This window comes from Panulirus ornatus, chromosome 21 (assembly GCF_036320965.1).
Source record: "Panulirus ornatus isolate Po-2019 chromosome 21, ASM3632096v1, whole genome shotgun sequence".
NCBI classification, from domain to species: domain Eukaryota; kingdom Metazoa; phylum Arthropoda; class Malacostraca; order Decapoda; family Palinuridae; genus Panulirus; species Panulirus ornatus.
In genome coordinates, this window is record NC_092244.1 from 6,851,382 (window position 1) to 6,976,501 (window position 125,120).

General features: G+C 39.1%; 3 protein-coding genes across 4 annotated transcripts in view; 1 reads left to right on the forward strand and 2 right to left on the reverse strand.

The window, feature by feature from the left end:
* LOC139756316 (uncharacterized) overlaps positions 1-23,474 on the reverse strand; it is a 66,621-nt gene extending 43,147 nt beyond the window's left edge. Inside the window, exon 1 of the mRNA XM_071675620.1 lies at positions 23,129-23,474. Within this exon, the coding sequence (XP_071531721.1) occupies positions 23,129-23,166 (38 nt within the window). The 5' untranslated portion in view covers positions 23,167-23,474. The remainder of the gene's footprint in view (positions 1-23,128) is intronic.
* A 12,491-nt stretch (positions 23,475-35,965) lies between these two features.
* Vps8 (vacuolar protein sorting 8) lies at positions 35,966-81,340 on the reverse strand. The gene is made up of 24 exons (XM_071675621.1): positions 81,225-81,340; positions 79,107-79,235; positions 77,933-78,130; positions 77,584-77,712; positions 75,424-75,594; positions 74,874-75,092; positions 72,952-73,131; positions 72,519-72,770; positions 69,784-69,867; positions 69,041-69,190; positions 67,141-67,348; positions 65,138-65,757; positions 64,518-64,637; positions 62,699-62,838; positions 60,299-60,482; positions 58,786-58,931; positions 58,237-58,402; positions 54,775-54,888; positions 51,344-51,412; positions 47,803-47,941; positions 40,651-40,785; positions 38,469-38,655; positions 38,137-38,263; positions 35,966-36,267 (listed from the first exon to the last, which is right to left on the reverse strand). The coding sequence occupies exons 1-24, from the start codon at positions 81,315-81,317 to the stop codon at positions 36,016-36,018; spliced, it is 4,212 nt and encodes a 1,403-aa protein (XP_071531722.1). The 5' UTR covers positions 81,318-81,340; the 3' UTR covers positions 35,966-36,015.
* Positions 81,341-88,195: 6,855 nt separating this feature from the next.
* Positions 88,196-101,509, forward strand: Vps4 (vacuolar protein sorting 4). 2 transcript variants are annotated; one of them, XM_071675622.1, is made up of 8 exons: positions 88,196-88,338; positions 92,790-92,901; positions 93,230-93,371; positions 93,937-94,171; positions 95,279-95,546; positions 97,470-97,683; positions 99,620-99,848; positions 100,803-101,509. In XM_071675622.1, exons 1-8 carry the CDS (start codon positions 88,315-88,317, stop codon positions 100,902-100,904), a joined length of 1,326 nt encoding a protein of 441 aa, XP_071531723.1. In that variant the 5' UTR covers positions 88,196-88,314; the 3' UTR covers positions 100,905-101,509. The 2 variants fall into 2 exon arrangements, with proteins under 2 accessions (XP_071531723.1, XP_071531724.1); XM_071675623.1 differs by lacking the exon at positions 88,196-88,338 and adding an exon at positions 88,350-88,382.
* The last annotated feature ends 23,611 nt before the right edge of the window (positions 101,510-125,120 follow it).

Consider the following 125,120-nt stretch of genomic DNA (forward strand, 5'->3'; position numbering starts at 1 on the left):
TCTAGAATTCAGGAAAGATTTATACGTGTCTACCTTTCCTGTAGGTCTTACGAATTAGCACCACGAGAAATATACCTATAAGGAAATACTAAAGGAGACTTCAGCTACAGCGTCGAACGCTTTCCCAGAAAAAATGAAAAAAAAAAAAAAGTGGAGAGGATGGAGAGGTAAGACCAGCAAAGCCACTGCTGACTGGTCCGAGGTAGGTGGGTCTGTTGCTTGTTGAACATGGTTAAGCGCGTTATTTATACCGACTCTCTCTCTCTCTCTCTCTCTCTCTCTCTCTCTCTCTCTCTCTCTCTCTCTCTCTCTCTCTCTCTCTCTCTAAGACATAAACCTGATGCTGAAATTTTCAGTACGTACACAAACAGCAAACTTGAATATTGCTGTATCATATGGTCACTATCGAGGCAGACAGAATTCAAGTTAGAATTCCGAAACATTTACCAAGCAACACTGAGGGAATAGGAACAATTGTATTGGCAATAGAAGATTTTAAGATCTCGAACTATATAGACGAGAAACAATAAGAAAGAGATACAAGATAACGTACAGTACGCGAGGCAGCAAATTTGTAGGGTGTCAACAACACTGTGCTCCATATAAAAGTCTCACCAAGGAGGAAAAGAGTACTCAGAATGAAGTAATAATATCTTGAAACATACAAAACAAATCATAGAATCTAACGAGAAAGATGGGGAAACATCAATGCACTATCACTAGAACTATGACACCTGTAAGGCATAAAAACAAATATTCAAAATAATCCTTCATAAACCGGTAAAAAAAAGTCTCAGATAAACCTACGACTGATATATAATATCTCTTTTCTCTTGATATTAAACGTTTCAGATTTGAAAATGACTTCTTGATGGTAGAACAAAAAGTATTGTTAATACGGCTAATATTAATGAACGGTTTATTGATATATGATGAGTGTTACGTGCAGCCCTGTGTCTTATGTGCTTGTAGGAAGGTAATGACACTAATCAAGTCGTCAAGCTGTCGTCAAGCACACACATCAACCCGCTGGCGGTGGTCAGGTCGGCGTTTGTGTACATTACGACCCTCCTTCACCCGCAAGTGTTGCCACCTGGCCAGCCTCACCCACACCCTTCCCTCCCTCTCCCTGCCCCCCCCGTCCATGCCCACCCGTGCCACCCCTCGTGGAGACCCAAACACTTTACCACCGGTACATGGAGAAGTTTACGAACGTTTTACGACCCCAGACGCGTGTGTCTGTCACCTCCGCTACCACCCATGCCACACGGTACACATATGGTAGCATAGAACCCCTTGACTGGCCCTTAAAAAGGAAAAAAAAAAAAGGTAAGGCAATCGTGGCGAAGGAGACGAAATCCGCTGTTGGTCTTAAGTTGGCCAGCCTCCCTGTGCAAGCCAAAAGAATGTACTGGTAACAATATCATAAACCGATGTTACTTTATTTCTGTTGTTTATTCAAAACAGTGTAACCTGAGAATGGTCCTTGGGTATAAGAAGTAACGACAGAAATCCTGATCGGTTTTGGTTGGGCTTCTGGCGCATAGATAAACACTCGAGAAGGTATGACGTGCACAAGGTTAGTTAGTGAAGTTAAGAGGACATGCAGATCTGGAGGCAAATAAGATTTCTGTAGATTCTACGAAACTTTTTGATTTGCATTACTTGACGTACTGTATAACTTTTTCGTAGGCATGACCTTGCCAGGAACCCTTATATAGACCGTGGAATGTCTTGGGTCCCTGGGTCCACACGGGCTCACCTGTCACCCTCCGCTAATGATGTGCTGTACCCACAGTAAACTCTATACTTGCCTCCACCTACCACTAACCATGTACCCTTATCAACACGTGTGAAAAGGAAACTCTTAACTCAAACTGTGGCAATAACTCTCATGGAACTTTCGTACCATCATAGCCTCGAAGCCTTTCGTGTTTTCAGGGCCATCAGAGAATCCTGCACTTCATAAACCCCAGCTGTAAAGTTCCTCAACATGAAGTTTCACGCGACTGCTGCGTTTTTTGTTTTTTTTTTTATCACTCCCTCGGTGACCTGCGCAGCGTTGGTGGAGGACCAAGGTCGTCTACTTATTTAGGTTTACCCGAGAGTTGGCACCACCGAACAAAATGAAGATGACCAGCAAACATCTGGACATCTTTCTTGTAGGTGTGCCTCGCCACCCACAGGCTCCATTATCGCTTGATCCACCAGAGAAGAAAAACGAGCCTGACTTCGAGTTTTGATGTATACGGACATTAGCCCACCGAGTACGACGGTACGAACCTTGGTTACGATAGCCTGACTTTTCACCTAATACTTCAGGGTCAAGTCACCACCTTCAACAGATTGACCACTGTTTATCCTGCCTCTGAAGTTCGTATAGGTACAGCGCCACCTGACTCAAATCTTACCGATGAACGGAGCCAATCAGCTAACGCCTCCTTAACCAACAAATTAAATCCTCGAGCTTGATAACTGGTGGTAATATGACACCTGGATACGTACTGTGCATCTTCTACCGTCATGGAATATCGCGTGTTCTTTATATCAACCAATGAAAAAGAGGTAGATCATGTGTCAGTTCTCACTGAGCGACACCCGGCGAATGCCTGCGGTACGTGGGAGGCGAGGAGCACCCTCGCCTCAGCTCTGCCTGTTGGGTACAAATTTAAGTCGCGACCGACGAGTCTACTCTCTTATTGAACGAATTGGGGGAATAAATCTAACCCTTAGAGTGCCAACCCTCTGAGTTGTGCACGATGGCGAAGCCTCTGACTTAATCCCTAAGTGTCATGCGAGAGAGGTGAATTTCCAGGCTGGCCTAAGAGTACATCGAAAGATTATCATAGCGGATAAGAACAGTGGACCCACGTCAAAGTTAGTGGGATGGGGTTACCAGTAGTGTGCGCTGGGGTCACAGCCTTGGGTCCTACGTTATAATGGCTAGCTAAAAGGACTGCATCTGTATAACCTTGCGGATGGAAGAAGTGAGGAAAAAGGGAATTTTGCATCGACTTACAAAGGGACTTAGATGGTCAAGTACCTGGGTAAGAAAGTTCAGACCAAGCAGATACAAAATTTGAAGAAGAGACATTGAGGAAATTGGCTTCGGTATGACTATCATTCAGAAGTAAACGAGGCGTGGAAGTTGCAAGTGTATCCAAGCCATCACCACAGCACCATGTCAGGATGCATTGTCAGGGAGTCAACTCATCTACCGGTTAATAGCACATTTACAGTTAAGTACAAACTATGTCGACAGTGACCTATTCTTTGAAAACTGGATTGAAAAAATAATCAGAAGTCATAGCATGAAATCTTGCAAAAAAAAACAAAAATACTTGCTAGAAATGAAGGAAAGAAGTACTTCTATGCTCTCAAAGCTGGGGATAAATGACATAAGTCAAGTCATGAAACTGTGAATACAGACCGTACACAAAAGTTTACAGGGATGTATGAGAGCAGAGGCAGTTTGAGAGATGGGGCCCACGAGCGTAGGGCACCCTCTTCGTACAGTGAAAATATGTAATTACATACCCACCCACCTACCCTCCCACACACACACACACACACACACACACACACACACACTCACTCACTAAGGAAATATTCAGCAAACTTTTTACATTCTACATTGGGCCAAAGATAGCATATGCTTCACAAGTTTAGCCACCATATCAGAAGAATCATAAAGGTATAGCAGAGACGGTCCACAGCAGGGCAGCAAGAATTAAGAAAACTAACTTACAGGGAAGGGCTAAGAAGCCTTAAATTTCTCCATCACGGAAGAGAGAAGAGTGAAGTTTTTCAATCAACCTCATGCAAACAGTGAAAAGCTCTTTGAGAGACGCAGGGATAGAACAACCAGAGGCTATAACATGAAAGTAAACAAGAGACTTACTTTAAAAGATGTAAAGAAGTACTTTTGTAAGGGTACTGGATGTATGGAATAAACTGGCTTATGAGATCGTGAATGTGGTTAGCATTACTATCAAAAGATGCATGGTAGTAGAGAAAGATCAAGAAATTAAGCCCCAGGAAAGTAAAACTCCCTCACCATGCAATACAAATAGGTAACTACATACACAAGTTTCCACCCACACAAACATCCCTACAAACAAAGCCCTCCACACAAACTCACGCGCGGAAATTACCCTCCACTTATATCAACAGGCCAAACAAACACCCTCTCCCACAATCAGCTTCCCTTCACACACACACACACACATACCTGGGTTCCCAGTTGGCAAAGACTGTTGAATTAACGCACGTTCCTTGAAGCACTTTCGAACAAATACTGTGAGCTTTTACACTAGAGTTCTTTACCGAATCCTAATGCTATGGTGACGCCCAGCTTAAAAAATTGGTGCATATCAAACATATGTGCTCAATACTTTAGTATACTTTGTTCAGAGAGGAATTTCATCGTTGAAAAACTGTGCGATGTACATGCGTTCTTTTTCGAGTGTCTCTAGTCTATGTATGTAAAGTTAGTTAGTACATAGTGATAAGGTACAGTTTCCCAGGGTGTGCTTTGACAGGCTCACAAGACTTGGTATATTCCATAACCAAATATTATTCAAATCGCAGAGCACGACGGTGCGACCCTTCAAGACAACAGTATTACCCTTAATAGCAGAGCACGATGGTACGACCCTTGAGGACAACAGTGTTGCCCTTCAGCAAGACACTATTGCCCCTTGGCACGACAGCACAGCTTTTGAGCACGACACAAACGCCCTCAAGCACGATGATACAGCGCTTGAGTACTTTACTGCCCTTAAGCAGGACGGTATGATCCTTGGGTGTGATGGTATGTCCTTGTTAATCGTCTTCCCCATAATGAAGGTGTTAAACACAAGGAATGTCTTGAAATTCATCACAGAAATCTCGCATTACAGACCAAAATGGAATTTATCAACGAGGTATTCCGTACTTTCACCTGATAATAAATCTAATGCAGCTATTACTCACGTCACTAATGGTTTACAGGGCGTGTTTCAGTATATATTTCAAACGCTTCGGCCCTAGTTCGAACGTGTTTCCAAATAGTTTGTTAATGAAATTAAAGTTACTGTATCCAAAGATTTCTCTTGGAGTTCTATATGAGTGCAGCCTGTATAAGTGCTTCCTGCCTGGTACGTGCAGATCTTGCGCGTCCAAAGGGAAGGTGTTTGTTAAGGTATGTGTTCTGGTCTGGGAGGGTGAAGGTTCGCGAAACACTCAATAGTCTGTTCCTCTATCTTCCATGTAGCAAAATCTTGTCGTGGCTAGGTACCTCTCTCTCTCTCTCTCTCTCTCTCTCTCTCTCTCTCTCTCTCTCTCTCTCTCTCTCTCTTTGGTTACTTGTGGTGTCTCGCTGGCCGCTCAGGGTGATTGCTCCAGCAGCTGTCCGCCTCACAGCCACTTCCGCGAGTGGAGGCAACTCACTCCCCGTGATGCACCAGATACTTCCTCTGTTATCTAACATCATTAATCCGTCTGTTCTCGTTCTTGCCCATGAATTGTACGTTCTAAATCTATTCCTTTATTTTCTGTTCTTTTACAAGACTAATAAGAAAATTAAAGAAACTCTCTGCAACAGGCTTTTACCATACTTAATCTTTAGTTTCAAACGTCGAATTGGGAACATAACAGACATATACAAGGAACATTTTCTTTTCGCTGCTAAGGATGAGCCACTCACAACCCTCCTTTAGCAAGACGAGAAATATGACTGGTTCATTCAGCGATGTAGCAACCAAGAAAACACACTTCCGTGCTGGTGTCTTGCTTATTTGTGATGACGCGTATGACCAGGAAGTAAACACAACACACTCAAGCTTCTTTGCAGACACGAACATATATACCACAAACTTTTGCCAGAGTCTTTCCACCAATGACAGTCTGATAACCAGTTTGGAGATCGATTAGTTTCATTTGGATGTTGTGAGTCTGTATCATTCTCCCTAACGTCCAGCTAAGGGAGTGGAGTTTTTGAGACTTGGTTAAAGGGGCTCTGAGGGGTGGATACACAGAGTTTAAAGGGGCGTTGAGGGGTGGATACCCAACGTTTATAGGGGCTCTGAGGGGTGGATACCTAGCGTTTGAAAGAAGGGTCCCCTCAAGGTGGGCTTCCGGGACTTTGACGAATGAATCACCGAAGAATGACTCGAGAAATGGTTTGGCAAGGTGGGATTCTGGGATTTGGAATAGTGGCTTCACAAGGAGAGGTTCTTTCGCTTGGAATAGTGGCTTCCCGAGGAGAGGTTTTGAGGCTTGGAACAGCGACTTCACAAACAGGGATTCTCAGGTTTGGAAGGGTGCAGAAGCAGGACTTCTGGAACTAGCTTAGACTCTTAAGTCTAAATGAGGAGGCAGCACAATGGGGGTTCTGGGTTTTAGAAGAAAACATTCGTACAATAGGAAAACGGAAGGAAACGATCAGTAGGAAAGGGTATGGAACACTGCTGCTGAAAAGAAGACTTTGTAGTTCTTATTGAGAAGGTAAGAAAATTCTGGGAGTTGGGTGGTTGTTGAGCAATGAGTAAACGCTAAAAATAAGGGAAACAGGACTGACTCATAAGGTTACTGGTACAGCGTTGGTCTTATACATCAGAGAACAAGGATTCCAATACCCCCTGTGGATGAGGTCAGTGTTAAATGTACGTTTTCTAAACACCAGAGATAAGTAACAAATGAATGTCACAACTAGAGGACATTAATATCCCCACACAAAACACACCAAGAAAGTTATATTTTCAACGTCTAAGTGGAGGCATGGTTACAACACAGGAAAAGAAGCAAGCGAGGGCGGGAGCCTGGGCGTCAAGAGGTCCGCCAGGCAACACGCCTGCCTTCAGGACCTGGCAAATACATCAGGAGGACCGCCCGCATAATGAGCCTCTACCGGAGGGTCATCATATCACCAGAGCAATCAAAGGTCACTCGAGGGATAAGGGTTTATTTGGCCTTGCTAATGGCTGCCGTGACGACCAGCCTTCGACCACAAACGAAGAAAGAGAAAGCTGCCACTGCTGCTGGGTGATGAGGAAACTGTCGAGACGCCGTTTCCAACTTTTTTTTTTTTTTCATGGGACACCGACATCCTGCTTTTTTAAGTCTACATTTTTTTTTTAGCCATTTACATTCGTTTTCATTTTCTACAGATGCCTTCTCTGAGATTGATCTCAAGTGTTTTAGAAGTTTCATCATCTTATTCCCTTGTGGTATTCATTACCTCACAAATAGTTTACCTCACGAAACGTTCCTTTTATAATAATTCAGTAATGAGATCAATTAAACCGACAGTTCCTCAAGACCGTAAAACAACACGATGACGGGAGTCAAGATCAACAACTGGGCAACAATCTTTCAAACTGAACTGTAACTAGTTCTTGCAGCCTTGAAACAGGCAACTCTCCCCAAGAAAAACATACGGACTGTTATATACGTACTTGTGCCAAGAGCAAGACTACTTAATTTGTTAGGTTCAAGCACCCATGATACATCAAGAACTAACGTGCATCCATGATACGTCATGAGCTAACGTGCACCCATGATACATCAAGAACCAACGTGCATCCATGATACGTCATGAGCTAACGTGCACCCATGATACATCAAGAACCAACGTGCATCCATGATACGTCATGAGCTAACGTGCACCCATGATACATCAAGAACCAACGTGCATCCATGATACGTCATGAGCTAACGTGCATCCATGATACGTCAAGAGTAACGTGCATCCATGATACGTCAAGAGCTAACGTACATCCATGATACGTCAAGAGCTAACGTGCATCCATGATACGTCAAGAGTAACGTGCATCCAATGATACGTCAAGAGCTAACGTGCATCCATGATACGTCAAGAGTAACGTGCATCCATGATACGTCAAGGGCCAACTAAGTTTATGATTTCTGAGATAGAGTTCGTTACAGTTTGGCTCCACCTGCAAGGATTTGAAAACAATCCCAAAACAGCTTTTGATTACGACTGAAACGAATGAAAAATGACTACCAATCCATCTGCCATCTACCTTAACATGATAACTGTGCGTACGTTTCTTTCTCTACGCTGCTGTACCCTGGGACTCTTATCTTCTCTAGTCTCTCCTAATTATGACTTGAGCCTTTATCACTGGCAGGTTTTTCACGTCCTTGAAAACACGTTTTCATGCTTCTCTCTCTCTCTCTCTCTCTCTCTCTCTCTCTCTCTCTCTCTCTCTCTCTCTCTCTCTCTCTCTCTCTCTCTCATGGCCTACTTATGTTTTATCTAATCAATGACAACCTGTGCCCATGACTGGAGCCTTCTACACACACAAACACACCTACACACACACACACACACACATATATATATATATATATATATATATATATATATATATATATATATATATATATATATATATATATATATATATATATATAAATCAAAGATGATACCGTGCAAGGTGAACCGCGCATCCAAAAACAAAATTATTGGGCATCTTTGGATGGTGGCTCGAACCAAGCTAGGCTATAACAGATACCCATGGGAGTTTGCTCCTCGAAGGCTGCTGACACCGAACAGGCAAGAAGCAAACTTTACCACACCAACCCCTCTGTGTTAACTGTAAGCATCTCATCAATTATAATGTTTCTCACCACATACTTCAGATGTTCCCTAGCTTTCCCTACTGCCTACAGTTCACTTACCAAGTAACTCGTTATATATCTCGATCGCTAAGGAAAAGTTCCCGGGCTATTTGTGCACTCTATATCCTCGTCTGCACTAGCGACCACAGGATGGGTCGGAGTGAACGATACATTTATTCAGCCTTTTGCTGCAGTTATAAAAAAAAAGAAAAAGAAAAAGAAAACGAGACATGAGTAGGCTCAGCGAAACGTCTTCCCTCATTAACCTCCTCAGTTGCGGTGCAGCTGTTGTCTGCAGTGATGCCATCTTTTTGCGGATTAAGGAAGTGCTTGTCTACAATTACTACACTAACGATGCCCTCATTTAATTAAAACAAAAGCCACCTAACCTCTTAAACATGACGATACAAGCCTTGAGCTATGACGGTATGTGCCCTTGGGTGTCACGGCGTGACCTCTGATCTGCAACTTTGAGGTCAAAGGCCAAGGGTCGTACCGTAGTGCTCAAGGAATTGACACGAGTCATGGGTTATGCCGAACGATCACAATATTAATCACGACAAGTCTATATAAAAAAAAAACACGCTTGAAAATACAGCCAACAGAGTATATGGCGTCTAAAATATACGATGTTGTTAGAGAAGATGCTATGTTGTCAAACATGCTATACTGAGTCACAACAGGTTACAGTTTGTCAGATGACAGGCTATACTACATTATATATCGGGCTATATAACTGTTACACAGAAGGTTATGCTGCTAGCCAACAACGCTATATAACGTTAGAAACGTAACTTTACAGTATCACGATATACAGAGTAACACAACGAAAAGGCACAAAAAAATACGTTTTATATTCTCCCTAAACAGTCGATTTGTCGCAGCAGGCGGCGAACACCAGTGAAATTTTCTAACATGAGCAGCCTGTGTTCGAGTCTAGTACCTCCCTGAGCAGCTAGTGCCCTGCACTCTCGTAAAGTATCACCGCCGCCCACCAGGGCGCCGCGACGCCGAGGGAGGGGCACAACCGGGCCACGCACGTCCACCTCCCTCCGCCTTGTTACTGTCGGCTCCTCATCTGCCCTAACACCCGCCCCGCCCATCCATTCAAATTCATTTACCTACCTTAAGCCTAATTCAAAAACTTTTTTTTTTCTTGTAGGTCACGCTCGAGCTGCTATCTTTATGGTAATTTCTCCATCCAGTTATATTCTTCTGGTGTTAAATACAAGCTCTTCTTACTCAGCCTCTCTCACCAGTCTGATTTACTGATACACGAGTCGGTGTTTGTTTATGTAAGCAATATATGTTTTCCGCATCTTCCTCGTCGGCTCTCTCCTCCGTAGCCCGTTTTTTTTAAGTTCTTAACTTCTTCGAAAATATGCTCTTCATTACTCTCTCTCTCTCTCTCTCTCTCTCTCTCTCTCTCTCTCTCTCTCTCTCTCTCTCTCTCTCTCTCTCTGAGGGACCCCAGCTTTGTGATCCTTGACTAACCTGGTGCTGAGGTTCACCCTCACACCCACTCCACAAGCCACCACAGTTCTCGGCCCCCACCTCCCCTTCCACACCCCGGCTACCCCCCCACACAAACCTTCACAAGCATCACCTCCTGCCTCCTCCACCATTCTACACAGCTTTCTTTCCCTCCACAACAATATACGCTTTTCCATCCAGCCACCACAATATACACTTCGTTTTATATAACCTTCTCCTCCCCTACACTACTGCAAACAGCCCACTTCTCTCCCCAGTGCATAGCGGTGTAGACATCCCCTTTCCTTATTACCCCACTGAGAGTATCATCCCTCCCTTCCCCACTGCGGACATACCCTTTCCCTCCTCGACTGTGGACATCCTCACCCACCACACACAATGAGTCACCAATCCCTCTCCCCATCACCCTAGAGCCTCCCCATGCGTATCATATTAATAAAACTATCAATTATCCGCCTGAGGCAAAACTTGGTCAACCCTGTAGCAACAGCTGAGCATCGAGGACCAGTTTGGTCACCCAGTCCGGGTGTGACAGACAGCGACAAGACGCGGTGGAAGCCGTGGTGCTCATACTAACAAGGGCGTGCCATCACTGGAGGTTATTGACACCTTAAGCACGACGGTACGACCCTTAAGCACAACTGTGCATATTTTGTGCACGACGATACGATCCATGGGTATGGTGATACCAACTTTGACCTTAACCCTTAAGGTTCAAGCCAAATGGCTAGGCTACCATACCCATGGGTGTGCTGCTGTCGTGGTAAAGAGGTAAATCTCAACTTGGCTTCAACTCCCAGTGACAGATATATACCCAGAGGTGATCCCCTCACCTCACTCACTACTAACCTCACGCACTTCTTGAAAGGCAACATTTACCCCAAGGTCCTAGTCACTTTGGAGATGTAAAAGATGGCGTTTAAGACTACTCTCGAGAAAGAAAAAGAATGTTTGTCAAAATAATTACTCTGAAAGAAAGATGTCTTTGAATTTGAGCCATTGCTGTTGTGGGTAGTAGGATAATGTGTGTGTTTATAACCTACATATCTATTTGTACACTACGAGGAGGGAGGTCTATCCCGCAGGGCCAGTCTCTTGAACATTATTATCATACAACTTTATTCAGTTCTAATATACTGTTGGCATTCACAATGTTATCACTCAACTTTATTCATTCATCTACGACTCATACATTATAAAAGTACTTCCCTATATTCTTTCTTGCAAATTCTTATCTATATTCTTATCAAGGCTTTTATTAATTTCGCCTATGCATATTTCGAAGATCTGTTCATTTCCTCATCTTTTGAATTTTCCCGTCTATCAAACAACTTTAAACTAATGCATACTCTTCACATTGAAAATTTCAACACATTTTTCCCCTTCATTCATTACCCTTATATTATGAAGTGCTTCTTTACATGTCTTCTACAAAGTTTCTTGTTTCATGTCGTGATACGGCCTCTGGATGTTCTAGCCTTGCATCTTTCGAAGAACTGTCTACTGTCGATGATATCAAACTACTTTCAAAACTCAAACGGTTGTGATAAATTCACCCCTCACTCCTTTATTTTCCACGGCTGACAAATCTGTTTCAGGGCTTTCCCTATAACTCAACTCTTAATTCTGGTACCATCTTTGTTGTTCTCTGTAGTACCTTCTCTATTTACTCTTTGCGCTTCTTTAACTGGAGTAACCAAACATAAGAAGCTTACAAAAAGTTTTAGCCTAATGTAGATAGTGAACAGCTTGCTGAATATTCCCTAATTCCATATTGCATGAATGCTGTTCCCTTTCGCGTTAATAAATGTCTACAGACAGCTAGCTTGCATCGTAACTGACCAAGAAATGTCAATGACAGGTCATTACCCCCAGTTTTTACTGTCACGTCAACGCCAGCTTAAAAGAAAAAAAAAACCGTCATAATGAATGAGGACAGTTGTCACTCTAAGTGTACAGTGCAGCTTCATGTTGACACTCAGGGCAAATAAATCTGTCAAGAGGCAGAGTGGGAGGCGATGCACTGGCTTCCTTTCCCCAACGATGAGGTAACACTTCCCTAACATTATGTCCTTTACAAGTACCCTATCATGAATAATTTTCCATCACAGTTAAAAAGACGAAAACGGGATCCATATCTCTGTTGTACCGTCCAGCCCCTAGACAAATCCAGCATGGTAACCCAGCCGGACCAGTCTGTATAGACTGTAGGTCCGGTTACGGCGCCAGCAGCCCAGACTGACACATTCTCATCTTGAGGTCACTGTGAATTACCATCAGCGGAGGTGTTGAGGCTACTCCTAGCTCTTGTACCAGCTACAAATAAATAAATAAACAAATAGATAAGTAATTCCCGAGACAAAAAACTGGCACACACACACACACACACACACACACACACACACAGTCTCCCTGACGAGTGTGGTCTGCAAGGTTTAGGAGATACATGCAAAAAATGGATGACTTTCTACATAAAAATTACCTACGTGAGAGACAGCACAGTTTTAGGGAAGGGAGTCACGTGAAACGAACCTCTTAGAGTTCTACGAGAAAGTGAGCTCAGTCTTAAAAGGACGCACATCAGAGAAGCCTTCTCGAAGTGGTTTGAGCTCATCAGTGGGGTGCAGTAGGGTTCTGCTCTGGGACCGTTAAGGGAACCTTAACATACTTCAAAGTTTGTCGGATACATGGTTGTTAAATTTCAACCTATGTAAATGTCAAACATGAGATTAGATCACAGCAAAAATACGTCTTGATATGATTATCATCTCGATGGAAATAAGCTGCAGGAATGTGTGACTTCGGTTTCCAAATCGTCCCTAACCTGTTGTCAGACCAAATATATGCTGGCAAATATCAAATTGCATTCAGAAATGTTCAGAAAGCTGTTTCCATCCTACATAAAACCAAAACTAGAATATGCTTCTGAAGATCATAGTAATGGACCTGTGGTGTAAAAGTTTGCACTGCCGACCGCGACGCAATCACGGACCGCCGGGGTTTAAGCCCGCTTAGGTTCAAATCCTAGCCACTGCAGTCGGTCCACAGTCAACCCAGGTGCTCATACCCCTTTGGGGCTGATCGATAAATTCGGTACACGTCTTAAGCTGGTGTCGGTGTCGGTCTGTATGCACATAAGAGTAAAGATACGTTGCATATAGAAGGGGCAACACAAATGTAAAATTCTCACCCCATAAAACTCAGAGTAAACACAAACATACATATACACACACATACCGCCTCTGTGAGGTCCTTTGGCCACGTCACCATGGGAGGGGCAGGATGGCAATGTTTACTGTCTGCTGGTCTTACATTTCTCACTTAACACACAACACGTCGGAGGGCGTGGAGTAGCATTCTTTACTCACTCCTGTCCTAGTTTTCTATTCAGTCATCTTAGTATGTTTAATCTCTGCTCTGCATATTAATCTTAATATAGTTTTTTCTTTGGTGGGAGGCTACACGATAGCGTTTTCATGGCCGTTACGATATGGTGACTGCACTTGCATTATCAAATCGTAATGTATTCTGTAGCTAATCTCCTGATAATATCCCATCACATAAACTACACCTAATACAATATATATATATATATATATATATATATATATATATATATATATATATATATATATATATATATATATATAATTGGTACTTCGTTAATATATAGGAAACGTACATTCCCCTGGCGTCCAAAGACCGGAGTTTGCCTTCACTTGGAGCGCCTCACTGTCTGTGAGTCACTATTCTTTAACAAGTGAACATCGAGCCAATGGAAGACGATCCAGCAGAAAGTGACTGAGGGGCGTTTGGACAACAACATATCAAATTTCCAGCTGTTCCGATCTCTCGTTATATATATATATATATATATATATATATATATATATATATATATATATATATATATATATATATATATATATATATAACCAGGAAAAGTGGTCTTCTTAAAAGTGGTCTACTTAAAACTAAGCTTGATTATTGATTCTATGTACAACGTAAGCTGTCACCGCTATCGTTCGGTGCGGTAATTTTGCCGTTAGATCTATGAGCACAAGTGAGTCCAACGGTAATACACCGACATCATACATCTAAACTTCCCCCTGTGTCAGTTCAATACTGGATTAATTACTTGTCTGTTTACTCATAACTGAATACAGTCTCATGACCGTAATTTTCGCTGAGGTAAGGCAGGGCCGGAACCCCCGCACCCCCAGTTGGTGGACCGGTAAAGGAGATTGTTTTGACTCATTTGACTCTCCACTTTCCCTTTGCAATTCAAGATGGCAACGGGTCAGAGCTCTCCAACGCCTTCTGCAGGACTTGTACGACGCGGTCTAGCTAATAGCGGTGGCACACGAGCAGCCACCTCTCGGGAGGAGACACCAAAGTCATATCTTTGGAAAGGTAATGAAACGAAAAAAAAAAAAATGTCAAACTGAGAAAGTCAATAAGTCGAAGTGCTTTGGACCTGACTTTCCCTAGTCAATATGTAAAGCTGTAACCTCCCCAGATGTGAAAGCAGCGCTACTAACGAAGGCGGATCTATTCTTTGCATAATCCAAGCAACTGTTCACAAGAAAAGAATTTACTGCATCCGAACAAGTCTTCCAGTTTCTTCTCTCATCCCTTGAGGATGACAATACGACTATATATTACACATGAACGCTGCAGAGTGGATGTGAGCGAATGAGGCCTTTCCTTTCTTCCTCGCGCCACCTCGCTAACGCGGGAAACGGCGTTACTGGATTCCATCTGTTTATGGTTACGCCGCAAGTGAAAAACAATCGTAAACGAAGCTGTATAATCGGAGTTTAACTTGGTCGAAGAACTCCCTCCAAAGGTGCCCATCCTTTCCCTGCCACTAATTGTGATGCAGTCTTGAAACAGCCACTCTACCATCCCCCCCCCCCCCCCTGCCGTGACAGTCAACCATAAAGTGAGACACAAAACCCATCAGAACAAGAAGAAGGTTCATCATCCACTTCCTGTCACACAGGAAGTCATAATTACGCGGCACACTTGACTCTGGCGGTAATTAGAAACTCTAACCCATTGTGCATGACGATACGACCCTTGAGCACGGCGATATGAACCTTGTGCATGACGATACGACCCTTGAGCACGGCGATAAGACCCTTGAGCAAGAAATACGACCCTTAAGCACGACGTTGCAATCCTAGAGAACGACGACGCTACTGCCCTTGAGCACGACGATATGACCCTTGAGAAAGACCATACGACCCTTGAACAGGTTACGACCCTTGGGTATTATCATTTGGCGATTGACGAGACCCATCCGGATCACGTCAAGGGCCACGCCATCAAACCTATGGGTCGTATCGTCAATCTCAAGGATCGTTCAATCGTGCTCATGGGTCGTTAAAGTCGTACTGTATCTTGGAAATTATCGCACCGTACAGTATACAACACTCGTGGTCCTTTTCAAGTGTAGGGTTGGATTGTCTTGCATCAGTGGGGTTATGATATGTGGCAAGACCTCTGCTTGCGCCCGTATAAGAACAAAGACAAGCCCCACACCCAATCATCCACCATCACTGGTATTTACCCCTAGTGTAATCGCTATGCCTAACACCTCAGATACTACGGCATGGGCAAGACATTACTGGTACAAGGAGTAAAAAGACATGGTACATATACACAAAACTATATATACATAAGGGGCAACACGAGTGTACAACCCTGTTACAGGCAAAGAGTAATCACACAATACAAATACATAGATGCGCCTCTTGCAGCGCCGGGAAAGTGTCCTAGCGCCCTACATCACAGTGTAAGGTGGGAAGGCGACCAACAGGAACCTACCAGTTCAACCGGACCTGGAACCCATACCCCAGAGGGAAAAGTGAAAAGACTGATCAGAAAAATACATCTGATCGGGGCGGTGTTAATTTTGACAAGATGTGTATCACCCAAGCTTTGGCCTTCACCAAAACGGCCTTTCCTTACATAACTATAATCGGAAAACCACCCATAGAGTCTCCTATACTAAGGGCGATTACGACAATCATGGGGTTCTTCGTATTCACTTTCGATCGAGTTCCACTAACCTGAATATGCCTGCCGATATCCCGTATCTGTGTCCTTATTCCAGGTCTGTAAACAGGTCTTCCGCGCCGCCTGTCTCCCCCTACGCCACGCCCACCAGCCGCAGAGCCCCTGGTGATTGCTACAGTCTCCCTAATTACATTCTTAGTAATATCCCGGGGTGCCACCTAGCCTTTTGTTGTTGACTATTTGGTTATATTTCACAGAGTATCAGGCTACCACAGGAGATGTGGCTGGGGACCCACAGGGGAGACTGTCACAGAGGATATGTTGGTGGATCCACGGGGAGGCTGTCATAGGGAATATGGTAATGGACCCATGGGGAGGCTGCCACAGGGGATATAGCAACGGATCCACCGAAAGACTACCACAGGGGACATGACAGTATACCCACAGGAAGACTGCCACAAGGAACGTGGTGGTGGACTTATAGGGAGGCTGCCACAGGGGACATGGTATCTGCCCCACAGGAGGGCTACCACAGACATATGGTTCATAACTCTACAAGAATAACCTTACGAGGCCATCCTTCCTTGACCCCTGAGGATAAGGGACACGTAATTTGCACATTACTAAATTAGAGGGTGTACGTCAGACGCAACCCACACACGATACCCATCCCCTTCGCGGGTGGTTCGCCATTGTCACTCAAACCTTTAAAGACCACGATCCACCATTCCACTCTACGCCTTTACAAGAGAGGGCAATGTCTTCCTTCCATCGGAAATCCTGATACTAAATGTTGACCTCCGTCACTTTACGGACCGCACCGCAAGCGGGATTGGTCGCCTTCTTAAAGAACATCGTACCTTTTATCCTGATGATTATCGTTCCTATGTCATGAGTGGGCGGTTCCTTGACGACCGCCGCCATCTTAATTGTGACTGGTGGATTCTCTATCGAGTTACATAACACAGCCGTGACTAACTGGTTCTCCATCCAGTTATATCACCTGTAGCTGACGTTATGTCCAAACAAGTAGCGCACCTCAACCATGGTTAGTCAGTTACCTAACCTCAGCATGACGACTCGACCCTTATGCACGACAGTACGACCCTTAAGAACACACAGTTCGATCATTCAGCACCGAAGTTCGACCCGCTCGACGCTACGACCCTTCAGCACGACGACTCGACCCTTGAGCACAACGGTACGACCCTTTTGCATGATACGATCACCGAACAAGGTAGTTCGAACCTTAAAACACTTAGTGATCGACTCAAATCACACAATCCGAACGTTACGAGCCATGGCTCGACTTTATTTATAAAAAACAGGACGGTTCGACCCGTGAACAGCTACTATGACCCTTGGGCATGATGATACTACGACCCTTGGTTATGAAGGAATGGTTTCTGACCTGGCGCATAAGAGATAGCTCAAAGGCAAGGCCACCATGCCCACGGATCGTACCGTTGGTGCTCCGTGAGTTCAACGTACATACCTAAAGTATGGCAAGCTAGAACTCCAACTCTTCCTTAAAAGTTGAGCAAACCGTTTCATACCGTGACTCGGTAACTCACAGATGACAACGTCTGCAGATACCTCTGTTTATCATATTCCCATATGACAGTTACTGCGAAAACATCAGCAAGGAACAGCTATGCAAAACTATTTATGTTAAGCATTAATAAAAGCACTCGATCCCGGTATTTTCTGGTCTAGGCTACCTTATAAACACTGCTATTAGCCCTACAACAATTATATCAGATACCTTTAGAATTTCACGATTAGGACTATTAACATTAAAGCAAACTACTCCTAAGTACGTGGTCAAGGGTGCGACAAATGATTAATCAATCCCTTGGTGTGTATGGCTGTACTGCCGAGGACCACCGAAAGAATGGAACCCACAAAACTGTGGCGAGAGTGGAGAGTGTGCGAGATGCAAGCTTGGGGGAAGGAAGACCTTGTACTCGCAATTATGTTATTGCCGGTTTACTGTTCACATCTATATTAGGACCTGAGGCTCACCGTCTTACGCTCTCTTTCTGTAGCCGAGGCGTTGTTCACGATAAATGGTATAATCTATCCTCACACCTGTAGGTTAGGTTAGGTTAGGTTAGGTTAGGTTATTACTGACTGTACTCAGATGTGCATCTATGCATATTCTGTTATTAGCCAACTTCACTCAGTTCATGACTTGCTACTTAATCTTTTTTTTCCACATCCAGTATCATTCAGTACGTAACACAATATCTGAATTGTTGTATCACATAGGCATGTAATGTCTTTAATATCTGCCTCGTTGTCCACTCACTTCATCCAATAGTCGTGCGCTATTCTAACTCATTGCTCACATCCGAAGTAATATTGAGACCTTAAACATTCGCAGCTGGCGCCCACACCAACTTCGTACCCTGATTATAGCAGCCTGCCTAACCTTAACCGTCAGCCGACGTCGGATTTTATACCCCGTCGCCTCAGGGAAAAGTACATGGCATCACTGAGACAATTGAGGCATCCCTCCGACAACTCGTTCTGTTAGACGACACAAGACTGTTTAACTGCCAGAGGCGCAATAATGGTTTTCCAGGCAACAACTGAGGAGCTAGTGCAATGCAAACGCTGCATCCTCCTCCGAGTGTCCTCCCCAGTGAACCTGGCTAGTATGACGCCACCTCTACAGGTAACCCGTGGGCGGCCGGACTCTCCTCCACGCCTACAAGACGCAACTACCTCATTTCCTCATCAAGGAAAGGAAGAGTCTTGTCGAAGAAGATTAAAGGAAAGTCTGGAAGCCTCTGGACCATTGACAGATACCAGGAGAGTCTGGAAGGGTCTGGTACCAGAAGAGTTTGGTGACTGAGTTAACCTGGCAAATCTGCAGAATGAGTCAGAAACGGAGTTTCTCCAAGTCTGCATACTAAAAGTCAGTCGCAAAGTTTAAAAGATTGTGATTCAGGAGTTCTAGAGAGCACCAGACAAAATTTCACGACGGGTCGTGGAGCGAGCGACCTTGAAGTTTTAGGTCTATGGGAAAGGTAAGCATCAAATTTTACTTTCTATGCCGATCCAGACAAACCTGAGCCAGACCCACCTCCCTCCAGGCTATGTCAGGACCCGTCATGTTGGTGGATGGGAAAGGTATGGGTAGACATGAGGGGGGGGGGGTGAGAATGAGGGGAAGCAAGGATGGGAAGGATAAGGGGCAGACCAAATATGGCTACATGAAGGGACAAGGAGAAAGCGAGTGAAGGGAGAGGGAGAGGGTGGGCGAGAGCTGGTGAGGGAGAGAACACGTGACAGAGGGTAAAGGGGCAGGGTGAGGATGGGTAAGGGTAAGGGGCGCCGTGAGTTAGCCCAGGAAGCTTCACAATTGTAAGCGACGCACCTTTCATACTAACAATGTAACTTTAACCTATATTTCATGCATGAATAAACCTCCAGACAAAGGATTTACATATTCATCTCTGTCCTCCTCTCTTAATCCCAAACCTATACATATTCAAATTTTACATGACAGGTGTATGGAGTAGTGTACAGAAACGAAGTGATACAACGCTTCACGTCTCTCACGCACACGGTGAGTTAATAGTCCCCACCAGTCGTTGCACACGTCGCCTGTACTCTGTTCCTATAATGGCATCCTGAACAAACATATGGTAAGAATTATGTTACCTACGTAGTTCGCTGTAAGTGTCTGGGCCAGGGGCATTACTTGCAGCGTTTGGCAGGTTCGGTCATGAAATTGGTAATATAACCAAAATCGCTTGCTACCCCACAGTCGTCTCAAGAGATAAACTGCATTACTTCTAATGAGTATCATTTTGTTACATGCTCTAGAAATGAGTCAGAGAATTCCATATATGAAGTCCAGGCTGATAAGGGTGGAAGAAGTTTTACGTACTTTCTGCGAAATCAAAGTCTCATTTTGAGGGAATATGGCTGTCAGCCACGTAGGCTTTACACATCTTATGGCAATATCTTCTCCAGCCGTTTTAGGGCACGACCCTGTATACAAAGAGTACAATCTTCCAAAGTTCTTCTCAAAGTCGGAACAACGAATTATATAAACTTATGTAATAACAGCCCACAACTTGTTCGTAAACAAGGACCAAGCCCTACATCTGATGTGCAGTTATGCTCTCCTCATGTGAATCTTGTCTGTCAATATCAAGACAACTTGGTAGTAATCTATTGTGGGTGTTCCCAGCAGGAACAGGCGACGTGCTTGTTAAGCGCCCGTCTGTTGCTGGGTTAGCAGCCCCCGCCTCTGCTCATCCCATCACACGACTCGGCAGCCTGCTCTTTTACTCTAGCAGATCTTGTATTCTAAAGGTCATATGTACCTCATCCTATGCTTGTCATTTACCGTCACTGAACATCATCTTGTTTTCCTATATAATCATGGGTTCCTGAAACCCCTCACCTTTTCCTGTACTGAACGTTTCAATGCAATGCAAAATTTGCTTATGATACAGAGTTGAGAAGAATGTAAATGAAACCACTGCTCGTGCGCTTGTAACGTCGTCAGTTGACAAAGCACAGTACAATCTAGATAAGGAACTTCAGAGAGAGAGAGAGAGAGAGAGAGAGAGAGAGAGAGAGAGAGAGAGAGAGAGAGAAAAGTTCGTCTGGTGCATCAACTTGGCCACAATCAAGCAGGGGGCCACTTCTTATTAACATTATTATCATTTTTCAACATGAATAGTGTGGTTTCTGGCTCAATAACCATCTAGCAACCGGGACTCGGTTACCACTAAATCTTATAATACAGACAGAAGGCGGCAGACATTTACATACTGAAGGAGCCATAGATACATCAGTGCAGTATTTGGATATCTTCCTCACCCTACATTAGTTGGCTAAGGCATCTGTGGCACATCATTATTAATTGAAAGGACTTGAAATTTTTCCGGCACTGCAATACACGAAAATGCCAGTCAAAATGATGTAACCCATGTAGAACGTGCTATGTTCAAATACCTACATACTGATAAGTTTCTCCCTAAAACTCTGAAATTAATGTACATCTCTTTGACGTCCCCATTGTCCCTCATTACCTACCCCTGTTATATGCCCTTCTCCCACGTAAATGTGAGTAAGAGCAAGATTATTAGGTACAGTAGGGTTGAGGGACAAGCCAATTGGGAGGTAAGTTTGAAAGGAGAAAAACTAGAGGAAGTGAAGTGTTTTAATATTTGGGAGTGGATTTGGCTGCGGATGGAACCATGGAAGCGGAAGTTAGTCACAGGGTGGGGGAGGGGGCGAAAGTTCTGAGAGCTTCTAAAAATGTGTGGAAGGCGAGAACATTATCTCGGAAAGCAAACATGGGTATGTTTGAAGGAATAGTGGTTCCAACAATGTTATATGGCTGAGAGGCGTGGGCTATAGATAGGGTTGTGCGGAGGAGAGTGGATATGTTAGAAATGAGATGTTTGAGGAAAATATATGGTGCGAGGTGGTTTGATAGAGTAAGTAATGAAAGGGTAAGAGAGATGTGTGGTAATAAAAAGTGTGATTGAGAGAGCAGAAGAGGGTGTATTAAAATGGTTTGGTCACATGGAGAGGATGAGTGAGGATATATGTGTCAGAGGCGGAGGGAACGAGAAGTGGGAGACCAAATTAGATGTGGAAGGATGGAGTAAAAAAGATTTTGAGCGATTGGGGACTGAACATGAAAGAGGGTGAAAGGCGTGCAAGGAATAGAGGGAATTGGAACGATGTGGTATACCGGGGTCGACGTGCTGTCAATGGGTTGAACCAGGGCATGTGAAGCGTCTGGGGTAAACTATGGAAAGTTTTGTGGGGCCTGGATGTGGAAATGGAGCTGTGGTTTCGGTGCATTACACATGACAGCTAAAGACTAAGTGTGAACGAATGTGGTCTTTGTTGTCTTTTGCTAGTGCTACCTCGCGCGTGTGCAGGGGAGGGGGTTGTCATTTCATGTGTGGCGGGTTGGCGACGAGAATGAATAAAGGCAGCAAGTATGAATTATGTACGTGTATATATGCATATGTCTGTGTATGTATGTATATGTATACGTTGAAATATAAAGGTATGTATATGTGCGTGTGTGGACGTGTATGCATATCAATGTGTATGTGGGTGGGTTGGGCCATCCTTTCGTCTGTTTCCTTGCGCTACCTCGCTAACGCGGGAGACAGTGACAAAGTATATTAAAAGATATATATATATATATATATATATATATATATATATATATATATATATATATATATATATATTATATATATATATATATATATATATATATATATATATATATATATATATATATATATAATGAGACTAGTGTTACCGGACACTGCTTAAGGTTAACACCACAAGTGAAAAGCCGCCTTTGCCGAAGTTACATCATCGCCAGCTGAAACACAGCATAAAAAATTCACTGAAGGAATCCATCCTAAGTGTAAAGGAGCCTTGTAGATGAATGAGCCCCTGGAAAAGGTGTCTTTTCTGAAAGGGGTCCTGGGTAATATAATACTCAATCAATGTGAGACACTCCTGGATGACGGATACTGCTAATACTCTACTTTCGGTGCAGCAGTCAAGAAAATACTAGTAGTGTTACGATACCCTCTTACACGAAGAATTACGGCGTCTATTCATCACTATGCAGGTACACTGGGTTTTAGTGGTCAATATGGGCCACATGCAGCAGATACCAATAATATATTCATTGACACAACTCTTTCCGATGGAATATCACCTCGTCAAAACTGCACATGCAATTTATAGGTCTCTTACAACTGTTAACAGTATATACTGAAAAACCTCAATAATTTACTGTTGATCTCTACTTTTCGACACGAGAATATAATTATCAACCTATGAAATATATCTACTTTTGTTGTTTTATGCCATATATCAGAGAACACTATAATATGAAGCCTAAACTTGGTTACCGCAAATAACATCGCGAAGCCTATTCTCACATATACCATGAACTTGCGACAAGTCTACTTACAGACCGATGAAGATTTTGTATCTAGGGAGGGCTACCATTATCCAGGCGCCGGTGGCGTCACGCAGACAGTAGGGCGAACCTTGCCACAGCTACCATCCTTCACGCCACTGCTGTACTTTACCAGCCGTACCATCTATGGCCATTTTTACATACATTTCTTAAGAGATCTTCCGCACCACGAAATATATTGTAAAGGCTTAATGAAAAAACTTTATTTACTATGCAGCAGACACGGAGGGAATGGTCGCGAGTCTCACATGGTGCGCGAACACTAAGTGGGTAGAGGTGATGGTGAGGCAGACAGACTGAACCTTACACCACGGAGTCACGCTCAGTACTAGTGGCTGCCGCGTTGTGAACCAGTTTGTATACGCTCCTTGTCCCGCATCACACGCTGAACGGGTGCCTATCAGTGAGAAGGAATTGATTCACCTAAAGCCTTCTGTTTAGATCCCAGATTATCATTATATATATATATATATATATATATATATATATATATATATATATATATATATATATATATTTTTTTTTTTTTTTTTTTTTTTTTTTTCAAACTATTCGCCATTTCCCTGGGGATAGGGAAGAAAGAATACTTCCCTCGTATTCTCTGCATGTCGTAGACGGCGATTAAAAGGGAGAGGGTACGGGGGGGGGCTAGAAATCCTCTCTCGTTTTTCAATTTTCCAAAAGAAGGAAAAGAGAAGGGGCCAAGTGAGGACATTCCCTCTAAGGCTCAGTCTTCTGCTCTTAATGCTATCTCGCTAACGCGGGAAATGGTGAATACGTATTACAAGAAGCTGGAGACCAAATGTGAGGTGGAAGGATGGAGTGAAAAGGATTTTGAGCGATCGAGGCCTGAAAATACAGGAGGGAGAGAAGCGTGCAAGGAATAAAGTAAATTGGAACGATGTGGTATACCGGGGTCGACGTGCTGTTAATGGACTGAAACAAGGCATGTGAAACGTCTGGGGTAAATCATGGAAAGTTCTGTGGGGCCTGGATGTGGATAGGGAGCTGTGGTTTCGGTGCATTTACATGAAAGCTAGAGACTGAGTGTGAACGAATGTGGCCTTTGTTATCTTTTCCTAGTCCTACCTCGCGCACATGCGGGTGGAGGGGCTTGTCATTTCATGTGTGGCGGGGTGGCGACAAGAAAGAATAAGGGCAGACAGTATGAATTATGTACATGTGTATATATGTATATGTCTGTGTGTGTATATACATATATATATGTATACGCTGAGATGTATAAGTATGTATATGTGCGTGTGTGAACGTGTATGTATGTACATGTGTATGTGGGTGGGGTTGGGCCATTCTCTCGTCTGTTTCTTGCGCTACTTCGCTAACGCGGGAGAGCGACAAAGTATAATGAAAAAAAAATTATATATATATATATATATATATATATATATATATATATATATATATATATATATATATATGCCACATACATCTGTTTTTCTAAGCATTTCTCACACAGCTCCCTGTCCTCAGCTTTACATGCCCTGGTTCAGTCCATCAATAGCACGTTAATCCTAGTATAACACATCGTTCCAATTCACTTCATCCCGAGCACGCCTTTCAAATATACATACAAAACCAGGTGCAGTTGTAGGGAAGTGATGCATGATGGGAATTTTTCTTTAAAACATTTTTCATACTTTCACTGTTCGTTGAAAAATAGCTCCAGTGAATAATGAAAGGCATGAGTTATGGGGAAAGGATGGTAAAGCTTTTTCTTTTTTTCTAACGAGTAAATATGTCCTTAAGTTTGCGCAGGCAAGCAAGCTTCTCTAGGTCCTGACATGCATGGAAAGAGAGGGTCATCCTCCGACTCTAACGTCGTCGCATGGGTAAGCACAAAAGAGCAAAGACGAGGTACATATAACGCCAACGACGATCGCTCAGGTCCAAAGGAGTAAAAAGATGGTACCAGACTTACAGTAAAAGACTTAAAAAAAAAAGTACCTTGCATAACAATTTGATTCGTGCATCCCACCCTTGATCAACATCCATATCATACATCATCTCTGCCTAACGAAGCATTTCTTCCTCAGTCGTTGACACCATCGTCATTCCAACATCAGATCAAGAGATACATAAATCAAATGTACCGCAAGTCAAATGGTTTCCAAGAAGGTATTGGTTTAAAGGTATTGTGTGTGACAATCTATCATTCTACCATGACCGGATCAATTAACCTACCCATTGCTTTCCCACAACTAGCAAGCAGCTGAAGTGTAGGTGCAATATCTAACGGCAAATAAAGTATATTCATTATACGTACAGATATTCGCATATAGAATGTCATTGTTTGGATGAAATGAGGCCCACAATTTTTACTGTTCGTAAATGTAGGATTCCTTCTCGGTAAAATGAGTATAATCTGGACTCAGGTTGCGATACAACGGTACTGTAGTAAAGATGAAAACGTTTTTCATATAACATTGCAACTACAGTCAGTAAATGCCGCAAGGACTAGGTTCAGGTAATGAGCGTTGGTAAAACTTGACGGTTAAGCAACACAATTACGTATGGGTATCCTTGGATCTACTGACTGTGTTACCTCTTGGTTCTACCACCCACCTTCTCGCTCAGCAATTCTGGGTCACACGCTCTCGACCTGTGCCAGGCATGATGCATGAGGAGACTGTATCAAACCAGGTTAAAGGCATGGACTGGGAATGAAGTGAACAATATAATGCCGTTAGTTTAGATTCATTCTGAAATGAGGAACAACTCTCGAGATTACTCTTCGATTCATCTCCTGTTTTTGAATGGTTTCTGACTGCTACTTTTTGTCCCTCTTTCCAACGAAAAGAAGTGACTGAAGGTCAACACACGCCGGATAATTCCCGACAGACACAAGAAACTGTTTTTCAACACACCATATTTCCGCGATTTTTGTGATTATTTACCATGCAGGTTAGAAATTGAGTGCGAGGTGTTAGTGACATTATTGTGAATATATCACATATTACTGTATGATGCTTTGCACTTTCTTTTCATAATCTACCGTGGCTTACAGATTAAGGTCTAGGAAGAGTTAGGCTACATGTACGTGGCTCTTCGTATCTTTTTATTCTGATTGTCACAAGAGAATATGATTATCAGTCTTTTCTACTTTAGAACTACCTAAACCGTCTCATTATGGGACAGCATATGTGCTATAAGTTAGTTTTATGAAATTGACACATACTGACTTCCTTGGGTGACTGTGATACTTTAAGACAGAACTACAGGAAAGTATATAATGCCAGTTGATACGCGTAACTAATCAGTGTTTGTCTATAAATTACGTAACTTCGATATCGAGGTAGTTGTCCTTATAAGAAGTACAGCAGCGAGGGGCTGGTGTACGCGACGACCAGGATGTGGGCAATGGGTGACTCCTAACTTGGGTTATGTAATATAGCACTTAATGTAATGCATGAATTTATGTCTTGACAGTTACTCTAGTCGCTACACCCAAACTTAACAGATGTTTCGGCAAAATGAAATTCTTAAGAATGCTAAAGACTTATAAGTTTAATAAATCGGAATTTGTCTTTTACGATATTGCTTTTTTTTTTCCAAAGTACTGAAATTCGAACGTAAACATTTGCAATAAACGTACTCTGATCCTGCAGTGGTTACATTCAAGGTCAAAGCTACGTCAAAATAGGTTAAGATATATTATCCTGTCACCATTATCCGCATTGGTCCCATTGTACTATGTCAGAAAATGTTGCAGGCAACTTGCCGCCGCTTCATACTCCCGATAAGAACGTGTGTTCCTTCTGATGTAAAATACACAAGAACAATTATTCAATAAATAAATATTTCATCTAAAGTCATACGACTGCTTTGAATCCCCAAGTTCCTGTGTTCAGTGATTGTATGACCATAAATGATTTTTCCCCCGCAGAATTTGTTTGATTTGTGTGTTAACGTTCAATGAGTTATCATTGGATTAAAGGGACGCTCAGTAATCATACTAATATCTTAACCTCAACTGAATCTTCAGTATTGATACCATTACAATAGCTCCACCACATTTCTAATTCATCATCTCAGCCACAGCAGCTCCAGACAGTGACCCGTTCCATCCACTTAAACTTCACTAATACTGTCAGATCCACCATCTATTCATTAGTTATCTTCATCTCCGTTGCATGTGCATATATACAGCTGAATCAGGTGTACATATACAAACTTTCCATGAAGACATCAGTTTTCAGTGCTAGGGCCCACCACACAGACTGCCAAAAGGACAGGGGCTCTTTGGCAAGACTTTATTCCATGCTACTCATCACCACTATATCTACTACTACTGCTTTCTCATCTTCACTAAATTTTACCCGTCCCCTTTCCATCTCCACCAGGAAACATCAGCTGCCATTACCAAGAACTTATCCATCGTTACCATCACCACAGCAGCAGCACTTGTAGGCCAAGATGTGCAAACCGTCATTGTCAACCAGATTTCCTATAGTGGCCTTTGCTCTCGTTCTTGATCTAGTGTACTCATTGTATTATATATCACCCTCGTCAAGACTGAGATGCACGGCTGGGATTGGCTAGTCATGGCTGGAGATAGCCGGGTGGCCAAATGGGACTACTTTAGGCAATCAAAGATGGGACCATCAAAAGACAGTTACAGACATGATGAAGCGAACAGTAGCTGCAAAAACATATTAGTTAGTGGCAGTGTTCTACCGTATTCGAGTACTAGATTCATGGCCTTCTGTTGTATCATCTGCAAATGCTAGGGATTTTCAACAGTTACACGAAGTGAGATTTATTGTCACTTACAAAAAAAGGTTTAAAACTTAACGTCACACGATCATGCAGTAAATATCATCACACATGCATTAAATACCAATGGATGTGAGTGTGTGTGTGTGGGGGGGGGGGGGTACCACTGTTAAAAGGGCATAGAAATATAAAAGGAAATGTAACTGCAAACTACATAAACCAACTTAATATAACCAAAAGAATACTGTCTCAAAAATAAAGTCAACTACACTAACACATCGAAAAATCAGTGATCATGATCTATTTTCAGAAAGCAATAACTTGACATTTAGTAATGTATTTTAACGTTATCAAGTAACATACATTGGTGAGAAGGGTATCCAACACTTCTAGACAAGCTGAATTCCCCAACTTTTCAGTAAGTTCCCATACAGTGGGGATGGTGTTGAAACAGAAAATATTGGGTAAAGAAAAAATTACAGAAATTTGTCGAACATAACCTATCCACATCTGCAGAACCTTCACCATAATAACCCTGTCCACAACAATGTAAGGAGAGGTCAGGTGTCAGGTCACATAATTAGTGCCCACTGCACTCCATGGGGATTATGAAGCCCTGCCTCACTGCCACCTCTGTGCTTTTAAGGGCCTCAATACCTGTATTAACCCAACTCTGTCTGAGGATGTGATACATGAAAGTACTCACCATTTTAATTTTCTCTTTCCAGTGGTGATTGTTGCATGCTAACCAATCCAGTAATGCATTAAAAACATTTTCTTTCGTTATTAATGAAAATACAGCCGGCTAAGTAATTGCTCAACTTCCTTTATCAAATTAAAGAAAATTAAGTGACACAGTTTTGTTTGTCCTAACTAGCACTCTAGTCTAGATACTTACCAATTGTAGCAATGACATTATGACAGTTTAGATGTTAATATTTTTGCAGTCACATGGTTAAAAAAAATGGTTTGAAGGATCCAGTCACACCTTCAACATCAGAATCTTCATCAAATTAGCTAGTAGGGCCATGCATTGACCATAAAGAGAAAGATCTTATGGAAACAGTAAAATGAATTATTAATGCTTAAGGCTCCTTCCTCAAAAATTAAAGGCATCCTTATTACTTTCCTTTCGCATAACTAGTGAGTATGTCCTCTGCAAAGTTAAAGGAAGATAGACGTATCTATATTCTCTGATATTTCCCTTACTACACCAAAATCTAGCGGGTGACTTTAGGGTTACGGTGCTGGGAAAAACATAGGCATCATATACTTATGTGCCTGGTGGTGCTCTTGCATTACTTACAGGAGTTAGACTACATAGATCAAGTGCATTTCAAAATGAATGGAAAATATACGTCAGTGAGTGATATTCCTCATGGACATCAGGTGACTAACCTGAACAGAAACTTGGTAGAAGGCAAAATTTCAGGAATGTCCTCTCTGGTGAACTATTGGCAGGACCAGCACTGACTTCTTACTGGAATAAAAAGAACAGAATTATCGTCACTGCATGAAAACACTTACGAGTACTTACTATGAGGTTTTGCCAAAAGATAGCATAGTGTCCACCAGAGAAAAATGTAGAGTATGAGTTATGTGTTGTCAAGTTTTATGCATGTAATGGAGAGGTTATGTGTTTGTGGACTAAATATCAGAAACCCATGTACGGATGAGGGAGAAAAACAGCTACCTCAACCAAAAAAGTGACTCGACAGCCAGTCAACTGCTGGCTTACAGGGCACCAATCATTAATCCTTCTCATTTCCAGATGGTTAGTATGGATAGTATATATCCCTGATCAATGACATCCTACCAAGAAAAAAGCTAATAAGATTTTGCCAATAGGCAGGGCTCATGTGTAGCACTCACCACAAGAAAATTTTACGGCATTGTATGCGTGTGTATATATATATATATAGCGAGGTAGCGTTAAGAACAGAGGAATGGACCTTTGAGGGAATATCCTCACCTGGCCCCCTTCTCTGTTCCCTCTTTTGGAAAATAAAAAAAAAAAATGAGAGGGGAGGATTTCCAGCCACCTGCTGTTCTTAACGCTACCTTGCTAACAAGGAAAATGCCGAATAGTTTGAAAGAAAAATATATATATATATATATATATATATATATATATATATATATATATATATATATATATATATATATATATATATGTGTGTGTGTGTGATTACTATTTGTGCATTAAGGGGGAAGAGTTTTCACTCGTGTTGCCATCTCTCAACTTTGCATGTATGTCCATGCCTTTACTCCGAAGTATGTATGGGCATTTACACACAAACCCTATCCTATGCCAGGTACATTTTATCACCCAACCTCAAGGACAGGATGAACAGCTGGATGAACTGTGGACAGGCTATAAAGCCTAGCTTTTGAACCTATGCGGGTTTGATATCAGGTGGCTCGTGTGCATGACTGTCAGTAACCCTAACTGTAACCCCATGGTGGTCTCCGTTTGTGTGTGTGAATTCTACTGGGCTCCATCATAAAGAGGTCATACTGCGAGTGAAGAGACTGACAAAGTTGTATCATTGAAAATACATTATTGTTTAAGAATTTTTCCCTCTAAAAGTCCTTTTTCTTGCTACTGCAAGCAGTGCAGCCTTGAGCAACAGGAGCTTGGGTAATTCATAGTAAAAGGTCCTGGGTACTTTTTTCATACTTGACTACCATCTCCCACATTGGTGAGGTAGGACCAGGAACAAAGTGATTGGCCAGTACAATCTTTTAATGCAACTTTCAAATTCTATTTCATTTATTTTTGCTCGCTCTTCAACATTTTCTCTGCTCTCAGTATCTCTTCCGTTAAGTTTCTTTTAGTTTTCACTGTTATATTGTCAATAATGCTATAATATATTGTTAATAATGCTATAATAATGTTATAATGCTATAGCAAACCTATCAGAATATCCTCTTCAGAAGGGTTCAAATAATTGGCAATGGCAGTCAGCCCACACCAAACCCATGGGTTCATCCTTCCTTTGGAACCAGTCAGTATATGGGTATCTGGCTCAGGCTGGAGTATGTGTGCACAAACACATGAAAGAAAAGACCTGTCATTTCAATACAAAGTTAAGATACTACGCATCACGAGTGTAAAACTTGTTTTTAACATGTGTAAAACTTGTTCTCCTCAACACAAACAGTGATCATATATATTGCTATATGCATTCAATCTTGGAATTATCCACAGACGTCCTCAACCATTTCTACTGTCATCATTCCTTAAAGGTTTTTCATCTAATTCAGCAAAACATTACAGTCTTTTCATTTCCTGTCATCCTTAATCACTTTGTTTCTTTCATATTGTGATTTATTTAGTCCTAGTATATTTTCTTCAATTCCTTCAGTTTGCTCCAAGAAAGAAACACCTTTGAATTTTCTTCTTTTGTTCATGTTCGCTATTTCCCGCATAAGGAAGGTAGTGTCAAGAGCAGATGATTAGGGCTTAATAAAAAATACAAACCCTTCTCACTTAGCTTCTTGCTCTGCACCTTCTTTTGGAAAGGAATACTGGAGGGAGGATTTCAAGCCCCAGCTCCCAACCCTCTTAGCTCCCTTCTCTGAATGCAGGGGATACATAGACATAATTCTTTTTCCCCTATCCCCAGGATACCAACAATAAATTTTTCCCATTAGGCAGGGCTAGTGTGTAACATTTTTCAGGATGTTTTCATAGGCAAACACTCCTACATTTCTGGTCTAAAGAGATATAAATTTAGGGTAATGAAATATGATTTGTGACCAACTTCTTTGAACAATAATACATTGTTTGTGATCCATAGGGTCAGGTGTATGAAAAAGTGGAATACACGATGTTTCTGAGATTATATGCAATATGGGAACTTTTATACCATAAAACCCATATCTCCTTTTCTTTCACACATGTTCACTATTCCCACAAAAGTGAATGAGCATTAGGAATAGATGAATGAGCTTTAAAAGAAAGAATCCTCACTTGGCTCCTTCCTCTGTTCCTTCCAGTAGAAAGTAATAGAGGAGGGGAGGATTTCCAGCCCCCAACTCCTGACAAAACCAAAATATTTTTCCTTTATTCCATTTTTTCAAGTTCCCTCCAACAGATACAGTCCTGAAAATAACATTCTCTTATAAATCTTGTGTATCAATTTTATTTCCCTGAAAACGGAGGCTCTGATGAAAGATTCTTAATACTGATATGTACTAAAATCCTTGTGACAAGGATAAAAAATATTTCTTAATTAAGACAACCTGCTGAAGTTAATGTAACAGAAAACTGAAAGGCATTACATAAAGATATGAAATCAAGATTGGTGACTGAGAGGGTGATGGCATACAAAGAACATCTGATTGGGAAGGAGCAATGTGGCTTTGGGAGTGGTATTGGATGTACGGGACAGGTGCTTGCTTTAAAAAATAGATGCCTTACAGAGGGTGCTATGAATAAAGTGGTGTAAGAGAAAACCTACTAGATGCAAGGAAGAATTTTCATCACGAGAGGGTAAGGCATGTTGGTAAGCAGGAAGGGAGAAGTTAAGTGGTTTCAAGAGAAGGTAGGTCTACATCATGGGCATGTGTTGTCATCATGGCTGTTTAAGCTGTTTATGGATGAGAGGGTAAGGGAAGTATATGAATGGGTCTTAGAAAGAGGGCAGGTTTGTAAAGACAACTCTGGTGGCAGAGAACATGTGAACAAATGAGGCTGATCTTTGTTCCAAGCACTATCTCAATGATGTGAGAAACAATGAACATGGAAAAAAGAAATATGTGTATAATGGGCAACTGAATAGGAATATGGTAAATGTGAAAAGCTGCCACAATAGGTGGAAATTAGTAATGAATTATATAAGGAGAGGAAGCTTTGATATATGGCCAAGAGGAAAAAAAATAGTGGTATGGAACAAAAACGGATAAGTGGTAAGAAGCATAGCCAAGTCTAAAGTCTGCGGGTAGAAGGGCGTATCGAAGAAATGAAAGAGCTGAGATTAAGTATAAATGAAAGGTGATATGATCTGTTCGGATAATCATTAATTAGAACTGAAACTGCAGTGATGAAAAAGGTTTTATTTCATATAATAAGAATCAGTAATGAAATATGGACGAACCACACATATTCCTGTGTTTAATGTGGCAAAAACACATTTTGTAATCATACTGAAAGTAGGTTGCAATGAAAAAAATGGGAATGAAGAAAACTGCAAGATATTTTATATATCTTGCAGTTTTCTTCATTCCCAAATATCTCTTTTGCAAAAAATTATTGCAAATTGTCTGGATTAAATTTAGGGCATGAATCTTCCATGACTTATGTAAATCAAGATAGTACTATGAGAAAATATGTGATGAATGCTACCAATCTAATGCTCTTAACTCTGTTAGAATTTATCAAGAGGTGGATCAGGTACTGTACAGTCTCAAATTCACTCACAACCATCCTAACATCCAAGCCTAAAGTGCTACAGAATGATGCTGACTTACACAAGCATTCCTTATTCTTTCACTCAGCAAACTAAGTTGCTTAGTCAAGCAAGACCAACATTTCTGTATCTATATCACCCCTATATATAAAAGGCTTCCACAGCATCTGGTCCCCATTCATTTCTTTAATACCATCTTAAATATTCCCACCTAATCATTTCTTTCACTGCATGTCTATTTCTTTCACAATCTACTTCAATTCCTTGTACCTTCTACAGTATTACTGTATATCTTTTATACCAACCTATCATTTGCTATACATTCTACATAACCTTTATATCCTAAAACATTTTCATTTGTATGCCTTTCTAAATTTCTTCACACCATATATTCTTCTCATATCTTCATTTCATATTCTCTCTCTCCCCTAACTCCAGCTATAATGTGCAAATAATCCACTATTCTACTCTTATTTCTTACCTATCCTGACCTATACAAATGCAGGCTTTGAATTCATGCAACAGACAAGGGAGGGTAGTCCATGCAAAACTCTTCCACACTCTTTGCTTAAGATTTTCCTAACTGAACTCTACTCTTAGAAATATATAGTCAATCTCAACTTCTAGTTCGTTGCCATGCAAACTGTGCAGACTAATACAATACCATTATTTGCCGTCCTTTTCAAAAACTTTGGCATCTTCCTCTGACACATCAATGGAACAACCCATCTTTTTATTTAGCTCTTCCTCTGATTCAGCCGTCACCAGCATCATTTGCACACACTAACAATGGCAACACCCATGCTGCTCCTCCATGATTAAGTACTGACTTCAATCAACCCAATCATGCTGTCATCTCACATAATCATGAAATCAAACAGCTTTGATGCACGCACTAATTTACTTCAAACCACTCATTCAATCACATACATACTCTTATTTTCATTGTACAAGACTTCAACAGTATTCAAAAGTCTTCCATGCACACAGAATATCCTTGAGAGCTTTCCTATTCACTTTATCATAAGCCTTTTTCTAAATCTAAGATGTTGCAAACCCTTTTTCTCTCAAATAGTAACTAGAAAATGTCTAAACTGCAGCATGTCTACTGTAGAATGCAACACATAAGAAGCAGTGTTTTCCCGAGAATTTGGAAATGGGGAAGAGGGAGAAGGTAACTTGTTTCTTTGATGCAATTTAGGATGGACATTTCACAGGATGTCACTTCATTCTAAGCACTTTGGTAAACATTCATAATTGCTTTTAAAAGCCCACTTTCCTGCCACTTTAAAATAGCCTTTTTATAATCCATATGTAGCTGATCTAAATGGTGAAATGGCACTGATCTTTATGTTTTATCCTATCCATCCACAGCAACTCTTCGGGAGCCGATAAATTAGTGGGCCTTAGACTCAAAACTGCAGCCTAGTTAGAAAACTGGCAATGGATAAAATAAAAGGAGAAAATATTAAATGATATGGTACAACACTGCAGGTATGAAGTGACAATGAATAAAAGCTGATAATAAAAGGATTTCTTTTCATACAAATTCGCCATTTCCCGCATTAGCAAGGTAACGTTAAGGACAGAACTGAGCCTTACAGAGAATATCCTCACTTGGCCCCCTTCTCTGTTCCTTCTTTTGGTTACTTCTAAAAGGAAATTATGAGTATATAAAAAATTCAGAAATGCATCATAAGTACAACAAAGGAAGACTAAGACTGAGAGAAAGGAATGAGGAAAAGATGAAGCAATGGTGTGAAAACTTAGAAAAAACAAAAATGCCACCAGGTGAAAATAAAATAATGCAACAGGCTTACCAAGAAGTTAAAAGTGCATGATTATTTTCCACAATTGTTACTTTCATACTGAACAATAAGATGATCATTAACATACAGTATACTAGGGGCTGAAGTATTAAGGATAAAAGTGAAACTGGTAGTGACTCATACAAAACTATGATAACAAAATCATGGTACTTATATTAAACCATCAATCATTTACATAAAAATTACATTAGAACCTTTCATCAGTCCATCATAGCTTTAAATCAGTCGAATTGAAGATAGAATATTAAAGTAATTCAGTTTTTATAACAAAATACTAAGTAAATATGAAAACCGATCCTTCACATGTGATTAGCTGTAAAATATGAATACTGACGAAAGAAGTGTTTTCAAGTGTTTGGTGATCAGATCTTTCAGTTATGTAGCTGAAAGTAGAATATACAGAAATAACTATATATATATATATATATATATATATATATATATATATATATATATATATAGCAAAAATATCACAACATGCTTGTACATCAATATTTCTAATACTAGATGCCAATCTGGGTTCACATAACCAAGGTGCACATTCTTATCATTATGCATTATCTGAATATTTTCACTAACATAATTAGTGATGGCTTGACATAACTGAATACATTTTCCTGGTTTTCATGAACATAGTTCATTCACTTCCATTCAGTGGAAATCCATTACAGAGAAAAATAACCTTTCTATTCAATATGGAATTCTTTACAGAGAATATCCTTCTCTGGATTGTTTATGTTATTTTCTCAGATGCTAATACGACTGCAGGAAGACAAAGTCACTACCTCAGAAGTTTTACTGAATGGAAAAGTTCTTACAAAGAAGCAATCACTAATGCACAGATCCAGTAATTTCTTTTTTCAATCAAAATAGCTCATCTCTGTAGATTCTTTAAGCGTTATCACCATTTATCACTCTCATCAAAATCTATGGTTGGGGGTGCTAGCTTCAAGGCAAAGTTCTTTGACAACCAAATGTCTTGACTTCCAGCCACAGAGACTGAATTCCTCTGAAGTGTAGTAGATGCAGAAGTTTCCCCAGCAAGTCCTACCCGTGGTGAGGATAATTCTTCTAAAAACTGTAATCTTGATCCTCCTGAACCTAAGACTCTTACTCGTTGGATGCCCTCAAGCTGTGTTTCATCCAGTCCTGCCTAAATAAGAAGACACAAAACTTCAGTGGTGAACAAGGTGCTTACTGTGCATATGCACTATATTCTTGTAATTTTGGTTCTGTATGAAGATCATCTTAGCTTCAACAATGATGAAAGGTAAAAGTGAGGAGGGAAGGACAGAGGAAAGTTAGAGGAAAGAAAGACTGGAGGATGCAAGAATGGGAAGGGAATTGGAGGGAGGAAGAGAGGGAAGTGAGGATAAAGGAGGAAAGAAGATAGGGAGGGAGGACAAGAGTGGGAGGTACAAAGTGGAGATGAATGGAAGGTAAGGTATACAGGTGACAGAAGAGGAAGAGGGAAAGCTAGGGAATGATTGGGAAGCAAATAGGTAATGAAAGGCGGGTGAAGACATGTAGAGATATTTCTTGATTTAATGTAATCAGAAAATTCTGCTGGCGAGTCATATCTCCATAATACTGATACAAAAATTAAAAATGTAGGTCTAAAGTGAGCCTTGTAGTGCCCCACTTATTACATTAACCCTGTCAGATGTTTCCCCATCTAATACCTTGCCATGTTTCTTATTCTAAGCCAGTCTGCTATCCATGTTTCCTAAGATTCAGAAAATACAGGAAGACAGGAATTTCACTTCAACCTTTTAGTGTTAAATTTATCCCAACATTAGATTTACCACAATTATGGATTCAAGTTTTAAAGAGATATCAGGTTTTCAAGGTGCTGCCAAAGACGGTGGAAGTGGAGAAGAATGTTTATGTAAACACCATCACTAAAGATTCAAGTACTAATCTGAAGACTACTGCAGCTGTCAACAAAATGTTTCAAGATGAACTAGCTTCAATCCAGGTCACTTCATGCTCAGCATAGAGTTCCTTCAGTGGATTACAATGCATGAAGACCTAATTCCACATAACAGTTGCACAAGACTGTCTGAACAGTATTGTTATCACAAAAACTAAATGAGATATCACTAACAAGTCTTCCAAAGATTACATGGACAGGTTTTTTCAACACATTTAGTAAGAGAAAAACATGAGACATATTTTTTCTTGGTCTCGTCAAAATTAATAGCTGTGGGGCATGGGTGAGGACTGGGAGCTCTGGGTCTGGTGCATTGTAAATGAAAGCTAGAGAGTAGATAAGAACAAATGAGGTCACTATTTCCTTTGTTCCTGGTGCTTCCTTGCTAAAGTAGGAAACAGTGGACATGAATGAAAAACTTAGTAACCCATATTTACTGTTTCTTTGCCTTCATTTTCACACATTCAGGAAGAATACTGTGTCTATTCTTCATTACACAATGCATAAATAATTGTATAAATTAGTTATCCAAATTTGGGCATATTCCATTGTAACTGAAAATCCTGGCATATTTCTGCATTCTTCAATAAGATTCAGGCTTGTACAACTATGACTGCTTCTTCCCTACACTGACCTTTCTCCACCTCTCTCCCTTCACCCCTGCTTTCTCACATTTTCCCTTTCCTAAATTTCTTCCACTCCCTTTCTCTTTTCCTATGTCTCCAGTCCCTTCCCTCTCTGCTCTCCCCTCCCTCCTCTACTATTCCCTTATGCTTCAAACTCACTAATCATCCATCATTCTTCCATCTCCTCTTTATTCAACTTTTCCTTCCTTTCTCCACCTACAATTGCCATCTCCCCATTTCTTGTCTTCCCTTCCCTCCCCTTTTCCCTTACCCAACTCCCTTAACAGTTCCCTTCCTCATCTTCTGTTTGCTTGCTCATCACCTTCTCTTGCTTCTTTCCCTTTACAATGTCATACCATTCTCCTTCCTTTCACCTTTCCCCTCCTCTTTCTTCTATTTCCTCTTTTTTCCTTTCTCACAGTACACAAAATAAAGTGATCCCTCTAGCAAAAGCAGGACCTACCAGAGGTTGATCTGAAGTGTCAATGTGTTGTGTTTCCTCAGCTGGTTTTTCATCCTGGGTGCTTCCTGCACACATTACACAAGAAGGAGATTCTCCCCCACACTGTGCATGGTAACTGTGCCCACAACTGAAACAATAAAACCAATGCTAGTGGTAAGATCCCTTTGTTAATGCACAACATTATACACTTAACACAAAGTGATATATAGTTGTCTGTGAGGTTTTCTTAAATGGATAAAATTTTTGTCCATTTTGAGACAAATAAATCATCCCTAATGCTGCAAAAACTAAGGTACCTGAATGAATCCTCATTAGTGCATAAGATTACACACCTGTGTGCTACAGCTTTGCTGGATGGATGGTAAACACTGTGACATATTGCACAGGTGGTTGTATACACAACAAGAGGAGAACAAGCTTGGCTATGCTGTAGAGTAAGATATCTTAGTTGGTCCCCTGCTATGATGCGCACCACAGTTGCATAAAGTGTTTCCTCATATACATATCTCTCAACCATACCTGCAATGATGAATATTCTTTTACATGCATGTTTCACACATCATGGATTATACAATAACCCCAATGGTATTTTGTGATAAATTTGTATTCTACTGTTAAAACAAGTATTTGATAATGAAAAATATCTTTTGGGTAACATAAACCTGGGAATATAAAGAGCTAGAGACACCAATGAATGGTCTACAGAGCTTGGCTGTGGATTGTGGGCTCTGGTTTTGGTGCATTATACATGAGAGCTAGTAAATGGATGTGAGCAAATGAGGCCACTATTTCACACCTGGTACAACCTCACTAAGTTGGGAAATGGCAAGCAAGTACAATACGGTATGAAACACAGAAGATAAACAGCAGTACTTAACCTAATGATCCCTTTCTTTCATACATGCAGAAGCTTAAGATTTCATACATAATTACAAGCATTATGGATAAAGCAAATACATGATTAATATCATTCTTGAAAGATTTAAAATCAAATATATCTGTAGAACTATTTCCAGTCTTAAAAGATTAATTCATTAACACCTTTCCAGACCCTTGGCCAAAAATATTGATTCATAAAAAAAAGAGGGGGGTTAACCCTCTGACTCCAAAATGTAGATATACTCATTTTTTCTTTATACCATGGATGGTACAAACAAGAACTCCCACTTTCAAACCTGCCTTGTGAGGTGCGGGACTGTAAATATTAGTTATAGTATGGATTACTGTCATCCATCAAGTGTTACCATAGAGAATGGTAATTTTTTTACTCCTTTGCTAAATACTAAAAATAAGTCACTCAAACAAAAGAAAAAATGCATTTCTTACTGACTGATTAAATGTATGGTCTTGATTGTAAACAAAACACTACGTAATATGTTGATTTTGTAAGTTCCTCATATAAATTATCTACTTACACCTTCAAAAATGAAGGGTGGTAAGTACGAACCTCCCTGAAAGAATGTTGCAGAAGTTTAGTCTGACAGCCAAAACATAAATGTCAAGGACTTTTAAACAGTTTACTGCTCATCATCACCAATGTTATATTCAAAACTGGTGTTAATGTCATGTACATGAACTCCTGAATGACTAAACCTCTTGAATCAATTTCCAAACTAAAAGCTGCCTACACTTCCTTATGTGATTCAAGCAATCAGTTGCAAAGAAATGGTGAGCAGGGCACAGCTTGTGACTATCAACTGATCTTAAAATACAGGACCAAAAAAGCTACAGCATATTTACCCTCTTCATTGCTCTTATCAACGAACAGGCCATGAGAAGAATGTATGCATAATACTCTTAGACAAGGAATGATAAGGCTAAAATTTGGGCACTGTATTATAAATACCATTTATGCAACATTAAATGGCAAAACAACAATGCAACATAGTGGACAAGACTTTTCTATTTTGATGATAACTGCTGAATCTGTTAGCTTGGATGATGTAATAATTTAAGCACTGAAAGTAAAACCAAAAAAAAATGAGCTCAAACAGATTTTATATTTAACAGCAATGAAGGATCAACATCCTTATCAATTCTATTATAAGATTTTTGCAAACACATTTCTCATATTTATGGGTATCTGACTTGGCGTTAACTCAGAAGAAATTTACACAAATACATATCATTTCTACTGTACTTGCTGGAAGAGCTATTCTGTAACTCTGAACAAAGCACTATACTGCACACTGAACTTACAAAGTCACAGCTCACTTTCATTTCACTATGGTCTCACTCTTTTTTATCTAACATGCCTAAGCAAAAAAAAAAAATCCATACAACTATGTTTTTTAGTAAATGCTTTTCATCATTAATCATCCAAAATCCAAACTCAAGAAGCTAAATACTGCAGTAATCATTATTTCTATTCTTTTTGCTTTTCCATTCAAACATTCACATTCAATTACTATTATATGGAATGCAACAATGCAAAAATCTGGATGTAGTCTGGCAAAACAACTAGAAATTATTTCTTACAGAAGCTATCTGATATGAAGGACATGCAAAACTTGCCTTGAAGAAGATGTTTGATCTGGGCAAAGTTTCCACCACAGTAACCTGGGTCATGCATCACACGTTCAAGAATTGCTGGCAAGGATATGTGGGTCATCATGCTGTTGACCACATGCCCAACCATCTCCCGCATTTCTTAAAGAAAGAACAAAAGGATAAAATAATTTCAGTGCATGGGAATTGTGTAAGATTACACTGTAAGGTACAGAATCAGATGGCTAATATATGAGAGGGGTAAAACAAAAAATGGTGGATAAAAAACTAAAAGTACTATTTTTTTTTTTTTTTGTCGCTGTCTCCCGCATTTGCGAGGTAGCGCAAGGAAACAGACGAAAGAAATGGCCCAACCCACCCCCACACACATGTATATACATACACATCCACACACGCAAATATACATACCTACACAGCTTTCCATGGTTTACCCCAGACGCTTCACATGCCCTGATTCAATCCACTGACAGCACGTCATCCCCGGTATACCACATCGATCCAATTCACTCTATTCCTTGCCCTCCTTTCACCCTCCTGCATGTTCAGGCCCCGATCACTCAAAATCTTTTTCACTCCATCTTTCCACCTCCAATTTGGTCTCCCACTTCTCCTCGTTCCCTCCACCTCCGACACATATATCCTCTTGGTCAATCTTTCCTCACCATTCTCTCCATGTGCCCAAACCATTTCAAAACACCCTCTTCTGCTCTCTCAACCACGCTCTTTTTATTTCCACACATCTCTCTTACCCTTACGTTACTTACTCGATCAAACCACCTCACACCACACATTGTCCTCAAACATCTCATTTCCAGCACATCCACCCTCCTGCGCACAACTCTATCCATAGCCCACGCCTCGCAACCATACAACATTGTTGGAACCACTATTCCTTCAAACATACCCATTTTTGCTTTCCGAGATAATGTTCTCGACTTCCAAACATTTTTCAAGGCTCCCAGGATTTTCGCCCCCTCCTCCACCCTATGATCCACTTCCACTTCCATGGTTCCATCCGCTGCCAGATCCACTCCCACATATCTAAAACACTTTAATTCCTCCAGTTTTTCTCCATTCAAACTTACCTCCCAATTGACTTGACCCTCAACCCTACTGTACCTAATAATCTTGCTCTTATTCACATTTACTCTTAACTTTCTTCTTTCACACACTTTACCAAACTCAGTCACTAATACTAAGGTACATATTAAGCTTAAAACTGTATGATTATCAATTAGCAAGGTAGGAGAATATGTGATACACTTCTTTTCTCCAATTAGCAATCCCAATTTACAGCTTAATACAATAGTTTCAAATCATACAATCAGCTTTCTTACAAATTCATTGTGCGCCAACTTTTTCATTACCTTTCCATACACTTAACAATTTTCAATTGAAAAGAAAAATCTAATACTCCCCTTCTTGTTAATGCACAATCTCTTTGTAACTTTCTCTGCCAAAATGTTTTTCTTCACAAGTGTAGTAATCATCATACTATGGAGTAACCATTATTCCAGCTCATCTGTCTCATTCCTTATATTTGCCTGTTAACTCCCAGCCACCTCAGAAATTTTACACAATGCAATTGCATCTCATGATGTTCAGGGTTTGTTGAAGGAATATAAAGAAATCTCTAAAAATACAAAAATGTTGCGATGAAAGAAAAAGTAAAATGATACAATCAACTTAAAATTTGTTCTTTCCTCACATAATATAGTCTTGTGAAGACCTAGTTGCTGTTCATAATTCCTGTTAATAATTCCTAAATGCCAGTTGGCACTAACAGAGGAGTTTTCATTCAAACAATTAAAATGATGGATTCCTACTAAACCATAATTTCTTTGGACCCAAAAGAAAAGAATATGCAATTTAAAAGGTACACACTTACTAATGAATTCCACCATGTATCCAAATACACAGCACTCAGTATCACTTCATCAATTTTCCTAAACTGCTTCAAGAGTGGCATACAATGCTGTTATGAGATATTTGCATTACAATAAAAGGAAGATTGACTGATAAAAGTTATGATGAATGATATTTGTAATACGATAAAAAAAAATCCACAGATAAAAGAACTTACACATAGGATAATGAGGACAATGAGGGATAGTTGCACATATCAATAACCTTACAATAAGAGGAGTTATAACTGCATTGTTACAAGAAAGTGAAGTGGTGACCCACCATGAGCTAAATGCTGGTGGTTGGCAAGTGGAGGCTGCGTAGACAGTAACACATCAAGCAGGGGGAACCAGAGTTCTCTACGCCCTGACTCTTCCAACTGACTTGAGCCAAGCTGACATACTCGGACTAACTTCACAACCTGTCAGTTATACTGCATTATCCTAAAGTCCTTAGTATCATAAAAAACAAAAACTTCAACATGCATGAGGATCAAACAGAATGAGAAATATTGGCTGTCTCAATGTTATACGTGCTTTGTGCATACAACAAAACAAGAAAGGAAAAGGGATCAGGAGAAAGGACCACCTTTAGCTTTTTTATTTTTATTTATTTTATTTTGCTTTGTCGTTGTCTCCCGCGTTTGCGAGGTAGCGCAAGGAAACAGACGAAAGAAATGGCCCAACCCACCCCCATACACATGTATAAACATACACGTCCACACACGCAAATATACATACCTATACATCTCAATGTTCACATATATATACACACACAGACACATACATATATACCCATGCACACAATTCACACTGTCTGCCTTTATTCATTCCCATCGGCACACATGGAATACCATCCCCCTCCCCCCTCATGTGTGCGAGGTAGCGCTAGGAAAAGACAACAAAGGCCCCATTCGTTCACACTCAGTCTCTAGCTGTCATGCAATAATGCCCGAAACCACAGCTCCCTTTCCACATCCAGGCCCCACACAACTTTCCATGGTTTACCCCAGACGCTTCACATGCCCTGATTCAATCCATTGACAGCACATCAACCCCGGTATACCACATCGATCCAATTCACTCTATTCCTTGCCCGCCTTTCACCCTCCTGCATGTTCAGGCCCCGATCACTCAAAATTTTTTTCACTCCATCTTTCCACCTCCAATTTGGTCTCCCACTTCTCCTCGTTCCCTCCACTCTGACACATATATCCTCTTGGTCAATCTTTCCTCACTCATTCTCTCCATGTGCCCAAACCATTTCAAAACACCCTCTTCTGCTCTCTCAACCACGCTCTTTTTATTTCCACACATCTCTCTTACCCTTACATTACTTACCCGATCAAACCACCTCACACCACACATTGTCCTCAAACATCTCATTTCCAGCACATCCACCCTCCTGCGCACAACTCTATCCATAGCCCACGCCTCGCAACCATACAACATTGTTGGAACCACTATTCCTTCAAACATACCCATTTTTGCTTTCCGAGATAATGTTCTCGACTTCCAAACATTCTTCAAGGCTCCCAGGATTTTCGCCCCCTCCCCCACCCTGTGACTCACTTCTGCTTCCATGGTTCCATCCGCTGCCAAATCCACTCCCACATATCTAAAACACTTCACTTCCTCCAGTTTTTCTCCATTCAAACTTACCTCCCAATTGACTTGTCCCTCAACCCTACTGTATCTAATAACCTTGCTCTTATTCACATTTGCTCTCAGCTTTCTTCTTTCACACACTTTACCAAACTCAGTCACTAATACTAAGGTACATATTAAGCTTAAAACTGTATGATTATCAATTAGCAAGGTAGGAGAATATGTGATACACTTCTTTTCTCCAATTAGCAATCCCAATTTACAGCTTAATACAATAGTTTCAAATCATACAATCAGCTTTCTTACAAATTCATTGTGCGCCAACTTTTTCATTACCTTTCCATACACTTAACAATTTTCAATTGAAAGAAAAATCTAATACTCCCCTTCTTGTTAATGCACAATCTCTTTGTAACTTTCTTCTTTTTTCTCTGCCAAAAATGTTTTTCTTCACAAGTGTAGTAATCATCATACTATGGAGTAACCATTATTCCAGCTCATCTGTCTCATTCCTTATATTTGCCTGTTAACTCCCAGCCACCTCAGAAATTTTACACAATGCAATTGCATCTCATGATGTTCAGGGTTTGTTGAAGGAATATAAAGAAATCTCTAAAAATACAAAAATGTTGCGATGAAAGAAAAAGTAAAATGATACAATCAACTTAAAATTTGTTCTTTCCTCACATAATATAGTCTTGTGAAGACCTAGTTGCTGTTCATAATTCCTGTTAATAATTCCTAAATGCCAGTTGGCACTAACAGAGGAGTTTTCATTCAAACAATTAAAATGATGGATTCCTACTAAACCATAATTTCTTTGGACCCAAAAGAAAAGAATATGCAATTTAAAAGGTACACACTTACTAATGAATTCCACCATGTATCCAAATACACAGCACTCAGTATCACTTCATCAATTTTCCTAAACTGCTTCAAGAGTGGCATACAATGCTGTTATGAGATATTTGCATTACAATAAAAGGAAGATTGACTGATAAAAGTTATGATGAATGATATTTGTAATACGATAAAAAAAAATCCACAGATAAAAGAACTTACACATAGGATAATGAGGACAATGAGGGATAGTTGCACATATCAATAACCTTACACAGAGAGGAGTTATAACTGCATTGTTACAAGAAAGTGAAGTGGTGACCCACCATGAGCTAAATGCTGGTGGTTGGCAAGTGGAGGCTGCGTAGACAGTAACACATCAAGCAGGGGGAACCAGAGTTCTCTACGCCCTGACTCTTCAACTGACTTGAGCCAAGCTGACATACTCGGACTAACTTCACAACCTGTCAGTTATACTGCATTATCCTAAAGTCCTTAGTATCATAAAAAACAAAAACTTCAACATGCATGAGGATCAAACAGAATGAGAAATATTGGCTGTCTCAATGTTATACGTGCTTTGTGCATACAACAAAACAAGAAAGGAAAAGGGATCAGGAGAAAGGACCACCTTTAGCTTTTTTATTTTTATTTATTTTATTTTGCTTTGTCGTTGTCTCCCGCGTTTGCGAGGTAGCGCAAGGAAACAGACGAAAGAAATGGCCCAACCCACCCCCATACACATGTATAAACATACACGTCCACACACGCAAATATACATACCTATACATCTCAATGTTCACATATATATACACACACAGACACATACATATATACCCATGCACACAATTCACACTGTCTGCCTTTATTCATTCCCATCGGCACACATGGAATACCATCCCCCTCCCCCCTCATGTGTGCGAGGTAGCGCTAGGAAAAGACAACAAAGGCCCCATTCGTTCACACTCAGTCTCTAGCTGTCATGCAATAATGCCCGAAACCACAGCTCCCTTTCCACATCCAGGCCCCACACAGCTTTCCATGGTTTACCCCAGACGCTTCACATGCCCTGATTCAATCCACTGACAGCACGTCATCCCCGGTATACCACATCGATCCAATTCACTCTATTCCTTGCCCTCCTTTCACCCTCCTGCATGTTCAGGCCCCGATCACTCAAAATCTTTTTCACTCCATCTTTCCACCTCCAATTTGGTCTCCCACTTCTCCTCGTTCCCTCCACCTCCGACACATATATCCTCTTGGTCAATCTTTCCTCACCATTCTCTCCATGTGCCCAAACCATTTCAAAACACCCTCTTCTGCTCTCTCAACCACGCTCTTTTTATTTCCACACATCTCTCTTACCCTTACGTTACTTACTCGATCAAACCACCTCACACCACACATTGTCCTCAAACATCTCATTTCCAGCACATCCACCCTCCTGCGCACAACTCTATCCATAGCCCACGCCTCGCAACCATACAACATTGTTGGAACCACTATTCCTTCAAACATACCCATTTTTGCTTTCCGAGATAATGTTCTCGACTTCCAAACATTTTTCAAGGCTCCCAGGATTTTCGCCCCCTCCTCCACCCTATGATCCACTTCCACTTCCATGGTTCCATCCGCTGCCAGATCCACTCCCACATATCTAAAACACTTTAATTCCTCCAGTTTTTCTCCATTCAAACTTACCTCCCAATTGACTTGACCCTCAACCCTACTGTACCTAATAATCTTGCTCTTATTCACATTTACTCTTAACTTTCTTCTTTCACACACTTTACCAAACTCAGTCACTAATACTAAGGTACATATTAAGCTTAAAACTGTATGATTATCAATTAGCAAGGTAGGAGAATATGTGATACACTTCTTTTCTCCAATTAGCAATCCCAATTTACAGCTTAATACAATAGTTTCAAATCATACAATCAGCTTTCTTACAAATTCATTGTGCGCCAACTTTTTCATTACCTTTCCATACACTTAACAATTTTCAATTGAAAAGAAAAATCTAATACTCCCCTTCTTGTTAATGCACAATCTCTTTGTAACTTTCTCTGCCAAAATGTTTTTCTTCACAAGTGTAGTAATCATCATACTATGGAGTAACCATTATTCCAGCTCATCTGTCTCATTCCTTATATTTGCCTGTTAACTCCCAGCCACCTCAGAAATTTTACACAATGCAATTGCATCTCATGATGTTCAGGGTTTGTTGAAGGAATATAAAGAAATCTCTAAAAATACAAAAATGTTGCGATGAAAGAAAAAGTAAAATGATACAATCAACTTAAAATTTGTTCTTTCCTCACATAATATAGTCTTGTGAAGACCTAGTTGCTGTTCATAATTCCTGTTAATAATTCCTAAATGCCAGTTGGCACTAACAGAGGAGTTTTCATTCAAACAATTAAAATGATGGATTCCTACTAAACCATAATTTCTTTGGACCCAAAAGAAAAGAATATGCAATTTAAAAGGTACACACTTACTAATGAATTCCACCATGTATCCAAATACACAGCACTCAGTATCACTTCATCAATTTTCCTAAACTGCTTCAAGAGTGGCATACAATGCTGTTATGAGATATTTGCATTACAATAAAAGGAAGATTGACTGATAAAAGTTATGATGAATGATATTTGTAATACGATAAAAAAAAATCCACAGATAAAAGAACTTACACATAGGATAATGAGGACAATGAGGGATAGTTGCACATATCAATAACCTTACAATAAGAGGAGTTATAACTGCATTGTTACAAGAAAGTGAAGTGGTGACCCACCATGAGCTAAATGCTGGTGGTTGGCAAGTGGAGGCTGCGTAGACAGTAACACATCAAGCAGGGGGAACCAGAGTTCTCTACGCCCTGACTCTTCCAACTGACTTGAGCCAAGCTGACATACTCGGACTAACTTCACAACCTGTCAGTTATACTGCATTATCCTAAAGTCCTTAGTATCATAAAAAACAAAAACTTCAACATGCATGAGGATCAAACAGAATGAGAAATATTGGCTGTCTCAATGTTATACGTGCTTTGTGCATACAACAAAACAAGAAAGGAAAAGGGATCAGGAACAAGGACCACCTTTAGCTTTTTTATTTTTATTTATTTTATTTTGCTTTGTCGTTGTCTCCCGCGTTTGCGAGGTAGCGCAAGGAAACAGACGAAAGAAATGGCCCAACCCACCCCCATACACATGTATAAACATACACGTCCACACACGCAAATATACATACCTATACATCTCAATGTTCACATATATATACACACACAGACACATACATATATACCCATGCACACAATTCACACTGTCTGCCTTTATTCATTCCCATCGGCACACATGGAATACCATCCCCCTCCCCCCTCATGTGTGCGAGGTAGCGCTAGGAAAAGACAACAAAGGCCCCATTCGTTCACACTCAGTCTCTAGCTGTCATGCAATAATGCCCGAAACCACAGCTCCCTTTCCACATCCAGGCCCCACACAACTTTCCATGGTTTACCCCAGACGCTTCACATGCCCTGATTCAATCCATTGACAGCACATCAACCCCGGTATACCACATCGATCCAATTCACTCTATTCCTTGCCCGCCTTTCACCCTCCTGCATGTTCAGGCCCCGATCACTCAAAATTTTTTTCACTCCATCTTTCCACCTCCAATTTGGTCTCCCACTTCTCCTCGTTCCCTCCACTCTGACACATATATCCTCTTGGTCAATCTTTCCTCACTCATTCTCTCCATGTGCCCAAACCATTTCAAAACACCCTCTTCTGCTCTCTCAACCACGCTCTTTTTACTTCCACACATCTCTCTTACCCTTACATTACTTACCCGATCAAACCACCTCACACCACACATTGTCCTCAAACATCTCATTTCCAGCACATCCACCCTCCTGCGCACAACTCTATCCATAGCCCACGCCTCGCAACCATACAACATTGTTGGAACCACTATTCCTTCAAACATACCCATTTTTGCTTTCCGAGATAATGTTCTCGACTTCCAAACATTCTTCAAGGCTCCCAGGATTTTCGCCCCCTCCCCCACCCTGTGACTCACTTCTGCTTCCATGGTTCCATCCGCTGCCAAATCCACTCCCACATATCTAAAACACTTCACTTCCTCCAGTTTTTCTCCATTCAAACTTACCTCCCAATTGACTTGTCCCTCAACCCTACTGTATCTAATAACCTTGCTCTTATTCACATTTGCTCTCAGCTTTCTTCTTTCACACACTTTACCAAACTCAGTCACCAGCTTCTGCAGTTTCTCACATGAATCAGCCACCAGCGCTGTATCATCAGCAAACTACAACTGACTCACTTCCCACGCCCTCTCATCCACAACAGACTGCATACTTGCCCCTCTCTCCAAAACTCTTGCATTCACCTCCCTAACAACCCCATCCATAAACAAATCAAACAACCATAGAGACCACACACCCCTGCCGCAAACTGACTTTCAATGAGAACCAATCACTTTCCTCTCTTCCTACTCATACACATGCCTTACATCCTCGATAAGAAATTTTCACTGCTTCCATCAACTTGCCTCCCACACTGTATACTCTTAATACCTTCCACAGAGCATCTCCATCAATTCTATCATATGCCTTCTCCAGATCCATAAATGCTACATACAAATCCATTTGTTTTTCTAAGTATTTCTCACATACATTCTTCAATGCAAACACCTAATCCACACATCCTCTACCACTTTCGAAACCACACTGCCCTTCCCCAATCTGATGTTTTGTACATGCCTTCACCCTTCTCAATCAATACCCTCCCATATAATTTCCCAGGAATACTCAAGAAACTTATACCCCTGTAATTTGAACACTCACCTTTATCCCCTTTGCCTATGTACAATGGCACTATGCATGTATTCCGCCAATCCTCAAGTACGTCACCATGAGCCATACATACACTGAATATCCTCACCAACCAGTCAACAACACAGTCACCCCCTTTCTCAATAAATTCCACCACAATACCATCCAAACCTGCCGCCTTGCCGGCCTTCATCTTCTGCAAAGCTTTCACTACCTCTTCTCTGTTTACCAAATCATTCTCCCTGACCCTATCACTTTGCACATGTGAAGGTACTGTAGAGCTCATAAAAAACATTTTGCTGTGAAGAATGAAAAGCTGCTTCTTTTTAAGGCAGTGTTCAACAAGATTTGAGAGAATTTCTAAGATCCCAAAGGGGTCTAAAACCTTTAAACCCCTTCCTTCTGTTGATGTAAATGCCTATCACTCCTACAGCTCAGTCTAGGTACACTTTTCTATCAATAAGTAACTCAGAATTAGCAATGATGTAATCAACCTACTGGCTGACACACTGGCTATCTTGGCACTATCAATGAAATCTAGTTACAGCTGGCACCCAGGGTTGCTAGGAAGAGATTCTCCTCATCTAGATACCGGTGTGTTAAAATTTCCCATTATGACCTAATCATGCTCATCACAAATTCCTGTTAAGTGATCATAATATCTTCCATCTACCTATAATGTCTGTGTAGTGACCCATCAACAAGTCCTTCCATTATTTTCTTATGATGCTTCTCTTTAACTTTTAAGAGTACAAAGTTAATATCATAAATGGCTACAAGATTTTTCAGCACCAAAATAAGAGGAGCCTTAACGAGGTGCACCACCTTCTTTATCTGCATACATCACGTAAAATGGTGATAAGACAGGATTGGAAGGGTGATTATTTAGAGCATGTCATGCAATTTCAGTGTGTTTGTGTTTTGTCAGTGTTCTGTTTGTGATCTGGGAATATATGGCTGTTGACCTTTGAAGTACAGGTAATCTTTATATCTATGTTGCGGGTTGGTGGTCAGTTACAGTGGTTTGGATGTGAGGAGTTTAGTGCTGCTGAAAAGAACTGAGTTCCAAGAATACTTTGGTGGAATTATATCAGGAGAATCTTTGTTTTCTTGTGTAAGCAATGAGCACATACAGTTGCTAAGCAACCAGTGATTGTTTTGAGTGCTCAATTTTCTGTGATTTGGAATTTTGTCAAATTTGCTTATGAGAGGGTAGAAGAACAGGCAGGCAAGGCAAACATTAGGATGGAGTGGATGATTTGTATGTAAACAATGAAGGGTGGTGATTGGACAGGAATGGGCCTGGGTTGGCAGCATAGATGTAATAATCTTCAGGATTAAGTACATATTTTTTTTCAAGTGTGAGTTCTCAATAACTAACTCCAAAAAGAACATATGAACAATGAATGTGTTACTACTTGACCTAAAAAAAGGAATATCAGGTTGAGAAATTATATAAAACTATCTAATGACTCACCTGAGCTTGTACATGACCTAATGACAATGATGAGTTGACTGCACCATCATCATCTACACTAGACAAAAGCTGAAAAGAAAAAAAATGACAAAATGGATGATATACTAAACTGTGAAAATCCTGGCTACCAAAAAATGACCGCTTACTCAGACAATATATGTGGTAGGTGGAGAGGGAGAAGGAAATAGAAAGGTGGTAAAAAGAGCATAGGATGTGAGATAACTATCCAAAAAGAGAGAGAATAGGCTAATGAGACAGACAAGGAAATATGAAATGAGATGGTTGGCAGGGACAGAGAAAGGAAATATGAAATGAGATGGTTGGCAGGGACAGAGAAAGGAAATAGAAGGATGGTAGATAAGGAGTGCATATCCATGAATTCCTATGATAAGACTGCAAAATGTAGGACTAGCAAGTAACACTCGATGCTCATTATATGATCATCAACCATGGATTCATCTGGAAATGACCTCAATCATACATCAACTTTCCTTTTAAATGTGTCCATTGCTGTTCCATGTATAATTCATGTTTCTCCTAGTAATACACTGAATAGCATTCCATCTTTTTCACTGGGTTCTCATGTATTTTTGTTTGATATTTTCTTTTCATATTTGATCGCCATTTCCCACATAACCAAGGAAGCACCAGGAACAGATGAAGAAAAGCTGCATTTTGTCACATCCATTCCCTAGCTGTCATGTGTAATGCACGAAAACCACAGCTCCCTATCCACAACCAAGCCCCACAAATCTTTCTATGGTGTATCCTAGCCACTTTAAAAGACCTGAATTGACAGCACATTGACCCCTGTAAAACACATCATTGCAATTTACTTTATCCTGTGCATACCTTTCAACACCTGTATGTTCAAGCCTTGATTGCTCAAATTCTTTTTTGGTATAGTATATTTCAGAGTATTTTTGTAGAATCTATAACTGTTTCTTCCTTACTGAGAATTTAGGTCCATTATATTGTCCTTTCATCAACCTGTTGCTATACACAGATAATTATTCACCTTTTCTACATTCTAGGCAGAAGAGTTCTAGTTCTTTCAGAATCTCACATTAGTTTGCATGTTCTACACTCTTGATTTTGTTCATGAAGTATTTCTGACTTCTCTTTGTTTCTTCTTTACTTGTCGATCAAACAACCGCAGTATTTAATCTAACTTCTGTTTACTTTAAAATTCTCATCAACAGTTCTCAGTTTCTTCTAGTAAAATTTCTTATTATCATGATACCTTCAAGTACCTATGATTAGATTTTGCCTTAGGCCAGCTGGGCTGGCACATAGTAGTCAGTATGTCTCAGGCTTGATTCACAGTGCCCTTGTCTTCTGCTGCTACACAACACAGCAAATACACACAATGATATTTTTCTTTGGGAGAGAGAGAGAGAGAGAGAGAGAGAGAGAGAGAGAGAGAGAGGGAGAGAGAGAGAGAGAGAGAGAGAGACAGACAGAGAGAGACAGAGATAGAAAGAGAGAGATAGAGAAAGAGAAAGATAGAGACAGAGACAGAGACAGAGAGAGAGAGAGACAGAGAGAGACAGAGAGAGCACCTACAAAGGGATTTAGCCTGAGGCAGGGCTCGTCCACAGCACTCACCATATATCTTGCAGAGTTCATAATAATCCTTTTTCTGCTGTTTCTTTCTTTTCACGTCTGTTTGATTACAATGATTTGGTATTTTCTTAAGTCACTGCCTAATTCTGAGAAATTCTCCCCGCTTATTCTAATTCTATTCTTACCACATTGGGCAGTTGCTCCATCTTTCTCGCAGGGCATTATTTTTCTTTAGTGTCTTTTCAGTACATTTCCATTCTGTTTCTTCCTGTATGTGAGGTATTTAATTCTCTGTATCTACTTTTTGTTCTTCTATTCACTGCCATGCAAAGATTATCATGTATCTTTCTCTTGGTCTTTCATGACTCAATATTTGTAATACATTAAATCTTTCATACTGGCTAAGGAGATCCACTCCCTTAATTTCACTTGTAAAGTGTTTCTGGATTCTCTCTTACTTATATGTATCACTTCACTTTTTCAATTCATACAACACAGTAGTATTCACTTTTGCTTTTCTATGTACACAATGAACATTTCCATCAGCAGTTTTCCATACCTTGTAGCAAATGTTCTGATCATCATACCACTCATTATATACCTTGACAGTTCTGTACCACATTTTCAGTGTGCTGTCTCAATTCAAATGCCTCATTAATAATGGCTCCTTGATCTCTGACTTTTGTTCTGCTTTCTTTGTCTTTCCTTGTTAGACCTTTGCATGATGTTATCAACATACTGCTGACCATTCTATGGCTCAAAACATAAAACCACAAAAATAAGTTTTTCATACACAGGATAAATTCTCAGCAAGAAACAGTCTCTAGTCATTGACTGACTGATTATAAGAGGAGCTAAGCCATGTATGACCCAACCTCCTTACATTTCACAAAGGTACCAAGTTCTGTTTTCCAAGATTACTGGACATTAGCAATAAAGCCAACTCTACAAAAAGCATAATTCAATGCAGTCTACTCAGTTGTCTAATTCATTTTCATTATGGTATCCCCAACAACCAATCGCTACTACAAAAAATCTAACTTTTGAGTTCACAATGAGTAAATTCGGTAAGAATGCTGTCTCCATGTAAGCATCAGTCAGGCATCAAATGATCCTCCCAGGACCTTGTAACCCCAGGTAAAGTCAACTGCTTCTAATGCACGACACTTGCATGTTCCCTTACAGACTTAAGCTGTGAAGTATTATCTTGCTCATGCTCAGAACTACTGACCTAATGGAACAGGTTGAGAATGAGTAAATGAAATTCCTATTCACCTATGTCACACTTTAACACTGTGAAACTGAGTTGGTGGATCCAATGTATGAAGCAAACCATATGCTATATTACAAGCATCAGTAGTTAGTATTTCTGAAGCTTTTCTAAACTACCCACACTTAAAAGTAAGACTTTTCCCAGATTCAAAAAACCAACTGCATTCTTGGGAAACCAAAATAAATAAGTCTTCTGCATATTATCTTTACCCCTTGTAATCAGGTAACACCAACCTTAACAAAAAAAAAAAAGAAAGACATTTACAATCTTGATTCCAAACAATCAGTAAACAGGACTTTCCTATCAGTTGGTATGCATTCAGGCCACATGCCTTGTGATCCTGATTCAAGAAAACAACAATTAATTACTGCTCAGATTTTAAAAAATCATTACTGGCTGGCACATGGAAGACTGTAAGAGAGTTTTTAGTGATTGCTGATACTATGTCAAAGTGGCTGGGCCTCCTATTGTCAGAATCTAGCTGTTTTAAATACATGAAACACTAAATGTATCTTTCAAGTTCTTCTGTAAAAAAAAAAGCTAACAGTTGCACATAAAAATAGCACATTCATTTAAATTAATACATACTAACATCATCAACTCTGCATTTCAGGATGACTAGAAGAATGTCGAAAGCACCTTTTATATCACCTGCTCTCTCCAGGAGGAAAGCTGTTGACTCTTGTTGTTTGTGACGTTTGCAGATCTGAAAAGACAAATTTTAGTCACAGAGTACTCTTTATAGAAAAAAATCAAACACTGCACATCTAAGGATTAACAGCAAAATACTCCAAAGCAAGCTAATGACACAAAGATCAAAAAAGATGCTCACATAAACACTGGAGAGCCACTTCGCAATCGAAAAATGAAGTACAGAAAGAAATAAACACCTCAACAGTCAACTTTTTCATCTAAAACTTTCTATTTAACATTCATGTTTTGATTATAATGTATCTTCTGATTTAGTAAAGTGTGCGAAAGAAGAAAGCCGAGAGAAAAAATGTGAATAAGAGCAAGGTTATTAGGTAAAGTAGGGTTGAGGGCAAGTCAATTAGGAGGTAAGTTTGAAAGGAGAAAAACTGGAGGAAGTGAAGTGTTTTAGATATGTGGGAGTGGATTTGGCAGCAGATGGAACCATGGAAGCAGAAGTGAATCATAGGGTGGGGGAGGGGGCAAAAGTTCCGGGAGCGCTGAAAAATGTGTGGAAGTCAAGAACATTATCTTGAAAACAAAAATGGGTATGTTTGAAGAAATAGTGGTTCCAACAATGTTATATGGCTGCGAGGCATGGGTTATAGATAGAGATGCTCTGTGGAAGGTATTAAGAATATATGGTGTGGGAGGCAAGTTGTTAGAAGCAGTGAAAAGTTTTTATCGAGGATGTAAGGCATGTGTACGTGTAGGAAGAGAGGAAAGTGATTGGTTCTCAGTGAATGTAGGTTTGCGGCAGGGGTGTGTGATGTCTCCATGGTTGTTTAATTTGTTTATGGATGGGGTTGTTAGGGAGGTAAATGCAAGAGTTTTGGAAAGAGGGGCAAGTATGAAGTCTGTTGGGGATGAGAGAGCTTGGGAAGTGAGTCAGTTGTTGTTCGCTGATGATACAGCGCTGGTGGCTGATTCATGTGAGAAACTGCAGAAGCTGGTGACTGAGTTTGGTAAAGTGTGTGAAAGAAGAAAGTTAAGAGTAAATGTGAATAAGAGCAAGGTTATTAGGTACAGTAGGGTTGAGGGTCAAGTCAATTGGGAGGTGAGTTTGAATGGAGAAAAACTGGAGGAGGTGAAGTGTTTTAGATATCTGGGAGTGGATCTGGCAGCGGATGGAACCATGGAAGCGGAAGTGGATCATAGGGTGGGGGAGGGGGCAAAAATTCTGGGAGCCTTGAAGAATGTGTGGAAGTCGAGAACTTTATCTCGGAAAGCAAAAATGGGTATGTTTGAAGGAATAGTGGTTCCAACAATGTTGTATGGTTGCGAGGCGTGGGCTATGGATAGAGTTGTGCGCAGGAGGATGGATGTGCTGGAAATGAGATGTTTGAGGACAATGTGTGGTGTGAGGTGGTTTGATCGAGTAAGTAACGTAAGGGTAAGAGAGATGTGTGGAAATAAAAAGAGCGTGGTTGAGAGAGCAGAAGAGGGTGTTTTGAAATGGTTTGGGCACATGGAGAGAATGAGTGAGGAAAGATTGACCAAGAGGATATATGTGTCGGAGGTGGAGGGAACGAGGAGAAGAGGGAGACCAAATTGGAGGTGGAAAGATGGAGTGAAAAAGATTTTGTGTGATCGGGGCCTGAACATGCAGGAGGGTGAAAGGAGGGCAAGGAATAGAGTGAATTGGAGCGATGTGGTATACCGGGGCTGACGTGCTGTCAGTGGATTGAATCAAGGCATGTGAAGCGTCTAGGGTAAACCATGGAAAGCTGTGTAGGTATGTATATTTGCGTGTGTGGACGTATGTATATACATGTGTATGGGGGAGGTTGGGCCATTTCTTTCGTTTGTTTCCTTGCGCTACCTCGCAAACGCGGGAGACAGCGACAAAGTATATAAAAAAAAAAAAAAAAAAAAAAATATATATATATATATATATATATATATATATATATATATATATATATATATATATATATATATATAATTTCTCCCCTATCCCTGGGGATAGGGGAGAAAGAATACTTCCCTCGTATTCCCTGCATGTCGTAAAAGGCAACTAAAAGAGGAGGGAGCAGGGGGCTGGAAATCCTCCCCTCCAGTTTTTTTACTTTTCCAATAGAAGGAACAGATAATAAGGGGACAAAGTGAGGATTTTCAATCCATCTTTCCATCCCAATTTCGTCTCCCACTTCTCCTTGTTCCCTCCACCGTTGACACATATATCCTCTTTGTCAATCTTTCCTCACTCATTCTCTCCATATGTCAAAACCATTTCAACACACCATCTTCTGCTCTCTCAGCCACCCTACCCATTACCACACATCTCTTTTACCCTTTCATTACTTAATCAATCAAACCACCTCACACCACAGACTGTCCTCAAACATTTCATTTCCAACACATCTACCTTCCTCTGTACAACCCTATCTATAGCCCATGCCTTGCAACCATATAACATTGTTGGAACTACTATTCCTTCGAACATACCCATTTTTTTTCTCAGAGATGTCTTTCTCCTGTTTCTTGGTGCTGTCTCACTAACATGGGAAACAGTGATCAAGTATGAAAAATGCATATATATTTCTTTTCTTTCATACTAATTTGCTGTTTCCTGTATCACTGGGGTAGTGCCATAATCTCCTTATATTTCAATTAATGTTCAGCCTTGATATAGACTTTTGTCCTTGACCAAGAAAAAGGTAGATTAGGTCAAATTGGAACTAACATAAGCATCTAATTGAAAGTAGAACTATCAATGATGAAGTGCTTCCCATTTCAACACTTTGTGCAACCTTAAAGGCAGGTTTTATCCGAACATTAGTGATGGGATCATCTGGTTCAACTTAGCTATAACATGAACCATACAGATACACAAAAACAAAACAACATAAGTAAAACAAAAATCAGTGTAACACCTGATAACATTCTGTTTTGTACTGGTGCAACAATCATAGCAAAAAAAATTGGTTGGCATCTATCTGTATGCTAGGTTCTTTGTTAAATGTTTATACAGGTAACCACCTTGTTTCCATCATGTATCTGAGAATGATGATTAACTGTTTATGATTAAATAACTACTACAAAGAAATTATATAAAATGTGTAATTGACATTTCCCAAAAACAGAGTTGTTTGAAGAGTTCACACAAAGGAACAAAGTCCCTATTATGTAAAGAAAAATCCTTCTCCCCAAACATTTAGAATATGTATTTATGAGTCACCGCTAAAGCTTGTTCCACCTGATAACCTTCTGTAATAACTATAAATAAATTATGAAAATGTGTAACTTACATTTCCCGAAAACAGTCCTTAGAAGAGTTCACACAGAGGAACAAACTCTCAACTATGTAAAAGGAAAATGTTTTTAATCGAACACTTAATACGTGCATTAATGTGCTACTTACCTCTAAAGCTTGTTCCAGCCGATAACCTTCTGCACCTTTGAGATAAGCATAAACCTGATTAGGATTTACTCTGCACATGAGGTCAATATACTCCTCCTGTAGCTCTGGAGTAAGTATATTGTCACTCAGATCACCACCACGCCCTCCTGGAGATGCATGAGTTGATCTGAAGATGAATGAGACAAGAATCTTTTCAAATCACTTAAAGGGCACATGCAATGAACTCCTATCATTCCTAAATATATATTAAGAAGAAAGAGAAGGGTAACTGTGCTGTTATAGAAAAGGCTTGTATCATAACCATAAGTAATCAAATATGATTCATTATTAACAGGCATATATGCATTCTGTCAAACCATCCTCTTTTATCCCACTGTTGCATATCATTTTCTTACTTATGTTCACACTCCTCTAAACTTCTCTTTTCACAAATTCTCCAAAACTCTGTTACTAACTTATGGAGTTTTCTTTCTGGCGTCTGTCCCCAAAGCTATGTCATCTGCAAACACTAACTATTGAATAATCAAAACAAAAATAATCAATTCTCACCTGTATGTAAAAAGTGCATGAAGAGCTTTATATAGAAGCTGTGTTTCCCCTTTCAACTGTTGTGTGATATCACTTATAAGGGGCGTCAGCTGAGGCATAGTCAGGAGCAAGCTAGCAACACGGCTACTGTCAATCTCAAGTAGTACCTGCAAAACATCACCTAGAATCAATTCTTGTCAATAATAGCAAATGTGAAATCATATTTCTCAAAGCAATGACAGCATTAGCTTAATCAAGTTCTAAGGAACTATCCAAATGCCCTTAAATATCATCCTCTAAAACCATCCCCTCTACTAATACAAACAAATGATTTTCAATAGAAAGTAATCAAAGGGTAAAGGTGTGAGGATGAAAATGAAGAAAGTATCAAGGGACAGCATAGTCCTCCCGATGCTGACCTATGCAACAGAAACATGGATACTGAAAGAGTCAGTGAGGTAAAGAACCCAAGCTGTGGAAATGAGATATCTGAGAAGAGCATGAAGTATGACTAGATAGAATGAAGAAATGAGGGGTTTATATGAAAACATTTAGCATGCTGTTCACATCCTACATAGAGCCAAAACTAGAATATGCTTCTAAAATTCAATCATAACACCCCTACAGGCACAAAGAGCTAATAGAGAAGGTCCAGAGGAAAGAAACAAAGATAGCACCAAAATTAAGAGACCTGAGTTACAGAGAAAAGTTGCAAAAGAGACAAAAGAAGGGTGACCTAATCACAACCATTAGATTAAACAAAAAAAATTATGACAGAAAGTGAACAGTTCTTCAAAAGATGTAGGGACAGAGCAATCACTGGACATAACGTGAATTTAACAAGAAACTTGTTAAAATACGTGTGATGAGGTACTTTGAGAGTATAAGAGTGGCAGATGAATGGATTGACATAAAAAAGACATGGTTAATGCAGACAGCATTCACAAATATATAAAATTGTTTGAAAGAAGAGTATGGTCAAGAGATGGGGGCCCCACAAGAGTAATACTCCCTCCCTGTATAGTACAAATAGATAATTACAGACAGGGAATACCATGCCTTAACAGGGTCCAATATCAGAGTACTAGGAGTTATGAGTAGCTGAGAGAGTAGGTTAATGACATCACACTAATGGCAGGCCTAACTAACAAGTAACCTGCTGTGATCACCATAGAAATTGTTCAAGTAGTGAGTGAAGGCTGGTACCTCTGCACTAGAGTCAAAAGGGTTGGATGGGTCCTAATCCATATACACTCTAGGAATGTATCTCATGCTTGAGGGACAGACTGCAAAGAAGAGAAAAAAGACTGAGATTTGTGCAGAAAAAGGTGTAATGGGATACCAAGGATGAGTTTCAAGAACAAATATGGAAAATTAAACAGACTACTGAAAAATTTGAAAATCCCTACATTCAAGGAGAAATCAAAGATCAGATAACAACAGAGTATAACTCAAAAGGTTATGAAAATAGGAAATGACATATTAAAGCACATAGCAGCTCATTAAAAACTGACAACACACTTTAATTACATACTTTGATATAGTTAAGAAACTGCTGTTGAATCTTTTGAGCATGGAGATCAGTGAACTGTGGCGAGGAGAGGACTGAACGAATGTAGGTAAAAACCTGATGTCTCCGCAGCTTGTCCTCCAAGTAGCATTCAACAATCTTCTCATGCTCTCCTCTCTCCTCATAAACATATTCACATACACGATAACTGCAACAGGTTTGATACTAAAAAGCTAAAACTTCATAAGGAATAATGAAAACAAATTAAAAGATTTACTTTAAAAAACAACTTGTTTCTTTCAAGCATCTAATCATATCCTATCACTATACCATGCAGGAGGGTGAAAGGCGTGCAAGGAATACAGTAAACTGGAACGATGTGGTATACCAGGGTCGACGTGCTATCAATGGATTGAACCAGGGCACGTGAAGCGTCTGGGGTAAACCATGGAAAGTTTTGTGGGGCCTGGATGTGGAAAGGGAGCTGTGGTTTCGGTGCATTATACATGACAGCTAGAGGCTGAGTGTGAACGACTGTGGTCTTTGTTGTCTTTTCTTAGCGCTACCTTGCACGCATGCGGGGGGACGGGGGCATCATTTCATGTGGCGGGGTGGCGACAAGAATGAATAAAGGCAGCAAATATGAATTATGTAAATGTGTATATATGTATGTGTCTGTGTATGTATACATATATGTATATGTTGAAATGTATAGGTATGTATATGTGCGTGTGTGGACGTGTATGTATACACATGTGTATGTGGGTGGGTTGGGCCATTCTTTCATCTGTTTCCTTACGCTACCTCACTAACGCGGTAGACAGCGACAAAGTATAATACAATGATATAAAAAATATATGTGTGTGTATGTGTGTGTGTGTGTGTGTGTGTGTGTGTGTGTTTGTGTATGAGTGGATGGGCCATTCTTTGTCTGTTTCTTGGCGCTACCTTGCTGACATGGGAAACAGCAATCAAGTATAATAATAATAATAATATGATTTGAGTAATCATCATATTCCATGTTTTTCTGTTAAAAATGGCTGTAATGATATCACTTAAGTTGATAACACTGTATCATTACATATAAAGAACACTCAGGCTTTCCCAGCCAAAGATCTGCTTTCCCAAGTACACAGTTGTCCTTGGAAGAGGAAGAGTTGTGAAACCCTTCAGGAACTCGCTCAAAGGGGTGGCCACAGCAAAAGAGTCTCCACAACTGGTGAACTCCAGTGCTGCTTCTTAGTCATTAGTGCCTCACCCATAACAGGCCACTGCTAGAGGGCAACTTTAGCGTAGTGTTCGCATAATGTTTAAACTGACTACTTCTATCTACTATGTGTAACTAATCTTCCTATTCTTCTCTAAGGAAAAGTCCCATGCATTCTAATTTGAGTACTACTTTGAAAATGAATGCTAATTTCAACAATGTTATCAGATAGATATGGGAAATTTATTTGTCAGTTCCTCTTAAAAATCATTAAATAAGTGTCCTAAACAATGAAAATATGTATCAAGAACTCAAACTTCACAAATAAACCCATCCCAAACTATAAGGAAAAGAAACATTTTTGAGAAGTTTATTTGTATCTTAAAATTCCCAGTAACAAATTCTGTTTCCCCATGAACACTCATTATAAAATAAAACAATCATTATAAAAGCACCCTCTTCCATCATATGACTCACTTCAATCCCCATGGTCTCATCCACCACCACATCTTCCAGGTACATAAAGCACGCCATTTCCTTTGGGTCTTTCCATTCACATGAAGTTTCAAATCATTTTGCCTCATATCCCTGCAGCACCTCATTACCCTATCTTTGTTCATCTTTACTTCCAACTTTCTCGTTTCACAAATTCTATATAAAATGCATCTACATATCATAAATGTAACAATACATAAAAGTGCAAAAATCATGTGAAATCAATATCGACTTACAGACAACAAAAATATTTAATATCTAGGACTTAATTTGCTTAAATATGACACAATGCATATGCTTCTAATGTTGGTATTTCTTATCATCCATAAACAAGCCATACACTAAACTGCTAAAATCAATCTGTTTTGGTTACATAACCATAATATAATCTACAACATAATGGATACATAACAAACCATCAACACAAAACAGTTACCAATGATCTGGTACTGTATAGCTTGTCATTCACATACTTTTCTTGTTTCAGCACTTTTTGGTATCAAGAAAGATAAGATTATACTTTGCCATGTATGATAATGTTTCACTCATTAGGGAAAATCCTTATCATGAAAGGATAATTATATAAATAAACAGGCTCTACCACGAACTGGTATGGCTTTTATCACAATGAAGTGAGTCTCCTTAACTGTGAACTGGCCATATGATAAGCATTAACTTAAATAAATGGTAATAATTTACACAAACAAAAATCAAGTTCTTACAATTCAGCTTGATGTGCTTTTAGCAATAGGTGGTTAGTGTCATAATGTATGAGGCCACCCTCTTGTAACAGCTCCAGCAATGCAGTCTGCCGCTCCTCATGGTGACTTTCTGCATCAGGAGCAGTGAGATGGCACAGCACCTGACCATCAAAATATCTTTATAAAATTCTTTTTCCAAAATGATGAATTAGACTAAGACAAACTGCTAAAGTTGAGTATTTAATTCAAACTGTGCATTTTAGGTCAATTATAATACATTATCACCCAAACTCTATATCTATCTACCTATCTATATCTCTGATGCCTGTTCCAACTGGAACTCCCTCAGAGAGGTGGCCAAGGCAACAGAGTCTCCATACCTACAGAACTCCAATTAATGTAACAGACTCAACAAAGATGTATGATATACAAGAGAGAGGAAAGACTATAGATGCAATTTGTCCAATCACTATTTTGCATATATGGACAGACTTGGCTGTATAGTGTTTGATGTGGATTCAAAGGGGCTGATATAAGGTAAGAGATTTAAACAAGGAAGAAGTAGCAGTAAGATATAACAACAAAATGAGAATGAGAACAAGATCAGACTCTCATATGAAAGAGAAAAGAATGCAGCCATTAATTGGTGTTGCGATAAAAGCATGAGGAAACAAGTTTACTATTTCTTATATTACATGAAGTTTGCCAGTACCCTTACGCTTTCTTTTTCAGACACTGCACCTTCCTCTTGACCTCCTGCTGCCTTCATTTGTACACCTCCCAATCACACTTTTTCCATACATGCCCCACCTATAATCCTCTCTTTTCTCATGCATTAGAAACTTAACAGCTTCTTCCTACCACCCACTACCTTCTCTTTTATACCTGTCTCTCACCTTCTGCAGATTACACACTTAACCAACATATGTAAGCAATGTTTCCCCAAATACTTACCACACCCTCATTGACTCCTCTTGTTTTATTTAGTCTCACCTTATGCCTTTCCATACTCAGTCTCTCTTGGTATCTCTGTGCTCAAGCCTCTTTACTAAGGTCACTCCTTTTCGCACCATCTTCCCAAACATGTCATTGCCTCTTTTCCTACAGCTACTCCACCACGAAATTATTAAAGATCCCACCTGCTGCACTTTTAGCACAGTCATGTCCAACAACCTCTCCTTTGCACACCTGTCAATAAGTACATATTAAAATAAAGCCTGCAGATCTGTATCTTGCTCCACAACCCTTACATTCACTTCCCTTGTTACCTCATCAATGCATAGATTAAACACCCATGGTGACATCACATATCTGATGCATACCCACCTTCACCAGCAACAACTCACCCCCCTTCCTTCCTATTTACACACAAGCTTTAATATCCCATTGAAAACTCTTTACTGCATTTACTAACTTCTCATACACACTATATACTTGGAGATCTTTCCACAGGGCATCCATGTCAATCCTATGAAACACTTCTCCTAGATTCATAAGGGCCATGCACAATTCACTCTCTTTCTCCAAGTATTTTTCATACTAATTCTTCAAAGCAAACACCTGGTCCACAAAATCTACCCATCCACAATGCTCCTCCCTAATCATGTACCTTGTGCAAACCATAGTCCTCTCCATCACCACTCTCCCATAAACCTTACCCGGTATACCAGGTTTACCCTGCATTATATGGAAGTGATTGATCTTATGCCTCTGTAATATAGTTTGAACATACAAGTCTGTTTCCCTTGCCATTATGCAAGAGCACTATTGTTGGTGCCAATCCACAAGCACCTAACCTACTTGCATTATACACCATCAAAAATTCAAGATTCTCAATCACCTGGTCAAAAAGTTGTCTATTGATTGCAATGGCTCCCTGTTGTCGTGACATCTGACGAGCGATGAAAGTGAAAAGTGATCCTAACTGCGCTGGTCCAAAACCCTGTCCTTCCACCATGACCTAAAGATAAAAAATTACACTATATTTCCACTGATGTATGCACAAAATTTCACTACAAGTTACTCAAAATCAATAAGTTATTGAACATTCAATGCAAAAGCAACTGTGAGCTTAGATTTTTAAAAACATTAAGAAATATTCAAATTGAAAAAATATGTATAATAACTTATGAAGTCAGGAAGTGAGGAAAACCTAAATGGATATGGAAAGACATCCCTTAACATTTTTCAACATCCTGTGGAGGTGACTGGACTTACTAAGGCTTATCTAACATGAAAGAAATTCATATTTCTAAAGAATACTATGATTACCTTTTATATTATCATTACTCCAATTCATTGGGGTGATAAGATACATAAAGCCTCCACACCTTTTTCACACATACTCTCAATCCACATTCAGTTAGTTAAGTTAAATGGATTTTTATGTAATGAAGAAAGTAATTATACAAATACAGCAGTCAGTATATCTCATTTCATGATAAATGAAGTACTACATACCTGAAGTAATATATCAACAACTCTTTGTCTCTGTCGCATTCCAAGTTCAGAGGTGAATTCTGCTTCCTCAAATGCAAGGGCCAGTACATTGAGGAATTCTCTAGTGTCAAACCTTAATAAAGTTCTCAAAAATGGATAAGAATTTTCTGTGGGTTTAGCATTTTTAGAATGCAGTGATGTAATACATTTAAAAATTTCATGCTTCACTTGCTGTAACTCATGGGGATCAATATCCCCATGTGGATATGCCCGTCCAGCCAGGCAGCATGACACATAAACAAGTATCTTATTCCCTAACATCACCTGACTGTCTGTCAAGGCATTTCCACTGTCCATAGTATTACACAGTACAATCACAAGTTCCTCAAGGGGAGTCACAAAATCCTTCATGCCACGAGTATATATATAAAATATTGCATCATACAACCCATGAGTCCAGCACAGTGTCATGGCCTGATGAAGGTCAAGAGAGGTCACACTAAGGTGGACAATGCAAGCTTCTGTTGCCTGAAGCCTTCCAGAAACCTCTTGGTGGGAAAGCAGACACTGAGTAATGCTGGGTGATATGTCAGATAACTGGTCACTCAAAATATAAGGCTCAAGTGCTTCCAAGAAAATACCTGTAGAATAAGAAAATTTAACATAGCAAACATCAAAAAATCAATAACAATAATAATAATAATAATAATAATAATAATAATAATAATAATAATAATAATAATAATATGTATATACATGTGTATGTGGGTGGGTTGGGCCATTCTTTCATCTGTTTCCTTGCGCTACCTCGCTAACGTGGGAGACAGCGGCAAAAAAAAAAAAAAAAAAAAAAAAAAAAAATAATAATAATAACAATGATAATTTTTTTTTTTTTTTCCCAAAAGAAGGAACAGAGAAGAGGGCCAGGTGAGGATATTCCCTCAAAGGCCCAGTCCTCTGTTCTTAACGCTACCTCGCTATCGCGGGAAATGGCGAATAGTATGAAAAAAAAAAAGAAAAAAACAATGATAATAATATCTGCTCATCCAACTCACTCATATAAACAATTTAGGTCAATTACCTTACACACTATCTATCTTTTTCACTAGCAAACACAATCATGGTGCATTGCCTTTTATCATCACCATCTTTCCCAGTCCTATACTTCTTTTCGAGTTCTGTCAACACTTCTAATTTCTGTTATCCTCTTACTATAAAGTATGGATGAAAATGTAAAAACACTTTCATGCAACATGTTCAAAACTGATATGAGAGCAAGGCAGAGGCCATGTTCCTCAAGTATCAGTGGGTCAAGTGTTCCTTAAGTAACAGTGGATCAGGCAAGGAGCAAGTTCCTCATTTAGTTATGTTTATAGTACTCTTCAAATTAATCTAGTGTGATTCCACCTTAAAAGGCTTTGAAAAACATATGAAAGCTAAGAAAGATGTTCTTTCCTAAACACAATTACCTTCCAGTACATTACAGTGAACATGAATTTATATAATGAAAGCACTGTGTTCTTATTTTACCTTTGCATACTTTACCATATTGCAAAACTAGAAACACAAGAAAAATTGTTCAAAAATCATTCAAAGTAAGGCATCATGTCAGGACACCAACAATGTTTAAGGAAGCAGACAATGGTATAAAGAGTGGGAAGACTACCCTCAAGTGACATACTAATGTTGCATCAGCCTCACAGATGAGCTAGTCCCATCTAGAATTCGACTTGAATCCTTAGAATTCATCTAATTCTAGCCATGGGTTAACATATCCATCAGCTAATTAACATGTCTTTACATAAACTAGATGTTGAAGGAAAGCTATCAAGCTGATTAGCAAATAGACTCTGAGCTATTTCTGTACTCACATAAAACCATGGCTAAGATTTACATTCTCTCAATCACTTCTTTCTTCAAAAGCATTTCTACCACCTAAAACCAAAATCTTTTCTTGGATCCCTCTAACAATATGTCATGCTGTATACAATACTTAAAATCAAGAAAAATTTCACAAGTCTAACCTTTTGACAGTGCATCTTCACTAAAGGTTTCCCACATTCGTCCAAATAGGATATTTCTTAGATTTGCACCTACTGCTACCTGAACACACAATGGGACCAGCTGGGTGTAGTAATTAGTTAGTGCTGATAAACTGCTACGATCAGGAAGGTTTTCCATGGCTGTGTCTAGGTATTGGTTCAATAATTCACAGATCTTCTCTTGTACTAGCTGTAATAAAAAAAATAATGTTTACTGTAAAATCATATTTCAGGAAAGACGTGCTTAAAACTACAAAGCTAATAAAACAATTACGTGATCTTACATAAAATTTGATAACTCACCGCCTGTCTTATAAGTAACAAGAAATTACATCATTACCATTTCATAAAATGTTTAGTTGTAAGAGTGTATGTGTTACAACAATCAAGTTTTAAGGCTATGGCAATATATCACTGGTCATTCCCAGTGAGTCTTTCTTACGTTCCCATTCCAATATTTGCACTTCCTTATTTACCCTTACAATGTTCTTTGCCTCATGAGGAATCACTATGGACTACTCTAAGCTTCATATGAGGTTCCCAATGACACCTGAATTTCCAGTTTGGCCACCTACATTTGAATTCCCAGTTTATTTAAGAATCCATCTCTTATCCACAAATGTCACCAGTGACCTAACACAAGTGGGAAAAACAGAATACAGGAAAGTAACCTATAAACCATCAGAGTGTAACCGTGTCATCTCAGCAAGAAAGCAGATTTATACACCAAAACTTGTAGTCATTTTTATCATAAAGAATTCCTTGTTTTTTCATTTACATCTTTCATGAATTTCTTTTTCTTTTTTTTTTGCTTTGTCGCTGTCTCCCGCGTTTGCGAGGTAGCACAAGGAAACAGACGAAAGAAATGGCCCAACCCACCCCCATACACATGTATATACATACGTCTACACACGCAAATATACATACCTACACAGCTTTCTATGGTTTACCCCAGACACTTCACATGCCCTGATTCAATCCACTGACAGCATGTCAACCCCGGTATACCACATCGATCCAATTCACTCTATTCCTTGCCCTCCTTTCATCCTCCTGCATGTTCAGGCCCCGATCACACAAAATCTTTTTCACTCCATCTTTCCACCTCCAATTTGGTCTCCCACTTCTCCTCGTTCCCTCCACCTCCGACACATATATCCTCTTGGTCAATCTTTCCTCACTCATTCTCTCCATGTGCCCAAACCATTTCAAAACACCCTCTTCTGCTCTCTCAACCACGCTCTTTTTATTTCCACACATCTCTCTTACCCTTACGTTACTTACTCGATCAAACCACCTCACACCACACATTGTCCTCAAACATCTCATTTCCAGCACATCCATCCTCCTGCGCACAACTCTATCCATAGCCCACGCCTCGCAACCATACAACATTGTTGGAACCACTATTCCTTCAAACATACCCATTTCTTGATGTGAATACTGTTCTGTGAATGTAAATCATATGCAATCATGAAAATAATATGTATAAATAAAAGATTCATATTTTCATTCATGTTTGCTATTTCCCACATTGAGTTAGGTAGCATCCAAAACAGCTGACTGAGCCTTAAATGGTAAAAGATCCTCCTCTGTTTTTTCTTTTCTTTTTTAAAGTGACAAAGGAAGGGAAGATTTCCAACCACCCACTCCTACCCCTCAGTTGTCTTCTACAAATGTAAAGATGCATGGTTAGTATTCTCTCTCTTGTATCCTGTCCGACATATCCTCTAATAAGGGGATAATATAAAACCAAAGTAATCAAACGAATTAAAACAGCCCATCTATAAGCATAATCAATATCTGAAAGACTGTAATACTTTGGCCAAAACTTGAGAGACACAACTGAGGATAAGATTTTGATTATGACTAGCTGGATTACCTGCTGCCGCTTTTCTTTTTTGTGCTTGAGTCCTACAATAGCCTGAGCTTTGTCTTGATAAATATCAAGAGCAAGTTGGAGAGCTTCACGATTATGGCCCTCTCTTACTAAGTAGTCCAGACGGTCTACCCATGATCGCACTGTCACCACCTAAGGAATGTTGCCAGATCATTAGTTTTCATTCTAAAAAACTGTCTAATATGCTGAAACAGAAGGGGGTTAAATAAATGACATGAAGCATTTACAAGGCACTGAGAAATATCGTTATTGTATATGAAAATGTAATTTTCATTGAGACATAACATCATCCTCTGGTTTCATGGTTGCATGTTAAAAACTTGAGAGGCAAACATTAAGCAGAAAATCATCTATGAAGTGTTCTCCACACTTTCAACTGTATGAATGTGTTAATGTAAATTAAACACAATTAAACCTTAAACAATTAAACACAATCAATCAAACCTCTAAAAACCTAATATTCCATTGTCAAGATGTAGATAATGACAAAAACTTGGATAAGCAACTGTAAGGACAATATGCCCTTGACTATAAATGCAAAGAATCAAACAGAATCCCTTGATTTTCTATCTTTCTACACATTCCATTAAAGCACTAAAAAGCTAAATGTCTAATCATAAAAAAAGCCTGAAACAGACAATCAAGTTAACAATAACACTTACACAATGAGTCAGGTACAGTGCACAATGATTCTTTGCTCATTAAATGGAAAATCATAGTCTCACCTGGAATGACTTGGTCCCCAGAAGGAGCACTTGTGACCCAAAACTGACCATAGAGTGGTAACAAGCTCTTTCTCCAGCCACTGCCTGCAAAAGCAAGTTTTAGAAGATTAAGAGATTGGACAAATATATATCAAAATTTTACCTCAACTTCAATTCCTACCCCTAGACACCACTATGTGGGCTTTCTATGGCACTCAGGAAGCTAGCCACATCCATCAAGTGTGACCACAGGTCGAAAAGAGTGGTGATGTTTGTCTTAGCAGGATGATTGCAAGAGAACTGAAGAGAAAGTTTCCAATTAATATCAAGTGTGAAAGCTGCATCCTGGGCATGAGTAATTTTGTGATATGATGAGTCAGCGACTGCAATGTTGGAAAGATTGCTGGTATCCAAAATGCAGGTGTGAAAGTGTAACTCATACGTCTGGGGAGTGCAGTACGAATTGGGTGTACATCTGGTGGAGGAAGGTTTCAAACTGGGTTGGGAGGGGAGTTGTTTAGTGCTTGTTAAGTCATTAAAATATAAACACTTTTTATTATGTAGTGATTGTTGTGGGATTGGCGATCTGTAAGTATCTATGTCATTAAAGTATAAACACATTTTGTTAATGTAGTGACTGTTGTGGGATCGGGGGATCTGTAAGTATAGGCAGTTGAAAAGTCAGGCAGGGGCAGTTCTTGTGTTTATGCACAAGTGCTTGTGGTTGGTCATAAGGTGATTTGGGTGGGAGGGGTATAGGGGTGTTACTAAGAATTCAGCACAGAGTATGCAAAGTGGGATTGTTCTGAAATATTAATGCTTCACTGTGCTGGTGTTGAGTTTGCGGTTGTAAAGCAACTCTGCTTTCTGGAAGAGTAAAGCCTTATGCTTTGCCACCACTTTCTTCTCTAAATATTAATGCGTCTACAGCAAAGAAGTAGCTATCCTATGGTTTCAGCTGGATGGTACACCAGGAACAGTGTGACCAATGACATCAGTCAAAGAAGTTTTGTTTTTCTGATCATCCTGAGGAAAGTAGAAACCTAACTCCACAGGATTCATGTAAGTGGCAAGTAGCCCATTTCACCTGCCTAGTGTGGAATTAACCACTTTCTTCCATCTCAGCAGTTACTTATCTGAAAAGCATTCTAAAAATTCAAGGTGGTGCAGCATAATTCAGGAAACATCAGAGGACAGCAAAATATGGGGACCTAAAATCACAATACATCTTTGTTTCTATTGGTTTAGAGATAATGGGGCCTTGGGAATAAATGCTACTCACTTGGCTCCCATCTAACTGAATGTAGTGAAGACAAGAGAGGACCTATCTTTCTATTTAAGTGCCTTAGCATGATTATCCTGTGAAGAAATACAAATTGTATTTGTGGCTTACATTCCATCTCAAGGGGACTAAAACTTTCACATCCCCAGCATGCATTCATCTCCCTCACAGCTTTAACAACTATGGCAACATTACACATCTTTGTGACAAACCCACCTTCACCAAACCCCACACATCCTCCTCCTTCTTATTCACACATTTGCCTTACTGACCTAGTAAAATCTCATTGTATCTAATAACTTTCCATTTACCCCAACTTTCAGAAGGCCTCTATCAACGTTCATCTCTGACACAAACCTACCTCCACTTGCCCTTCTCACTTCTACCAACACATATCTAACTGTCCTGATATAACTACTTACTGCATTCAATAACTTTCCATTCATCCCATGTATTTCTAATGGCTTCCACAAGGCCTCTCCCAATCAAAAAGTACACAAACAATTCTCTCCTTTTCTCAAAGTATTTCGCACACAAATCCACTATAGTAAATACATCTAAATCCACATTGTTCTTCCCCAAACAAGTGTTCTGTGCATGTCACCAACCTCTTGATCACCACTTTCCCAAATACTTTACCAGGTATACTCATCACTTTTATACCTCTGTAATTTGAGCTCTATAAAAGCATTCTACCGATTCTCAGGCACCTCAGCTTGGGCCACACAAACAATGAGCAACCTAACTAACCACTCAACATCATTGTCACCCACTTTCTTGAGAAACAACTGCAAAACCCAACCACTGCTGCAGCTTTGCTACACTTCATCTACCTCATGGCTTTCACTACTTCATCTTTTCATAAAACCTTTCAATAGGGTTCTCTCACTCTGCATGTCAGCCTCATTGTAAACACACCAAATCTGATACCCTATCATCAATAGTCCTTCAGAATATTCAATCCCTCTCTGTTTCACCTCTTTTTTTGTCTGGTACCACTTTTCTACCTGCTCCCTTTACAGCTGCTGTTTGTTCTCTTTTTCTCCACAAGTTGTGCATTTCCTTTAAAATGCCTTTCTTAATCTCTCTGAAATTCATTGTAAATTTCTCACATCATCTCTCATTTGCCCTCTTTTTCTGCTCATGTAAGTTTCTCTTGAATTACAAATGACCAAATTACACACATTCATAAAACAAGTTTTAATATGTGAAATTTAAAGTAACATAGTTTAATGACATTCAGACTGGTTCTTCCCAAATTGTGTATGATCACTTCAAATCAACCAAGCATTAGGATCCACTTTAGAATTGTAAATATAATTTGTAAGCAGACAGAAAAAAGGAAAAAATTCCTTTCTTATCTCTTTCAGATCAATTCTTTTGTATCCATACTTTTATAACTGACAAATCAAAAGAAACAATTCCTATAACAAAGTCTGATATCTAAAGGCAAACAACTTTTTCACCAACACACCATAGCTTTGCTGACATTGCCACCAGTGGCAATAGCTTTGAAATGTGGTGAAGCATACACCAATCCCAAGTGAGCCAAGTCTACCATCTCTTGCTCCTCTTGTGTCTTAACATCAATGACATGGAGATGTTCTCGAGTGTCCAGTACAGCTAGAGTACGGGTATTGAGCCATGCCATTCCCTGTACTACAAATGACAGACTCATTTTCTGTAGGGGAATAAACTGAAGTTCTTCTTGGCTGCCATGGGTAAGCTGAAAAATATGCACTGAAATGTAATCCAATGGACACAACAAAGTCGGCAATAATATAAGATTTCCTATTATAAATTCTAATTTCTCAATGACAGTGGAAATTTATTTTCAATAATTCAGATGCTGATATCAGTAATGGCTTTAGAATTCAGAGCAAAATGAGAATCCAATAAGGACCTACCTGATAGAAATATACATTCTTTTCTCGCCCAAATGCTAACACTGGATCAATAACTCTTGTCCCATCTGGCATCTGTATCACAACAAATTGCCAAGCCAGAAGAGGGAGAGTTGAAGATGATGCTTTCAGGGGATGTGAGAACAAGACTTTAAGCTGTGGTCGCAGAGACACAACAATGACCTGTAAAAAAAGTTATGAGATGATCATACATAAGAATATTCTCAAATCTTAATGAGGAAAAATATTTACCATGCCAAATCTCTTAACATTGGAGTCTTTGTGCTGCATGCAGAAACCTAGCCTAAGCTGTTAAAGTCATGTGATGTTTTGTGTGCATCTATGTGCAGAGACTGCAGAGCAACTGAGTAGTGACACGTCAATGTCTTCTTTATGGTAGTTCTATCATGTGCATGAAGGGTCTTAAGATATGGTGAAATGGGCTTTGTAGTGTTGTATGATGGATGATGTCCAGAGTGTAGGTGGGAGAGTGTAACTTATGTTTGTCTGGGAAATGTGGTTTCTGTTAAGTGTATGTCTGGTGAACTGAGTCAAGAGGTCAGGTGTTTATTGCTTGTTGGTTTACTTTCATGTTTAAATATTTTGTCAGTGATATATTTGTTGGGGGGGGGGGGGGGATTCAGTGAGTAGAAATTACTGAAGCACGAGACAGGGCTAAGCTTTTCATTTCTACGTAGAGGTTGATGGTTAGTAACAGAATGACTAGGGTGGGAGGGATCTAGTTCTGTTGCATAGAATAAAGTGTCAAGCATGCTGAGGTGGGACTACATTAGGAGGATCTCTGTGTGTCTTGCACCCTCTCAACAGCAAACGTAACAAAGTTGCAAACCACATAAAAAGTCTATAACCAACCATAAACCCATACTAAAGTAGAAAGAGAACATTTACACTGTCTTACACTTCAGCTTCCTCTATTCACAGACCCATCCAACTCCCAACAAGTATTACCCTGAAATAACACATGGACAATGAAATAACTCAAAAAGTACAAAACAAACACAGCCCAAACTCAATCTTAAACTCCATCCAACCACGCATACCCATCAAATGCAATACTACTCAGACATACATGAGCCACACTTACCCATCAAGCAAGTACATCTCGAATGTTCTACACTCTGCAAACATACAACACTACTTCACTTTATGAATTCCTGTCCAGACCAACAGATGTGGTTGGTTTCCTGAAAATGTAGGCACCTCATAAAGACAGAAGAGACTACTAGGCTAGAAAGCAAGCAAGTATACATAAGTGTTACCAGACTCCATCTACATGAAATTACACTGTGAACATAAACCAAAAAGTCCCTTTCCTTGAGGCTGCATACCTAGGAATGCAGTCTCATCAAAGAACTTTGCATTCCAAAGGAGTCCGTAACTACCCTGCATCACAAAGTAGTGCAACTTTGGTGCTGCAGGAGAATCTGGTTAGAGTTCCTAGGTACAACACTAGGACTCTTTCTTAGCAAGAGGTCCTAAAGTTGTTAAAAATAAAATACACAGAAGCTGAGATAGGAAGGGAGAGGTGGAGATCAAGAAAAAAATAGAAGGATGGCATAAAGAAGGCCAAGGGGTATCATGGCCTGAAAATCCCAGAGGGTGATAGGCATGGATGGGATAGATTTAACTGGACCAGTGTGGTATGTGGGAGTGAGGTGCTGTCAATGGATTGAGCCAAGGCATATGAAGAAGTCAAGATAAACTATGGTAGTCTAAGGGGATTGGCTGTAGACAGTAGGCACTGTTTTATTACAATATACTTGATGGCTACAAAATGGATGTAAGTAAATGAGGCCATTGTTTGTTTATTCCTTAAACTAACCTGCTACAGCACAAGAAGCAACTAGGTGTAAAATAATTACAAAAACTACACTGACTGAATGATAAAATTTCCAAAGTCCAACCTTAGATATTGTAGCCATTGCCAGGATGACTGTCTCAACAAGTGGAGTAGCACGAAACTGTGACATTAGTAATGGCTCTATAGTGCACACTTCTCCACGACTGCCAGAGAAAATGCAACGAGACTCATTAGAATTAAGGCCCATGGTCCTCTTTATGGAGAGTTCAAAAACTGAGCCACCACTATCGCTGATCACTGCCATGCCAGGGTAGTCTGTCCACTGTCAAAGTTAACTTTTATCAATACAATACCAATAACCCCTAAATTTCTCAGTGCCAGATTATGTCAAAGGTAATAGAATCACAGTCAGTATAAAAAAATAATTGAAAATATAGTAATTCTGTGTAAATCTAACTTTTACAACACTGCATAATACATTCTGCACGATATAGCCTCTTTTATTAAAGCACATTATTCAGACCTTTTCCTTTATTCCTGACATGACAAACTCCTGTGTACTTTCTTCACATATTGTATAGATTTCATGATCAAAAGCATGATATTAATCAAACTGGGAAAACTCTGACACTCAGATAACATCTATAACTTACCTTTAAGTGTAAAACAGCTGTAAATGGAGTATGTGCATCTGAGATTGTCTGCAAAAGCTTGCCAGATGTTAAGTCAAAAAGGCAGATCTGACCTTTGGCAAAACCAGCTAAAAGCCGAGTACAGTCCTGGTTCAGAGTCAAGGCTGATACAGACCCATACTGTTCACCTAACTGGGTAAAGAAATTTTCTGATATAAACATATCTGTTCTCTGTAAGACAGTTTACTTTTCACAGCAAAACATATCACAAAACAAATCTCTGCAGAAATTAAGCATCATATCCTTTTTGCAGCTTGTGCGACTGGAGCTGAGGATGTCAATTTTGAGAAAATTAATTCCTGCAAAAGGTATCAACCTGTTTGTTTTATACCCCTATCACCAACAACTATACACCTTCTGAAGAATTCTGTATGATGGCGTATCTCATATATACAGTGATTCCTAAAGGAAGAGTACTTTCTACAATGAGGCTATCTCATAAATGCAGTGATTCCTAAAGTAATTGTATTTCCTACAATGAAGCTATCATAATATAAAACATCAAATGGTATCCCAGGCAAATTAAGCAATTCATGCAGATAAAGGTATAATGACTTCCCACGTATTCCCTGCATGTCGTAGAAGGCGACTAAAAGGGGAGGGAGCGGGGGGCTGGAAATCCTCCCCTCTTGTTTTTTTTGTTTTTTTTCCAAAAGAAGGAACAGAGGGGGCCAGGTGAAGATATTCCAAAAAAGGCCCAGTCCTCTGTTCTTAACGCTACCTCGCTAACGCGGGAAATCGGCGAATAGTTTAAAAGAAAAGAAAGAAAATCAAACTTATCTTCAGCTCATCAATTAGTATTTATTATATAGTTCCCATTAAATAGCACAGATACACATGCACAATTTAGTATAATGGTTCCTTTTATACAAAACAGATGCTAATGCAGAATTTTCTTAAAACACCTTGGCCATCAACCATTTAACTATTCTTTTCAAGTTGTCTCTTTATTGTGCATACTTTCTAACTCTCCTTTCATCTTAAACATTTCCCTCCTCCACCGTCCATTCAACTAACTCAAGACCTGACACAGAAAGCTATTAATCAGTCATGATGGTCATGATGGACTCATTTTCAGTCTCAGATATAGCAGCAGTATCATCTAAATCCAAGATGTTGCAGCACATTTAAAAATGCTTAACTCCTGTTCTCTTTAAACAAAAGTAAGCATATGCAAAATTAGTTCCATTACAACAAAAACCTTTTTAACTGTCTGAAAAGGTGGGTAACAAATAAAATCAAAATAAAATCTAATGTCATGGGTCACATGTATAATGAGAAAGCATGTGGTCTTGGAATAATCTTGAACACCTGAAGAGGGTGGCAAGATTTTTTGGTTAGAGGATGTAGTTTGATGCTGATGGCCTTAGTGACCCTGGAAGTTGTTAGGCCTGAACCCTTAACAACCAACCAATCTATGTAACATCAAATGTATCAAAATTTGTACTGCATCATTCCCAAATATGACAACTTTTGAATTTAGCATCAGAATGTACTGAAAACTGCATGTCAATTCTAAACTTATGACAATGAAAAGTTAGACATGTAAACAGCTATCATCATTATAAAGATAAAGCATTTGTTTAATTTTTGGTATTCTTCTCAACAGAATTTTCAGTTGGTGGATGTAACAGGATCATGGCTGCCTTAATGACCCTGGTAACTGATAGGCATCATTTATCAATAAGACAACTAATATACATAGCATCAGTATATTGTGAAAACTGCACACCAATTCTAAACTAATGACTATGGATTGTTAGACACACATGCAAACACTGTCATTATCAAGATAAAGCCTTTAATTCATTCCACAATTCAACAAGACCAAAAGTGATGGAGAAACAAGGCATGAATCTGCTGACTTGTGCTGGCCACCAGGGATAGTCTGGAACACTTAAAAATAAGGAAAAAGGATGGTAACAAACATGTCTCTCTGCTCCTCAACTTGTTTGACAGTTTCAAACTTATTTTACCAAGGGAAATCTTCAGGCAACATATCCTGGTGGAGCTCACAGCACAGCCTAAAATAAGCTAAACATTAATCTGAGAAAACTGATACTCATTCCTAGAGAAAAACCCTTGCATTAAAACATTATCTCATAGTACGCATTTACTTACTTGTGTAGATCCTAGACAAAATTTAAGAGCCTGAGTGGGTTCAAAGACGAGAATCAGACCATGACTTGTGCCAACACAAATTATGTTGCCAACAGCCATCGTTGTAGGTAGCCCAGCACCAACTCGATCCTAACAGAAGACAATTAAAGTAATGAAAATCTATTGCAACTATGAGCAATAGTCATTTCTAAAAGCTACCATGCAGGGAGCAAACAAGGATTTCAGAAAAATCATTTCATAGAATCATATCAATAAAGTAAACACTTACTTCTCATGGTTACATTAAAATGGTTACAAACACAATATTCATTATGATAATAGCTGTAATGAAAGAAAACTCAATCCTCACGTGAGCCGATACCAGTTGAGCTGCAACACCCTTAAGTATGACATGGCGTAAAACCGAACCATGAGTTTTACTTTGGGCATCCTTATGAGATCGACTCCCAGAACTGTGTCTTTCTGTTGATGAAGTGCGACTCCGTGAATCTGAACTGCCCCGGGAATGCACAGACAGTGTGTCTCCCCCTTCAGTGGAGAAAGAAGTCTGAAATATTAAATCTTTCATAAAAAAATTCTGAATGTTAATACTGTTGAATTAATATTGGCAGGCCCAAATTACCCAACATTATTCCTGGTGTATCCTCATCATATCAATAAATTGTCACACTAGCAAAACATAAACACTCACGCTTCAAGCTTAGAAAAAGTTAGAGGCCATATTCTTTGTTTTTACATTATCAAGCTAGAGGCCACATTCTTTGTTTTTACATTATCAAGCAAAGTTCAGATCAAGCTTAAACATTTTAATGCTTATACTTAGTCCTATCATGCTGTGCTGCATTAGATAAAGGCTAAAAATAATAGCAGTGACTCACTCAGTTATCCAGTCACACACACACACCCACACACACAAACAGTTGGGCTCAAAAGTATTTTCACAATAAAGACACTACAGCCCCAGCAACAGAGATGGGATAAGATCTTAGAAAGCAATGAAATATCTAGAAAAGGCACATAATGAATACTAAAGGATCTTGACCAATATAACACTGATAGTCCTGATAAAATATCTCCATATTTGCTAAAGATGCGTACAGATACACTCAACATATCAGACGAAATGTTGTTCAGGATGTCACTGGAGAAAAGCAAATTGCCAAAAGAATGAAAGAAAGCAAATACCATACATATCTAAATGGTTTCTGCCTGAGGCAGGCTCACCCTTGTAGCATGGAGTAGAGCAACACTTTCAAGCTCAAACATGAGGTCTGCTATCCCTTTAATACATGGAAAAATTTCAAAGCAGTAAGCATAAGCCCCCTTGATGAGGGCTGTGTGTGTGTGTGTGTGTGTGTGTGCATTATGACAGAAAATGGAAAGATACCATAGAAAACCAATTTGGGGGCCATGGTGGGCTCACCTTTATTGCAAGAAAAGTCTTATTTGTACTCTGTTGCACATAGTACAATGGTAACTTGATTCAATATCAATAAACTGTATCAATCAAGAACTCTGCTCACCTTAGGATGAGGGAGTGGAGGAATTGCAAGGTCATCATCAGACACACTTCCTGGGTCATTTTCATTTAAGATACTCTCTAATGTTGGCAACTCCCCAACAGGTGGAAGCTGGAATTCATCATCATCAAGCTGCAAGAAAAAATATAATGATTAGAACACACAAACATGCTGTGTTGAAATGGTTTGGACATATGGAAAGAATTAGAGGAAAGGTCGACAAAGAGGATATATATGTTAGAAGTAGTGGGAATAAGGAGAACTGAGGCACCAAACTGGAGATGGAAGGATGGACTGAAAAAGATTTTGAACAATCAGGGCCTGAACATGTGGAACAGGATATGTTTCGTCAACTTATCAGTGCCAGTGTTTAGTTCTACTTAAATGAGGGTTTACTATCAACCCAACATACCTTTAAATCAAGAAGCCATATCAATGCCTCAATATGAAATTCAGATTTTAAATTACCTGGAAACTATTTAAATCATTTTCACTGCTTAATAGTAGATTGTCCACTCTTACAATGGAAAAATTTAAAAATCAATGAGAAAGAAATATGCAACAAATGATTGCATGAAACACTGTGGAATTAAAGAACATATATTAGTCTTTTTGGTCTGTCTTGACTTACATTAGGCAATAACTGGTACATCTAAGCTATCTTACACCACGCTTGGGTAAATTATATTAAAGATGGTAGGCTACCTCAAGTAGTAGATTTAGTAGTCATGCTAAAAATAAGCATTATTTTGTAGGCTTGGTTTTCATACCCTTAAGTACATTTTCAATTAGCCACGTAGAGATGGTCTGATGGTCTAAGATATATATATATGTACCCTAAGCTAAGTATACCTGGAATATACATGGAATATTCTTCAGGGAGCTTTGATGTTATAACAGACTATGTCAGGTTAGACTTGCTTTGGGTAGATTGTGAGGTTATACACTATATGTTTTAACCCTAATCTTTACCTCCACTTCAAAGCCCTATCCATTTTGTGCAAGAAAGATTAGAAACTTAGCGTTGTTTGATGTTAAGTCCACAAGAAAAATCATATATATATTTTTTCTCATTATTTTTCATACATTTTCGCCATTTCCAGAGTTAGCTAGGTAGCATTAAGAACAGAAGACTGAGCCTTAGAGAGAATATCCTCACTTGGCCCCCTGCTTTGTTCCTTCTTTTGGAAAATTAAAAAGGAGGGGGAGATTTCCAGCCCCCTGCTCCCTTCCCTTTTAGTTGCCTTCTACGACATGCAGGGAATACGGGGGAAGTGTATATATATATACATAAAGGTGAAATTGCACTTCAGTAGGGGTTCATACAATTTTATTTAACATGTACTTTTTCTATGCATGTGGCATGACCTGTTTCATGGAGACACTATGTTGTGTCTAAAAAGACCAATTCTTGACAGTTTCAACTGAAAATAGCAATGCACAGTTAAACCAAGCAATTATCAACATTCAGCAGGTTCTGTCATTATTCTACAAGCGTATCACCTTCATTTAGTTAACCCAATATTTTCCCAGGTACTCTACTACTCCCTTATCAATACTTTTCAATGTAATTCATGCTCAAAATCATACACTATAACTGTTATTGTATTCTCTAAACACTATACTAGCACTAAACAGTAATATCACTAAATTATCAAGAATACTAGCAATGCCGAAATAAACTAGATTTCTATACTTTCTTTAAGTGTTTCACTTATACCTCACATCTTAAACAATCATTACAGCTCTTCTATCAATTTTCGTTTCAGGAAACAAAATGTAAATCCTCCTCCCCTAGTCTATGTCACATGTCTAAGTATAAGGAATCCACTTACAAGCAAATCTGTAAGTGCCCCTAAACTGGAACACTTACCAACAACTATTAGAAATAAAATGCATATCCTAACTCATTTGTAGACATATGTAAATACGTATCAACTTCTAGTATCAATAATTATTCTGAGAAACAAAAATGATGGTTCTCGAGTGATTTTCCAGTAAATCAAGTAATTTCATCAATCATAACTGTGAGTGGCCATCCGACATTCACTATTCTTCGTTTAATGGTTTAGGAGAAGTATCTTTATCAGAATGTAACACAGCCAATCATAGGTACCATACCTCTTCAAGCTGTAAATCTAGTTGTTTTACAAAGTCTGTCTCATTCACTTTTTCCAAATCGTTTGACAGTTGTCCCTCCCCTTCCATCGCCATATTTTACTTTGTCCGAATAGTATCATCAGACTTTCGTTTATCTAAAATTTTGAGGTATTTTGATTAAATACAATCTATTTATATGAAAATGTAAATATTTCAATTCAATATCTCCATAAATGATATGTAGAGTAGTACATGAATTACTGATATCACAAATTTAAAAAAGAAATTGTCATGGAAATACGATTGCATTCGCATGCAATGTTTACGGCAAGTAGACAAAAAAGCCAATAGCGGCGCAAGTCAGTTTCCTACAAATATATATCAATGTATTTTGCAATAATCATTATACATTAAAAAAAATCTTTATATTCATAGCTTTAAACAGGTGATTATAAAATATGTTGTCCTACTTTATCATAAGAATGACTTTGGCGCTCCTTGTCCTTTGTAGGAAACGGGTCATATAGTTTTCCATATGTGTAGGAAGGATCAGAAAGCAGTCAAACAAGATTTTATAGTATGGCTATCCTTGCTTAGTTTTAAAGCCTTTCATGTTCACAGCTTCAGTAGGTGGACTATGACAAAATACTCTGCGGTAACTTTGGTGCCGGGTGCATTAAAAGGGGCGTTACCGGTTTTTATGCTTTGCACGTTTGACATATGGTGCGTAGTGTGCATTAATGACCTTAGGCTTTTGGCTGCCATTAAATCCTGCAACAAACATAATGGAGGTGAAAGTATAACACTATGGGCTCGAGGATCTATTACACTCATAACTTTCGTCTATTTTCCTATTCCTACCATTTCCTGATTATGACATTCCCATAAACCCTCCAAATACACCGCTTGAAAAATCTTCAGATCTTGCAAACCCGTCATATTTTTATTTCCAGCCATCATTGCCTCAATAAACTTCATCCAGACTCTAACAGGAAAATCAACGGCCACTGAATGGGACTCTGTCATCGCCTTGTGCAACAACACCATGATTCCAGTCTCGTTTTCCTCTAGCAGCAGCACCACAGGATTCCGGTATCGCCTCTACCGCTTGCAGTAGTTCCAAAGGCTTTTGGAATCGCCTCTCCCTCCTGCAATACCGCAACAGGACTTGGGTATCTTCACTCCCTCCTGCAGTACCACCAGAGAAACCAGGCATCTCTTTTCCCTTCTTCAGCAGCACAAGAAATTCTAGCTTTGCCTTCCTAAACACTCTCATAGTAATGGTAGTGCCTCTTTCTGTAGCCCTACATCTCCGATCATACATAAATATTTGTATTATCCGTGTTTCTTCCATACATCTCCGATCATATATAAATATTTGTATTATACGTGTTTCTTTCAGTCTCCCATCCTGAAGTGCTTAAACAACTGTAATCATAACAGTATGGCCAGGCTTGGAGATTACAGAAGCACCAGTAAATGGCATATATACTATGTTCCTAACGTTAATAAAGAATAAGATGTACAAGCAAGATGTGGACCAATGGTCGAAATACGACAATCTTTCAGAGGGAAAAAATCAGAATTTGACCCGGAGACAGTGTTACTTAATGCTTGTTTTGTTAACATATAAACTTATAAGTGAAGATTTACCCAGTATTGAGTAAGCAGCACCGGGTGATAGTAAATTATAACTAGTGAAACATGGATGTTACCAAATAATATATATATATATATATATATATATATATATATATATATATATATATATTTTCTTTTCTTTCTTTCAAACTATTCGCCATTTCCCGCATTAGCGAGGTAGCGTTAAGAACAGAGGACTGGGCCTTGAGGGAATACCCTCGCCTGGCCCAATTCTCTGTTCCTTCTTTTGGAAAAAAAAAAAAAAAAAAAAAAAAAAAAAAAAAACGAGAGGGGAGGATTTCCAGCCCCCCGCTCCCTCCCCTTTTAGTCGCCTTCTACGACACGCAGGGAATACGTGGGAAGTATTCTTTCTCCCCTATCCCCAGGGATAATATATATATATATATATATATATATATATATATATATATATATATATATATATATATATATATATATATATATATATTGGGGAAGAGCAGTGTGGTTTCAGAAGTGGTAGAGGATGTGTGGATCAGGTGTTTGCTTTGAAGAATGTATGTGAGAAATACTTAGAAAAGCAAATGGATTTGTATGTAGCATTTATGGATCTGGAGAAGGCATATGATAGAGTTGATAGAGATGCTCTGTGGAAGGTATTAAGAATATATGGTGTGGGAGGAAAGTTGTTAGAAGCAGTGAAAAGTTTTTATCGAGGATGTAAGGCATGTGTACGTGTAGGAAGGGAGGAGAGTGATTGGTTCTCAGTGAGTATAGGTTTGCGGCAGGGGTGTGTGATGTCTCCATGGTTGTTTAATTTGTTTATGGATGGGGTTGTTAGGGAGATAAATGCAAGAGTTTTGGAAAGAGGGGCAAGTATGAAGTCTGTTGGGGATGAGAGAGCTTGGGAAGTGAGTCAGTTGTTGTTCGCTGATGATACAGCGCTGGTGGCTGATTCATGTGAGAAACTGCAGAAGCTGGTGACTGAGTTTGGTAAAGTGTGTGGAAAAAGAAAGTTAAGAGTAAATGTGAATAAGAGCAAGGCTATTAGGTACAGTAGGGTTGAGGGTCAAGTCAATTGGGAGGTGAGTTTGAATGGAGAAAAACTGGAGGAAGTGAAGTGTTTTAGATATCTGGGAGTGGATCTGGCAGCGGATGGAACCGTGGAAGCGGAAGTGGATCATAGGGTGGGGGAGGGGGCGAAAATTCTGGGGGCCTTGAAGAATGTGTGGAAGTCGAGAACATTATCCCGGAAAGCAAAAATGGGTATGTTTGAAGGAATAGTGGTTCCAACAATGTTGTATGGTTGCGAGGCGTGGGCTATAGATAGAGTTGTGCGCAGGAGGATGGATGTGCTGGAAATGAGATGTTTGAGGACAATGTGTGGTGTGAGGTGGTTTGATCGAGTGAGTAACGTAAGAGAGATGTGTGGAAATAAAAAGAGCGTGGTTGAGAGAGCAGAAGAGGGTGTTTTGAAGTGGTTTGGGCACATGGAGAGAATGAGTGAGGAAAGATTGACCAAGAGGATATATGTGTCGGAGGTGGAGGGAACGAGGAGAAGAGGGAGACCAAATTGGAGGTGGAAAGATGGAGTGAAAAAGATTTTGTGTGATCGGGGCCTGAACATGCAGGAGGGTGAAAGGAGGGCAAGGAATAGAGTGAATTGGAGCGATGTGGTATACCGGGGTTGACGTGCTGTCAGTGGATTGAATCAAGGCATGTGAAGCGTCTGGGGTAAACCATGGAAAGCTGTGTAGGTATGTATACTTGCGTGTGTGGACGTATGTATATACATGTGTATGGGGGTGGGTTGGGCCATTTCTTTCGTCTGTTTCCTTGCGCTACCTCGCAAACGCGGGAGACAGCGACAAAGTATAATAAAAAATAAAATAATAATATATATATACTTGCTCTTTCATGTATACAGAATGATATTTATCAAAACCAAAAGAATGAATGTCGCAATTTCTTGATCATGTGAATGACAAGATTTCATATTTCAAATCTACAGTAATACATCATTGTAGGATCGTGCATAAATACCATAGTATAGCCTATTATAATTGAACGTATAGTACAATTATGTAGATACTAAAACGAGCAGAATGCTGCAGTATCATGAGAACGGGGCTGGGAAATTTTTACCACAGTCCTTCTCGTACCTGAAATTAGAGAACATATCAACAGTCTTACAACAATGAACAATGAATTTTAATCTTTGGCAGTGAAGAAAGGTGATATTTTGCATCCTGTTTCCCCATTCCTCTCAGAACGCTTGCCTTGTGGCCTACATTACTAGTGTTCGTCGCAAAAACGTAAGCTTTATCAGAAAGGTAAGTTTCTCTATCTTGATTTTAGACTAAATTCAAACACTGCTTCAGCAATTTTAATTGCATCTCGTTTCATAAAATTTGGAATTTGAAAGCTTTGTATATCGAAAATTAACGTACTTCATATGAGTATTTACAGATTTTTTCACTGGACCCACTCGGGACCCCAATAGAGTATATTTCCATGGATCCTCTGTAGATTTGGACCGTTCTTCGAAGTTGGCCCAACAGAAGATTGAAGGCTTGATTGCTGCAGCCAAGTAGTACTAATAGGCGTCGTCGTTGATTAGGGGACGGTAATGTGGCATGCTGTCAAGTCTTCTTAACCTGTTCGACACTTTGGAAGTGTTTTAGCCTGAACGCTGAACCCTGAATCCTTCTGATAGCCGTCCTAGGCGGCGCCATCAACACTCAGATACTCCAATGTGACGGCGAGTTGGATGATCACAGGTTTTTGAAGTGTGGCAGGGCTTACTGCAGCACCCTGAACGTGGTTATTAGTTAATCAACCCTTTGAACACGTCGGTACAACCCTTGGGTATAATAACCTACATTTGACCAGATCCTTGAGGGTAAGGTTATGCTATCATGTACCGACCTACCCATACAGTTACTACATACATAAATGGAATAACCATTTAACCTAAAAGAAGATAAAATGCAGACAACATCCCCACTGAATAAATGAATAAAGAGTATTGGCCCGGAATATGGGTCGACGGTAGATCATTTGATCCTGATTATCAAGGGACATCAACAATTTTCTATGGTGTACGAAATTCTTTGAATAGACGACTTCAGATTGAAGACAAGTGGGTGTCATATCCTTATGGAACTAATATGAATTGTTAAGGCTGTAAAGTTTGGATAGCAGTTGCTGAAACCGAGGAAATCATCTGTAGATGTGAACGAAACTAAAGTCAGAGGATGTCAAAGTTTGGACATTCAGGGTACAAGAGTCTTGCAGTTAGCGTTCTGGTGTAGGAATGAAGGCAGACTCTTTCACTTAAGTGGATAGGTAATTGAAGGTTATATCTGGGATGTAAAAGGGCTTCATGAAAACCCCATTTGACAGCTGAGTCTCCAAGGGAAGTAATAGATCAAGATAAAACAAATGGTCTTTAACAGACATTTAGTTGGCAAAATGACCTCGAATCTTGTTGAATGAAAAAGTCAGACCTCGGAGAAGCAAGGATCTTGACAGGGACTATTTAAGTCGCAGTTTGAGCCCTCCCTCGCAATGGCAGTAGAGACAGGCGGGACTCGGGATATATCTTTGTACCCAAAGACGCCAGACATTAAGGGCCATAATCTTGATGGTCTTTTCTATGTTTGTTGTGGAAAAAGATGTGAATCTTGAAAGTAGAAAAAAAAAAAAAAGGCATGATGGTTGAAGATTTTGAGAGGAGACTGCCTAATTGTCGTCTGAAGCATACTGCTTACAGCAACTTACTTCCAACAATAATGTATGCAGTGCAAAAATTACATTGAAAAAGTTCTTGGTACATACAACTCTAAAATCAATTCTTCCAGTATGACTATACATGATGCATTACAAACGTTGAATGGTAATATATGAAGACAGCTCCAATATCTTAACAAGAATTCGTAACCAGGGCAGTTAAATTTGAAAACACATAGTTTTAGTACACACGACTGCAATACACGGATAATTGCTTATTACGGATCTTAAAACTTTTTAATCCATGGAAATACCATACTTCAAAAGCATACTGGAAAGGTGAAGATCTTTTAATATTCGTGTCAATATAGTTTTCCTAAAATTTTCTAGGTTAATCTTGAATTCTAGATGTGATAATCGTAGTGTCTTACGAATAATGTGTTAGCAGTATTTCGTTAATGTGTACTTCCCTAAAATGAGGCAAGGAATCGGAATTGATAACATAAGTAGAAAAACAATTCATCGATAGACGATATAAAGATGTTAGCATCGTATCTAAAGTAAAATCGATTTCTATGTAACCCAGGCTGAAATTTTCTCATGTCAGCTCTATATAGAAGATCTGAGCACTAAATAAGACCTGCAATCCCACTTTGCCATACTCGTACCAGCTTCTATCAGGAATCTTTGTAATGCAACTGGATATTGATATTGTCAATACTGTATTATCATTATTATAATAATTATTATATTCTCTAACTACCTCCTTATTTCGACCCACTATATCTACCGCACCTAGGCTCGAAACTCAGGACAGAGTAGCTCATTCACACCCAAATCAGCAGTTCATCATTTTCCTTGAGATTGGTTTAAAAATTTGGTACCTCACCTCTAGGCGTTGGCTGGGGGTGTAGGACTGTGGGGACCACATGATAGTAAGATCTGACTGACTTTGTCGCGTTATCTTTGGGATTCGCTGTTTCGGAGTAATGAACAGATAAAACCAAAACAAAATCTTTTATGGGTTGAAAAAAAATATGGTAACAGCCTAATTCTGGGTTGATATTTGGTAATTATCTTGATCAATTCAATTTCCTTGTAGCTAAAAAGGGCAGATCAGGTCCATTCAGGATGATGTTATACGGTGTGTGTGTTGACCTATCAATTCCACCTTGAAGCAATGTTTCTTGATCATTCAGTTATTTGATAGTTTTAATATCATTTTTCAGCTATACGCTGTACAACCTAAAGGGTGAGTGGGTTTTCTAGGTAAGCAACTGTGATGCCTTGAAAGCTATGCTGTTTAGTTCATTCATTAATTTCTGTCTACTCACATGCGATTTTTTTTTCAGAAGTTATAATTCCTTTTGATTGTGTACCTGAAAAGATTAAACGCACTGTGATGTCTACTGTTACAACATAACTTGGAATAAAGGGAACTTCACGATACAAACTTATATACATTTTACCAAAGTTCTTTTATCACATGAGTTCAGGTTAAAGCTCCCGCGATACTCGTGACCATGACGTCACTATGTCACAGAAGAGTGTTTACTAAAAGTATAAGTAACATAAGAAATATATAACAAAGAAATTCGATACTATATAAGATCAAAGTTTACGTCAATATATGCTCAGACTCCAAATAGGAGGATGCTCTTTTATTACTCTGTGTAACTTGAATGTCTATATAATATCATTCTAGGGTGTTTATATCTGAAACGAGTGAATCAGGTCCGTAAGGGAGAGAGATACAGCTATGGCCTCTACGTCCACTTTACAGGTGAAGATAGTTACATCAACAGGATTATGCATCATACTTTCACGGTGAATTATCTCAGCAAAGACCTAAGATCGTAAAGATTATTGGGAGATTAAATCAAGCATTCCTGGAGCGGCTGTTCGCTAATGCCGAAGAATGTCAGTCTAGTCTGTGTAACCACTACTGAAACGTCTTAAGAAATATAAATCCGAACATGTCCGAACATACAGGAAGTGCCTCAATAACCTCATCAGTACGACTGTAGTGTCAGGCACCTTGAACGTCTGATCTAAGGCATACACCGGTATATTTTAAAAAGTGTGGGCTATTGACGTGATGTAGACTTTGCCAGTATACACACTGTTTCACAATTGAACTTTCGTAGGAGGTGATGTCTACCCACAACACCAGCTAATCCTCCAAATCATTTTAAATCAGGTCCAATCTGGTCACAACGTTAGCTTAATAGAAAAATCTTTTGCATACCAAAACTTGTCTTCATCTGTTCTGTTGTAACCTAAATTCACTGCTAATTAAACAGTTTCTTAGATCAACTATTCTTTGACAGAATACCAGGTTCTCATAGCTTGGCCCCTTTTTGCAGCTCCTTTAATGACCTCTTGTTATTCTTTGCTTTCACATTTTGTCATTTGACTGGTTATGGTTTCAAAACCCAAAGGCTGACAGGTTTGATTATCTTCAGACTTTTATGTGTTAAAGTTTCTCAGGTAAGTAGTTGTTAAAATAGTTGCATCAATAATATTGACACAAAAGATCTGAGAGCATGTAATTATTTTTAATTGCAGCAGTTGTTCACAGTTTGAGCTGCACATCACCATACATTCTAAAATGTCAATTTAACTTTGTTAAATGCTTGGGGTAAACAAGTAGATTAAACAGCACCAAATAGTAACCTAAGAAACTGGAAAAAACATTAACATACTAACACTTCATAGAAATTATTTAAACTAGCTTAGTGAAATTTGGATTTATTTCATTTTATAAAAAAGGTAATTTTGAAAAGGCAATACCTGAATCACTTGGGATTATAATTAATTTAATTCTGCTGTATCTTTAGTAAAATGAGGGTGAGTGACTGTGATTTGGAAAATACTTTTTATGTGATGACTAAATTGATAGGGAGGGCTATGAACAATGGGTTAAATGAAGTTGAAGTTGTTAAAATACAAATACAAATCAACAGAACTTATGAAAATCTCACTTACCTTCCTCTAGCAGTCATCATTTACCTTGTTTTTCAATGTTACAATCAAGATTAATAACTATTATTGTTAACTAAGCTTTGTAATCAATTGTTTGCTGGCCATTATGTGTCCACTGATGCACAAAGTAGCCAGCAATCACATTTATGCTGTAGCTAAAACAGTCATATATATTTCCTTTATAATATTGAAAATAGTCAATTTTGGATGTTTGGGAAAGTTTAGTTTTTTTTTATATAATATTGAAAATAGTCAATTTTGGATGTTTGGGAAAGTTTACTGTTTTTGTTATGTTCTGTTTATTTGTCAAAGTATTTCATCTACTTCTGAATTAATTAAACCCAAATTTTCCCTGCAGTCCATGGTTGTCACTGCTGTTGCCTTTTATATAGGTATAGCTTTTAAAGGAATGCTCCAATTCTTACATCTTTGTTTCATTTTACTCTACTTAAAATGAAATTTCTAAATGATTGAGGTGGCACCTTTAACTTCTCTGTACATAAGTTTACACAAGACAAATGACTTCTCTAGACATGAATATATGAAGTGAGTTTCATCCCTCTATATTGAGGCTTATCGCCAAGCCTGGGTAGTTGCTGAGTTTGTAGCACGTGATTATTTTTCCCAACAGTCAGTCACCCTTTAGACATGCTAATGACAGCACATTCTTGTGAGTTCTCTAGGAAGGAAACCGAGTGGCTTTTAGCTAGATTTAATGGACGAGGCAGGTGATCCTGAATAATTTGACAATGATGACATGTCTATAGATCATGTGGAGAGTGATTTTATGGAAATTGACTCTTTCAGCAGTAAAAGTTGACCAAGACGAGCCAAAAGATGTTTCTAGGATAAGTAGAGATAATGTTCCCAGTGCCTGCTTCTGACTAGTGGAGCTGGTAATTTTACAAATCTCATAATTTTGGTGGTATGAAAAATTACCAATGAATCACGATTATAACAAGAAAATTGTACTATATAGGTTAATTTTTTTTTTTTTTTTTTTTGGGGGGGGGGTAAAACAAGAGATAAAACATGCATAAGAGCAATTAAATTGACCCTCTGCCTTACTCCCACACTCTTTAGTACAGAGCTGACACACCTAAAAACCTACACATTATCTGAGTGATATTTGTCAATAAAATATGCTTCTGAAGTAAAATTTTTCATTGTTTTATGATTATAATTGAAACTAAAGTTAATTACATTTTCAAACAACTTGATCACCAAAAATGTGTTGGTTCTCTGTCTAGAAAAGTACTTATAAGATACCTTATTGTGCATTAAAGGAAAAAATATTGGAATACTTGTAAAGATGAAAGAAAATAGTACTGACATGATATCCAAATACAGTGCGGTATGTCAGTCTACCAGAGTCTGCATCTCATGCTTATCTTCCTCTCATTATCTAACATAATCTATGACATGCTTATGATTTTCTTAGAGTAATGCATACAGACTTATCCATGACTTGCTTATGAACTGCTTAGAGTAATGCATACAGACCTGATATCACCAAGCTTAACCTAACTTGTGAAGATAAGCACCCAAATACTTGAGTGTCCCATATGACCACTATAATGGAACTGACACTGTACTTAGTTCAAAGTTTTATCCTTTTACAAACTACTTATATCCAACAAAAGCTATCAATTTTGTGGTGACGGAATTTTTATGTCACTTTCAATGTTGACTTTACTAAATCCTATTCATTTTCCCTTGCCTCTTGAACGCTATATTCATATTGTAACATGCTTTCAGATAACTAACCACTTTGTTTACATTAAGTCTATGTTTCATAGGTTGGAGCCTGCACATTGAAAATAATTATATTAATGAAATTTACCATAATTTCAAGGCCAGTCCAAAAATTTTCAGATAACACTTGCCCCCACACTATAAATCATCTCACCATCTTTTTCCAAACCTTACCAAATTCCTGGATGATTTATTAGAAGCGCAATATGTAAAACTGTAACCAACTCTAAACATGGTTGGTTGAAGCAAAGATAACCAAACCGAATCAGATTTTATTTTCCACTAAGTCTTAACCACCTTTCATCTTTTAATAATCACTGAAGATAAAACCTTCATTAGAGTGGGCTATGTTGTTTTAGAGTATTCAGTAAATTTCTGTTTCCCTTCTAGTTGCAAGCTCTGCCTATATTTGACAGTAATGTGATAAGCATTGATAAAAAAAAAAAAGGTAACAGCACTAGCTTATACTAGGTTGATTTATTTTAATGTCTTTATTCTAATCCGACATTTTCCCTCCTCTTTTAAAGATATAAGACTTAAAGGATGATAAAACAATGATCACTTTTGTTCATAATGTTAAATATGCTAGATCAGTGACTCTCAACCAGTTATATGCATAACATTAATGGCTTTTCCCTTAACAATAATCTACCCATGTTACACATTGCAGATCTCACAAACTCACTACAACTATGAGAGGGAGAATGAGAACATGCCCATGCTCTCTGACCCTGAACTAGACTCCTGGATCTTTGTCCTTATAAGAAATACAAAACACCTCTGGCATGAGCACTAAATATCCTCCAAACAAAAAGTCTGGGCTCAGAGTATCAACCCAGAAATTTTGAAACACTCACATCATCCCACTCCACAAAGGAGGAAGCAAAGCAGTCCCAAAAAACTATTGATATGTTTACCAACATTACACATTATCAAAATTTTTGAGTGCCCTCATATGTAAATTGACTGCCTTTATGGAGTCATATGATTTATAAGGCATATGGCCCATATAGCATACCTCCTCAGGCCTAAAGGACTGTGCCTCCAAAGATTTCTCCAATTCTTTTTCACCTCTGTACTGTTTTTCCTTTGTATTAAAACAGATTTTTCCTTCCTCATAGAAGCATGCCTTGGTTAAACCCATCCCTGAGAGTAATCTCAGCTTATAGAACACTGCCCTATAGAGAAAAAGGTTTTCATGCTTCAAAAGTCAATTTTATTTTATCTAGATAGGTGAAACATGCTTGTTACTGTTTATATCACAAAATTAATGGGATTAGTCAAGAAAGCTGTTGAGTCCTTGACATTTAAGTTGTGGAGATAGCTAACATCAACCTCTTCTATTTGATGTAGATGAACAGGAAAAAGTGTAAGGAATGTACATTAGGAATAGGTATCAAATTACTTCTTGAAAAAGTTTTACTATGTATGCAGATTGGCTATTTCTCTATATTGCAGTAATACAAAATACAAATGATTATCAATCCATTGCAGAAAGCAATTGACTTAGTTACAAAAGCTACAGAAGAAGACAAAAACAAGAACTATGGGGAAGCTTTGCGGCTTTATGAGTCTGCAGTTGAATATTTTCTTCATGCTATGAAATGTAAGTTAAAAAAACTAATAATTCAACTTTATTTATGTATGTACATAAAAATGTGTGCTCCAATGTTCTTTCCTTTGTATTTATGTTTGCTACCTACTAATGATCTACTTTTGACAACATATCCCACAAAATTCAAATGGCAATGGGAGCTGAATATTTCTCTAATGGCGCCTTCAACATTTCCCAAAGGGGGTGATGATCACTTCCCATAATTCTGCTTATGGATGATAGATACAGATGAGAAAAGCTATTATTTAGAGTAGTATCCTTTTAAGTCTGGAAAATATTTTTATTGTGAAAACTGGAAGATTTGGTATTTGATTTACAGATGAAGTCCCAAATGAACGGTCAAAGGAGAGCATTCGAGCCAAGTGTAAACAGTACTTGGATCGAGCAGAGAAACTGAAGGACTACATTGAAAAGACCAAGGACAAAAAGAAACCTGTCAAGGCTGGAGAGGGAAATTCTGGGTAAGTTTATATATATATATACCAGGGTTGACATGCTGTAAAGCATGGAAAGGTCTGTGGGGCCTGGATGTGGATAGGGAGTTGTGGTTTTGGTGCATTGCACATGACAGCTAGGGACTGGGTGTGAACGAATGTGTCCTTTTTGGTCTGTTTTCCTGGCGTTACCTTGCTGACGCAGGAGGTGGCATTGCTGTTTCCTCAGCAGCAGGGTGGTGCCAGGAATGTATGAAGGTAAGCAAATATGAATATGTACAAGTGTATATATGTATATAGCTTTGTATGTATGTGTATATTTTGATATGTATATGGAATATAAAATGTTTTGTGAATAGGGTTTTGAGATGATATAAATTTTAATGTATTCAGGGAGTCCATTTTGTAAGATGGAAAATGTATGGATTCTTTATAATGTTAAAAGGTTGGCATATTACTGATGGGAAGAACTGAAAGGAGTTTAGCTATAGATATGGTGTGTGGAAACAAAGCATCAAAATATTTAGTTATACAGTGCTTTTTGTTAAAATTTCATCCTTCTGGGAATGATTCCTTTTCTTGTCTTATACAGAAAAAAGAATAGTAAAGACTCAGATTCAGATGATGATTCAGATCCAGCAAAAAAGAAAATGGAAGCTAAGATGGGAGGGGCTATTGTGGCTGAAAAGCCTAATGTCCGATGGGATGATGTGGCTGGACTAGAGGGAGCCAAGGCAGCACTTAAGGAAGCTGTCATTCTACCCATCAAGTTTCCCCACATGTTTACTGGCAAGAGAACTGCTTGGAGGGGAATTTTGTTGTTTGGGGTAAGTTCTTTTTTGATTTGTTGATTCATTTTATCATAATCACTACCTTAGCATGTTTCTTTTATAGCTGAACCAATTTTTCAACAGAAGTCTGAATGTAATACATGTCCACCAGACTTTCTACAGACTGCTAACTTCTATTTGTTAGGTCCACTTGCTTTGGATCACTGGCAGTTGGTTGTTAGTTTTGATTGTAATAAACAAATCAAAATAGGTCTGAGCATTGCCACTAGATGTCAGCACACTACTCTATAACTCATAATCACATCAATTCTCAAAACTTACCTATCCTTAACACAACAAACAAGTTTATCAAAAGATTTTTTCATACATACTCACTATTTCCCATGCTAGCATCAAGAACAGAGGACTGAGCCTTAAAGGAAAAAATCCTCACTTGGCCCTCTTCTCTGTTCCTTCTTTTGGAAAAGTAGAAACTGGAGGGGAGGATTTCCAGCTCCCACTCCTTTTACTTGCCCTGTACAACAAGCAGGGAATATGTGGAAAATATTCTTTTTCCCCCATCCCTAGGGATCATATTGATGGCACAGAATAGCTTTGGTAACCAGAATGTGCTCTTTGTCAAATGTCTTTGGAAAATAGAAAGTTTACCATATTATTATGGTGAGGATGAGTAAGGCAGGCTTGAAGAGGATATAGTTGCTGGAAGTGGGGAGAAGGAGGGAAAATGAGATAAAGAAGTAAATGAAGTAAAGGAGACATTTAGGTGGGGCCTGTACATTCAGAAGGATGAGAGGCATGCCTTAGATAGAATGAATTGGATCCACCTGGTATATTCAGTGGGTAAGGAGCTACATGTGCTCTGGAAGCTGAACCAGGACATGCAAAGTGGTATATTTGTGTATATATGTGTATACGTTGAGATGTATAGGCATGTATATGTGCGTGTGTGGACGTGTATTGTATATACATGTGGATGTGGATGGGTTGGGCCATTCTTTCGTCTGTTTCCTTGCGCTACCTCGCTAACGCAGGAGACTGCGACAAAGTATAATGAATATATATAAATAAATTAATAAATATATATATATACTTTCTGAGATTTTGCAGGTTTAGATTTTTGATAATAATTGTACTTTTGCGTAGCCCCCAGGTACAGGTAAAACTTACTTGGCCAAAGCTGTTGCAACTGAAGCAAACAATTCGACATTCTTCAGTGTATCTTCAGCAGATCTCGTGTCTAAATGGCTTGGTGAATCAGAGCAACATGTCAAAACATTGTTTGAGATGGCCCGTGAACATAAGCCTTCAATTATCTTTATTGATGAGGTTGACTCACTTTGTGGATCAAGATCAGAACAAGAATCTGAGTCAGCCAGGAGAATTAAGACAGAGTTCCTCGTGCAGATGCAAGGTAATTGCTATTTTTTCATGTGCTTATGTGAAGCTTTCCTTACTATCTTGTTTGCCATTTATGTTATATAATGAAATAATCCAGCATGCTTAATTATGGTAATGCTGTTGTATGATGGCTTCTTTTGCTTAACCTTGACCAAAAGTGAGTTATATAGGGTTCTGAGGAATTTTTTGAGGACAAACAGAGTAAACCAAGGATACAACTTCTCCCAGGCTCCCTATCCTTGCATGATTGGAAAATGGTATGAAAAGCCCTCCATCAACGTACATTTTGAACAAGAACCATCATTTTGGCAAAATCAGTGAAGATGTGTTGCTGATTTGCAACCCTTCCTCTCTCTGTTTGTTATTTGAATGTATTTGTGCCAGTGCTGATAGTAAAAAGTGTATTGTTCATTTATCATGGTTCTGTCTTGATAAGGTGGCAGAAGCAGTTTTGTTCAAAAGAAGAATCCATTTTGACAATCCTATATAACCTTCAGATCACCATCCCCTTCCCTAGAGGACCTTGTGATCTGTGGGTCAAGTACGTTATGTATACGGTTTAAGGATGTGCATCTGAACTGAAGGGCTGTAAAAATCTTACCCATTAGAATTGAGCTATCATAAAATCTGATTGTTTGTTCCAGATATTTACATAAATCCTGGAATTACTGAAGAATTTGATAAATGTGAAGAGGGGTGAAATAAATATCCTCATAACCACAAATGAAAAAGCAGTTCTATAAAGTTACTTTTAAAGTTTCCCATTTTAATCCCTATTTAACTAGAATGATTCAGTGTTTTGATTGTTATTCTAGACTTTTTTCTGTTATATCCCAAGAGCTTTTATGAGTAATCCCATAGCTTGCTTATTTATCAGGAATGTTGTTTCTTACATTAGTTGTGCACTGGCATGTGCTCAGTCCTTGCAGAATATCTTAAGTTACAGTTATGTACATTCACTTATAAGTTATGGTTATGTACATTCAGTAATAGAAAACTTAGCTGTAGTTCTTTTAACACTTTCTAACAAAGTCTGCCTTTTGCTTTGTCACGTGTCTCAGCTACTGAGTATACTAGTTGCACTATAAGAACTATGGAGTTATTCAATTTTGTAAAATGATGGTAGCTTCAGCAGACTGTGACCAGTATCCACACGGAAAAGTAGGAGGAAAACAGTAACAGGTATAAGTAGAATATTCCTAAGTTTAAAGTGCTTGCACAGGAAGGAAGAAAAGGTGATGAAATAGGTAATCATTGGTTTTCAAAATGTACAACAGCTTTGGCACAGTATTTTCATTTGCATTATCTTGCTTTATGCACATTTTGATACTAAACGATATCTTTTCTTTTTTTCTTTCTTTCAAACTATTCGCCATTTCCCGCGTTAGCGAGGTAGCGTTAAGAACAGAGAACTGGGAATATCCTCACCTGGCCCCCTTCTCTATTCCTTCTTTTGGAAAATTAAAAAACAATAATGAGAGGGGAGGATTTCCAGCCCCCCGCTCCCTCCCCTTTTAGTTGCCTTCTACGACACGCAGGGAATACGATATGAGAGTACATATTTGTGCATGCCTTTGAGAATATTTAAGACATATATCTCCTGGGAATAGGAGAGAAAAGAATACTTCCCATATATTCCCTGCATGTCATAGAAGGTGACTTAAAGGGTCAGGAGCAAGGGGCTGGAAGTCCTCCTCCCCTCCTGTTTTACTTTTCCAAAAGAAGGAACAGAAAAGGGGGCCAAGTCTAAGGCTCAGTCATCTGTTCTGGAATGCTACTTCACTAATGCACGAAATGGCGAATATGGAAAAAATACATAGAGTGTAAGTCATTGCTCTGATTAGTTTGAAGGATGTATTCTGGAGTAGTGATTGAAAAAGCTGAAATATCTTGGAAAAAACAGTAATGAGATAAAATAGAAATGTGTAATTTGCAGGTGTGGGCAACCAGAATGATGGTGTGTTAGTTTTAGGGGCCACAAATATCCCCTGGGTCTTAGATTCGGCTATCAGGAGAAGGTTTGAGAAGCGAATTTACATTCCACTGCCAGAAGCACATGCTCGCACCAGTATGTTCAAGCTTAACTTAGGTGACACTCCTCACAGTCTCGATGAGGAGAACTTCCGTGTACTGGGAGCTAAAACAGAAGGGTGAGTAACTGATTTTGTCATATTTATGAGCTTACACCGGGAGATATGTTAGATCTTTTAGTTTTGAGGGATTATTGATATAAGGAAAGAATAGATTATTTTTTTGTACTTGACAGAACTGTAGACACATTGAGTAGTTCTGTGCAGTGAAGAGCTGCTAGACCCTGGTACGGGACTAGCCAAACATGGCTTATAAAAACCCATAAAGTCATCATCCCAAACTTATGTAACTTGTTTCTTGAATGGCTGTTACTCAAGACAAAGGTCTGGTCAACAGATTATACTTGAACAAGTGATAAGTCTTCTTAAATAAGAGGTTGCTTTATTGTTTTTCTTGTATTACCCCAGGATCCCTTTAATTAAGATTTATGAAATATTAAAAATTTAAATTTCCATAGCTTTGCACCTTTAACATAAATTTGAGAAAGTTTGGTGAGTTCCTAAAGATCTGATGAGTCTATTATGGCTAAATATTATGCAATGTAAAGAACTTAGTCCATTCTCTTATTCTATGTCTATATCTCTGATGCCTGTTCCAATTGGAAATCCCTCAAAGGGGTTGCCATGGCAACAGTGTTCATAACTAAAGAACTACGGTGCTGCCTCTTAACCTTCATGCCTCACCTTTAACAGGCCACTAGCAGAAGGCAAGTCTAATGTACAGAGGCTCATATCTAATGTTCATAAGGACTACTATTGAATGCTCCTACATACTGCTTCTACCTAATAATCCTGCCAAAATGTACCTACCTGCTATTCTATCCTAAGTTCCTACCACTTTGCCAAAAGGTAGGGCTTGCATATAGTGCTCACTGCAGGAAAATCTAGTTATGAAGAATGAGCTGTGTGTGTTAAGTGTTGTTACGTGTTACTCATAACAAGGAGAGATAAGCTCATTCTTTATATATAAATGGTCATTACAGTACTTTACACAACAGACTTCTTCCTTGCTCAGTATATTGTATCATGTCTGCCTTTTCCACACTAAACACCCATTTTTTTTCTTCTTGGTAACTTACTAGGAGCTTGTAAAGAGTATATTAGTATTCTTATCCATCATTGGAGGTGGAAGGATTGAGTTAAAAAGATTTTGAGTGATCCGGGCCTGAACATGCAGGAGGGTGAAAGGTGTGCAAGGAATAGAGTGAATTGGAATGATGTGGTATACCAGGGTCGATGTGCCGTCAGTGGATTGAACCAGGGCATGTGAAGCGTCTGGGGTAAACCATGGAAAGTTTTGTGGAGCTTGGATGTGGAAAGGGAGCTGTGGTTTTGGTGCATTATACATGACAACTAGAGACTGAGTGTGAACAAATGTGGCCTTTGTTGTCTTTTCCTAGTGCTACCTTGTGCGTGTGCGGGGGAGGGGGGGTGTCATTTCATGTGTGGCAGGATGGCGACTGGAATGAATAAAGGCAGCAAGTATGAATTATGTACATGTATATATATATGTATGTCTGTATGTGTATATAAATGTATATGTTGAAATGTGTATGTGGGTGGGTAGGGCCATTCTTTTGTCTGTTTCCTTGTGCTACCTCGCTAACGCGGGAGACAGCGACAAAGTATAGTAAATAAACATAAATATTATCCATCGTTGGGAAGGGGATGATCCAGTTTTCAAAATTTAATCCAAGGTAAGACTGGAGACAACTTAAGCATTATTTTGAATGACACCAACGAGATTATTCAGTCAGAAACTTTATGTATGTTTCTAAGAGTTTTGGAGGGAGTTTTAAAAGTGCAGAATGTTTCGAAAATTAAATGTTTTGATCCACAATATTCATATGCATATTATTTATTGGTGTAAGACACTTGTATCAAGCAGAAATAATTCTGAGTACCTATGAGGACCTCTCATGCTCTTTACATTTACTCTTTACGAGTATGCTGTTATTGCAGCAGATACTTCTAAACAATTGGCCTAACTTTACAGGTACTCAGGAGCTGATATTAGCATTGTGGTTCGGGATGCTCTGATGCAGCCAGTGCGTAAGGTTCAAACTGCTACCCACTTTAAGCATGTCCGTGGTCCCTCCCGTGATGATCCAAATGTTATTGTAGATGATCTTCTCACACCTTGCTCTCCAGGGGAGCGAGGAGCAATTGAAATGTCATGGGAACAAGTACCTGGCGACAGGCTTTTAGAACCAGTTGTATCAATGGTAAGTCATCTACATATGTATAGTCTGTTCACATTTCTGCTAGTGTGCCATAATTTTTTTATCTCATTCAGTATTGTATGAGTACATGAGATGCAACCATTTGCTTGCATGTGACTCCAACTGACTTGAAACATCATTAAGGTAAGCATATATTTGCTTGCCTGTATGATAAATTTGCAACTGTAAGCCAAGCCTCAAACTTATGAATATGGAATCAGTTCTTCCAGACATGATTTCTGCCAGAATTACTTTTGTGTCACTGGAATTATGAATCAGCAATGAAATTGTAACCCTTAATGGGAGTTCCTGGATGGAACAGGCATTGGAGATATAGATAGATAGACATAATTTTTTACTTTTTCTTTTTATTTGGAGCCATGACATCTAGAAGGATCCCCAGGGTAGAGGGTTACTGAAAAAGTGAAAGTTGATTGGAAATATCATGTGGAAAAAAAAATAAATTAACTTTATTTCTTGCTATGCAGTCACTCGAACTTGGCTCACCAGCAAGGTTGCTCACACTTGGCTTATCTACAGAAGACTTTACCAGTCCTAACAGTTCAGCTTACACTGAATCATCATTACTATCATTAGTGCCCCAAAGATTATCAAAATTTTGCTTGGGGCATACCAAGTGCACACACCAAGGCTTTTACCTTCTCCCATCATGTTTTGTGGATAAGTGAAATTACGATTTTTCTCAGTGCTAATTGCAGTTGCTTGTGACATACTAATAAGACATGCCTTCCAGTTTTCAGGCAAGCAGTTGTTTACTTTTTCATTCTGTTCATGTTGATCAATGTTATTTAATGATGTTTGCACCTGCAGTTGTAATTATCTTAGATGAATAGTATTTTTATTTGACAAGTTAATGATCATACCATACTGAATAATCAAATTTTGATATTTATTAAATGAAAATATATTAATACTTTCTACTCTGCCCTGTAACAGAGAGACATGTTACGTTCCTTGGCTGATTCTAAACCTTCAGTTAATGATGAGGACCTTGACAAACTACGCAAATTTACAGAGGACTTTGGGCAGGAAGGGTAAGAATTTGTATGGCGAGAAATTTCTACTTTTTATCTGTATTTTACATATTGTATGATATTGTCCATTGTTATTGCAATAAAAAAGGATTATCTTTTAAATTAGTGAGTAAGCAGTTATGCAGCTTCTCAGCTGTACCTTTTTTTATGATTGCAAGAAGCAGTTAAGTGAAATGACATATAAAAAGATCCAGCTCTCAAAGTAGGCCACTAGTTTTTATTCTTTTGTTATAGTAAACTAGTGGGTAACCTGTAGACATGACTATAATGTGTGTATGGTACTGGATGGTTGCTACAGTGGTGGTAGTAATTGTGCAAGTTTGATATATATTTAGTTTAAATGAATTGAATATCTTAAGCAATCTCTCTGTGAACTTGTGACATCTTGTTAACAAACAACTTTGTGATAATTAAAACAGTAGTGTATATTTTTGTGTTCTCATGTGATTCATTAGTAAAATTTAATGGTAATTATTTGCTTTCCATATACCACTTCATTAATCTGTATTTTGGAATTTACTTAATGTTACAAAGTATCACATTGAAATGAATGTGATTTTTCATAGAGACTTTGACATATAAGACACTTAATGAAATTTACATTTTTTATTGAATTTTCAATACCCAGCATTGATAATATGAGGCGTAAGACAAAGATGCATGATTACCCAGCAAGGAAGTTGAATGCAATTTCTGGTAATCTTAAGAAATCTGTAAGAAGTGACTACAGGTTCATTAAAAAAATTATAATCGTGGTTGAAAACAATACTGGATGAACCTAGAACATTTAATTAAGCCAGAGGAGTAACTGCTGAAAATAATAGCATTTTACAGTAAGCCAGACAATTGATGGGATGAGGAAAGTGATGGAGAGGAATGTCAGTTACAAGTCAAGTGGTGAGTGTTACATGCCAGCCCTGCCACTAAGGCAAAATCTCATCCTGATTACATAGGTGGGTGATGGTATGCAATAAATCAATGTAATTGAAGGAACATGTGAAAGTTTTTTGACAAAAAGGAACAAAGTGAAAGTGAAGCACAGCAGTTGAAACAGTGGATATACAGAACAACCAGAATTCTAGTATGTCTTATTTATGCTTAAGGTGCATCAACAAAATGTAAAAATCAAAATCAAATAGAAATACTTAAAAATTCATTAAGCACAAAATTGACAGACTTGTATAATTCTTTATAGAACTATAAAAATTGCTCCTATTGAACTTTGACTAATAGACCAGGAACATTATTGGAACAAAAAGAGAGAGAGAGAGAGAGAGAATGATGTCATCAACTAACTAAATAAATTTCATCTTGTTTTTCAGTGAAAATTAAATTTTCATTTTAATTTTCCATATATTTTTGTTTTTCAATAAAACTTCTTTAGTAGAGAAAGTCATTGAATCCATTATTAGATTGATACAGGGAAAGTAAATAAATATCAGAATAATATTGTATAATTATTAGTTTCTCGAAATAAACTATATTTTCTGGGTTTTTTTGAAGATTTACCATGATTTTCTTGTCATTTAGTTAACCAGTTGAAGTGATTCATTTGTTTCTCTGATATTAATGCTGGATGCACATACAGTGTCTAAATGATTAGTACGTAAGACTTTGAAATCAAATTTCACTATTTAGTGCATTTCCATTTGTGCACCTAAGGTAAATTTCAACTCCTGGTATTATGGATATCCTGTATATAGCAGTATTTCAAGTAGGCCATATGTGTGTATCAAAGTGTTGTGCTTGCCCGAGATTCCAAGGAGTAATATGTTTACATACATATAAAACTTTGCTCTTTACTATTAAGGTAGGGTTTTAGTTTTTTAACAAAATAAAGCCTTTGTATTTTGTTTTCAATACTCTGATCTTCTATCCATAATTTTTTAACTTTAGTGATATAAGCATGCAGAAGCATCAGTTTAAGTTATTTTGAATGATTCTATAGGTGACTGGTGTTTGAATGTTTCTACACCAGAGCTATTCTGTTTTGTTCTTTGCTGAAATATGTGTATTATATATTAGAAAAAAACAGACTTGTAAGTTATATCAAGATGGAAGTCAGTGATTTCTTTCATATATTATTATGATGAAACTTCAGTTAAAAATATGCATTCAGTTCGTTTGCGTCCACGTGATTTTTTTTCCCTAGCTAAAACCTATGAAGACTATGAATCTTTTCCATTTGTCTCTCATCTTTTGACATATATCTGTTGTATAGAAACAGTGATTTAAGAATGATCTGATTCAAGAACCAAGTATAAAAGATAAAAGCATGAATATAAATTTACCTAGTACTAGAGATAAACAATTTTGATGTAGAAAGCTTCTCCATCCTAGTCATTTTGAAAATTGTATATTTTAAAGATATCAGTTTGACAGTTGTCATTATAAATTTTGAGGGGTTTTCAGATAATTAAAGTTCTCTCTAAACTTACTTCAAAAAATTCCTTATACATATATTTATATATTTATTCATTTATTATACTTGGCCTCCGTTTCCCACATCAGCGAGGAAGCACCAGGAAACAGAAGAACGGCCCATCCACTTATATGCACATATATATATGAGAGAGCTTGGGAAGTGAGTCAGTTGTTGTTCGCTGATGATACAGCGCTGGTGGCGGATTCATGTGAGAAACTGCAGAAGCTGGTGACGGAGTTTGGTAAAGTGTGTGGAAGAAGAAAGTTAAGAGTAAATGTCAATAAGAGCAAGGTTATTAGGTACAGTAGGGTTGAGGGTCAAGTCAATTGGGAGGTGAGTTTGAATGGTGAGAGGCTGGAGGAAGTGAAGTGTTTTAGATATCTGGGAGTGGATCTGTCAGCGGATGGAACCATGGAAGCGGAAGTGGATCATAGGGTGGGGGAGGGGGCGAAAATTTTGGGAGCCTTGAAAAATGTGTGGAAGTCGAGAACATTATCCCGGAAAGCAAAAATGGGTATGTTTGAAGGAATAGTAGTTCCAACAATGTTGTATGGTTGCGAGGCGTGGGCTATGGATAGAGTTGTGCGTAGGAGGATGGATGTGCTGGAAATGAGATGTTTGAGGACAATGTGTGGTGTGAGGTGGTTTGATCGAGTAAGTAACGTAAGGGTAAGAGAGATGTGTGGAAATAAAAAGAGCGTGGTTGAGAGAGCAGAAGAGGGTGTTTTGAAGTGGTTTGGGCACATGGAGAGAATGAGTGAGGAAAGATTGACCAAGAGGATATATGTGTCGGAGGTGGAGGGAACGAGGAGAAGAGGGAGACCAAATTGGAGGTGGAAAGATGGAGTGAAAAAGATTTTGTGTGATCGGGGCCTGAACATGCAGGAGGGTGAAAGGAGGGCAAGGAATAGAGTGAATTGGAGCGATGTGGTATACAGGGGTTGACGTGCTGTCAGTGGATTGAATCAAGGCATGTGAAGCGTCTGGGGTAAACCATGGAAAGCTGTGTAGGTATGTATATTTGCGTGTGTGGACGTGTGTATGTACATGTGTATGGGGGGGGGTTGGGCCATTTCTTTCGTCTGTTTCCTTGCGCTACCTCGCAAACGCGGGAGACAGCGACAAAGTATAAAAAAAAAAAAAAAAAAAAAAAAAAATATATATATATATATATATATATATATATATTTTTTTTTTGCTTTGTCGCTGTCTCCCACATTTGCGAGGTAGCGCAAGGAAACAGACGAAAGAAATGGCCCAACCCACCCCCATACACATGCCTTGATTCAATCGACTGACAGCACGTCAACCCCGGTATACCACATCGATCCAATTCACTCTATTCTTTGCCCTCCTTTCACCCTCCTGCATGTTCAGGCCCCGATCACACAAAATCTTTTTCACTCCATCTTTCCACCTCCAATTTGGTCTCCCTCTTCTCCTCGTTCCCTCCACCTCCGACACATATATCCTCTTGGTCAATCTTTCCTCACTCATTCTCTCCATGTGACCAAACCATTTCAAAACACCCTCTTCTGCTCTCTCAACCACGCTCTTTTTATTTCCACACATCTCTCTTACCCTTACGTTACTTACTCGATCAAACCACCTCACACCACACATTGTCCTCAAACATCTCATTTCCAGCACATCCATCCTCCTGCGCACAACTCTATCCATAGTCCACGCCTCGCAACCATACAACATTGTTGGAACCACTATTCCTTCAAACATACCCATTTTTGCTTTCCGAGATAATGTTCTCGACTTCCACACATTCTTCAAGGCTCCCAGAATTTTCGCCCCCTCCCCCACCCTATGATCCACTTCCGCTTCCATGGTTCCATCCGCTGCCATTTGTTTATATATTTATTTTGCTTTGTCGCTGTCTCCCGCGCCTGCAAGGTAGCGATATATATTATTATTATTATTATACTTTGTCGCTGTCTCCCGCGTTTGCGAGGTAGCGCAAGGAAACAGACGAAAGAGATGGCCCAACCTCCCCCCATACACATGTATATACATACGTCCACACACGCAAATATACATACCTACACAGCTTTCCATGGTTTACCCCAGACGCTTCACATGCCTTGATTTAATCCACTGACAGCACGTCAACCCCGGTATACCACATCGCTCCAATTCACTCTATTCCTTGCCCTCCTTTCACCCTCCTGCATGTTCAGGCCCCGATCACACAAAATCTTTTTCACTCCATCTTTCCACCTCCAATTTGGTCTCCCTCTTCTCCTCGTTCCCTCCACCTCCGACACATATATCCTCTTGGTCAGTCTTTCCAAACTCATTCTCTCCATGTGCCCAAACCACTTCAAAACACCCTCTTCTGCTCTCTCAACCACGTTCTTTTTATTTCCACACATCTCTCTTACCCTTACGTTACTCACTCGATCAAACCACCTCACACCACACATTGTCCTCAAACATCTCATTTCCAGCACATCCATCCTCCTGCGCACAACTCTATCCATAGCCCACGCCTCGCAACCATACAACATTGTTGGAACCACTATTCCTTCAAACATACCCATTTTTGCTTTCCGAGATAATGTTCTCGACTTCCACACATTTTTCAAGGCCCCCAGAATTTTCGCCCCCTCCCCCACCCTATGATCCACTTCCGCTTCCATGGTTCCATCCGCTGCCAGATCTACTCCCAGATATCTAAAACACTTCACTTCCTCCAGTTTTTCTCCATTCAAACTCACCTCCCAATTGACTTGACCCTCAACCCCACTGTACCTAATGACCTTGCTCTTATTCACATTTACTCTTAACTTTCTTCTTCCACACACTTTACCAAACTCAGTCACCAGCTTCTGCAGTTTCTCACACGAATCAGCCACCAGCGCTGTATCATCAGCGAACAACTGACACTTCCCAAGCTCTTTCATCCCCAACAGACTTCATACTTGCCCCTCTTTCCAAAACTCTTGCATTTACCTCCCTAACAACCCCATCCATAAACAAATTAAACAACCATGGAGACATCACACACCCCTGCCGCAAACCTACATTCACTAAGAACCAATCACTTTCCTCTCTTCCTACCCGTACACATGCCTTACATCCTCGATAAAAACTTTTCACTGCTTCTAACAACTTTCCTCCCACACCATATATTCTTAATACCTTCCACAGAGCATCTCTATCAACTCTATCATATGCCTTCTCCAGATCCATAAATGCTACATACAAATCCATTTGCTTTTCTAAGTATTTCTCACATACATTCTTCAAAGCAAACACCTGATCCACACATCCTCTACCACTTCTGAAACCACACTGCTCTTCCCCAATCTGATGCTCTGTACATGCCTTCACCCTCTCAATCAATACCCTCCCATATAATTTACCAGGAATACTCAACAAACTTATACCTCTGTAATTTGAGCACTCACTCCTATCCCCTTTGCCTTTGTACAATGGCACTATGCACGCATTCCGCCAATCCTCAGGCACCTCACCATGATTCATACATACATTAAATAACCTTACCAACCAGCGATATATATATATACATTTATTTTGCTTTGTTGCTGTCTCCTGTGTTAGCAAGGTAGCGCAAAGAAACAGACGAAAGAATGGCCCAACCCACCCACATACACATGTATTTACATACACGTCCACACATGCAAATATAAATACCTATACATCTCAACTTACACATATATATACACATGTACATAATTCATACTGTCTGCCTTTATTCATTCCCATCGCCACCCCGCCACACATGAAGTAACAACCCCCTCCCCCCAAATGTGTGCGAGGTAGCGCTAGGGAAAGACAACAAAGGCCACATTCATTCACACTCAGTCTCTAGCTGCCATGTATAATGCATTGAAACCACAGCTCCCTTTCCACATCAAGGCCCCACAGAACTTTCCATGGTTTACCCCAGATGCTTCTTATGCCCTGGTTCAATCCATTGACAGCATGTCAACCCCAGTATACCACATCGTTCCAATTCACTCTATTATTCCTAGCACGCCTTTCACCCTCCTGCATGTTCAGGCCCCGATCACTCAAAATCTTTTTCACTCCATCATTCCACCTCCACTTTGGTCTCCCACATCTCCTCATTCCCTCCACCTCCGACACATATATCCTCTTTGTCAATCTTTCCTCACTCATTCTCTCCATTTGACCAAACCATTTCAAAACACCCTCTTCTGCTCTCTCACCCACACTCTTTTTATTACCACACATCTCTCTTATCCTATTATTACTTACTGGATCAAACCACCTAACACCACAAATTGTCCTCAAACATCTTATTTCCAGCACATCCACCCTCCTCCCCACAACTCTATCTATTAACCCACGCAACCATGTAACACTGTCGGAACCACTATTCCTTCAAACATACCCATTTTTGCTTTCCAAGATAATGTTCTCGACTTACACACATTCTTCAATGCTCCCAGAACTTTCGCCCCCTCCCCCACCCTATGATTCACTTGCGCTTCCAAGGTTCCATCCGCTGCCAAATCCACTCCCAGATACCTAAAACACTTCACTTCCAGTTTTTCTCCATTCAAACTTACCTTCCAACTGACTTGTCCCTCAACCTTACTGTACCTAATAACCTTGCTCTTATTCACATTTACTCTCAGCTATCTTCTTTCACACACTTTACCAAAGTCAGTCACCAGCTTCTGCAGTTTCTCACACGAATCAGCTACCAGCGCTGTATCATCAGCGAACAACAACTGACGCACTTCCCAAGCTCTCTCATCCACGACAGACTGCATACTTTCCCCTCTTTCCAACTCATGCATTCACTTCCCTAACAACCCCATCCATAAACAAATCAAACAACCATGGAGAAATCACACACCCCTGTCGCCAACCTACATTCGCTGAGAACCAATCACTTTCCTCTCTTCCTACATGTACACATGCCTTATATCCTTGATAAAAACTTTTTACTGCTTCTAACAACTTGCCTCCCACACCATATATTCTTAATACCTTCCACAGAGCATCTCTATCAACTCTACCATATGCCTTCTCCAGATCCATAAATGCTACATACAAATCCATTAGCTTTTCTAAGTATTTCTCACATACATTCTTCAAAGCAAACACCTGAGCCACACTCCTCTACCACTTTTGAAACCACACTGCTCTTCCCCAATCTGATGCTCTGTACATGTCTTCACCCTCTCAATCAATACCCTCCCATATAATTTCCCAGGAATACTCAACAAACTTATACCTCTGTAATTTGAGCACTCACCTTTATCCCCTTTGCCTTTGTACAATGGCACTATGCAAGCATTCTACCAATCCTCAGGCACCTCACCATGAGTCATACATACATTAAATAACCTTACCAACCAGTCAACAACACAGTCACCCCCTTTTTTAATAAATTCCACTGCAATACCATCCAAACCTGCTGCCTTGCCAGCTTTCATCTTCTGCAAAGCTTTTACTATCTCATCTATGTTTACCACCTAGACCAAAACACCCTATATCTGCTTCTCTATCATATATGTGTGTGTGTGTGTGTGTGTGTGTGTGTGTGTGTGTGTGTGTGTGTGTATGTCATCCCTAGGGATAGAGGAGAAAGAACACTTTCCACTTATTCCCTGAGTGTCGTAAAGGCGATTAAAAGGGGAGGGAGTGGGGGCTGGAAATCTTCCCCTCCAGTTTTTACTTTTCCATAAGAAGGAACAGAGAATGGGGCCAAGTGAGGATTTTTCCTCTAAGGCTCAGTCCCCTGTTCTTAACGCTACCTTGCTAGCGCAGGAAATGGCAAATATGTATGAAAAAAATGCGTGTATGAGGGTGGATGGGCCATTCTTCGTCTGTTTCCTGGCGCTACCTCGTTGAATTATGAAACAGCAATCAAGTATAATAAAACAATAAAAAATATATATGCAGAACCTTCATCATGAAGAGAGATGTGCAAACAATCACCACTGGAAAGAGAAAATAAAAATGGTGAGCACTTTCTTTTATTACGTCCTTTGTCAGTGGACTGAACCAGGGCATGTGAAGCGTCTGGAGTAAACCATGGAAAGATCTGTGGTGCCTGGATGTGGACAGGGGGCTGTAGTTTCTTTGCATTACACATGACAGCTAGAGACTTAGTGGGAATGAATATGGCCTTTTTTGTCTGTTTTCTGGTGCTACCTTGCTGAAAGGGGGGGGGGGGGGGTTTAAGGCAAGCAAGTATGAATATGTACATGTGTATATATATATATATATATGCATATATGGGTATATGAGTGGATGGGCCATTCTTCGTCTAATTCCTGGCACTACCTCACTGATGCAGGATACAGCGATTATGTATAATAAAATATATATATGTGTATGTATATAATTTTTTCTTGATCTCCATTTCCTGCATTGTAGAAAGGGGACGGGATCCCTGGTGATATGAGGAGCCACAATACTTCCTACATATTCCTTGTGTGCAGATGACATATGGTGGTGGGATAAAGTGGCTAGAAACCCTCCTCTCCTTTTCTTTTTTTCTTTATTACTAAAAGTTGGAACAGAAGAAGAGCCAAGCAGGGAGAACTCATCCTCTTGAAAGGGTGTCTGAATGTGTGGAAGTAACCAAGATGAGATGAAGGGAGAAATAGGTTGTACATCTGAGGAGAGATGCTTGGACATTTTGACTCTGAGCAAAAGAAAGATAAAGGGGAAGAATGGTTTGGGAATGTTTTAGGGATAAATTTGATAGTGTGAGGGTAAGAGTTAAGGAAGGGGTAACAATGTTGCTAAATGAGGAGTTGTGGGTTGTGTGAGTGTAAGAAAGTCTGCTGTCAGTAAAAATGCATTTGGATTACTTGAGGTGGGTGATTATTGGTGCTTATAAACCTGGAGTTGAGGGTACTGAGGAAGAGTGGTGAGCATTTTAGTAGGAACTGAGAGAGTGTCTCAGCAGTTTCAGTGCAGGGGATTGGGTATAAGTGATGGGTGACTTGATTGCAAGAATGGGTAAGGTGGTAACTGTGGATATAATGGGGGAGGGATGTTGTAAACAAGAACAGTAAACAGCTTGTGGACTTGCGTACTGAAAAAGGACTGGTGACTTTGAATACTTGGTTTAAAGACAGGGATATAAGTAATTATACATGTGTGAGTGGGAAAGGTAAGAGGGCATGTTTGCTGTGTTTGATGGTAAAGTAGTACCTGTCAATGTTGTATGGATGCAGGGCATGGGTGGATATGGTGAAAGAAATGCATGACAGTATGCCATGTGAGGAGGGTTGATTGAATTAAAAATTATTGGGCAAGAGAGGGGAGGAGGATGGCTAAGAGGGTATAAATGTCAGAAGTAGAGGGAACAAGAGAAAGGTGCAAACCAAGGAGGAGGAAGAAAAATGAAGTGAAAGAAGCTGTAAAGGTTTGAGCTCTGAACATGCAGGAGAGCGTGAGATGTGGAAGGGACAGAGTGAACTGGAGTTATGTGATATACAGGGGTTGGCATACTGTCATTTGGCCGAACCTTTTATGAAACAGCTGAGGGAAAATATGTAAAGATATGTGGGGCCTGGGTGAGGAAAGGGGGCTCAGGTTTTAGTGCATTACATATGACGGCTAGAGAGTGTTTGTGAGGGAATGAGTCCATTTCTTTTTCTGTTCTAAGCATAGCCTTGCTGTTTTTTGGAAAAAGTCTGATTAACATTTGCCTTTTAACTTACCATTTCAAAATTTAACAAGTGCATTTGGTGAAGAGTTAAACTAGAAGTCATCCTTTCATAGACTGATGTAATATTAAAAAGATAGGTTGATGACTTTGGTTTAGGTTGTTTATCTTTAAGTATATTGTTTTACAGTGAACAGCAATCATCTATTACAGTAATTATAGTTCAAGTTTAATCTCTTCAGGCATCCTAAGGACCAGACCAGTGTCTGATTAGGGAAATTTCAAACCACAGAAAGTCATTATATGACTACAGGTACACACTACCTAAGCAATAGTACACTTACTAAATCTATTCACAACATTAAGTTTCAGAAGGTGTTATTACACAACTTGACTTTTTTGACAAAAATAAAGTACATAACACATGGAAATACATGAAATAATGGTGTATGGGAAGTAAGAAAGTCAAGCCCATATTTGGTTTAATCTTTCCTCACCTTGAGATGAGAAGGGTAGACATGGAGGTCTGGTTAATTTGTTTCCTATCACTTTGTGTCGCACTTTACATTGATTTGTCACAGTGACAGCAGTGGTGCTACACACTCATATTTCCGTACTTTCTACTTTTATATACACTATAAGCTTTGTATAATTTTGTATGTAACTAATATTTTTAGCACTGTCCGTTGATAGGCTGCATGAAAATACTTAAAAATATATACCTGTTGTTCTTCTGGCATGTTGGAGTGGAAGGAAAGTACAGAAGAGTGTAGTGCAGACAAATCTGGTGCCATCAGTTTTCACCCCATGATAAGGGGTGTACATAGAGGTCTGGTTTGTTTGTTTTGTATCACTTGACTCTTGTGTTCTCACTCAGGTGCAGCATTGGTGGTAACACAAAGCTCCATTTTTATATGGATTTCATATTTTTCAGGAACTTCATACCAGCACCAAACATGTTCATATTGCATTTGAAAACCAGTAACATCATAGTTACATACAATACTTTATATGCTTAACACATTGACTGTGGCCATTCTTATGTCACAGCATTTTACTTTCAGTTAAATGTAGGTGGGTGTATATGCAAAAAAAAATTGAATTGCTCACTTCTAGCTTGACATGGAATGTACAGCCATTATTGTTTGAAGTGGCATCCCATGCAGTGTTACTAGATGCTTCAGTTGTAGATTTTTCCGATAGTCTATATGATGTCAGGGAAGCCTATTTAAGATCTGCAACCTTCTCATTAAATGAAACTTTATGTTAAGCTTTGATGCTTTTACAAAATGATTAATATGAGTAATTAAAACCTTTGTAATCATATCTGCTGTGACAAAATTGTTCCAATAATACCAGACTTCTCGCTATATGTAACAGTACTCCTGGTGTACTTCACATGCCTGGCAGCATAACAGCATAAGTTAAGGGGTGCATGGCACATGTAAACAGGCTGAGTTGTATATTATTTTAAAGATTATGATCCAAGTAACTGTAATAGCAAGATTATGAAGATATATTTGTAGAATATGTGAATCTCTTGCAAACAAAATGCTGCAGAGCATATTAGGATTACCATTCAAAGAGCGTGTATAAATGCTTAAAAGGGTAAAATTAAATCATAGTGTATGCTAAATATTTATGAAAATTCATCCGGGTTGATGGTTCAGTTTTAACTAATCTTTCTCCCCTATTCTTCCTTTATATACAAATCTTTGTCAGTATTTTTCCTTTAAATTCCTAGTACATAAGTGTCTTTAATGTGTATTTTTGGTGGTTTATTAGTTATGTATCATTGTAAAGGTCTGTTCTTCAGTCCTTAACCTTAATTCCTTCAAAATTAATTATACCTTTTTGTGACTGTCCAAACTACAGGTTTTCCAGACAATGGAATTCTAGGTTATAGAGGATCATCCTGAAACTTATGGACATCCCACTCTAATATAAAGTAGTTTCCCATGTGTTATAGAGTTTATTTATCGGGTATGTTATTCTACAAAAATCTTTAGATTTGTCCATAATCCTTGAGTTATCAGGAGCACGGTAGCTAAGCATGATATCATTTAAGGCAATTTAAGGCATTTAAGGAAGCTGATTTTTCATGTTGGCATAGCCAGATATAGTAATATAATGATAATACTTTCCCAAAAACTGAAATTGATCTTAAATTTTCAGGCATGGACAGGTCATGACTTAAAGAGTGTGTGTCTCTAATCATGCAGCATTATTTGTCTCATTGATTTAGCTCATCCAGTAATCAGAACTAAAGATTTAGACTAGGGGAGTTCATCCAGTAACAAATAAAATAGAATCAATGGGTTACATACCCTATCATCCTGTATGTCATATAATTTCCTTTTTCTACAGTTCTTTGCACTATGTTGCCTCCCATATACATGTAATATTGTTAAAAATACAGGAATATTTAACTCTTCTAAACTGATTTGAGTGAGTGCATTGCAATACACACATTATAGATTACGTCTAATTGGTTCTTATGTAAGGTATTTTAAGATGATCATCAAAAATACAGGAGTCTATAACAGTAAGTGTCAAAGACATCTTGTAAAGCAAATTAATATTGGGTGTCTGCAAAACTATGGTAGAGTAACTAACAGTAAGTGTCAAAGACATCTTGTAAAGCAAATTAATATTGGGTGTCTGCAAAACTGTGGTAGAGTAACTAAGTTATTCTTGTTGTTGCCAGTTATGTCCCAAATAGTATCACTGTGGTAGCACTAGTTTGGATATGAATTGGAAGATATATCAAAAGTGGTTTGAGATGTATCACCCTGTTGTCCTAGCTAACAGGATTGACAGACAATACTGGTCATATTGTTGTGATCAAGGATATTTTATACAGTGTACAATAATAGAAAATAAAGCAGAAATTTGCTTCATATATAAAGCGTTGAACATTGTCATCTCTCTGCTGTCCCCACACCCTAACCCTGGCCCAACAATGTTTCATGCATTTTTCATCATCATTGTCATGACTGCTTGTATCAATGTTCAAGCATATATTGATAAAGAAAAAAATTATTATGTAATAAAGGATATATATATATAAATATGCCCTTCTTATTGTACAAAACCTACAAGGTCACGTAAACCAAGTATTATCTTGACATTTCTGGAGTTAATTTGGGTTTTGAAAAGTGATATACTTTTAGCCACTGATAAATATACATGTATGTGATTAACTTGTAACACAACTACTGAACCAGTCCTCATACAATGACTGACTTTTTACTATCCATTAGATGTCTGATCACTTTCATAGTTAAAACAAACCAAAATACATAAAACACCATTATTTCAAGCTTAGTCTCCAAAAGTCATTCCAAATAACCATAAGTTGTAAAGAACGGTTACTTTTGCATTAGCCTATTTTTCAGATGGTGGTCTCCCTCTTTCTCACAAGTTTCTCAAGCTAACTCCAGTAGGCATTGTTTTGAGAGGATCTAAGATAAAAACTCTTTCTTATACCCATCCCTTGATTGATAGCTGGATACAATACTGAGTTTTCTTCTTGTATACACCCAAAGTTATGTTGCAAGAATGCACTGGGGATATCACATCAAGAAACCCTAGACTACTGAAAAATACTGAGATTTAGTAGCTGAATGATGAGGATTGTAGTTATGATTTCTAGTACTAGTAAAAATTATGACCCATACATAGAAATCTGAGACTTTTAAAAGATGGAAGGGAAACTTGTCATATATATATATATATATATATATATATATATATATATATATATTATATTATATCATACTTTGTCGCTGTCTCCCGCATTAGCATGGTAGCACAAGGAAACAGATGAAGAAAGGCCAAACCCATCCACATACACATGCATATACATAAACATCCACACACGCACTTATACATACCTAAACATTTCAAAATATATATATATATATATATATATATATATATTTTGGGAGCCTTGAAAAATGTGTGGAAGTCGAGAACATTATCTCGGAAAGCAAAAATGGGTATGTTTGAAGGAATAGTGGTTCCAACAATGTTGTATGGTTGCGAGGCGTGGGCTATGGATAGAGTTGTGCGCAGGAGGATGGATGTGCTGGAAATGAGATGTTTGAGGACAATGTGTGGTGTGAGGTGGTTTGATCGAGTAAGTAACGTAAGGGTAAGAGAGATGTGTGGAAATAAAAAGAGCGTGGTTGAGAGAGCAGAAGAGGGTGTTTTGAAATGGTTTGGGCACATGGAGAGAATGAGTGAGGAAAGATTGACCAAGAGGATATATGTGTCGGAGGTGGAGGGAACGAGGAGAAGAGGGAGACCAAATTGGAGGTGGAAAGATGGAGTGAAAAGGATTTTGTGTGATCGGGGCCTGATCATGCAGGAGGGTGAAAGGAGGGCAAGGAATAGAGTGAATTGGAGCGATGTGGTATACAGGGGTTGACGTGCTGTCGGTGGATTGAATCAAGGCATGTGAAGCGTCCGGGGTAAACCATGGAAAGCTGTGTAGGTATGTATATTTGCGTGTGTGGACGTGTGTATGTACATGTGTATGGGGGGGGTTGGGCCATTTCTTTCGTCTGTTTCCTTGCGCTACCTCGCAACCGCGGGAGACAGCGACGAGGTATAAAAAAAAAAAAAAAAAAAATATATTTTTTTTATTTTTTTTTTAGCCGCTGTCTCCCGCGTTTGCGAGGTAGCACAAGAAAACAGACGAAAGAGATGGCCCTACCCACCCCCATACACATGTATATACATACGTCCACACACGCAAATATACATACCTACACAGCTTTCCATGGTTTACCCCAGACGCTTCACATGCCCTGATTCAATCCACTGACAGCACGTCAACCCCGGTATACCACATCGATCCAATTCACTCTATTCCTTGCCCTCCTTTCACCCTCCTGCATGTTCAGGCCCCGATCACACAAAATCTTTTTCACTCCATCTTTCCACCTCCAATTTGGTCTCCCACTTCTCCTCGTTCCCTCCACCTCCGACACATATATCCTCTTGGTCAATCTTTCCTCACTCATTCCCTCCATGTGCCCAAACCATTTCAAAACACCCTCTTCTGCTCTCTCAACCACGCTCTTTTTATTTCCACACATCTCTCTTACCCTTACGTTACTTACTCGATCAAACCACCTCACACCACACATTGTCTTCAAACATCTCATTTCCAGCACATCCATCCTCCTGCGCACAACCCTATCCATAGCCCACGCCTCGCAACCATACAACATTGTTGGAACCACTATTCCTTCAAACATACCCATTTTTGCTTTCCGAGATAATGTTCTCAACTTCCACACATTCTTCAAGGCTCCCAGAATTTTCGCCCCCTCCCCCACCCTATGATCCACTTCCGCTTCCATGGTTCCATCCGCTGCCAGATCCACTCCCAGATATCTAAAACACTTTACTTCCTCCAATTTTTCTCCATTCAAACTTACCTCCCAATTGACTTAACTAAAAGGGAAGGGAGCGGGGGGCTGGAAATCTTCCCCTCTCATTTTTTTTTTAATTTTCCAAAGGAAGGAACAGAGAAGGGGGCCGGGTGAGGATGTTTCCTCAGAGGCCCGGTCCTCTGTTCTTAACGCTACCTCACTGAGGCGGGAAATGGCGAATAGTATGAAAAAAAAAAATATATATATATATATATATATATATATATATATATATATATATATATATATATATATTATCCCTGGGGATAGGGGAGAAAGAATACTTCCCACGTATTCCCTGCGTGTCGTAGAAGGCGACTAAAAGGGGAAGGAGCGGGTGGCTGGAAATCCTCCCCTTTCTTGTTTTTTTTAATTTTCCAAAAGAAGGAACAGAGAGGGGGGTCAGGTGAGGATATTCTCTCTAAGGCCCAGTTCTCTGTTCTTAACGCTACCTCGCTAACGCGGGAAATGGCAAATAGTATGAAAAAAAAAAATATATATATATATATATATACATACACTGAGAGTAAATGTGAATAAGAGAAAGGTTATTTGGTACAGTAGGGTTGAGGGGCAAGTGAACTGGGAGGTAAGTTTGAATGGAGAAAAACTGGGGAAAGTGAAGTGTTTTAGATATCTGGGAGTGGATTTGGCAGCGAATGGAAGCGGGAGTGAGTCACAGGGTGGGGGAGAGGGCGAAGGTTCTGGGAGCGTTGAAGAATGTGTGGAAGGTGAGAACATTATCTCAGAGAGCAATAATGGGTATGTTTGAAGGAATAGTGGTTCCAACGATGTTACATGGTTGCGAGGCGTGGGCTATAGACAGAGCTGTGCGGAGGTGGGTGGATGTGTTGGAAATGAGATGTTTGAGGACAATATTTGGCGTGAGGTGGTTTGATCGAGTAAGTAATGAAAGGGTAAGAGAGATGTGTGGTAATAAAAAGAGTGTGGTTGAGAGAGCAGAAGAGGGTGTACTGAATGGTTTGGTCACATGGAGAGAATGAGTGAGAAAAGATTGACGAAGAGGATATATGTATCAGAAGTGGAGGGAAGGAGGAGAGGTGGGAGACCAAATTGGAGGTGGAAGGATGGAGCGAAAAAGAAATTGAGCGATCGGGGCCTGAACATGCAGGAGGGTGAAAGGTGTGCAAGGAATAGCGTGAATTGGAACAATGTGATATACCGGGGTCGATGTGCTGTCAATGGATTGAGCCAGGGCATGTGAAGCATTGGGTGTAAACCATGGAAAGTTTTGTGGGGCCTTGACGTGGAAAGAGAGCTGTAATTTCGGTGTATTATACATGACAGCTAGAGACTGAGTGTGAAAGAATGTGGCCTTTGTTGTCTTTTCCTAGCGCTACCTCGCGCACGTGCGGGGGAAGAGGGGTGTCATTTCATGTGTGGCGAGGTGGCGAAGGGAATGAATAAAGGCAGCGAGTATTAATTATGTACATGTGTATATATGTATATGTCTGTGTATGTATATATATGTATACATTTTCTTGGCACTACTTCAATGAGGCAAGGGATAGCGATGGTGTTTCCTGTAGGGCAGGGTAGCGCCAGGAATAGATGAAGGCAAGCAAATCTGAATATGTACATCTGTATATATGTATATACCTGTGTTTGTAGGTGTACATGTTGATATGTATACATGTATTCTTTGTTTCCTTACGCTACCTCGCTGACGTGGGAAATAGTGGTTAAGTATAATAATAATAATAATAATATTATAATATATATATATATATATATATATATATATATATATATATATATATATATATATATATATCTAAGTTAAAGTACCCTAGATCTTTTATTGATATATCCCTTAAATTAGCAAAGAAATAATTCAATAGAGTTGAGCCCAAACCTCCCATTGACACCAAGAATCTTTTAATTCTCCCTTTTGATAATAATTTTACTTTACTTCCCATGTTGCTTAAATCCTTTAATGTAAATGTTGCCTTCATCAACAATAATACTATAAAGAATATCTTAATCAGGAATTCACCAGAAAATTCTCCTGGATGCATCTATAAAATGCCATGTGGAAAGTGGTAAATTTTATGTTGAGCAGACTGGTAAGGATCTTTCTGTTAGACTTAAGCAACATATAGTATAAGAACGGGGCAAGAATCAAATGCCTTGTTTAATCACGTTAAAAACTATGATTATTGTATTGACTGAAATAATGCCATCTCAGTTATTAACTCTAACTCTATTACCACGAGAAATATCATTGAATCTTCTATTATCAAATACACAAAGAATTATAATCTTAATATTAGTGATAGTCTATACAAATCTGATACCTTTATTGTTGATAAAATTTGTAAAATGATAAGTTTATGAACGGTCGTTGTCTGTCTTGGACAATCACATGTTTACCAAATGGCGTCCTACTGGAGCTTCGTCTCTTCGATGTGTGTCAAATGACTTATATTTCTTATTTCTCTCTTGTGTCACCCCTGATGATGTGATTATTGCAAGAAAGTGCACTTGGGAACTTATCGTGTTTCATTTTCCCCGTGGACTCATAGGAATATATATATATATATATATATATATATATATATATATATATATATATTTTTTGCTTTGTCGCTGTCTCCCGCGTTTGCGAGGTAGCGCAAGGAAACAGACGAAAGAAATGGCCCAACCCACCCCCATACACATGTATATACATACGTCCACACACGCAAATATACATACCTACACAGCTTTCCATGGTTTACCCCAGACGCTTCACATGCCCTGATTCAATCCACTGACAGCACATCAACCCCGGTATACCACATCGCTCCAATTCACTCTATTCCTTGCCCTCCTTTCACCCTCCTGCATGTTCAGGCCCCGATCACACAAAATCTTTTTCACTCCATCTTTCCACCTCCAATTTGGTCTCCCTCTTCTCCTCGTTCCCTCCACCTCCGACACATATATCCTCTTGGTCAATCTTTCCTCACTCATTCTCTCCATGTGCCCAAACCATTTCAAAACACCCTCTTCTGCTCTCTCAACCACGCTCTTTTTATTTCCACACATCTCTCTTACCCTTACGTTACTTACTCGATCAAACCACCTCACACCACACATTGTCCTCAAACATCTCATTTCCAGCACATCCATCCTCCTGCGCACCACTCTATCCATAGCCCACGCCTCGCAACCATACAACATTGTTGGAACCACTATTCCTTCAAACATACCCATTTTTGCTTTCCGAGATAATGTTCTCGACTTCCACACATTCTTCAAGGCTCCCAGAATTTTCGCCCCCTCCCCCATCCTATGATCCACTTCCGCTTCCATGGTTCCATCCGCTGCCAGATCCACTCCCAGATATCTAAAACACTTACTTCCTCCAGTTTTTCTCCATTCAAACTCACCTCCCAATTGACTTGACCCTCAACCCTACTGTACCTAATAACCTTGCTCTTATTCACATTTACTCTTAACTTTCTTCTTTCACACACTTTACCAAACTCAGTCACCAGCTTCTGCAGTTTCTCACATGAATCAGCCACCAGCGCTGTATCATCAGCGAACAACAACTGACTCACTTCCCAAGCTCTCTCATCCCCAACAGACTTCATACTTGCCCCTCTTTCCAAAACTCTTGCATTCACCTCCCTAACAACCCCATCCATAAACAAATTAAACAACCATGGAGACATCACACACCCCTGCCACAAACCTACATTCACTGAGAACCAATCACTTGCCTCTCTTCCTACACGTACACATGCCTTACATCCTCAATAAAAACTTTTCACTGCTTCTAACAACTTGCCTCTCACACCATATATTCTTAATACCTTCCACAGAGCATCTCTATCAACTCTATCATATGCCTTCTCCAGATCCATAAATGCTACATACAAATCCATTTGCTTTTCTAAGTATTTCTCACATACATTCTTCAAAGCAAACACCTGATCCACACATCCTCTACCACTTCTGAAACCACACTGCTCTTCCCCAATCTGATGCTCTGTACATGCCTTCACCCTCTCAATCAATACCCTCCCATATAATTTACCAGGAATACTCAACAAACTTATACCTCTGTAATTTGAGCACTCACTCTTATCCCCTTTGCCTTTGTACAATGGCACTATGCACGCATTCCGCCAATCCTCAGGCACCTCACCATGAGTCATACATACATTAAATAACCTTACCAACCAGTCAACAATACAGTCACCCCCTTTTTTAATAAATTCCACTGCAATACCATCCAAACCTGCTGCCTTGCCGGCTTTCATCTTCCGCAAATCTTTTACTACCTCTTCTCTGTTTACCAAATCATTTTCCCTAACCCTCTCACTTTGCATGCACACCACCTCGACCAAAACTCCCTATATCTGCCACTCTATCATCAAACACATTCAACAAACCTTCAAAATACTCACTCCATCTCCTTCTCACATCACCACTACTTGTTATCACCTCCCCATTTGCGCCCTTCACTGAAGTTCCAATTTGCTCCCTTGTCTTACGCACTTTATTTACCTCCTTCCAGAACATCTTTTTATCCTCCCTAAAATTTAATGATACTCTCTCACCCCAACTCTCATTTGCCCATTTTTTCACCTCTTGCAACTTTCTCTTGACCTCCTGTCTCTTTCTTTTATACATCTCCCACTCAATTGCATTTTTTCCCTGCAAAAATCGTCCAAATGCCTCTCTCTTCTCTTTCACTAATACTCTTACGTCTTCATCCCACCACTCACTACCCTTTCTAATCAACCCATCTCCCACTCTTCTCATGCCACAAGTATCTTTTGCGCAATCCATCACTGATTCCCTAAATACATCCCATTCCTCCCCCACTCCCCTTACTTCCATTGTTCTCACCTTTTTCCATTCTGTACTCAGTCTCTCCTGGTACTTCCTCACACAAGTCTCCTTCCCAAGCTCACTTACTCTCACCACCCTCTTCACCCCAACATTCACTCTTCTTTTCTGAAAACCCATACAAATCTTCACCTTAGCCTCCACAAGATAATGATCAGACATCCCTCCAGTTGCACCTCTCAGCACATTAACATCCAAAAGTCTCTCTTTCGCGCGCCTGTCAATTAACACGTAATCCAATAACGCTCTCTGGCCATCTCTCCTACTTACATAAGTATACTTATGTATATCTCGCTTTTTAAACCAGGTATTCCCAATCATCAGTCCTTTTTCAGCACATAAATTTACAAGCTCTTCACCATTTCCATTTACAACACTGAACACCCCATGTATACCAATTATTCCCTCAACTGCCACATTACTCACCTTTGCATTCAAATCACCCATCACTATAACCCGGTCTCGTGCATCAAAACCACTAACACACTCATTCAGCTGCTCCCAAAACACTTGCCTCTCATGATCTTTCTTCTCATGCCCAGGTGCATATGCACCAATAATCACCCATCTCTCTCCATCAACTTTCAGTTTTACCCATATTAATCGAGAATTTACTTTCTTACATTCTATCACATACTCCCACAACTCCTGTTTCAGGAGTATTGCTTCTCCTTCCCTTGCTCTTGTCTTCTCACTAACCCCTGACTTTACTCCCAAGACCTTCCCAAACCACTCTTCCCCTTTACCCTTGAACTTCGTTTCACTCAGAGCCAAAACATCCAGGTTCCTTTCCTCAAACATACTACCTATCTCTCCTTTTTTCACATCTTGGTTACATCCACACACATTTAGGCACCCCAATCTGAGCCTTCGCGGAGGATGAGCACTCCCCGCGTGACTCCTTCTTCTGTTTCCCATTTTAGAAAGTTAAAAAAAAGTACAAGGAGGGGAGGATTTCTGGCCCCCCGCTCCCGTCCCCTCTAGTCGCTTTCTACGACACGCGAGGAATGCGTGGGAAGTATTCTTTCACCCCTATCCCCAGGGATAATATATATATATATATATATATATATATATATATATATATATATATATATATATATACACACACACATACACACACATACGCACATACACACACACACACACACACATACATATATATACATATGAAAAATGTAAGAAACAATTTAGAAAACTGAAACTTCTAGCTTGAAATGAAATGAAAAATGAATGTCACATACTGGTTCAACCTCTGGCTATGGAAAAAGGAATTTAATTAAAATATAACATAAAAAGAAGCACCATTGTTGAGTTAAAAGGTCACAAAGCCAAGAAACTGCAAAATTAAATGCCATACACTACTCCATACTAATGGAATGGGGTAAATATGAAAATAAACCAATGCAATTAGAACATATCAGATTTGAATCCAAAATGCTATATATATATATATATATATATATATATATATATATATATATATATATATATTTTTTTTTTTTTTTTTTTTCAAACTATTCGCCATTTCCCGCGTTAGCGAGGTAGCGTTAAGAACAGAGGACTGGGCCATTGAGGGAATATCCTCACCTGGCCCCCTTCTCTGTTCCTTCTTTTGGAAAATTAGAAATATATATATATATATATATATATATATATATATATATATATATATATATATATATATATATATAAACACCACACGAGCAAATGAATGCCCTAATCAAGGCCATCTCCATACAGTTATTTATGTATATACCCCGGCTTTAGCCAAATACCCAATTCATCGACCAACCCTTACGGGAGGATGAACAGCTAAGGTAACTGTGGACCGACTGTCCGAACCCACGCACTTGACCAAGAGCGACTCGTGAATGCATCACGATCAACAATAACCTATACACCACGGACCTCGATACACACCCTGAGGACTTTGAGGGTGCCCTTTAAACAAATTATCCATGTGCAAGAATTGTGATTTGAATGGAAAAATCATAAATGTACACTTCAAACAAAAAAATTATGTACTGGCTTATACTAAAATGTATACTGTACTCACCTATCTTCTCATATAACAACTTCGCTTGATTGAGACCAGATACACAGAGCACTATTTCTAACTAAGCTTACAAAGGCTTGTGTTGGTCCCAGGTACTTCTTGCAACGTTTTCTAATGGGCATCAACAGGGAAGTTTAAGTCTTACTCTCTCTAGCTTCACTTCGAATCCTGTGGATGGACCGATGTTGTACTCGGACACTGCCTTGTTTCAAAGTTCAGCCTTACCCAAATGTTTATGTCAAGTCTTCTGTTAAAACAGGACAATAGGTGTTCCCTTTGCACCACAATGCTTACTATACGTTCTCTTAGCACCACAATTCACACTACCATCATGTGAAGCCACAGTGAAGGATTAAACTAGCAATACACTGCACTGAAACACGTCACTATGACACATAATGCCCAAACTATCCACGGTGACAGACGGGTAAACATGAGTTAGTATGTAAACTATCTCTTGCGTACTACAACAAATTAGTTTCAGCGTTATTCTACACCTGTAACATATTAGCTCAATAATTTCTACATAATTTTTACTTTTACAAGTATTCAATTAATCTCATAATGAAAAAAGGGTAATTTCAATTATGCATACCCTACGTTACTTTTCCGCCATTTCCCCAGTACAAAGGTCATATATGTTAGCACACTTAATTTACTTACAGTGTGCAGTATATTACTTTTACGTGTATTTCTTTCATGATGTAAAATAGAGAACCTTTTTTACCAGTCCGTATTGTGAAAATACCTTTAACACCGGGGTAAGGCGTATATATATATATATATATATATATATATATATATATATATATATATATATATATATATATAGGAAGTCATTTATGGTACTGAAACGGACAGTTAAACACTCTGGCAGTTAACTGAACGTAACATAACGTTCATCCATATGGGGAAAGTTGAACGGTGCCAGTTTCGGGGTTTTATATGTAAAAGGCATCTCCTTCAAGTCATTACACCTCAAGCGTAAAGTCAATGGTGCGGCTTTGTCTTCTGTTGACAAAAGGAAATACTTAGTCTTATTGAAGAACTTGTCACTCAAAAGTAGACCAGCCTAAAAGCTGCAGGAGCTTCTGGAGTTCTGGAAAGGGGTTCACGTGGCAATTACTATATACATAGTTCCTGGGATAAACGAGAAAGTTTACTACCCATATATTTCCTTACTGTTGTTCAAGGCGACCACAGGTTGGCACGATCCTTGTGATACAGGAGAAAGAATACTTTCCATGTATTCCCGGCGTGTCACAGAAGCGACTAAAGAGGAAATGAGCTAGAATAAGGGAAGGGGAGCTGGAAACCCTTCCATTTTTGTATTTCTAATTTCTGCAAGATGGAACACGAGCAGTTTAGTAATGAGTGCTCTTCCTCTTCGAAGGCTCGGAATTCGGTCCATATAACCAGTTTTAATACAAGGGATAGAATATCAGTGATAGTTGGTTTTAATGGGGTACCTGCTGTGAATAAGAATGAAATGCTTGTGGAATTGAGATGGAAAAGATCTGGCGACTGGGGTTTACCTGGTTGAAAGAGAGGTCATTAACGGTCAGGGTAAAGACCTGATTGTGTTGTATGGATGTGAACAATGGGATATTGATGGAAGTATTGGAAATGAAGTGCTTGACTTCAATCTGTTGTGTAAGGACAGTTGATGGAATGAGAAATGGCAGGTGTATCATATGACAAAGAAAAAATACTTGCTCAGACCATCAAAATATCATGGTTTTCATTCTTAACCTTTTCATTACAGCCTTATACTCCAAACACACTATTAT

Coding starts and splice junctions, on each gene's coding strand:
- Vps8 (XM_071675621.1), bottom strand. CDS start 81,317: ATGGCGATGGAAGGGGAGGGACAACTGTCAAACGATTTGGAAAAAGTG. Junction 54,889..58,236: donor GGCTGGAACAAGCTTTAGAG/GTAAGTAGCACA, acceptor TTGTCTTTTCAG/ATCTGCAAACGTCACAAACA. Junction 47,942..51,343: donor TAGGTCATGTACAAGCTCAG/GTGAGTCATTAG, acceptor TATAACTGACAG/GTTGTGAAGTTAGTCCGAGT.
- Vps4 (XM_071675622.1), top strand. CDS start 88,315: ATGGCCTCTACGTCCACTTTACAG. Junction 92,902..93,229: donor TTTTCTTCATGCTATGAAAT/GTAAGTTAAAAA, acceptor TTTGATTTACAG/ATGAAGTCCCAAATGAACGG. Junction 99,849..100,802: donor TAGAACCAGTTGTATCAATG/GTAAGTCATCTA, acceptor GCCCTGTAACAG/AGAGACATGTTACGTTCCTT.